Source organism: Tiliqua scincoides, chromosome 1 (assembly GCF_035046505.1).
Source record: "Tiliqua scincoides isolate rTilSci1 chromosome 1, rTilSci1.hap2, whole genome shotgun sequence".
NCBI lineage: Eukaryota > Metazoa > Chordata > Lepidosauria > Squamata > Scincidae > Tiliqua > Tiliqua scincoides.
In genome coordinates this window covers 260,887,340-261,031,518 of record NC_089821.1, presented here as the reverse complement: position 1 = coordinate 261,031,518, position 144,179 = coordinate 260,887,340, and the positions used below count along the sequence as shown (strand labels likewise).

The 144,179-nt window shown below is 41.7% G+C and overlaps 4 protein-coding genes across 15 annotated transcripts in view; 1 reads left to right on the top strand and 3 right to left on the bottom strand.

The window, feature by feature from the left end:
- The window catches only part of CAMKMT (calmodulin-lysine N-methyltransferase), a 360,603-nt gene extending 351,479 nt beyond the window's left edge, over positions 1-9,124 (bottom strand). For 3 of the 4 annotated variants that reach the window (XM_066611803.1, XM_066611802.1, XM_066611805.1), the window contains exons 1-2: positions 8,941-9,124; positions 1,709-1,884 (exon numbers count right to left, since the gene is read on the bottom strand). In XM_066611803.1, coding sequence (XP_066467900.1) covers positions 1,709-1,884; positions 8,941-9,081 — 317 coding nt within the window. In that variant the 5' untranslated portion in view covers positions 9,082-9,124. Of the gene's footprint in view, positions 1-1,708; positions 1,885-8,562; positions 8,630-8,940 lie in introns of those variants that run through there. The other variant, XM_066611804.1, reaches the window with a different exon arrangement.
- A 126-nt stretch (positions 9,125-9,250) lies between these two features.
- PREPL (prolyl endopeptidase like) lies at positions 9,251-43,125 on the top strand. Of its 7 annotated transcripts, none has more exons than XM_066624596.1 (16): positions 9,251-9,375; positions 11,093-11,476; positions 12,736-12,867; positions 16,020-16,089; positions 16,218-16,421; positions 16,576-16,696; positions 21,652-21,868; positions 26,060-26,245; positions 28,856-29,062; positions 29,917-30,092; positions 35,059-35,275; positions 36,211-36,360; positions 38,167-38,259; positions 38,818-38,950; positions 40,759-40,841; positions 42,839-43,125. In XM_066624596.1, exons 2-16 carry the CDS (start codon positions 11,276-11,278, stop codon positions 42,893-42,895), a joined length of 2,247 nt encoding a protein of 748 aa, XP_066480693.1. In that variant the 5' UTR covers positions 9,251-9,375; positions 11,093-11,275; the 3' UTR covers positions 42,896-43,125. The 7 variants fall into 7 exon arrangements, with proteins under 7 accessions (XP_066480693.1, XP_066480687.1, XP_066480700.1 ...); XM_066624590.1 differs by lacking the exon at positions 9,251-9,375 and adding an exon at positions 9,450-9,676; XM_066624603.1 differs by lacking the exon at positions 9,251-9,375 and adding an exon at positions 10,891-10,976 and having other exon boundaries at positions 12,739-12,867.
- Positions 43,126-43,506: 381 nt separating this feature from the next.
- SLC3A1 (solute carrier family 3 member 1) lies at positions 43,507-64,291 on the bottom strand. Its single transcript, XM_066611799.1, has 10 exons — positions 64,045-64,291; positions 62,336-62,515; positions 61,663-61,817; positions 58,618-58,743; positions 57,514-57,633; positions 54,280-54,404; positions 52,333-52,531; positions 50,559-50,705; positions 45,375-45,491; positions 43,507-43,947 (listed from the first exon to the last, which is right to left on the bottom strand). Exons 1-10 carry the CDS (start codon positions 64,289-64,291, stop codon positions 43,507-43,509), a joined length of 1,857 nt encoding a protein of 618 aa, XP_066467896.1.
- Positions 64,292-81,861: 17,570 nt separating this feature from the next.
- PPM1B (protein phosphatase, Mg2+/Mn2+ dependent 1B) lies at positions 81,862-142,432 on the bottom strand. Of its 3 annotated transcripts, XM_066624565.1 has the most exons (8): positions 142,187-142,432; positions 139,202-139,288; positions 107,402-107,540; positions 103,515-104,382; positions 101,991-102,108; positions 91,387-91,498; positions 89,689-89,746; positions 84,243-85,361 (listed from the first exon to the last, which is right to left on the bottom strand). In XM_066624565.1, the coding sequence occupies exons 4-8, from the start codon at positions 104,358-104,360 to the stop codon at positions 85,053-85,055; spliced, it is 1,443 nt and encodes a 480-aa protein (XP_066480662.1). In that variant the 5' UTR covers positions 104,361-104,382; positions 107,402-107,540; positions 139,202-139,288; positions 142,187-142,432; the 3' UTR covers positions 84,243-85,052. The 3 variants fall into 3 exon arrangements, with proteins under 3 accessions (XP_066480670.1, XP_066480662.1, XP_066480657.1); XM_066624573.1 differs by lacking the exons at positions 84,243-85,361; positions 139,202-139,288 and adding an exon at positions 81,862-83,707 and having other exon boundaries at positions 142,187-142,429; XM_066624560.1 differs by lacking the exon at positions 139,202-139,288.
- Between the last annotated feature and the right edge of the window lie 1,747 nt (positions 142,433-144,179).

The following is a 144,179-nucleotide window of genomic DNA, read 5'->3' as shown; positions in this document are numbered from 1 at the left end:
GTATGTCTTTGTGCAACCACACGTGCAAACATGAAATGCTATAATATCCACATAAAGTGGGTTGTATCCTAAGGTAGCATCTGATGTGTATATACAAAAATACAATATGACTAAAGCATAGTTAAATGTATAGCAGTTGGGCATACTTCGGTATTTTGTGGTTCTGATAATAAAGAGCACACCCTGAATATCTCACTGAGCATCCAATTTAAACTTAGTCTTAGAACTACGAGTCTTAGAACTCGTCCATCATCATTCTCTCAATTCTAAGCCTCGAGTAAGATGCTTGGAAGGTCATGACAATCAGCACACAATAAAATATGCCACTTGCCTTGCAAAATGGTCTTCAAGCCCTCTAGTGCAGCAACTCTAGCTTGGTTCATAGCATATCTGAATACACAATTTTATCCATGTTGATAGGCCTTGAAATGATATAGCTTGGCCTTTAGACTTTTTGCCATCAGCCACAAACAACCTTGTGAACTTTCTACATATGTAGCTCTGTCAAGATAATACCCGACAGCCACACAATGTTCAATAAGCTTTCTGGGGAATTATCCTGATGACTAGGAAGATTCAAAACTATTTTACAGAACAATCCTATGCATTTCCACTCAGAAGTCAATCCCACTGAATCTAGTGGGACTTCCAGGTGTGTATAATATTGCAACCTTAATCAAATTTCTGGATTTAAAAAAAATCTTGAGTGTTTCTTTACCTTTTTGAATAGCATAGAGGAGAAGTATAACTCAGATTTGAGAGTAATTATTATTTCCCCTTGTTACCACTTTTCTGCTTGAAATTGTCTCTGCAAGCCACTTTCTTTCACATTTCCACAATTCCTTTTCCAGCTATTGGATGGGCAGGGAGACAAACCATTAAAAACCCGGGCTCAGTTCCGATTCATCCAGTTCAGAGACTTTAAAAAGTGGCATGGTTAACAGGTTCAGACATTCCAAACTCACTTGGAACTGGTTTAAAAATATTGCACACAGAATAATATCAAACTCTTGTATGCATGGAAATTTTTTATAAACACAGTGGTAACTAAGAAATGTGAGGAACTATTTGTGAATTTTTCAAACTTTTAACAAAATACACACACAATGGCATAACACAAAATAATTCAAAATAAAACATTAATCATACAGTTGAAAGCTGTGTTACTGGTTCTTGTTCCACTTGGTTTGAACCAGTTGCTACTTCTTGCATTTAGGAGTTCAGTTCTGGTTAAAAATAACCAAGAGATTTTAGGTTAAGATTCAGTTCCAGTTCCCTAAACAACTCTCTGATATGGTTTGGGATTAAGTTTGGTTCAACTCCCTGGATGGTGGAAATGAATGGAAGAAAAGTTAGGACACATAGGGCACAATCTTATTTTCCAGCACTGACATAAGGACAATGCAGCTCTGAGGTAAGGAAACAAACATTTCCTTACTTTGAGAAGGCCTCCATAAGTGCAACAACACATAAAACTAGAAATGCTTTTTTTTAATGCATCATTATTAAAATGCCCTTAAAACTGAATCCCAGGGCAGAGTGATTAGACAAAGCCCTAATCAACAGACAATTGAAACTGATGCAATGATTTCAATAAACATTAAGATCCAAGTTCTTTAAACTATTCAAAATGAAAACAGAGAATAAGGACTCAAACACAACATATGCCAGACATGAGCAGTACTTGTAAAACTAGAAAGGCATTTACCTTAATGATATGCTGTACTCAGGATGAAGGATGCTTTTATACTGAACCCAGGTCCCAGAGTCATTTTCTGGTTCCTGTCTGTCATCTCCATTTATTGAGAATAGTCTAAATGAAGCAAATCTCCTTACTGATACTTGCTGAAGGTGCACACCCTCCAAGTGTTTTTCCTTCAAAACCTATAATTAAAACAAACACACAGAATTAGAACTAAGCAAACTGTGACCTGATAACCATTATTTTCAGCCACACTAGACGCTGTTCCAGAACCACCATTCAGAGCGCGATACCATAGTCTTTCGAGACTGAAGGTTGCCAACAGATAACCTTGATGCTAGACTACTGCAATGCACTGTACTGGTGCTCTCCCTACATGTTGTCTGGAAAAATAGTCTACATATTTTGATGATGAGAGAGGATTCTTGAGAGATCAATCTGCACTGATCACCCATTATTTTAAAGGCACAATGCAAGATGCTGGTTTTGATCTGAAGGGTCAACATATCTAAGGGATCTTTTCTCTTACTTCCCATCATATCATGTCATCCCATGATATGATATGATATGATCCCATCTCTTACTTCCCATCATATCATGTCATGTTCCCATCATATCATGTCTGCTGCGAAGATCAGCAGACAGCGGTTGGAAGTCACTGCATAACACTAACAGTTACACTATCCTAACTAAAGGCTCAATCCTATTCAACTTTCCAGCAAGAATGCAGGCCCCGAGGTAAGGAAACAAACATTAGCTTGAGGAGGCCTCCATGACTGCCCCCCCCCCACAGGATGCAAAATATGCCCTGTTGGCATGGCTGCATCTGCACTAGAAAGTTGAATAGGATTGGGCTTTGAATCAGCACACGTATTACTTCATCATAGTTACTGTGGCATAAGTTAAGGCAAGGAAAATTGGTAGACAGAGATATGGTGAGGAGAAGTAGTAAACAGCATAATAAATATCCTATCCTTCACAGAGCTAAGACTCACATAACCCACCATCTAAGAAAATGACAACAAAATTACTATGATAACTAAATACATATCCACCGGACACAATGCAAAGTTCAAGATAACAGAAAGAAAAGGAGGTCATAGAAGACTAAAACATCCTAGCATGAGGTTTTTTTCTTGCTGTGTGTAAGGTTGTTGCTGTCTAGAATTTGAGGTCTGGATCCTTATTCTAATTCCTCTCCCTTTTGTACTGTTTTTACAATTGGAGGTGCCCTGCAGGAAACCATGATGTATATTTTTCCCCCTTTCAAGAAGTCACATTCACAATTCCCAGGACTGAGACTAACCAATCTCTCACTGTGCCACTCTTTTCCATAGAGCTACCAGCGACTGATGTCACTGCCTCCTGTGAATTTGCTCTTATGCTGTTTATTCTTCTTCATTTCAGTATCGAAGCTTGGGAAACTGTTCTCCTCACACAGACCACACTATACATGTGTTATGTGTGGTCAAATATTTATGAAGAATAATTGGTACCACAGTGAAGTTCAAGCCTTTCTTCAGGGTGGGGACAAGGAAGATATGATGGCTATGTTCTATATGCAGGTTTCCTAACCACTGGCCATGGTGATCGAAATGACAACCCTTCCTTCCCAGTCTGGCCCTGGGATTCCCCTCCCCACAGAAAGGGATAGCTTGTTGCTTGTGTCTGTAGTGCAAAAGAATTCAATCCCTTGTTATAGGGAGCACAGGAATATGCAGCTCCAAGTTGTTTCTGTCCTGTTCACTGAACAATGGAAGCCTGGCATGCAAGAGGCACTGCAGGCTCTTCATGGCAGATTTTTTAGTACATTAATGTGAAAGCAAGAAAATAATGGCTTCCCTGACTTCATTACAGTGTGTTGATAGGTATTTTTCATCTACGGCTAGCATGGAGACATCAGAGGACCAACATTGTGCTTGTAGGATGATGACAGAGTTGCCAGGGGCACTATGGGAGTGGATGTCATTGCTATGTTACCTCTTTTACCTCCAACTGTTTTATTATGCTTTGGATACTACTTCTGGGAGAGCACAGGATCCCAAATAACTATGCCATTGTAAGTTAAAACATTGCAACAGTCATCTTAACTTCAGCCTGTCCTTCTAATTCAGCTCTAGAAACAAACCAATTTGCTAGTTACAAAACTTTCAATAATATAAATTTCAGTAACACAAAGGAAATTAAAACTAAAGATCAGATTGATAGGTAAACTGGCTTTCCTTTTCTACCCCCAGTCTGCAGGAGGCCCTTCTCTCCTTAGAAGAGGGTTTAGAATGTTTATGCTTAAAAAGATTTTGAAGACTTGCTTTTTAAAATGAGAATGTTTCAGGTATGTATAAATTTGATGCTACGTGTCTATTAGTAATTCAGTTTTAATTTCATTGTTTATATTACTGCAGATACACATCTATAAGTCAATCCCACAGATAAGTCGAGGGCAGGTTTTGAGCCAACAATCATGGAATTTTCTATGACCCTCTGATACGTCAGGGGTTAAACTTAGGGGGGTGTCTGACTATAGTTTTGTCTGATTTTACTCTAGGCCAGATCCTGAAAAATAACCTACCACTAATTGTTACCTAAAAACTATAGTCTCTAATTTATTAAAAACATAGTAAAAGATCATAAGATGCATTTTTATTCTTTTTAAAATTCTGGTCTTCACCACCTTTTTGTAAACACTATCAGAATAAGTGCACTGTAAACTACATACCAGTAAAACAGTGGTTCCCAACCTGGTATTCACGTACTCCCAGGGACACTCAACAGGAGCTTTAGGGGTAATTGAAAAAGAATGAAATAATGGCAGAAAAAGGCAGGCCGTGCTCCAGAATGGCTTGCAAGGACCAGCAAAGCAGGAAGGGAGGTAGCTAGTTGGCTGTGAAAGCCCCACCAATAGCTAGCTTTTGGTCAACAATTCATCTATGAACCAGTGATTGAAAACTATCACAGTAAAAAAGTTGAAACATAATATGAAAAGTGATCAATCACCCAGAATTTTTCAGCACACTTCTAGTGCAAAACAGTGCAAAGGCAGAGTCTTCTGTTCTTCAAACAGATGAAAAGAGAAAATATGTGATGAATACATGAAGTCTGGGCTTTCATATGGAGAAGATGAAGGCTTGTCTTATTAATTACAAACATTTTGCTAATATGAAGGGTACAGTTTATGGAAACGGGCTGCCAAGGGACATGCAAGTGAAAAACATTGGGAACCACTGCAGGAGATCCATGAATCAAATCCACCTTTAAGGTGGACATGAGGGGAACCATGAATCGAACACACCTTTAAGGTGTCTGGTATGTTAAGCCAGAAGCTCTACATACAACATACAACCCATAACACATAACTAAGAGTGTGCAATTTAATTCACAGCAGAGAGATGAGATATTTGCAACCCTTTTTACTCAGAAGTAGACCCACTGCTTTCCATGGGTGTTATTCTTAAGTAATGGTGCACTGAATTGTAGCCTGGGAAGGAGGGTCCCATCCTGGTGTTTCAAAAAACAGACCTGCTTTGCAAGCATTTGCAAAGCAGAACCAGGCTGCAGCACAAGGAAGGAGAAGAAAAGGTGAATTTTGGCTGGAATGTCCCTGGAAAGTAACTACAGCAACTAAGGAGGTGCCTGCCTCAGCTGAGCAACAGCTCAGTTGAGAAACCAAACTGTTGAGAGTTGAAAGGCTCTTCCCTCTGATTGACCAGGAGATAAGGTGAAGTGATAATTAGAGCTTGATTACTTGGCAAAAATTTCACTAGGTAAGTGAGTATCTACGGCACTTCTTACTACATTATATTTTAGCTGCAAGACACCCTGCAGGAATTCTTTCTTGGCAAGAAGGAGGCACATAAATGCCAATTCAAGTTTAACCTACTTCATTACAAACAATTGCTTGAAAATTCAATATTTTTTTTACATTCAGTAATCTCCTGAAAGCATTTACAAACTTAGCATTTTCTTTTGCAGTTTAGTCATCTTAGTAATAAGAACAAAAAGCAAAAGGTGACAAACCTATTCAGAGCTGGCTATGATAATGCTTTGAAAAGGCTGAGAGACAGTCTTCTCTGTTTACACAATGCCCTCTAAGTGAACTTCAAGGATCACTGACTTACCTTATACAGCTATTCTAAATGAATGCGCCCCAGGGACCAATATAACAAGTGCATGATCCAGAAAAGGAAATAAGAATGGTCACTAAGGGAACAGACAAGCACAAGGGGGAAAAAGAAAAAAAAGAGAAAAGAAAACTGATCCAGAAAACTAAAACCTAATTGTGAAATAGTTTCACTGAAGAAAATAAATAAGTCATGCACATTCTACTGGGAAGTGTTTGTTCACAATACTGGATGGGATCCACTTAAACCCTGTCATTCTCATGCCCCAACTGGACTTCAAAATAAAGTTTGTGCTCGATTCTAATATATATTTTTCCTTAACACTTACTGTACTTAAAATTACTTCTAGCTTAATTTACAACTTTAAAAGCGCAATCCTAATCAACTTTCCAGCACTGTCATAGCTGTGCCAATGTGGTGTGCACTGCATCCTGCAGTGGGGAGGCAGTCAAGGGCGCCTCCTCAAGGTAAGGGCATGCTTTTTACCTTACTTTGCGGCTGCATTCTGGCTAGGTCAGTGCTAGAAAGTTGGTTAGGATTGTACCCTATGAAGTAGTGTTATTAATCTGCAAATATTAACTTGCAAGTAGTAAAGAAAATAAATTGCATCCTATAAAGAGTTAGATACCCGTTTGCCAAAGCCCACCAGCTCCCAAACTTGTCGCTGCTGCAAAGCCCTCAGAACCTTGAAGTAGCAATAATGCAAAACAAGTCACACAATGACATTGCCACTTACTTCCATGTTCAGAAGCCAAACATGAGAGGTAAGTGGGTCAGAGCAGGTGGAAGAGCTTTTCCCAGAATGTGCAGCTCTGTCCATACGCTGAGCCTCCTGCCACTGTCTGGAGGCTTGTGCCACAGTTTTGCTGCCAGGAACCTTATAGCCACATTGACTCTTTGACAAGCAAAAGCTGGAATGTTTTCTATGTAAGTCAATCATCTGATGGCAGCCTAGAAGCTGGGCAGTGCGGGTGTATGCAACACCTTCTCAGTCTGCGGTGGAACCAGGAGAAAGGTAGACAGAAGCCTGCAGAGACCAGCCCTTCTCAGTCTTTGCTGCACCAGCACGGCAGCTGCTGTCACCCAGGTTCTGCACAGCCTGGTCCACCCAGCCTCGACAGTAGCCAGTATTGTCTCATTATCACCCTGTCGCTTCCTCACAGGAGGCAGGGCCTCTAAGAGAAATTTCAGGGGGTACAGAGTTGATGTTGGGCCCCTTTCCAAAGAGAGAAGGCAAAATGAGACAAATGGGACAGGGACAGTGTGGGGATGGGGGGGGGCTGTGGGATAGGGAGGATTTCTGATGAAACACCAACCACCAACCTGCCCAAAAAACAGTCAGACAACAGCTGTAACACAATTTTATAGACTGTTGATTTTATATATACACCAAAACTCACATTAAAGTTACGCCAAATATTACTTTTTTTCCTTACAGAGTTTCTCATAAACCAAACAGAGGGCCCAGTCCTATCTAACATCCCAGCCACAATGCAACTCCAAGGTAAGAGAACAAACATTCCCTTACTTTGAAGACGCCTCCATGACTGCTCTCCACTTCAGGATGCAGTGCGTGTCCCACTGGCACAGTTACATTCACAAGGGAAAGTTGGATAGGATTGAGCCCTGTGTCATCTCTGGATCTGTGAATGAGCCCTTGAGAAGTTATGGAAAATATAGTACCCAATTTAAGCAACTTGTCAAAATGTTCTGTTAGCAAAATCCTTTTAAAAGATTGGAGGATTCCAAATATCAGAAAGCTTTCCCTGACAAAATGTTGCCTCTTAATTCAGGTTTTGTATACTGCATTTCAAATGGCATACAAACGGCCCATAACTATTAGTTCTAAAATAGGTACAATTATTTCAACGATTCTTAAACTCTGGTCTGCTAACAATTTACGCTTCTCTTTCAGATAGTGTAAGATGAATAAAGGTGACAGCTGGCAACAGCATGGCTCAAATTATGGCAGCACATAGAACCACTGCATCCTGCGGCCATAATGTAAAAAATCAGCTTCAAATAAGTGTGTGTGGACTGACAAATGTCTGTATTACGACACATTCCAAACATCTTCTTTTCTCTCTCATCCAACACATTTTGCATACCTGCACTGAGGAGTGAAAAGGGTTGGCTTTCAGGTCAGAAGACTCGCTCACCCCCTTGCCCCTTACATAATTAAACTGCAGCAACCAACAGAAAAGAGGCGCACTAGAACACTATGCACCACTGTGAAGTTTAAGAACTGCCACTTTAGAGCAATGTTTCTCAACGTTTGTTCTCCACCATACCACTTCACATGAACCACCAATTTGAAGTAACTTCGGAAGTAACTGGCAATGACTTAACCTAGTTACTTCTAGGTTGGGAAGCCAGACGTGAGGCAACCAACACCAGTAAGAAGCTCAGGATGGATAGAGGGCTTTTTCGAGCATGGAAAAGCATGCTTTGGAGCTCTGACTGCTGAACTGAGTCAAGCCTCTTACACTGATTGCCGTGTCGCATTCCTGGTCTCAGGGCCGGGCGGCAGGTATCCAGGGGTCCCGTGAGTACCACCAGACACTACCTCGAGTGCCACCAGCAGAACCTGTACTACTGGTTGAGATAGTACTCTAGAGATGATGGAACAGTGTTGCACTTGGGTCCAGCTCCCCCTTCAGCCATCAACTCCCAAAGGGCCTTGAGCAAGTCCTTTATCAATCTCACTTCCCCATCAGCGAAACAGGGATACCAAGGACTTACCTCACATACAATCATTGCGAAGCAAAATGAAAGCGTCACCCCAAAAGCACTTGGTGTCTGCCAAGCAGGTGCTAGGGAAAGGAGGATGCAGAAGAAGATGAGAGGGTCCTGGAGGGAAAGCATTATTGCTGTGGACCAGGGACCTGCGGTGGGTGGGGAGGCTGGTGAGGCAGAGCCTCCCCTCTGGAGTCCTTCGAAAAGCACTGCTGCCCTGTGAAGCGCCCAGGCACCCACAACCCGAGGGTTGTGGGTGCTTGGGCGCCTCACACGGGGGCAGCGGTTTTCGAAGGACTCCAGAGGGGAGGCTCTGCCTCACCAGCCTCCCCACCCCCCACAGGTCCCTGCTGGGCATGTTATTGGCACATCACGTTGCTATACCTGCCTGAGAAGCTTCCAACGGGCTTTAGCGACTGCTGCCTGCCTGCGTGCTTTGCAGCCTTCCTCCACGTCTCCCTCGCCTCCCTCTGCCTGACGCCTGTCAGGAGAGGGAGCACTGCTCTGGGCTGGCTGTGTAGCCATGCTAGGAGCGGCTCCAACTCCCGAAGAGGCGGCACGTGGAGCGTCCAGGGAGCTGCAGAGCCTTCGCCTGACTCCTTCTCAGAAGCAGCTGACAGAACCTCCCACGTGGGCGGGGGAGGATGCCTTGGGGGCCATCTTTGATCAGGGCAAGAATCAGGGGAGGGGGCGCTGGGGCCGCAGAGCCAGGCCAGGCCGACCAGGCGCAACAATGCAGGCCCTTAAGCGCAGGCGCAGCTCAACGTTGAAGGCTTCCAAAACTGCACCTGCACCCCCTCTTCTACACAGCGCTTAAAGGTATAGGCATTCTGTCCTCCGCTGCATCTGTGCCAGGCACACTCAGAGCCGGAGCTGTGCATGTCTACTCAGAAGTAGGGGATAAAGGGGATGCCCTTTCCCCTCAAACACAACACCAGGACCAGGGCACAGCCACCTAATTTGAGTGTTGGGAGAGTTGGGACAGACAAAAGAAAATATTTCTTCATTCAGCATGTGGTTGGTCTGTGGAACTCCTTGCCACGAGATGTGATGATGCCATCTGGCTTGGATGCCTTTAAAAGGGGATTGGACAGATGTCTGGAGGAAAAGTCCATCACAGGTTAGAAGCCATGATGTGTATGTGCAACCACCTGATTTTGGAAGTAGGCTGTTTCTGAATGCCTGTTGCAAGGTAGGGCACCAGGATGCAGGTCTCTTGTTGTCTTGTGTGCTGCCTGAGGCGTTTGGTGGGCCACTGAGATACAGGAAGCTGCACTAGATGGGCCTTTGGCCTGATCCAGCAGGGCTCTTCTTACATTCTTAAGTAAGTCCCATTATAGTCAGTGGGGCTTACTCCCAGGTAAGTGAGGATACGATTGCAGCCTCGCTCAGCTGGAAGTGAGCCCCACTGAGTACAGTGGGATGCATTTCTAAATAAGTGTGTATTAGAAACACTGCCATGGCCCAAAATCAGCTCTAGCTTAGCCTGAGTGAAAGATGCATTGCCTAGTTTGGTTTACTTTTGGGAGCAGATGTCTGCTAATTTTTTTCCCCACTGAAAGTGCTCTTTTGTTTATCTTTTTTTAGCAACAGGTGCTTGGCTAATACAAATCTACCAACTAAGGCTGCAATCCTATCCACATGTTTCCTGGGAGTAAGCCTCATAGACTATAATGGGACTTACTTCTGAGTAGGCATGCAGAGGCTTGGGCTCTGAGGCTCAATCCTATCTGCACTTTCCTGGGAGTAAGCCCCATTGACTATAATGGGACTTACTTCTGCATAGACATGCAAGGGCTCTGAGGCTGCAATTCTAGCCACACTTTCCTGAGAGTAAGCCCCATTGACTATATGGGACTTACTTCTGAGTAGGCATGCAGAGGCTTGGGCTTTAAAGCCTCTTCCAACATTCCATTTCTGTGCCAGGAAAATCACCTGTTGATTTGTTAACTCTGAAAGTTTGACTCCACCCCAAAATTGGCCACCCTATAAAAAAATTAACTCTTAATATCAGCACTAAAACACTTTTAATATAGCTTTAAAAAAAATTGAATGAAAGGTTATCATCAGTGTCTACATTTGAATAGAGGAGCCTCATCCTTCGCCATCTTATCTATGGGCAAGGGGAAAAAATGGAGCGTGGTGAAGCTCGGCCGCCATCTTGTTTAAGGGCGCACTGATGACTGTTGGAAACGTAGCCATCCGCCATCTTGGTGTTGGGCAACGGTTTCCCAGCATACTGAGTATGGGCAGGCGAGGAGCTGAGGCGCTTACTTATGACGTCTTCACAATGCGTCTCGCCCTGGCATGCTTGTCAGTGATGGACAGGTTCTGAGCGGTGCTTGAGGCTGGCATGTGATGCTCTGGAGGGCAGAGAGGTGGTCCTAACGCCCTGAGCCCACTCAGCTGCTGAATGCAATGTAGGTGCTATAGCTTCACAGTGCTTCTGCTCTGCATTCATTGGAAGCATGTTAAAAGAGTTTGTTTTCTATTTCCCTGCCATTTTAAATTGCAATTTCTTTCTTCTCCCCTCCAGTTGCTGCTCTGAATCCTGCAGGCTCAGGAAAAGAAGACTTTTCCCATAAGGAGAACAAGCATTTGAGAGCATCAGCTTATATGGTGCGGTGCTGGTCCAGTCTAAACATTGTGGCTGCATCTTTGGACTCTGGGAAACATAAAAATAACAGCGAAGGACCAGCAAAGCAAAAAGTTTGACATCATGCATTTAGGCACAAAACATCTTCTGAAAGCGCTGAAAGGCAGCATTGGTCACTGCAAGAATTGCTCCAGATATTGCCCCACTTCAGCTGTAAGACTTTATCATCAAAGAAAACCACAAATATTTTTGTTTGGAAGGTACTTTAGAAATGCTCCTGGTTCCCATGGAGACATTCATCCACAGAGGTTCTTTTCTTATAAGGTACGCAATCTGAATGAATCTTTTTAGATCTACAACCCACTACAATAATGAAACCATCACCTGCGTTCAAGTGCCTGTGGAAGGTTGAGTTTGGTATAGTTTTGTACAATGTATATTGTAATGAAAAAATAAGCGTAGTGGGTTTTTTTTTTTAATCCAGGTGTGTATTTTTATATACACACCTACCAGGTGTATATATGACATATAAACATATAACATTTAAACATGTTATATAAAACATATAACATATAAAAATATGTTTAATCCAGGTATGTATTTTGATATATACACCTACCAACTGAGGATAACACTGTGCATGTGATGAAGTAAACTCTAGTCTACAAGAGCTTATACCACAATAAATGTGTTACAACGCAATCTGTACATGCAATCACATAAGGAAAGTGTGTAAAAGATTGTAGTGTTGGCCAAAAAGCTTTTTATTGGTCTTGCTGCAAGACCCAGGCAGCCCAATCTTGCACTCCTGGCACCCAGGGCTTCAGAGGCGCCAAAAATGGATGCTGCTGCATCTCGCGCACTCCGCATTTGTCCCCTTCCCCTGGGTAAGCTGAGTAGCCCCTCAATGGAACTACTCAATTCTACATCGGCCAAAGGGTCAGCGTAGAACTTTTAGCCTCTGTTTTGGGCCAGCGGCCCCAAACGGAATCTCAGGATCTGGCAGAGCTTTGCTCCACTGGACCCACCTCCCTCCTGCCCTGCTCCCTCCACCTGCCTCCCCGAACACTGCCTCCCCCACACCCCTACCTACCTTTCCACTGCCCAGTGGCCCATGCGACCACCAGGCAGCGAAGCTCCAGTGCTCGCCTGGAAATAGCCCAGCGCTAACCTTTACGGCATGTTTGTGACCGTGTGTGCCAGCAGTGAGCCAGCACACACTGTATAGGATTGGTCCCTAAAAACCAAATCCTATTCCTGTTTACTCAGAAGTAAGCCCTGTTATAGTCAATGGGGCTTACACTCTGGTAAGTGTGGATAGGATTGCAGCCTCAAAATGCTGCATCTTATTCCAAAGCCATAATCCAGTATTACCTTTATTGGGACCAATCAAAATGACACAGAACTTTGTGTCCTAAGAAGCACTTGCACATTTGACGTAACAGTTTAAAAAATACCACACAGTCAGTAAAATCTCAGATTGCCAAAGGGTTCATTTTTTTATGAATATAGTTATGATATTCATGATGAGATTACAAGATCCTATTTCCAATAGAGTACTTGCTTTTTTCACTTTTGTTTAGCAGGATTGTGTCAAGTTAGAGCAGGAGAACTGGAGATCTTGTTCAGCAAATTACACAGATATAACAAAGAGAATCAAGCAAAGGTTAGAAGCACTTGACAAAAAGCATTCTTCCCAACTGAGCAACCCAGTGGTAAGTTTAAAAAAATGAATAAAAATTCATTTAAAATGCAATGGTATTAGAAAAGGCTCTTGCCTACCTTGGTTAGTGTATGTAGGTTGATTCTGGAAATAATTTGAAGAATATTTAAGGAGTTATTTGATAACATTTGCTTTGCTACCTTATCTGGTGAGAATTCATGTGGAGTATGAGAAGGTGGTCCAACATTCAAAATGCTCTGGACTCCTACTAAAAGGAATTTATTTTTTATATGACTGGAACAGCTGTGTAGTCTTGTACATCTGCACATTTAAAAACATTTCTAAGTATGTATTTTCTTTTATGTGAGTTCTAAACGCATTTACTTGATCTTAAGTTTCTTTGGTTTCAATCTGGGGAGAAAGGCAGATTAAAAATCAAATAAATAAATAAAAATTGGTGCTTGCTTCAGAGACTGTATAGACCAGTGGTTTCCAGACTCCTCCAATGGAGTTGGGAACCCTGTAAGTGGTGGTGGAAGTGGGGTGTGTGCCCTGATGGTGACACAGCAATCGCAGTACCAGGGGGACCCAGGGAGATGTAGTTATACCTGGCGGATGTGAAACCTCCCAGAGGGTCCTGGAGGCTCACAGCCCTCTCTGTGAGCATCCCTACTGCTGCACTGAGGTCCAATTGCCACTCCCATTCCCATTGCTGTGGTGCTGTCAGGGCATCCATTCCTGGGCCATACTCCTCTTAAGGGGGAGTGGCCCATTTTCGGTTCCCGTGGTGGGTCACAATTCACCATTTTGGGAACCGCTGGTATAGACAGTTCACTTTAAGTATAATGAGTATAATATGAATCCCTATTCAGTATGGATCCCCTGTAGTAGCGCAGACTTCTATAGAAACTGTTTTCAGGTTTGTCACCCGAAAGCAAGTCAGTTGTGAACTCAGGAAGCGTGGGAGTTCCCAGCTCAAGGGACACTTCCAAGCTATAATCTCCACTTCCACTACCTGCACCACATAATCCATTTGCCAAGGGAATACCTCCCAGGTACATTCCCAGCTTCACCTTCTCTTCCTTGTTCCTTCACTTCATGGAGCTTACAGCACAATTTTAAATATCAGCATATCAATGGTTGGTGGCTTTCACTTTAAATGTTAGTTGCATATTCAAAGTTGCATGATTGTACATTGTATCTTTTCTGTTGGTGCCACCTTCATTTTTTGATGGTTACCAGTTTGTGTAGGGTATGAATATGGAAATACTATGGATTTTATTTATATTAAATGCAATCCTGGTGAAGTGGACTCTGGTTGAAAGCACTTTGCACTCTGGAAAAGTGGTATAAAAATAGTTTAAATAAATAAATATTTTGAATGTGCTTGTGCCCCATGTCTCGTTGAGTGGCGAGAAGTTCCAGGAATTGTTATCATTACTATCTGTAGCACTGCAGAAGATGTTATGTCCTTTCTTGGGATGTCAACCGGGGAGACCACCATGAATAAACGGATAAACAAGTTCATGGGATGCAGCCACCATAGGATCAGTTTCTGCTTTCACAGTCTTACAGTGCAGTAGTTGCTAACCATTAAACAATACGCACAGGTAAACTTACCAATTACGGATGAATATGTGGATAAATATGCATTCCCTAAAATTCAAAAGGAAAGACTCAAGGCCTAAAGCTGATGAAAGAACAAGGCATGCCTCTTACAAAAATTGAGGAAGTCACTGTTAATCAGTTCCCTTTTTGCTTTTTTTTTTTGCTTTTTTTTGCTTTTTTAAAAAATGGATTTTTAAAAAGAAAATAGGGTTGGAAGAAGGTTACATTCCAGTATTCAGTCCTGAAGTTATGAATGGATGCAGAGGGTGAAACACACCTTCCCAACAGAAAACAGGAACATGAGTGGCAAAAACAGCAGTGCTTGGGTCATGGGGGTGGGGAAAACTGCACCAACCTCTTAAAAAATATACTTCTGTACTCGCCCTAAGAAAGCATGTCTAGGATCAAAGCCCTAAAGCAAAATAGCCTAATGCAGTGGTTCTCAAAGTGGGACATTGCAGCACTCCAGCCTGAGGACCGCAGCCTCTGCCCCTTATGGGGGAAGAGGAAAGTTAGCGACGCAATCCCCAGGATTGTGCCACTGTGGGGGAAGGGGGCACTTTTTTAACCAAACTTAGCTGCCAGGGTCCGGGGCATGCAGGCAGCCCTGCGGAGCCCTCTACAGCACTTGTTCTCACACATTTAGCACCAGGACCCACTTTTTAGAATGATAATCTGTCAGGACCCAATGGAACTAACATCATCAAGCAGGAAAATTTTTAACTACCCTAGGCTGCAATCCTACCCACACTTACCCAGGAGAAAGTTCCATAACTATCATTGCTAAAAGAATAAACATAGTAACTTGTTAAAAGTATAGGCCTGGACCATTTCCCCAAATGCAGTCACATACCATGGTAGAATCAAGTCTAATATATTAAAAATAAAATATTGAAATGAATGGGGACCCACCCCTAGTGGGTCCAAACCCACAGTTTGAGAAACACTGATCTACAGGGCTCCCTGCTGCTTGTAGAAAGTGAAAGTAGCAATTGCGATCCACTTCCGGTTTCGTGATCGCAACCCGGAGCTGGGTCATGATTACTATTTTCACTTTCACAAGCCAAGGGAGCCCTCCAGACCCTGGCAGCAGGTAAGATAAGTTTAAAAAAAAACAAAAACCTGCCCCCACAGTGACAGGGGATCCCATTGCTGTCTTTTTCCCTGCTCTTGCACAAACTTACCTCAGGAGTTTTACTCCCGAGAAATTTGAGAATCCCTGGCCTAATGCAATCAGTAGGGACAAAGTATGCAAAAGAGATGGGACAGAAGGAAGTGCTAATGTCTGGAATGTTACTAACACCTTAGTGACCAAGTATCTGGAAATGTGCCCGCCTCTGACTCTTCACATGAGTATTTAATGGTTTATAATTCTATAGTGTCTATTGCATAAATGGACCTTATTGGTACACTCTTATCGGATGCTGATTTTAATTTTTGCTACTTTTTGTGTGTGCATATATTCAGTAAACTCTAAAGAAAGCACAATTTTTGTGTAGGAACCAGAAAAAAAATTGAAAAACTAGACTTCTAATGAGAGATGAACCAATTCTGTACACTTTAAATTGAATCCATGTCTGCTCTGATTTTAAACAGATTAGGTTTGAAAAGTACATTTACTTTGAAGAAAATGGCTGCATATTCCGTTCAAAGCTGGGAGAAGTAGGTAGGAATCTGTTGTCATTGTGCCAAATTTCAAAGTTTTGTGTCTATAAATAAAATGAACACAAAAGCAGTATGTGCTTCACATTAGTTCTCTTATTTATAGCATTGTCTTTTTTTCTTGTATTGTAGATGAAGGACACATGGAAGTGTTGCTTAGGGCAGAAGAACTACCCTTTCATGATTCCCTTATCCAGCGCATCCGAATTTCCCCAGATCACAAATACATGGCTGCAGGCATTAAAAGGGCAAATTCTGAAGAGTGTGCTTGTATTGTTGTGAAATTAAATGCATTATCAAAAGTGGAGTGTATTGTCCCAAATGTGTTTAGCTTTGGTAAGCAATTAGCATCAGCATTGGTTTTTTTAATGTTGTAACTAAAAACTATGTCAAACAAAGGCCCAACCCATGCTTATTATACCTTAAATCATCCAAGCATTGTTTCTTTAATGATTGCAAAAAATTAATTTGATGTTTATTTTTTCCCCAGAATGGGCCACACATGAAATTCTTTTCTATACCGTCCAGAAGAACCTTCAGTGCCATGATGTATATTTGTTTGATTTTAGTAAAAACTATTGTGAACTGGTTTATACAGAACAAGATGCAAGGTAACCAAATATCTTAGGCATTGGAAGGGGGTTATGTGTGGTTCTGTATTGAAGCTCCTAAATGTAGGCAGAAATGATGCTCACCTAGTTTGAAAGACAGAGACTTCTATCAATGAAAAATGAGAAAATATTGACAAAAAGGTCACTGAGAAGAAAATCATCAGAGAAGCTTCTCAGCGCTTCTGTTTTCATAGTGGTAAAGAAGACAGAGTGGGGAGGCAGTGGCGTCGCTAGGGGGGTGCGGACCGCACCGGGTGATGCACACTGGGGGGATGCGCTAAAATCACGGTGGTTAGGCATAACCCCATCATGTTATATACCATTGGATGCAGAATTTTGAGCGGAATGCAATGCAAAAATCCAGAGTGAAATATCTCCTTTCTATCAAAAGTTATGGCCTAAAAACCAGAGAACAAAAAATACATGGAAAGTGAAACTGAACCGTATTGCGCGTTTACTCATGAGTAGGTGAACTTGCCTCAGTCCATCGGAAAGAGCAGGCTGAGAGGAATCCAGTGATACCAGAATGGCCCTGATCCAATGAATGCAGCCCCCAAAAACACCTGAGAAGGAAGTCCCTCCTTCCAAGCAGATGAATGTATTGAGCCCTATGGAAAGCAAAACTAAGCCTCACGGTAATGTTTACTCGTGAGTAAGCAAACATGCCTCAGCTGGTGGTCAGGCCAGGCAAAGGGGAATGTGAAGCCACTAGAATGGTCCTGATCTGATGGAACTGGAGCTCAACAAATGCTCCAGAAGGCAGCCTCCCCCCCCCCCACAGAAAAGGATCAAAACACAGGCTTCAGCTGATAAGGTGAACCTTTTTGAGACTTTCAAAGCCAGGTGGATCCTGACAGTGATCTAGTTTAAACAGAAGTTGAACTGGGCACTGGGTGGGACTGAAAACCTTACTGATTTGGGGAGGGGGTGTTATTGCAGGCAGGCTACAGAGGAAATTCACGTGGTGGAACAGCGCTGGCTTCTGCCTATTTAATTATTTGTTTTACTTTAGTTATTTATTCTTATTTATTTTAATTTGCCTGATGATGTCACTTCCATCATGACATCACTTCTGGTGGGTCTTGGACAGATTGTCATTCTAAAAAGTGGTCCCAGTGCTAAATGGTTGAGAACTACTGCAATAAGGTGTTAGTAAGTTGACACCCGGGGGGGGCAGGGGGTGGCACCACTAGTGACTAAAATCACCGTTTGGAGGAATAATACCAGCATGTTATATATCAATCAATGCGTAATTTCATGCAGAATGTGTTCTATCTTTGTTCTATCAAAAGGTACAGCCAAAAAACCAGTGGGGGTGGAGTGATGGTATATCACAACGCCCACCACCTGGGGTGTTGCCCCGCCCACTGTATGGGGGGGTGAGCACTGGCATCCTGCACCAGGTGACTCGAACTCTGGTGATGCCACTGTGGGGAGGTGCTTGTCTTGCAAGCCATGTGAATGCATGCACAGTTGGTGATAAATCTCTAACTAAAAGTATGGGCTTCCTAACCCAGAGCTCTAAAGTACTAAAGCAGAACACAACCCAGTTGTGCAACTGTGCAACCTACCACTTGAAGAATGTAACAAATAAACAACTGGTTCTTCTCTGTATATGGTTGTGCATTACTTTAATACACACCCTAGATCTGTATTTAACTTGACAGTCTTGTATAATTAAATTCCCAGGCATAAAGGGCTGATACTGTTTTAACTGGTCAGAGCGGAGATTCAGTTTCAAAACTGTTCTTCATGCTGCTCCATGTACTGGTTCAGTGGCAACATGACTTTGAATTATCATTTGCAAGGAAGAAATGGTGAGAGTTAAGTATACCTCTCTCTCCTGTTTCTGGTGGACAGCTGGTGGACCACTGGTGGGGAAGAGAATGCTGGGCTACATGGACCTTTGCCATTATAGAGCAGGGCATTTCATATGTTCTTAATTGGCACAATCCAATATGCACAATAAGCATATCTGTCTCATTGGTAACAAGGAGATTTAAGCCCACATGCAAGTGCTTAAATTCTGAAGATTTCAGTAGTACTTGGGCACACACAACTTTCTCTGAGCTTTGATTGTAAACACTAGCATATTCCTACACAAAAAGAAACTAGTCCAGTCAATAATATTGCTTGATCCACTGAAGCAATAAATGCATTGCATCCAGACTTTTTGTGGATGCAGATGCAGACTTTTGTGTCGCTCTGTTATCAGAAGCTCCATCCATGAATAGAAAGAGTGTTCCAGTCATTGTGCAAATGGAAGGACCCTTTGCACAAGCAGAATACACCCTCCAGTTATAGAAGCTGCTTCTGATGTCAGAGCTGTGCTTCTCTAGAAGTCTGACTGCAACCCACCAATCTCTACTTCCTGTGCATCGTGCCAACCTCTCAGGTGCAGTTGACTGGGACTGCTAAGAGGGCGTTTTCTGTGAATGTGCCTAGGCTTGGAATTCATTTCCTTGTGAGGTTCATCTTGCTTCCTTGCTATAACTTTTTGCTATCCCATGAAGACTTTTTTTTGTGACAGGTGTTTGATCTTGGGTTTGATGATCTTAAATTTCTGAGTCCTTGGACTTTAATTCTGGCTTTTCTACTGTCTGTTTCTTTTACAATGCTGAGTTTAGTTAATCATCAATTCTATTTTTCAGGGATGTTGTTTCCTGACTTGAACATTTTTTTTTAAACAGAAAGGCAGAACTGAGCTTTTTAATGAATTAATAAAGTAGCTTGCACTCTAGAAGGAGAAACAATAAAAGAAAGCATGTGAATTAAGGGAATGAAGGAAGTTTTTGTCTTATGTGGCTATCATCCCTTCTTTCTAAAAAAAACCAGTCTAGACTAGGAGACTGAGTGGGATAAGTTTTGAAATGTCAAGGTCAGTCTCGGGTCACATCTTTTGGTGAGAGTGTATGGCATGTTCATACATGCGAGCATAAGGTTTGCCATGGTGGATCAAATCAAAGGTCCATCTAGCTGCAGAATCTCTCTCTGACAGCAACCAACCCCCGTTGTTTGTACCCAACATTGGGGCTGATACACTGTCAGCTGGAGTTAATTTGTCCAAGTTTCCAATATCTGTTTAGGAAAACAAACTGCAGTATACAAAAAGATATTTTAGCTAAACATGTAGGTGAGTGATTCCATTACGGCATTAGCTGACTAAACTTGATTGTATTCCCAATAGATTTTTTAGAGCAGCAGTGGTGGTGGTGTTTTAGCAATGTTGGCTGATACTAATATTAAATACTGAACTCGCTTTCTAGCCAGATAGCATGATATAACTACTCTGGAGGATGCCTGCATTGCAGAGCACAGCAGAAATATATCTGGGATTTTTATTTCAGAATTACCTATGCAGCACTGAAATATTAGGTTTGTAATGACAGCATGACTGACAACTTACCATGGTGATGAAAGAGCAAATCATGTTTCCATTTGTGTGTGTATACATCTATTTTATTTTAAATATCTGAGGGGCAGATTAGAAGAAACAAGTTGCACAGACCAGATTGTTCCCCCAATGGGGAAACTTGACACAGTTCTGAAGGTCACAGTCATTACTGCAAATCAAGAATCTGACTGAGCATATAAATTACAGTTCTCATGCAGTTTATACCTGAACCTGTCTCCTTATGGGAGAATGAAAAACAAAGAACTCTTCTTATATGGCCGTCGCACATTGGTAATGTGTTGAATGAGCAGATGTGCTTGTTGGCTCAGCAGTGTTCTGCTGCATGTATTTTCAGTGCATTAAATCATTATAGTATATGCATCATCAGTTTTAGTTCTTGGAAAGGGCTCTATAACTTGCCATAAATTGCTGGGTTTTACTGGAAACAAGTTGCAGTTCTCTATTTTATATTTGTCTTTGAAGACAACTGCTGTATAAAAGGGTAGGGTGGTTTTTTGTGTTTTTGATTTGTTTCCATTTTATCATCATATTCCAGTTATATGGAATATGAAACAAGCTATATTGCTGCTTTGCAACAGGTTTTCATAAAGGGTATTCTCCTCTGTTCATTCCTTGTGTGTAAATTTTGATTCCAGAAACACAGGCCTACAAAATTGAGTGTCGAAAAAATTTTCCCCAAACTTTATGGTGGTTTGATATGAATTTGGGGTGCCAGTTCCAAAAATGGCATCCTTTTTGCCCTATCACGTCTAGTTTTGGAGATAGTCTCCTTAGTGAATGGTTCAAGCAGCTTCCTCATGAGGAAGCCATGGTGTAGGCTTCCTCATGAGGAAGCTGCTTGAACCGTTCACTAAAGAGGCTATGCCGTGTCTCCAAACTAGACATGATAGGGCAAAACGGATGCCATTTTTGGAATCGGCACTCCAGATATACCCAGGAATTGGTGTAATGTTTAAGGAAGCAAAATATGTGTTGGCCTGTGAAATCAGTGTTAATCCATCCTATTACCTCCCAGTCATTGCAGAAGGTCATGTGATTATTATGTTGATGATCAGTGCCAGGGTTTCACTGGGGCCACTCTTTTAAGTTTTACAGTCTTTTTATTTGACTAACTTCCCAATCCCTTTAGGGATTTTAAGCAAGTTATGGGTTTTGCTTCTTACATTTTTTTAGGAGGATGGTAGAGTACAAGATTCAGCATGATCTCTCTATCCTTTTTCGTCATGACACTTGTGAAGACTTGAACTACTGTACTTTTGGCATCAGTAAGCTTACTGCCAAAAAGCTTGAGGCAACCTAGTGGAAAAACTCTCCTAGGCTAGACAAGATGGCTTTTCATAATTTCAGTGATCCCATTAAAAATGCATGTATTTGTAGTCCAATTGTTTCTATGGCTGCCTCATCCTTTTTTGTCCTCATGTTGATGTGCATTCCCCTTTATTCCGTCATCCAAATCTTCCATCCATTTTGTCATCCAAAATGTTCATTCCACACGTAAGTCATGCTGAGTTATCTAAGCATTGCTTTGCTTCATTTTCAGATATTTTGTGGATGTCTACCGTACAAAAGATAAGAGCCTTTTGACCATAAACAGTAATAGCAAGACTACCTCCGAAGTCTGGTTGATTGACTGTTGCCACCCTTTTAGGTCTCCTAGTCTTGTACAAAAACGAACAGAAGGAATCATTTATCATGTTGAGCACAGAAACCATGAGTTGTACATTCTTACTACATATGGAGAGCCATATGGATACAAGGTATGGGATATTAACTTGCTCATGAGCATTCATATTGGTTCAGATGCTAAATAGCTGTACATCCAGATAGTACAGTAATTATTTTTATAATAATTAAGCCTTCTTAAAAACTAGATGGGTTTATTTGGAGCTTTCAATGGTATGTGTCTTTCTCTCCCACAAATAGGAGCAAGGAGAATGGACAGTGGGAAGATTTTCCCATTCTGAGAAATTCAGCAATTGTAATTAAACATGCAGTTAAGCACTCAAGTTAAGCTTACACACACACATGCACAATTTCCAAGATCTTGTACAACTTTGTAGTGCAGAACTCTAGGGCTACAATCCTGTGCACAACTACATGGAAGGGAGTCCTGTTGAACTCAGTGGGATTTCCTTCTGGGTAGACACATATAGATTTCTTGGTCTTTTTTATTATTATAATGAATGAGAGAAGAGTGAGGAAGTTATATTCCCCTTATGACATTAACGGTTCAATTCTTTTCAGCCGCTGCGCCAGCAGAATAAATGTTACGCTGGAGTGCAGTGTTGCAAAAGTGCCATGAAATGCTTCGTGACAGCACTTCTAGCCAGTGCGTCTTCCCAGGGATGCCTGCTAGACCAAGAAAGTACAGTGCAGGGGTGGAGGGAGAGCAGGTCAAGCCGAGGATTGCCAGTGCTGGTGCACGCCCTATCCTATCACCTTTCCTGGGCCCAATCCACCAGCCTGGATCAACTTGGACTTGCACCAGCATTATAGCTGGCACAGGTCTGAGTTGGCCCATCGCAGCTTCTGTGGCTTACCCAGGGGCAAGTAAATGAATGTCCCCTTACCCCAAGGAGACTTTCAGTAGCCAAAATTTCCCTGTGGGATGCAGCATAGCCTGTGCAGCAGTGCTGCCTTGCTGCACAGGAATTTAGTTAGGATTGGGCTGCCCATATTTTGAAAGGGGATAAAGATCCAAATTAGGACTGCAATGTTTAGTATGAACATATATGAAGCTGCCTTCTGCTAAGTCAGACTGTTGATCCATCTCCCTCAGTAACATCTACACTAACCAGTAGCAGCTCTGCTTGTCTCAGTCAGGGGTCTTCCCCAGCCCTGCCTGGAAATGCCAGGGATTGAAGCTGGGACTTTCTGCATGCAAAGCAAGTGCTTTGTCCCTGAGCAATGGGTTTCTGAGTCTTTCATCAATTACATTAATCCATTAAAATCATTTGGTCAATTAAAAATGCCCCCAAGAAATATAGTTTCAAGGATTATCAGATAAATTGGATGCATATCCATCTGCTCACTGAGTGTAGAGGCAGTTATTCTACACTACATTTCTTTCAGTAGTATCATCATTTGGATGCACATTCTCGTCTGGATGAGCATTTTATTGGACAGTGTAATGTAAACTGACAATATCAACACCAAGATACTCATTTGAATATGTATCTTATTTACACCTGCTTCTCAAAGATACCAATTGTGAAAAATCTGTTGACACTTGTCATATTACTAGTTGCATGTACACATTCATGTCCCAACACCAGCTAATTCTCCCTGAATTTTTAGTTTTTTATTGTTGTTGTTTATGGCTCAGTCTTATCCTGGGCGTATGGCACCAGACCTCATTATCAGCTGATGTAATTCCAGTTATGGTGGCACAAAAAGCATGCCACCATTGGGTGCTCTGGAGCAGCTGGCACAAATTTCCAAAGACTACATATGCCTACTGATAGCCCACCCAGCACTGGAACTGGTAAGGTGGTGATTGGACAGCGGTGGGGAAGGCAGGGATGGTTCAGGAGCGGGAGGGGGCAGGAGGTCTGGTCTAGAGGGTAGAGCCTGCATTTACCTGAAGATTAACATCCACAAGGTCGCCTGTTCGAGGCCACTGGCACCATGTGACCTTGAAGCAGCTGGCAAGCTGCAGCTGAGCTGTTCCATCTGCTCGGAGAGTGGGAGGATGGAGGCCAGAATGTTAAACCAGATCGGAGTGTAACACCTTGAATGTGGTGGTTCTTGAAAGAGAGAACCTTCTTTCAATTTGTAAAAATCCCTGCGTGGATTTAATAAGCCTGCCTGTGTAAACCGTCTTGAATAAAGTCTTGAACAAAGACCAAGAAAGGCGGTATATAAATACTGTATATTATATATTATTATCTGCACTGCAGCTGTGCACACCGTACCTTATCCTGCTTTCCCAGCCCAGAACCACCCCCAATTCCCCTCAGACTTAAGCCAGCAAAAGATATAGCATAGGTCTGAGAAGACGAACTGCTGGCTAGGTATATATAAAATATTTTTACTTGCCTCTGCCAGGCCATCTGGTTGCCCCCCACCATAGCACATAGCATGTATTCCATCAGTAGTACTGCATGCTATGCATTGGTGTGGGATTGAATTGGCCTGTTGGAGGCTGACAGCTCAATCCTGAGCTGCCGAGAGTGCAGGGCTGCCGCGGTGCTGAAAATGGCTGCTGCGGTATCCTGAGCGCAACCAGGTAGCTGCCAGCAGCTCCTCATGGAAGGTGACGTTCATCCCCTTCCCCCAGGTAAGGGAAGTAGCCTCGCAATGGGGCTACTCGATTCTACGGTAACCCTTGGGTTGCCGTAGAATCAAAAGCCTCCATGTCAGGTGGCAGACCCAACACGGAGGCTCAGGTTGTGGTGGAGAGAACTCCAATGGTCCCGCCTCTCTCCTACCCCACTCCCTCCCCCGGCATGCCTTCACCCTGCCCTCTCCCCACCCTCCCTCTGCCTTCCCCCGCTCCAGAACACCTCCTTCCCACTTCTCCCCATGCCTCCACTCACCTCTCCACTGCCCAGCAGTCATGCAACTGCCGAGCCGTGGAGCACAGTGATCCACTGGTGCTGGCCCAGCGCTGGCTGGCACTAAGCTAGCACCGGTGCTGAGGGCAGCGAATGTGCTTTACGGCAGTCCGTAGGATTGGGCTCTGAGCTTTCTAATCTTTTCCCCACAAATGGTGCTCCATTCCTGGAACACTAATCTTTTTTTTTTTTTTTTAATGCACCCTTTCCTTAAAGTAATGCCCCAGTTTCAGTCACCTGTTATGTTATTTTATTCAGTTCTTTGAAGGCTGTGCACTTCTTTTTAGCCCTGGGACATCCATCTTACCCTTCTGCAGCAAGACTACACGGTCCTGTTCATTGCAAGGATATTGTTCTAGTGGTCCTGGACTGGAGCTAGTGCAAGTACAGTGCTATGAGAAAAAAAATCAGATTTTTCCTATCATTTGGAAAGACTTTGGAGTACCACTGTGAAGGAGCTCATGCTGCTACTTCCTATCCAATTTATACTGCAGGAAAAAATAAAAGAATTTTAGTCTTCTGTGTATATATCCACTGTAGTCATCATCAAATTCATTTTTACAATATACATTGTTGTAGAAATGTGATTCTGTCCATTTCTATTCCTTAGGTCTAGTGCCCTTGTGGACTCCATTTCATCTTTTTATTATCTATCCTGCCGAGATGTTTGGAAGCTTATAGAAAATACTGCAAAATAGTTGAAAAGAAATATCCACTGTTGCTCTGCTGGGTACTTTCTTGATTTATGGCTGGTACTTGAGCAGAAGTTGAAAATGTGTTACCTGGTTGGTTGTCTCTTCCTTCATTGCATTACTCTCAGGCGATCAGAAGTTAACAGCCTCAAACAGTTTATATACAGTACATAAGAACATAAGAACATAAGAACAGCCCCACTGGATCAGGCCATAGGCCCATCTAGTCCAGCTTCCTGTATCTCACAGCGGCCCACCAAATGCCCCAGGGAGCACACCAGATAACAAGAGACCTCATCCTGGTGCTCTCCCCTACATCTGGCATTCTGACTTAACCCATTCCTAAAATCAGGAGGTTGCGCATACACATCATGGCTTGTACCCCATAATGGATTTTCCCTCCAGAAAATCCAGAGTACATGTACCTCCTGCTTCAGAGGAAAGTGGGAGAGAGGTTATAGCTTCATTGTTTTATCAGAAGATAAGTAAATATTAAGGTTGTAGCACATGTCCACTTTCATATCCATGAAATTGAGCCTACTTAGTCGACTTCCCAGAAAATCCAGAGATATCAGGGTTAATATTAAGCTTAAGCTACTAAAATGTTACCTATCTGTATCTGCTTTTCTGAGAATACTTTTATCAAGTAATTTAAATTGTTTCTATGTAGATGTGTGAATGAAACTTTTTTGTTTTGTAGCTGATGAAGGTTCCAGTTGATTCACATGGTTTAGAGAATTGGCTGCCAATTTACACAGTAAAAGAAAAGACCAAATTAATTGACTTAGAAATGTTCAAAGACCACTGCATTGCATTTCTGAAATTCCGCGGTCAACTCCACTTAGATATTATTTCTCTTGTATCGACTTCGATTCGCAGTGTTACGGTAAATGCTTTAAAATTTAAATATCATTTTTTAAAATCACTTTTTCAAGTTTAATTTATTAATTGGAATTATATGACTTGCAATGGTTGACTTTGTTAATCTATAAACTGTGCATATAGTCATATTACTATAAATAGTTATGTGGTTTACATAACCTTAAGATGCTGATTAGGATATATAGGTTATGAACGATACATGGAATGTAGATAATTGAGTATTCTGCTGCCAAACCCTATCAGGCTGCCCAGCTGGCAGAACTCGCATTCCATCAGCGAAAGAAGGATGCTGGCAGAACTTCATTTCTGCCAGCAAGCACTGTGAAGCCACCAACACGATTGCTAGGGCGCCAGCATGCCAACCAATGGAACCAACTACGTCTGCCAGTGTTGATGAGTTGGCAGGGGGTAAATGGGCAGTGGGCAGAAAAATGCAGGGAAGGGGAGGAATGGGGGAGTTTCTGGGGAGGGAGGCAGAACAAAAGTGAGAAGGTTGATTCAGTGGCACCTGCATGCAGCCCGATCCTATCCCTCTCCCTCTTCTTTCCTGCAGCCCTCACACTTCTCAGTTCTGCACCAGTAAAATAGTAGCATTTTCAATATTAAGAACTTAAGAAGAACCATACTGGATCAGGCCAAAATCCCATCTTGTCCAGCTTCCTGTATCTCACAGTGGGCCCTTATATGCCTCTGGAAGCACACAGGCATGGATCCTGTTGCCATTCCCATCTAGCATTCTGAAATAAGCTACCTCTAAAACCCAGAGGTTGCATACAGTCATCATGACTTGTAACCTTTGATGGAATTTTCCTCCATAAATCTGTCCAATCTCATTTTAAAAGACCTGCCTCCCTCCAAACTGTTCTGCAAACTGTATGGATTGGGCTCTAATTCATTAGATTCTTGCTAACTGTAGGAATAAAATATGGAAAGTAATTTATTATTTGGAAGACACATTTTAAAAATGGGTATTTTAGAAGAAAAGATTCCAGAAGATCTTATCAGTAATTTTAATTGATACTTTAATGAAGTATAATCAAATAACATATATTTCAGTCTTTAAGTTCACAATTTTCACTTTTTCCAGTTTATGAAGTAATCACTACACTACAATCTCTATCTATCTAGTATAAGTTAATGAAATAGTACTGTGTCTGCTTTAGGCTGCAAAATCATCATTTCCTTTTTTTTCTTGACATTCCCATTAGCCTCTGTGGGATTACTTTGGCTCACGCAGATTGTGAATTGCAGCTTTTGACTGCTAAAGTGTGATAGTTAACATAACTATTTCCCAGACTGTTATTTTCACAGCAAACTGATATTACACAATATTAAGTGGATTTTGCAGCAAAAGTGAAATCATTAATGATTTTATCTGCATATATAAAACCCAGGAGGAGTCCTGTTAGCTGGACCTTGATTATCTAAGGTACATAGTAAATTGCACAAAACCTGTATATGGTACTCTACCAACCCTGTAAATAACTTGAAATAGTTTTAATTAACCAAACCCTTTCATTTCTCAGGCTATCTGGATCAAATTAAATTGACTATATTTCCTTGTTTAGAGCATAATTTTGTCTCTGATTTTCTTTCTGACTTTAAAGGGAAAAAGGTTTGTCTCTTCAAAACCCAGGCTAACTCCAGCAATAAAATATTTCACTTAGCATACTTGTAATAAAAGGGTAAGCTTATACACTCTCCAACCAAATGGTAGCATTCAAAGTTAAATATAGTGCCCATTCTGCAGGGTTTTCTAGACTTCTTAGATTGATCCTCTTCAGGTTTTAATCAATTACACGGAGTGCAGTTTTTCTGTGTAAAGCTTTTTGACTCCAACCGCCACAATTCCCAAAGCCTTTATCAACCTACTAACCAGAACTCTTAAAAGAAAGTAAGCAGTGGGTAAGAGACCCTGCTGCTGTGAGAGAATGAATCTTGATTCCTTTCATTTCTAGGAGTGTTAAGTCTTAAAACATAATAGCCCTGAGTTTCTGAGTGTAGCTGTGCCAAAAAAATGATTTTGTTCTTCACAATGGCTGGTGCTGGGAACAGAGTCAGAGGCGGCGATTGTAAGTGGCTGAGTGCTCCTGCTTCGATACCAATGCGTGGCCTTGGTGCAATAACTGACATTGACTTGGCTGTGTTTCAAGTTGAGCAGACAGAGGGGAAGGAAGAAAGATTTTCAAAACTTCCTAATAATACACAGGCAAGGAAGATGAAATCCCTGGACAAATACTGCATGGATTATAACACTTTTTAAAAATGCCAGTATTTTCATTTTTTAACGGCATGTGATTATTACTTTGCTTCCTCCCTTTATTTCAAACTGTCATGATGTGTTGTTTTGTTTCCATTACTTGTTGAACCTCATTAAGTACCTTTTAAGGATTGGGGGGGTAGTTAAATTGTTGCCCTCTGTGTTGCAGTATTTCAACACTTTTTTATATTGAGGGGGAGATATGCTACTCCAGGCAGATTGTGCATGCCAGAGTTAATTAAGCTTGAAGTTCAAATCCTTTCATCAGAGAGGAGGCATAGAAAACAATTCTGTGAAGAAAAGCCCAACGACTGAAGGCTATTAGTGATCACTGGTTTGGGCTTTTTCTTCCAGCTACCTGCTTGGGCCTGTTCCTTGGAACTGGAGCCTCTGCCCGAACACACTACCAGCAGCGCTTGCTATTTCTGGCTCTCCTCCCCAGTTCAACCTCCCATATGTTTTGAATATTCATTGGTGGAAAACAACCTCATCCAGCACACTGAGCAAGAGGTACCAATTACAGTGAATTGCAACACAGTACGTTTAGAAGCTAAGAGCAAGGTAAGACTCTCCATTCATTCCTCACCCTCTCTTAAACAGCATCTGGGAGGAAAAGGGACACTAGGCACCACAGTCACTGGATTGACAGCTGTTTCTCTGAAGCACTACAAGAAGGGATTCAGAAGGCTTAACGTTTCTTTTTCCAGTTTTACTTTTGAGAATATTGATGGCAGCAGTATATTTCTTTAGCATGATAGAATGTCATTGCACAAGAAGCTTACTGAGATGTCTTTTATCAGTTTAATTCCAGACTTATCCTGTGGTAGAAGGAGATTTTGCAACTGTCTGTGAAAAACAAACAAAATTCTCTCTCTCTCTCTGTACATACGTAATACTGAAAATGTTCAACTTCCCGGGAGGAAAAAATTTTACCTTCCATAATATTTACATGTGCAAAAAAAAACAGCATGAGATAGAAAAGGAAATAAAATTACAGTCTGGCCTCTTGTGTGCTACTGTCCTGGGACTTATGAGCTTTAAAATAAATATATATGTATATAGAAATGTTAAGTTTATAACAAAAGGTTGCTACTGCACTAAGTGCTACACTGTTCAGTACATAATGCAGATGGGTGTCATTAGAGGGTGCAGGAGGAGCTGATTGCTTTCATGTTTTATAGACGTCTCAGGTGTTGCACTTAAATGAGTTTTTATATTCCACATTGGTAAACTAACTCAGCAGCAGGTCAATTTCTCATTTTTATTTTTTGAGAGTGCTTTTGTGTAGTCAGAGTGCCAAGAAATTACTGTAATAAGAAAAACATGTTTAAAATATATAATTGAAACTTTCATTTCCATGTATCCGTGGTGAACTTTGAAACATCCTTTAATGTAAAATACTCCTTCATTTACAGGATGAAACCTGGGTACCAATTACAGTGTTTCATAAGGCCAATTCCTTAGAGCTACACAGGAAACCTCTTTTGATTCATGTATATGGAGCTTATGGGATAGATTTGAACATGAGCTTTAAACCAGAAAATCTAATGTTAATTGAGGATGACTGGATATTAGCTTATTGTCATGTTAGGTAAGTTCCATTTCTTACAAAATTGAGGCTGCAATCCTATGCATATTTTCCTGGGAGTAAATCTCATTTAACTCAATGGCACTTACTTCTGAGTAGGTATGTATAGGTTTGAGGGAGTGAGTTGTATTTTTGGTTTGTGAAATATGTGTTGGATATTCTCAGTGCCCCAGGACTTTTCTTTCTGTTTTTCATTCCACTCCATTTCTCTGTGAATATGTATATTGTAGCGAGTTTGATAACAGTTTTTTAAATGGCTGCACTCTGGGTGAATTTACTTAAACTTACTGGATGAGAATATGTTTTCAGTTGTGTGACTTTGGGCAAAGAAAGATTGGATTGGTTTTTTCAACCTTCTGAAACCTGTCATACTATTCCAGTGGTAGTTTTCCACCATAGGGATTTACTCCTTACATCAAATAAAAATAGATTCTAAAATTACATTTACATCATGACATTAAAAGCGAAGAATATATACACAGTATAAACAATGGTATCTGAATATAAAATTTCACCTAGGTCCTTAACTTTATACTGAATAAATTGTCTGCTAATTGTTTGTTGCCGGTCTCTTTTGTGGCAGAGCACAGTGTACTTAAATTAAATAAAATAAATGTACTTTCTATTTTACCACATAGTTTTAAATAATCAGTATATTAGATACCAAATCATGCAAAAAAAAATTTGTTATATATTTTTGCAAATAAATAAGAAACAATATTTTATTTGGACAAATATTATTTTTTGGAAGTCAGAACTATTTGGGAAGTCAGATTATTTTTTGGGAAGTCAGAATTAATTCATGGTGTAATTCAAGAGACCAAACCTATAAAGTTAGCTGAAATAATCTAATCTACCAATTTATCAGTTAAATAAAAATTGAGATTAAGATTGAGCTCTAAATACATTGGTTTGGAGCCTACGTTTTCTTGCTACAGTGCATCATGATCAGGAGCTCCTTCTATGAATGGTAGGAACTTCCCAGTCCCTTAGCTCTGCAATACAAAAAGGATCTAATCTTTTATGTGGAAGGAAGTCTCATTTGTATCAGTAAACTTTTATTCTCAAAATGTGTCCTTCAGATCATGACCTGAAGTCCTCATCGGTTTTTGTTGCTTTAAAAAAAAAAAGATATAAATCACTGAGAATTTCTTTTCTGTGCAATTTCTATTAAAACAAATAGGATATGATTATGAGCCCCCTACCCCCCAAAAAATTCCAATTCAAACATGACAGTGGACACTAGAATAAATGAATCACACTTCTGCCTTCCCTACTTCTGCTCTAATGGTGGAAATGGGAGTAATTAGTCTCAACCAAAGTGTGATTTGTGAACCTTGGAAATCTCTTGGAGCTCATAGATCTCCACAGTATATGTTGCAACAGCAGTGCAAAATCAGGCAAGCAGATGTGCAACATTTGAACAGGAATTTTATTCGGCTTAATTCCAAATATTGAATGCTCGGAGTTATGGGGCCCAGCTGTAAGTCTGAAAATGTCCTTTGGAATGTATACGAAATGTGAACAACTTTATCTGCAGAAGTAGACCTACATCAAGTTTTGCAGCAGCTATGCTGAGTTTTCAAAGCAAATATATAGTACATTAGTTGAAAATTCAATTACTGAAGAACAAGATTTTGGTACCCTTTCACAACATTTACATTTAGACACTTCAGCAACTAGCTCTTGGTATAAGAGTCCTTACCAATGGATATAGCTTAGGAAACACCAAGAATATTTTGGACATGATCCATTCAATCTGCAGACACAAACCCCTTGCTTGAAGGATTTGAGTAGGGTAAAATTTGTTTGCATCAGAGTGGGGTGGTGGGTTGGCAGTATAAGAAGTACACAAAGGCTTCCTGTTTTCCCTCATTTTCAATCTATTGCTTATACATGTACTTGTGTGTGCACATAAATGGATGGATGTGTTGGAAAATGATCCTACAGTGCAAGTAGATCATGCCCCAAGGACTGCAGATTGCCTATGATACAAAAACTCCAAAAGACTGAGAGCCCAACTGAGCACATTCCAGTTGTTGAGTTAACTGTACAGTGCTCTCATAAGCTGACTACAGTCCAGGGCAGTGATTTTCAACCTTTTCCATCTCCCAGAACACTGACAAGGCACTAAAATGGTCAAGGCACACCACCAGGTTTTTGACAATTGACGAAGCACACCATGCTGCTAGTGGGGGCTCACATCTCCCATTGGCCCTATTAATAAATGACCTTCCCCCAAATTCCTGTGGCACACCTGTGGACGATTCACGGCACACCAGTGTGCCATGGCACATTGGTTGAAAATGGCTGGTCTAGGGTACAACAGACATGCATGACTAAATACATAAATGCCTGTATTTCTGCAAGAAAATCCACAATATTCTGAAAGTACAGGTCATGCCACTCATATCCATTGGCATAGTGCCTTTATCAAAGTAAATCTTTAGCAAAAGCAGAAATTATAAACAATATACTGATTTAAAATGTAATTGAACATACTGACAAATTATAGACAAGTGACAGCCCAATCCTGAGCTGCCCAGGGTATGCGGCTGTGGTAATGTCGAAAATGGCTGCCACTGCATTCTGCACGCTTCGGGCAGCCGTTGGTGACTCCTTGAGAGAAGGGGACTTTTGTTCCCTTCCCCCGGATAAAAGGAGTAGCCCCACAATGGGGCTACTTGATTCACCACCAACCAAAAGGCCTCCATGTATGGTGGCAAGCCCAACACAGAGGCTCTGGATCTGGTGGAGCGTTGCTCCACCAGTCCCACCTCAGTCCTTCCCCTGGCACGCCTCCTCCATACCCTCTCCCCACCTCCCTGTAATGCCTGCTCCACGCCCTCTCTCCGCCCACCGCTCACCTCCCCCCTCCCTGGAACACCTTCTCCCCACCACTCCATGCTCAGCGGTCCGTGCGACCATGCCGAGTAGTGGAGGTTAGGTGCCCACCCGGTGGTAGCCCTGCACCAGTCAGCACTGGGCTACCACCAACGCTCGCCCAGCAGCAGGGCCCGCAAACGCGCCTCACGTTTGTGACAATGCGCGCCGGCTATGAGCCGGCAAGCCAGGCCCAGGATTGTGCTCTGAGTTCGGTCTGGTTCCTGACTACTGAAGAAACACTTCCTCTCTAGTGCTTCTTTCTATGCCTTGAGGTCTTCACAGCGGCTGTGAGTGTCCCTGCCATTGGAGGTCTGGCAGATCTAGACCCTCCTTAGTAGTGATCCAGTAGTAGAATTCCTTAATCAGGAGACCTACTTGGCTACTCTCATCACCTTCAGAAAAAGGGGGGAATGCCTCTTTTGTTGAGAACACATGCCCTGCCAGAAGTATAGCTTAAAGTCAGAGACTGCTGTTTTTTATTGAAGTATTAAATTGGTTTTATCGTTTTCGTTTTGGATAGTATTATGCTTTGTATAGTATTTTTATGAATTGTAATTATTCTAATACATCACTGTTCACTACTTTAGGTGAGTATCTGAGAAGTGTTATTAAAATCATACAATTAAGTTCAAAATGTATCTTCAAAAATGATCATATATGTTTATTTTATGCAGGCTGCCCCTCTGGGTAGTTAAAAATAGTGGCTACACTGATAGCAATGTCATCTTAGTTTTCTGTCATTACAAGGAGATTCTTTTATAAACATTTACAGTATTAATAACCTGAAGATTAACAATGAGAAGAGTGATAAAGGCAGTATATTTACAAAAACAATTTCCGAGTGAACAGATTCAAATCTCTAAATGAAAAATAAGGTGGAATAAAATACTTTTTATGAGGCAACAATCCCCATCAACGACAGGGTCAACAAAGCCTCTCAGGAGAGTTCCAAAGCCTGGGCACTTCAGTGCAGAAGGACATGTGCCATGTACCCATCCATCAGGCCCCAGTAGTGGGACCCAGTACAGGGCCTCCATCAGTGTAGCTGGGCAGAATTGTATCAGGAGAGACGGTCTTTCTAATGCCATGTTACAAAACCACTATCTGTTGAAAGCTGGTGTAGCATGATGGCTAACAGCCCAATCCTAACATGCCCTGGAGCAGCAGACCAGCTGGCCTGCACTGCATCCAGAGTAGGGCTGGGTCAGGTTGCAACATAGCTTGGAGTAAGGGAAATTCATTCCCCTTGTCCTGTGTCACACAGTGACTGCCCTGTGGGACTACTCAGATCTGCACCACCTAAAGAGGTGGGCACAGATCCCAGCAGCCCAGTGTAAGGCTGGGCCTCTCAGGAGGGGGATTAGGATCAGGTCTAAGTGCTAGATCCTGGCACCACCCCCCTCTTGGATCCAGTCATTTCCCAACCCCCTACACTGGCTGCCCTTGGCCAGCGCAACTAACTGGCTGGAGTTTGGGAAGCAGCACGGGGAGGCTGGCGTACAACTTCGCACCAGCTTCACCAACTCTCAAGGAGACACAATCGTGCCTAATGGCACATTTACAACACTCCTTGGCCTGAGCAAGGGACTTGCGCCAGCTGATAGAGCACTTGGGATTGTTCTCTAAGAGCCCAGAAGTTCTTCAGTCAAATCTTGGAACCCAGAAGAGCTATGAACCCGGAAGTGCCTCGGTCAAATCTCACCCCAGTCCTGAACACTGAAGCTTGCTATTCAGCCTCAGCCCACAACCAACCTCAACTTGCAGTCCCATATGTATCCAACTTTATTTTTAAGGGCTGTTGAAAGGATTACCATGGATGTGAAGTTTGTTCAAGATTTGAATTAAAGAAATATGGTGTATTTTTAAGCCCATGAGATAGAGTGAGATATAAATCAAACAAAAAAGGGGGAGTTACAGCAAAATAGCAAAAAGAAAAAAAGTCACAAAAGGCTTGAGTAGACATTTCTACGTTAACACACACCTATCTTATGAAAAAAGTTGGCTTGAATAAATACTTTTAAAGGCTGGTTGTTCTTTCAGAGGTGTATAGAATTTCTCAGAGTTTTCTTATTCTGATTTTCAGAGGTGGAGGAGAGCTAGGCTTGGAATGGCATAGAGATGGCTGTGTGATGAAGAAACACAATGGTATCCAAGATTTCAAGGCATGCATAAAGTTGTTGCACCAAATGGGGTATTCTCAGCCTATGCTTACTGCCGTGATAAGCCTAAGTGCTGGAGGAGTTCTTGCAGGAGCTCTTTACAATAACTGTCCTCATCTTATCAGAGCTATGGTGTTACAGGTGAGATAATGCCATTCTTTTCTGCTTCTACACTCACAACTGTCATTCAGGTCACTGCGGAAGACTTAAGAAATCTTCATAAAATCTGTTCAGTTGCACATCTGCAAATCAAGAATGAACTGTAGGAATGCAGCAAGATCAGGCACTCCTGGTTCTGAAAACTCTGAGCATGTAAGGTTAGATTGTCCTACTAAGCTGAAACTGATTTTTCCCTGCCCCCAAGCTCAAGTAGGTTTGGCTTTCTATTCAGCTCTGCACATTCTTGGTTCGTTGGTTAAAAAGTTAGATTGTAAAACCTTTTTGCTGAATCATCTCCAAAGAGCCTGCCCATGAACTGTGAATGTCTTTAGAGACTTTCCAGTGGGCACCCCGCCATTTGAGGCAGATGGTGACATAAGGAAGAGCTTTCTCAGTGGTGGCACCCCATTTGTGAAAAGTTCTCTCCAAGAAAGCTCAATTTCTGTATATTTCACTTGAGGCATTTTAATCCCATATATTCTCCCCAGACATTTTAATGTTGGAAAGAGGAAGCGAGTCTAGAGTTGGAAAGTAATCCATAAAAGAATCTTCCTTGCTAGATCAGGACAACTTTAAATAATTTCAGTAGGGGTGGAATCACAAATGGATTTGCACTGTAAGTAGAACACATTTGTGTAGTCATAGTGAGTTTATACAAAGTCGTATGATGGTACTTTTGTACCCCTTTCCCACTGCAGCCTCCTATGCACTCTCAGAATCCACATGCAATCAGGGAACCCTTCAGAACTGGGTAAGAACATAAGAAAAATCCTTCTGGGTCAAAGGCCCATCTCGTCCAGCTTCCTGTATCTCACAGAGGCCTACCAGACAACTCAGGGAGCACACAAGACAACAAGATACCTTTGTCACTAGTATCTTAAAACCATGAAAAAAAAATCTGTTGGTTTCCTTCACAGGCCCCTTTCCTGGATGTTCTAAATACAATGTTGGATCCTGATCTTCCCCTAACCATTGAAGAACAAGAAGAATGGGGCAATCCATTGGCTGATGCAGCCTGCAAGGAGTACATCAAAAGCTACTGCCCCTATCAGAACATTAGAACACAAGTACCTGCTCATCTCTTTTTATTATAATGACATGCATTTGACTGAAGTAAAATGTTGAAAATTTGAGAGCCTTATGCAGTTTTTAACAATGGATATGCTCCAGTCAAAGTTAAGCACTTGAAAGTCCAATTATTTTGATAGGAGAGTGCCAAGTATGAGCATAATATCCCAATGTCCGTCTGTCCCCCCGCACTATCCTACATGATGCAGCCACACTGCTGGAGCATATGCTGCATGCTATGGGGGTGGGGACATCAGATAGCATGGGAAAGGGAAGTGAAAATATTTTTTACTTTCCTCTCCGTAGGACACTTGGAGCCCAATCCTGGACTTGGTGCTGCGGCTTTGTGCTGCTGTGCACTGCCGCAAACATGCTGTAAGACACGTTTGCAAGCCTCACCGCCAGGCTGCCGCCCATGCTAGCCCAGTGCCAGCCAGTGCTGGGCTAGCTCCAGGCTAGTGCAGGGCGGGTGCCCAGCCTGCATGGCTCGGCGGTCTCACAGACCGTCGAGCCACGGCACAGTAAGCGGGGGTGGGGAGGAGGCATTCCGGGGAGGGGGGAGGCCAGTGGGGGGCGGAGAGAGGGTGGGGGGAGGCAGGCGGCTGGGAGAGGGGTGGATGGAAGGCTATAACTGTCTCACTAAAATTTAGGAGACTTAACGGTGCTTAATTTTGACTGGGTCGGACCCTGTATGTGTTATTGACATTAAATAGGTTAATTTGCATCTCAAAAATATATCTCATACTGGGGGTTCTTTAGAAGTATACAGGGGGCCCCTGAATCCTATATTTGCAGTTTCACAATTTTGGATGCAGGAGGGCCCTCCACACCCTCCAGCTGCAAGGGGAGCTGCTCTCCCCTTGCCTCAAGAGGGTCTTCTGAGCCCTGCAGAGGCTGCAGCTGTCCGCAGCCTCTGAGGGCCTCAGAAAGGCTGTTAGGCAAAAAACAGTCACTTCCCTTTTTTTGTAAACCAGAAGTGACTTTTTATGCTTTTAAAAAGTATTTGGAGGGTGGGGGGCATCCACAGTATCCGTGGATTAAGCTATCAGCAGGGGTTTCCAGGGCACGCCTGTATCAGCCTTGCAGTTTATGTCAAGAGCAGCTACTGAAATTGATTTTCTAGAAGTTTGTCCTTCATCCAGAGGTAGAATATAACCTGTGTGAAGAAGAATTTCCGGTGTTGTAGCATCTTCAGTCATATTTTGAATTGAGCCAGCAAAGATTTAATGCTGGATCCTGTACAACCATGGTTAAGTTAGCCAGGTGTGAGCTTTAGGAACACACTCGCCTTCTGAACCCCTTCTCCTGTTCCAAGTGGATTCCTGCCTTAACTGTAGTAAGAGAAACATTAGTGTTGTTAACCATCGTTAACACTTACCAGAGTTCCCTTTAACCTAGGACAGGGGTGCCCAAACCCTAGCCCTGGGGCCACTTGTGGCCCTCAAGGACTCCCAATCCGGCCCGCAGGGGACCCCAGTCTCCAATAAGCCTCTGGCCCTCCAGAGACTTGCTGGTCCCCACGCTGGCCCGACACAACTGCTCTCAGCATGACGGCTAACTGTTCAACCTCTTGTGTGAGCTGTGGGACAAGGGCTCCCTCCATTGCTTGCTGTATACATCTGTGATGCAGCAGTGGCAGCAAAGGAAAGGCCAGTTTTGCTTTGTGCAAGGTCTTTTATAGGCCTTGAGTTATTGCAAGACCTTCATTCATTCATATAAATTCCATCTCTAATATATTCATTTATGTAAATTTATTCAAATTTGAAATGTAAATTAATTCTTTTTTTCCCTGGTCCCTGACACAGTGTCAGAGAGATGATGTGGCCCTCCTGCCAAAAAGGTTGGACATCCCTGACCTAGAATATGAAGGGCACAATCCTAGCCAGGTCTGCTCAGAAGTAAGTCCTATTTTGTTCAATGGGTCTTACTCTCAGGAAAGTGTGGTTAGGCTTGCAGCCGAAATCTGTTTTAGACTACAATGTCAGATGCCTGCTAAATAAGAACTCTGATTAGCATTAACCATGATTAGGGTCAATGCTAATATAGTCACAGTGAAGGTGGTTGGAGGAAATTTGATCCAGAGAGGGAAGAAAAGTTAGAACAATCCTTAGCATTTGCTAAGAGAGAGAGGAGGAGTTAGTTCATTGCCCCCTTTATTCCTTTCTGCTTCTTTCCAGCCTCACTCATAGGGGATGTTTACAGATAAGTTTTAAGCAAGTACAACCGTTTTACTAAGTAAGAGATAAAATCTTTCCATAACTGTCAAGTATGGCTAAAGCATGGGTGTTTCCTCAGCCATATAATTCAATCTGTGTCACACGTCTCTCCTGCTGATATTGCAGAACGACTTCCACCAGGTTAAAAATTAATGACTGCACAGATTGGCATCAGTAACTTCATCCTGCTAACTCAGACATTTCCTCCCCACCCCCTACCTCTCTCTGTGTCTGACCTAGTGTTATCCTGCAGTTTTCATCACAGTCTCAGAAAACGATCAACGAGTACCTCTTGCAGGATTGTTACGATACATCAAAAAACTTAGAAAAGCTGCACAGGATAATGCTGAAGCCAACAGCACAAATGAAAAAGGTACCACTAGAAATCCTCACATGTAGATATGATTAGTTTAATCATCATGACACAAATTGTAGCAATATAAGAACTATCACCCAATTGACCAGGAGGAAATGTGTGGGTGAATAGTACTGTGTGCATATTTCTGCATATTGAAAAGCATAACCTAGAAGAAGGGTGTGTGTGTGCAGACCCCTAGAAAGGGCTCTATAGCAGCACCATTGTCTTCTTCCATGTTCAGGAGAGAGGGGGCTGGATTCAATTAAACACATAATTGCAATCATTTAGGTTGCAGTTTTCAGTGTAGATAAGTGCTCCTTTCTATTGGATCATGACATTGCAACAAAATTTACCAGTTGCTTTCATAGGTAGTGATTCTATAATACAAACAATGCACAGAAATTTGGACACAGCGCTGCCTCCAACAATTAATCTGTGCATGCATAGATTACTAGACAAGTGGGCAATGGCTAATGGTAAGTGTTTGTACCTTAAATAATATTGTCAGCATATAAGTAGCTTTTCAACTTTCAAGCAAATGTCCATTAATCTATCAAACCATTGGTAAAAGTTTAGTTTAAAATAATTAGCCTTTATATTAATGTTCTGGTTATTTTAGTAAATAATGTACAGCCACTGTGGTTCAACACTTGGACCTGAGAAAGCTGTGTTGAAATCACTGTTCTGAGTCATTTTATCCCTTACCTTTTGGACTCCTGAACTGATTTCTGATTTCTACATACTCATGAAGAGCATCAGTTCAGAATGGCTTTCTTGTGTATAAATTGCAGTTCTGGCCAGCATAATACACACTAGCAAACAAGTAAGGATGAGGAGTTTGTACACATGCATTCCATTCATAAATGATGCTGTTTGCATGTACAGTGCACTCTGACATCAGTTCCCAAGAACAAATACGAAGCAGGCCTCACAGAACAGAGCAAATACAATGGCCAATTAAATCTGTTACACAACAAGTATAATTTATTAACAATGGAGTTGCAAATACAAACTGCTTTCTGTGTATTTTGCTGGGTTTAGTTTTTCTCATGGCCAGTTTTTCCTGCACTTGGCTTCATTTTTGTAACGCCATTTTTAATACACCATTAGAATCATTTTTGTGGAATAGATTTTATCAGTTATTGTTGATCGATTTAGAGGTTGTTCTTAGTGTTTTTGATCCTTGTGGTGAGCACTCATCCTTTCCCCTCTTCCTGTTTTTCCACAAAGCAGCGCTCAGCCATGAACTCAGCTGGTGGCCTTAGGCAAATTACTGTCTGAGAGCATTTTCATACATGAGGCTGAAAACCTTTTGAGAGCGATTTCTGTGAACTCATGATTTTTATTAATGCAGAACTGAAGTATTAGCATGCAAATGAGCATTCTGGCCAATCTATGTTTTGCCCTCGCATTACAAACCAATGGAAACAAAAATTATTTTAAACCTTACATATGAAAATGCATTTAGCTTCAGTTCCCCATGGTGCAAAGTGGGATTTAAATGCTCAACAGAGATTACATTAGGCAAACTGGAGCCTCTGCTATCTGAATATCTGCTATCAATAGAAATGGTAATGTTATAGATAATATCCCATGTGAATGTCCTAGGAATTTGCTTTATATGAAACACAGTGTTTTTTTCCGATGAAGTCAAATGCAGCCCACTAGTCTATGTACAGGGGCCCACCTGAGACTCCCTAAACCTCCAGGCCTTACTGCTACCCATTCCTCCTGTCTACTCTGAACTGTAAAAACCTAGAACAACATGCCATCTCTCCAACTATCGACTTCTCTTTCATTGTTATTTTATATCTTTGTTTCAGGACTTCATATGCCTAATATTATCTTAGACATTCAACCAGGAGGCAGTCACTGTGCTCCATCTTGGGAAGAATGTTTAAATCAGGTATTTTCATTGTGCACTTTTTGCAGTTGATAGGAGAGAGCCATAGTCAAACACAGTCAAATATTATAAACAAATATTAACTCTCCGCGGTGTTACCACCTATTCTTAGACTTCACCACCACCTGTCATCCATTCCACCTGCTACCTGTCTGCATGCAGACACCTTTCTTTCTTCTTACCAACTAGAATACCTGCCCATTGTTACTTTAAAGGAGATCTACTGTTTCCCCACCACAAGGTGATGCTGTGGAATCATCTCTTGGTGGAGAGCTAGGTGGGACCCACTTTGGTGGATGGATTCATAACCACTTCATATGGTATCTCCCTCTATCTTGCAAGGCTAAAGAAATAAGGATTGCAGTAGGCACATGGCTGCAGAATGTGTAGTGAATCTATTTGTAAGCATAGAAATCTGGTGGGCCTGTCCTTGGCTAAATGCCAGTAGCTGTTTTGTGGGGTGGGAGAGGACAGCTGTGTGAACTAGTCGACACAGGCTAGACACCAATAATGTAAGTGAGACACTGAAAGAGCATTTGATTAATTGGAGTGTGTGGGTGCATGTGTATGGAATTAATGGAGTTGTTTGATGTTTTGTATATATTATAACTGTACTGCTACTTGCTTTAATATTTCACAAGCTAAAAATTTAAATAACCAATGTGGGGGACAAGCCCCAAGGGGCTATTGCTTTGGGCTTCAAGTGCCTTATACAGAAGATAGCTTTTCTCCTTAATAAATAAGAATATGCTTCACATTAGCCTAAAAGTTCAATATGAAGGTTTTGTTGAAGACGGGGAAGATGGAAGACGGGGTTGACTAGGCTTTGTGCAGAATGAGCTTCTTATGCTACGTTGTTTACAGCACCTCTATCAGCAAGAGCTGCCTTCCTCCTTTCTTGCCCCACAAAATGGTAGAGGTGGCAGGAGTAGTGTGAGATTCTTAATATGTATATTAGGACCACATTACACTGATACTTGGTTTTGTATTATGAATCTCAGTTCACAAAAAAAGTAATGTAGAAATATTTCATCACTACTTCTTTCCATACTGCCCAATCCTAACTTAACTCACTGTAGAGCACCCGCTGTATCCCGCAGGATAATTTTGGCCTCCAAGACCACCTCAGAGTAAGGAAACATTTTTTTCCCTTTCCCAGTGTAAGCCCTTGCCAGCCCAGTGGGTCAGCTCAGCCTTGCACCAGCCATATCACTGGCGTGAGTCTGTGTGGGCCCATGAAGGCAGATTGAGCCAGGAAGGGGCGTTGATTCAGCTGACACTGTTGCCATCAAACCTGCCCCCTTCCCAGTCCGCTCTCCTCCAAGCCCCTGTTCTGCCCACACCCCACCTGTTCTGCCCTCTCCCTGCCTCACTTACAGAGGCTGGCAGGCATCCAGTGTCCACTGATGTGCAGAGCTGACTGCTTGCCACTTGTGGTAGTGGCCAGACTGTACACTCTGGTGTTTCACCTTTTGCAAAGGCTGGAAAGCACTGAACAGTTCACCATCAGAACCTTATTCTGGCAGCATATGGGCCAATCAGATTGGGCTGATAAAGTTGAACACAACTTTGTTTGAAGTATGGCTATGGACATGAATAACATACAAACTCAGAAGACAGTTTCTTCATACTCTGCGTCTGGTGAAAAGAACCAAAGCCTTTTAAAAAAGTATTTTGTGCCACCAGCTTCAGAGTTGCTGCTGCGGTTCTGATCACCAGCTGTGTTATACCTGACAGTAATGCTCAATTCACAGGAAGCTTTCTGATCTCACTGAAGAGCCCATTACATCAGCTGCCATTTTCTAAAGAGAATTGGGCAGGAAGAACTCTGATTACTCTTCAGACTGCAGGAGAACCCCCATTATTATCCCCAATAATACAGAAGCATGAATAGTCCTGGAAAGGGGCTAGCAATAGAGCAGGAAAAATCTGGGAATACTTCTGAAATGTCCAAAAGAGCCTGTTGTTCTTTAACAATGAAATGTTTCTAATTGTTTTAGGTTGCAACACAGCTAGCATTTCTGTACAGTGAGCTTGGACTTGCCAAGAGGGAATGACTCAGTAAAGCTGGAGTTTGTGCCCCAAGTGTTAACACAGATGAAATAGTTTCAACTACAGTACATCAAAAACTTTACACGATACGTCTGCATGTTGATTTTAAAACCAGCAGAAATATTCCAGAGTAATTACCACTAATTTGTGATTTTATCACTTTTCTTAGAAATGGAGCCAGTCATATTTTGTATTCCTCCAAACTTTCTTTTTATTAAATAAAAACATTGTTTTGTACAACCAGAAAAGATGCATTGTTTTTGATAATCCTAGAAGATATCCACAAATTTTACATTTGTCTTCCTTCTGGTGGATGGTAAATTGGAGCTTAAGCACATGTATAGTGAATTATTTCTGACAGAAGATAATGCAGAGGATGATAGTGAGTGTGGACATTTACATCCTAGAGTGACAGTGGCTATGACTATAGCTAAGCAAGCAGAAATGTACTACCAGATTAATCTTTGGAATGCAGAGGTAGTGATTCTGCCATCATTCTATCTTCTATTCTGCCATTTTCCACTGAGATCAAGTCTAGTGAAAAACTGGCAACCCTTTTTACAAAATGTGCCTCTAATGGTCAAGGCATGGGCCTGGAGTAAACAAACCCACCCACTTAGCAAGACATATAAAGTAAATTGAAGGCACTAGAATAGCATGCCTTTTCTGCAACAAAACATTTGTCTTTGAAAGCTTCCATTGTGTGAACTGGCTTGCTTGTCCTATATTCCAAGACAAGCCCTTCACCCTTTTCAGTTTTGATAGTTTTTGTATTTATACTGTTGCCTCTGTTGCTAAAGCTGGTGCTTAACTTTATAACAGCTTCTGAGGGAAGGTTAGGAACTGAAGCCTGCAGATCTGTTGTGGTCGCCTGTCCAAAGTTAAGGACCATCATAAATACTTGGTCTAGCCCGTCCAGTTCTCTCACATAAGCAAAGACATTGCTGTCATTCCAAATGTAACACATCCATCCCCTATGAATGGGAAGCTCATTGGTCCGAAGGGAACTGAGCTCACGATACAAGTTGAGCGTAGAATTCTGCTGATTCTCTTGAATCTGGAACATAATTGTTGCAGAACCGAGTCATTTCTTAGATGCTGAAAACATACTCATCATATCTCTCCAACCATGACTGCCATGTGACAAGCTCTACCTCCTGCTCCCTAAACCTTATTTCCAAATGAAACCAAGCTTAATATACTTGTTGCAGCATTTGCACCAATGATGCAGTATAGATACATAAATGAAACTTTGAATGTGATAGAACTACCTTTACCTTATTCACCAACCTCCAGGGGGCCTTTACTACTTCAAGCACAATATGTTTCAAGTTTTTTATTTTAGTTTTTACTCATCTTATTCCCTTCGCCCTTATGAATATTTATGCTTAGCCCTAACAACACCCATTAAATAAAACTAACCAATTGGTTGATTACTCAGAGGTTGACAATTCTAATGGTTAAGACCAGAGGCATCCTGAGGAGACATGACACCCAGTGCGGCTGTCACCCCCATGACATGGTGTCAATCCCTGGGGCTGGTCCTGATCCCTCCAGGCCACACCTGTACACCAATCACTTCTGGGGCTGATCAACTCTCATGCAAACTCTAGCATGATCTCGGGTAGCCTGGAAGCAGATGGGGTCTTGGTCGGCATGGCAGAGCCGGCTGGCAGCTGCAGGAGCTCAAGGCCTGCTGGTGTGCACCTTCACTGGCTCACCAAGACTGGTGAGAGGCACATGATCCTGTAGCTGCTGGCCAGCTTTTCCAGATTCATTCAGCCGCGGAGCCAGCTGCCAGGCTGTACAGTGCCACTCGGGGTCCACACATGGCCATCCAAGGAAGCCCCTCAATGGCCACATACCGACCTCGAGCATGGCCGGATGAACTGGGAAGAACATAGGTGCACATCAATTTCCTGTACAATTCACTGCATATTTCAGGTAAAATTTAGGAGATAATCCAGTCCTGTCTATCCACTCTGCGCATGTGAGGAGAGGGTCATTGATAAATCACCCTAAGTGTACCTCTGCAAATGTACAATGTGCACATGTGCAAATGTGAAGGTTGAATCATCCCTCTTTTAAAGTATCATGCATAGCATTCACAGTTTATACTTGTGAAATATGTGCGAATGCAACACACATTTCCCACCTCCCAAAACTCTAAAGTCCCCCAAAAAGATGCGGCGGAAGGACTTTCAGCAGTGGCATGGGATGTAGTCCAGCAGGGAGCGGATACTCAGAAGCTGGAGGTGAGTCCCTCAGCAGTGACTGATCAAAAAATTGGGGGGGGGGCATCAAGACGGAAGGCTAAGATGGGGAAGGCTCACACGCTGCATGAGCATAATCGATGGATGGATACTATCCCTTGATTTCACCTCAAAGTCAGCCTGCAAAATTAATAGTGTTTCATTTTCCTTGTGGATTTTTTCCCTGCTCACTTTTATTCTGGAGATAAAAAACTTCAGCCTTCATACTTACTTTCACATTTACATAGGAATAGTCAGGGTTTACCAATATCCAGGTTGAGTTGCCTTTACTAAAGCCAGCATGAAGACTGCCATCCCATTGCATGGGTGACCTTTCTGGAAAGGTTGCCTAAAAAATAAAAGGCGCCATTCACTGCTAAATGAAATACCACAGTTGTTGCAAAAATATTTACCTTCAAGAAATGGCTTTTAAGAACATAAGAACAGCCCCACTGGATCAGGCCATAGGCCCATCTAATCCAGCTTCCTGTATCTCACAGCGGCCCACCAAATGCCCCAGGGAGCACACCAGATAACAAGAGACCTCATCCTGGTGCCCTCCCTTGCATCTGGCATTCTGACATAGCCAATTTCTAAAATCAGGAGGTTGCACATGCACATCGTGGCTTGTAACCCGTAATGGATTTTTCCTCCAGAAACTTGTCCAATCCCCTTTTAAAGGCGTCCAGGCCAGACGCCATCACCACATCCTGTGGCAAGGAGTTCCACAGACCAACCACGTGCTGAGTAAAGAAATATTTTCTTTTGTCGGTTCTGACTCTCCCAACACTCAATTTTAGTGGATGTCCCCTGGTTCTGGTGTTATGTGAGAGTGTAAGAGCATCTCTCTATCCACTCTGTCCATCCCCTGCATAATTTTGTATGTCTCAATCATGTCCCCCTTCAGGCGCCTCTTTTCTATGCTGAAGAGGCCCAAACGCCGTAGCCTTTCCTCATAAAGAAGGTGCCCCAGCCCAGTAATCATCTTAGTCGCTCTCTTTTGCACCTTTTCCATTTCCACTATGTCTTTTTTGAGATGCGGCGACCAGAACTGGACACAATACTCCAGGTGTGGCCTTACCATCGATTTGTACAACAGCATTATAATATTAGCCATTTTGTTCTCAATACCTTTTCTAATGATCCCAAGCATGGAATTGGCCTTCTTTACTGCCGCCGCACATTGAGTCGACACTTTCATCGACCTGTCCACCACCACCCCAAGTTCTCTCTCCTGATCTGTCACAGACAGCTCAGAACCCATCCGCCTATATGTAAAGTTTTGATTTTTCCCCCCAATGTGCATGACCTTACACTTACTGACATTGAAGCGCATCTGCCATTTTGCTCCCCATTCTGCCAGTCTGGAGAGATCCTTCTAGAGTTCCTCACAATCACTTCTGGTCTTCACCACAAGGAAAAGTTTGGTGTCATCTGCAAACTTAGCCACCTCACTGCTCACCCCTGTCTCCACGTCATTTATGAAGAGATTGAAAAGCACTGGTCCCAGGACAGATCCTTGGGGCACACCGCTTTTCACTTCTCTCCATTGTGAAAATTGCCCATTGACACCCACTCTCTGTTTCCTGGTCTTCAACCAGTTCTCAATCCATGAGAGGACCTGTCCTCTAATTCCCTGATAGTGGAGTTTTTTTAGTAGCCTTTGGTGAGGGACCGTGTCGAACGCCTTCTGAAAGTCCAGATATATAATGTCTATGGGTTCTCCTGCATCCACATGCCTGTTGACCTTTTCAAAGAATTCTATAAGGTTCATGAGGCAAGACTTACCCTTACAGAAGCCATGCTGATTCTCCCTCAGCAAGGCCTGTTCGTCTATGTGTTTTGAGATTCTATCTTTGATGAGGCATTCCACCATCTTACCCGGTATAGATGTTAGGCTGACCGGCCTATAGTTTCCCGGGTCCCCCCTCTTTCCCTTTTTAAAGTTTGGCGTGACATTTGCTATCCTCCAATCTTCTGGCACCATGGCCATTTTGAGGGACAAGTTGCATATCTTAGTCAAGAGATCAGCAACTTCATTCTTCAATTCCTTAATAACTCTTGGGTGGATGCCATTAGGGCCCAGTGACTTATTGATCCTTAATTTATCAATGAGGTCTGAAACATCTTCTCTTTTAACCTCTTTCTGACTTGAGGGGCCGTTCGGGCAGCGGTATCTGCCCGAGGTCTTCTGCCGTGAAGACAGATGCAAAGAACTCATTTAATTTCTCTGCCATCTCTAAGTCTCCTTTTATCTCCCCTTTCCCTCCCTCACCATCCAGAGGGCCAACTGCTTCTCTGGTGGGTTTCCTGCTTCTAACATATTTGAAGAAGCTTTTATTATTACCCTGAATGTTGCTGGCCATGCATTCCTCATAGTCTCGCTTGGCCTCCCATATCACCTTCTTACATTTCTTTTGCCACAGTTTATGTTCCTTTTTATTCTCCTCATTAGAGCAAGACTTCCATTTACGGAAGGAAGCTTCCTTGCCCTTTACAGCCTCTCTAACTTGGCTGGTTAGCCATGTGGGCACCCTCCTGGATTTAGTGGAACCCTTCTTTCTTTGTGGTATACACCTCTGCTGGGCCTCTATTACTGTTGTTTTAAGCAGCCTCCATGCAATCTGGAGAGATTGGACTCTTTTTACCTTCCCTTTCAACCTCCTTCTAACCAGCCTCCTCATTTGAGGGAAGTCCGCCCGTCGGAAGTCAAGAGTTTTTGGGAGAGATTTGCCCAGTATTCTTCCTCCGACATGCGTGTCAAAGCAGATCACAGTGATCGCATGATCACTGTTCCCCAATGGCTCCGTAACATTGACATCTCTAACCAGGGCCTGTGTACCGCACAATATTAAATCCAGAGTCACCTGTCCTCTGGTGGGCTCCATGACTAGCTGCTCTAAGGCACAGTCATTTAGCATGTCAAGGAATCTAGTCTCCTTTTTGTGACCAGAACACAAATTGACCCAGTCTATATGAGGATAATTGAAGTCCCCCATTATTATAACTCAGTCCCTCCTTGTCACCTCCCTGATCTGTTTCCTCATTTCAAGGTCCAATTTCTGGTCTGGAGGATGATAGTACGCCCCCACTATTACTTAATTACTTTTAAGTAAGAGTAAGACTCCAAAACTTCTCAAAGAGACCAGGTTGTGCTTGTGTGATCTGCAAGCACACCAAGAAGCCAAACCAGACATCTTTTATCATACCTGGGCCAATGTGGAAGCAATGTGGAGCCATGAAACAGCTCACATCAGGGTCAGTGGTGGGAGGAATGACAATCGGGTCATTCCAAGTCTGCTGCCTCCCTCCAGCTTGCTATAGAAACAAGTTGCATCCATTATCTTCCTCTGTCATGTGGTTGTTTTCCCATACTAGGAAATATGGAACTTCCTGGTAGAGTTAAACAAGCTAAACAAACGCTTCGGTAAAGCAGCTACGACGTTTTCCAGACTCACAAAGAGAGTCTGGTCCAACAAGAAGCTGACGGAACATACCAAGATCCAGGTCTACAGAGCTTGTGTCCTGAGTACACTTCTGTACTGCAGCGAGTCATGGTCTCTCCGCTCACAACAGGAGAGGAAACTGAACGCTTTCCACATGCGCTGCCTCCGATGCATTCTCGGCATCACCTGGCAGGACAAAGTTCCTAACAAAACAGTCCTGGAACGTGCTGGAATCCCTAACATGTATGCACTTCTGAAACAGAGACGCCTGCGTTGGCTTGGTCATGTCATGAGAATGGATGATGGCCGGATCCCAAAGGATCTCCTCTATGGAGAACTCGTGCAAGGAAAGCGCTCTACAGGTAGACCACAGCTGCGATACAAGGACATCTGCAAGAGGGATCTGAAGGCCTTAGGAATGGACCTCAACAAGTGGGAAACCCTGGCTTCTGAGCGGCCTGCTTGGAGGCAGGCTGTACAGTATGGCCTTTCCCAGTTTGAAGAGACACTTTGCCAACAGTCTGAGGCAAAGAGGCAAAGAAGGAAGGCCCATAGCCAGGGAGACAGACCAGGGACAGACTGCACTTGCTCCCGGTGTGGAAGGGATTGTCACTCCCGGATTGGCCTTTTCAGCCACACTAGACGCTGTGCCAGAACCACCTTTCAGAGCGCGATACCATAGTCTTTCGAGACTGAAGGTTGCCAATATATATATAGGTTGAGTTAAAGGAACCTTATTTCTTCTTTGCATGGTTCCTTTAAATATACCAGGAAGTCTTGCACATCCTGGTGTGGGAAAGAACCACACAACAGAGGAAGGTACAGACATAAGGAACTTTTCTTTTGGAGCACAACAATAGCAGTGAGAAGGTGGCAGAATTGCAGGTTACATCCCTGATGTGGAGGTAGAGGCAACCATGGCAGGAAAGGTTGTCTAAACTAGGGTCTTTTAAATATTTCTAATTGTAGTAACACCTCTTTGGTTCTTGGTGCCTGATTCTTTCCCTGCATGTTAATGTCAGAGTTTCTGCAAACAACTAGTGGGCAGAGGGAAACAAATTAGTGTCCCAAGATTCTCTTACCTGATATCTCCTCAAAACAGACCAGGCATGAAGAGGTGGAGATGATTCACTTCTGCCTCTTAACCCCTGTCACCACCACCACAACCTCCTTACCTCCTGCACCTTACTTCTTCAAAACTGACCAATGGGGAGGATCCTAGGACACCCAGGATGCTCCACATATGTTGTTTTGAAGGAACACTGATCAGCAGAGGATATACAGAGGCAACAATCCTCTCCTTCTAGGAAAGCAATTGAGAACACTGGTCTCGAAAGATTCTTGGACAGTAACAATATTCAAGAGCAGTGCTTCCTAAACTCCCACAAGGGAGTTGGGAGCAATGTAAGGTTTTACAGGAGAGGGGGGGAGGTAGCAGCACGACCCCCAGGCTCACACTGCTGCTGGGGATGTGGGGGGGTTTACTTACCTGAAGCAATGTGTGGGGCTGGTTGGTCCTCTGATAGACTTAGCCACTGTGCGTTTGTCTGATCACCCCTTAAAAGCCCTCTAACCCCTAGGGGCCTTTGCCATATCTTGGATTCCATAAATGGAATACATATTGTATGAAGAAATACTTTTGTCCTTCACCTCTGCCTCTGCCAAATATTGTCCAATGTTGGTATACATAAGAGAGTAGTATACAACAGAATACTTTATATTGCAGGAGACACTCTTGGGACCATGAAATTTAGCTTGAGTAAAGGGGTGCTGGGAACAGAAGACATTTGAAGGCTGGTACAAACATAAGGTGGAGGAAACTCTGGCATAAGGAATTCAGAGTAAAGGAAAATCTGAATTAGCAAGGTTTAAGTACATATGTAAAAGAATTCTTTTTTAAAAGAACAAAGTTTCAGTGTCATCAGTATGATTCCTATTGCAGGGGAGGAATTTCAACAACTTTAACTCACAATTTCTGATACTGTATCTTCCATCCCTATTTCTTCACCATAATATGTTGTTGGAGTTCCAGGAAGGGTCAAAAGAAGCATGTTTATGACATTTATATATTCTTTCCCAATTCGAGAAGAAATACGAGCGGTGCTGGGATCTCCAACCTACAATAAAAGCAACTGTTATTTTACAGTGATTGTCAAAAATTACAGCTTGGGCCAAAACTGCTATGAGGTACTGACCCCATAAAGCCATGCTGGCCATCATCCTGTTCTTGCTTACAGCAACATTCAACTGATGGCTGTTTATAAATGTAGGATGTTTGTGTTTACAGTGCGGTAAGCATTCTCTCTTTTTAATGGCCCATGCTATAAAGTACTTGGGTAGATTATAGCTCCAAGGGAAAAATATCATTCATAATTTTTCCAATATTGACTAAGCATTTACATGCTTTTTAATCACAGTGGTCAATATTAGCAACAAAATGGTTTAGTATTGCTTTCCGCTAAAAAGATTTTGCTCCATGCAGAGCAGAGGGAATAAATTGTTCTGAGGTCACTAAAGACAAAGGAATGGTCTTGTCAGATGAGGTCTAATCAAAGCTAAAGACCTGTGTTCAACAAAACATTAAATTTAAACAGCAGGGTACCTTGTTTTACTACACAAAGGCAAAGAAAGGAGCAGACAAACACAGTGTAATCATCATACTGATAATTTACAAACTTAGCAGTACCGTGCTGAAGCGCAGGGCTGCCATGTTTCTCTAATTTCTTGGGCCATAATTCAGGAACCATGTGACTGATTCACTGCACCCCGTAGGCCTTTAGAATGTGATATCACCAACACCACAGACTGACACAAACTCACAGTACTGCATAGCATGCCATTTTTTTGTTTGAAATTTGTTTGAAAAGCAGCCCTATTTAAGGGGGAAGGAAAACAGCAGTTAAATTTCCTTTCAGTCATTAAGTTCTTTGGGAAAACTTTGGTCAGTCACTATTTCTGCCTTTCCCTCATATGATCCTCCTGTAGTCAAGTCAGTGCCACGTTTGTGGCTGAGGGATATGGAACGAAGTCCTCTGGTGGTATGTTGAGTGCCACCATGGGTACTAAGAGTTTAGAAGTCAGTCTGACCTGGCTAATAGTCTGACCTGGCGAGCCACCTAATGGTGTGGGTCCTGACCAGTGCCCAAACAAACAAACTTCTTACCTCTGTTCCTGAATGCTTGGTTCTGTTTTGAGGTCCTGCTCTAGATTCTGCCACCAGGATTATGGTGGGTGCATCCATAAAAAGCAAGGCCTTACTGGCTGTCGTATCAGCTTTATAGAACGCCTTCCCTAAAGAGACCAGCCTGGCCCCACACTTGGTGAATTATATGCCAAGTGAAGACACATCTTTAGAATGATTTTAAGCACAAAATTGTTGTTGTTTTTCCCTCTGCAGTTATATGGGATTTCTCCTTCCCCTTTTCTTAACCATTGCTGCTCTGTAGTTCAGGATCTGCTGCTTTCCTTCTAGTATTTATTATTTTGCTTTGATCTCTGTTGCATTAACAGCAATATCAAGTTTTTAAAGTAAAAACTAAATAAAATCAAATTATTTCTTGTCCTAACCTACCTCACTGAGGATTAAAGGGACGATACCCATATGTATACCATCCCGAGTTCCTTTGAGGAGAGTCAGGATACAAGGGTGATAGATAAATAAAATTAATTAGCAATTGTTTTGCACATTTGTTGGTCATAAATGGGACTTAAGAAGACTATATGGTTTTAAGGTCAGAAACTTACTGCCCAGTTTGGCCATTTCCCTCGTGGCATGTTCTTCATCCACAAAGATACCAATTCAAAAATATCATTTCCTGAGGTTTGATTCATATTCATGAAATAGAAGTTAAAAGGAAAATCTGCTTCTTGAATAAAAGATGTCCCATAGTACATTATTGTCTCTTCAATGCTGTCTTCACCATTGGCTTCTGTTCCCATAAATCTTCAGAAGAGAAGACACTTTTTAAATCAATTATATAAAAATTCAGTGACTATTATTTTCTAATATAGCAAAAATAAAAGGAAAAACAACCCCAGGAATTGATCATATTGACAATCTGATGTCCTTTTGGCTGCTGGCCATCATTTAAACTTTATAAAACAAGGTACTTCCATGGAAAGTTCTATCATGGCAACGTGAAACAGACCTGTGAATAATGTTTATTAAAAATAACTTTTAAGTTTTTTTCCTCTGTTCATGGTGAAATATAATTCCAACCTTAGAGTTTTCTGTACTGAAAAAGTTACACTTCCTCATCCATGGGTGTTATCTATGAAATGAAGCTGACCTAAAGCATTAAAAAAAAGAGGGGCATCAAGCTCAGTATTTGTCACTGATGTTTAGCAGCTACAATTTCCATTTCTCCCTGGGAGCTGCCATTAATTGGAGACATTCTGCATGCAAAGCAGGTGCTACACCACTGAGCTACAGCCGTCCGTGAAGGGGAGAACCCTTCTAGAAGAGCAAAGAACTGATCTGAGCTTATACCCTTCTATCACTGACTTTATTGAAACCATCTGTACTGTCTGCCACATTGGCTTTTGATGCATTTTTAGTCTACTGCTTGTGTTATTCTATGACTGTGGCATACTGTTTTATCACCTTAACTGTTCTGTCTTGTGAGCCACCCTGTGCCTATTTTTAATGGTGGAATGCCAATCATTTAAATAAGTAAAGACCAATAAATACCCTAACGGCTTGTGCAGCGGTTAGAATGGCCACAATCTCCTTCCATTTGCAGAAGAAGGTCTCTTGTTATCAGATGTGCTCCCTGGGGCATTTGGTGGGGCCGCTGTGAGATACAGGAAGCTGGACTAGATGGGCCTATGGCCTGATCCAGTGGGGCTGTTCTTATGTTCTTAAGAAGAGTTGCATTGAGCAAGGGAGCTCTTCTAGAAACAGAAGAAGCTTGTGGCCATGGATACACATGGTAAATATACTCTTACCCCAAGTTGTCCTCCAGCCACTTGGCCTGCCTGTTCCAGTGCAAGTCAGTATCAGGGCGCAGTTTAGCTTGAACAAGTTAGCCCCCAAATACTCTGAACATAATAATATTAGAGCACCTGCACAAGGAGGCAGGAGTCTGCTATGGGTAAACAAGTGCTGTATGTTCCAAGCTGTTCTAGTCAAAGTGCATGTGTGGATGAGGAAGGAAGTTCCAGGTCCTGGAGTATCTTTTAGGGTTATCTGGGCAAAATGTGTGTCAGGAATATGAACCAATGATTCACATTGCTATTACCAACCGGTATATTAAAAATGAAGAATCAATTGTAACAGGACATTGAATTGTTGTATGAGAAATTGTCAAAATAAGTGATTGGATAATTACTTGAATATGTATTGACGGTATGATTGGTTGATCAATTACCTACGTAAACGAATTCTACAGTAAAATAAGGTTGAAATTGCTATAGAATGTTGAATCTGTGAATGTTGAATCCACTTCTTTCCCTGTGCAGAATACAAACTGGCCGCACACTGTCCTCCACAGTTGGCTGACATTGCTCTGCCCTCCAGACAAAGCATCCTACTCAGTCTCTATAATGTTGCTCCAATGACCGACTGGGGTAGAAAAGAACTAGCTTTTTCCTAATTAAGCTTTCAGGCTGTTTTCTGTGGGAAGTCATGGCTTTAACAGTATAAGGAGACTAAGAAATGGTTAATTGGTCAAGATGCCTTTGTCCTGTTACCTGTATCTACCAGGCTCACTGCTGAACTTGTCCATGGTGTGCCGAAAACTGCGAACTATATCGTGCATGCCAACTTGGGTCGTGGTGTAATCATGATACAGTTCGGAATAAGCTGTGATGCTGTCCTGGAAGAGAAATGGGAGCTTTGTCATTAACTGTCTGATTTCATGCACTTTCTAAGACCTTCTTAGACCAGCAATTTTCAACAGCACATTGGTATGCTGCAAAAGGTCTTCAGGTGTGCTGCAGGATTTTGGAGGACAGTGCTTGAAAATCGCTGGAAAATTCTTCCCGGTTCTGTGGCTCTGTTTCTAGGGCAATTGTCTATAGCAGGGGTGCCCAAACCCCGGCCCTGGGGCCACTTGTGGCCCTCGAGGACTCCCAATGCGGCCCTCAGGGAGCCCCCAGTCTCCAATGAGCCTCTGGCCCTCCAGAGATTTGCTGGAGCCCACACTGGCCTGACGCAACTGCTCTTAGCATGAGGGCGACTGTTTGACCTCTTGCATGAGCTATGGAATGAGGGCTCCCTCCACTACTTGCTGTTCACATCTGTGATGCAGTAGTGGCAGCAAAGGAAAGGCCAGCCTTGCTTTGTGCAAGGCCTTTTATAGACCTTGAGCTATTGCAAGACCTACAGTCATTCATATAAGTTCATCTTTAATATATAAATTTATGTAAACGTATGTAAATTTATTCAAATTTTAAATGTATATTAATTCTTTTTTCCCCCGGCCCCCGAACACAGTGTCAGAGAGATGATGTGGCCCTCCTGCCAAAAACTTTGGACACCCCTGGTCTATAGCAATGAATTATCTGTCAATCTTCTGCCAGTAGAGGAAGAGGAACACACAATTCGTTACTACAGACAGCTGCTCTAGAAACAGAGCCACGCAACCCAGAAAAATATCCCAGAAGCTGAAGCGACATCACAAGAGACAAAGACCATAGAGGTCAGTGGGTTGTGAAAAGAAAAACGTTGAAAATCACTGTTCTGGAGATAAACAGACACGGGCTGCAATCCAATCTAAGATGTATGCATGCACCTCAGTTTCCCTCTCAGAAGGTTCCCTTGTAATACCACCACATTGCTCTTTCAACTTCCCCAGGTTCAACAACAGTGTGGGAAGGTGGTGTGAGAGCTTTTACAAACAGATGCAATGATAATATGTTTGGAATGTTTTCCACTATTGCCTCCCTCTTCCCCTACGCACACTGCCTTGGAAAAATTCTCACACCACATCCCCAAATTGCTTTTTTAACTTGAAAGCCAGGCCAAAGATAGGGAGGATGCACTTCTGGAAAGCCATAATAGAGGGCCTAGAACTCAGTGTTACTCTCAAGGAGTCTTAAAGAGTGCTCCCCAGACTGTTATTTTGCGATCTGAACAGTGAACCACATAGGCCAGAATCCTGTTAGTAGTTTTGCTTTGTAAAGCTTAAAGAGCAAGAGGGTGTGTGTGGATTTCCAAGGTGACAGCTTCTGAAAGGGAAATGCTTGGAAAATCTCAGCTGAAAGGGCTGGATTTAGGCACAGGCAACAAAAAAAGCAATAACTACTCGTAAATACCAGGATTGGGGAGAGCCAGGCATTTCAGTTATTCTTAAAATTAAAATGCTTCTGTGAGATTAAGTTTTATTTGCTTTAATATGGCATGAATACATACAGATTTGCAGATCCATGCATGCAAATGTATCATCTTATATAATCAAAATAAATCACGCATGCAGATTGTGCATCGGAGTTGCGACATGCGCTATAAGCACAAATACAATTAAAAAATAAGGGATTCAGAAGTCAAACAAATGGAGGGGTATGTTGAAGGTGTTCCTCATCCAGGAGGGCCACTAGGTCTGGGACTGGCCCTGCAACTCAGTGCAGATGTGCTGCCTTCTGTCTCCTTTGAATTGCAGCCCTGATCTCTATAAAGTAACACATGGGCCAATAACTGTGGTTTGTGGGCTATGTGAGGAGATTACATTTGATCTTCTGGACTGACTTTGGGCATGTGAGGACAAAGTCCAGATCTCCTGGTCTGCAGCTGCCCCTTGTCTCAAAGCTGTGGTGAGGCTGTAATATTTCAGGGACCTGGAGGCAGTACCCAGTCATAGAACATTGGTCTATCTCTTCTAGTTTTTGTCTATTTTGACCAGTTCCAGCCCTCAGGTTCTCAGAGGGAGATCACAAGAAAACAACAAAGGGCCAAATCCTATCCAATTTTCCAGTGCTGGTGTGTGCTCCACCCTACAGTGGGGAGGCAGTCACAGAGGCCTCCTCAAGGTATAGGAACATTTGTTCCCTTACCTCAGGGTTGCATTGCGGCTACACCGGTGCTGAAAAGTTGGATAGGATTGGGCCCAAAGTCTGCTAGATCAGAAGCAGAGAAGCACACAAGCAGGCCAGCACACAGTTCCTCACATTACCTAGGCTGATGTGCCTAGGAAACTGACAAGCAGGGTACAACTCTCTCCTGCTGTTTGCAGTAGCACTAGCTTCTGCTGCCCATATCTGCATTGGGCATTACTGCCAATGAGCATGGAATTCTATCCTTAGCTAGATGGCTAATAGCTCCATCCCTGGTTTTTCCTAGTTCTACTACATTTAACTGGAAATGTCAGGAATTGAACCAGGAATCTGCTATGGACAAAGTATTTGCTCTACCACATGATTGTGGGCACAGTCAGTGCCATGTTGCTGGGGGACTTGGGGCAAGGTCTTGCAGTGGGTCCTCCATGCTGTCCTCCACCTGCTTCACTGTCCCTGGTACTGAATCTGGTACACCTGTTCAAGCGTAGGCCTGGCCAAGTAAGTCCTCAGATCGGCATGCGACATTAGCCAGTGCCCAGCCACACTGACGTCTGACACTATGCCTGATTTTGAGCCGTGCTTGACTGGTACATAGTGATTATTGCCTGTGGCGTACCCAAGTGTTTTTTTTTTAGTTTTTTTTTGCTCCAGGAGTGTTGGAAGTAATATCTTGGAAAAAGGCAAAACAAGCCACCAGCAAACAACCAGCATAGAATCAATTGGCTATTGTAAGCACTCTGGATTTCCTAGATCAAAAATCTAGCCTGGTCACTGATATAAGTGCATATTGAACCCAACACACTAGCTAGGATCCTAACTTGAGTAGCTATCAAATAAGTGATACAACACCACAAGCAACTTGCAAGAAAAATTTATTTATGCTATCAGAGCAATTGGCAGCACAGGAGGAAACAGAAGAAAAACAGTTACCGGATTTTGGGATTTATTCACTTGAGGTTCATTTCTCAGGTGTGTTGCTTCCAAAAGGAATTTAACAGTATTGACACTGAATCCGTCAATGCCTTTGCCAAGCCAAAATCTGATAATATCCTAAATTAAAAAAATGAAGAAATGGCATATTTCTCTTTATTCGTTTATTTAAAGTACTTTTTAATCTCACCTCTGCCCTCCAGTCAGGAGAGATACCCAAGGCAACTTACAGTCAATTTAAATCAAATGCAGGCAACTAAAAAAAAATCCAGACAAAATTACCAAAAAAAAAAAAAATATCTCCCAGTTTTACAAAAATGTCATATTGTCCATACACTGAACATATTGCAGAGAGTTTGAAAAACAAACAGCTGAATTAAGCAAACCAACACAACCTTTAAAAGGTGAATTTTCAGTTGCATCAGAATGATGGGAGAGAGGGTGCCATCTTGATCGCCGCTAGTAACAGGTTCCACATGTGAGATGCCACCACAGAAAAGGCCCTGAATAGATTTGCTATTTCTGAACAGTCATGTTTATAGCAAAGGCATCTCACCTACTTATCCAGACATGTAACCGGATGTTTTAGCGTGCAAATTTAGATTGGCTTAGAAGTCTACACCAGGGGTCTGCTACGAGGTCTGCTCATATACCACCTGTGGGCCAAATTGGGCCTGCCACCCAAAATCATCTGGCCTGTAGTTCCATCCAGCCCACGGTGGTTCTAAAAAAGAATTCAAGTTTGTAATTTTATCTCTGTAAGGCTAACAGTGTAAGCAAACCAAGGGCAGACGCTTCCTTTGAGTATCATTCTTTGCCTGGGCTTGCATCTCTCTGCACTGTGCCCATCTCATTTTTCCTTAGCTCTATGCCTGGCTGGGTCATCTCTACAATTTTCATGTTGCACTATTGCATTTTTGCTGCATTTATTTTAACCAACTGTGAGGTCACTATGGACTGGGAAGCCAGATAAAACAATGTATTTGATCTGCATTATTCCTTAGTACATTATCAGTTAGCATAAAAATGAGTTGATTTAAATCATGTTCCTTGAAGGGAGAACTCTCAAAGTGTCTTAGAGATCAGATTGTCACAGGTACTTACATGAATTTCTTCTTGAACATTTGAGTTACGAAAGTTTAAGTCAGGTTGTTCTTTTCCAAATTGATGAAAATAACATTGGTTTCTCACCTCATCATACTGCCAACTAGAATTCCCCAGTACGCTCACCTGATCAAGTAGGAAATGCAACATATATTTTAATCAGATTATTTCAAAACATTGTTATTGAGTTACTTAACAAATGGCAGATTTTCTTTCAGTGTAAGCTGTTCTCAGGTTGGCTAACAATCATAAAATAAAACCACAACACTGGAGCGGGGGGAGTACCATGGAATAAAACAGCAGAGAAATCTGACAGCAATCACATTCTCTCTGGAATTAAAAGCCTGGAAAATTAGAAAGATATTAACTTGGTGCCTAAATAAAACTCTCAGTGCAGAGTAGGCACCAGGCAAACCTTACTGGGAAGTTCTGTGCCACAGCTGAGAAGGACTTACCCCATGCCAGCACCAAATCACTGGTGGCCAAGTTCTGCTCTGGGCCCCCACAGAATCCCCAGCCACCACTTGATGGCACATTGCGCACTACCTCTATCACTGGTACTGAAGGTTCAGGGGTCATCTTGATGGGGGGAGGGTCTCCTTCAGTTATCAGGAGGGCTTTAAAGGAGAGTACATAACAGTATTTTGAATTGTGCTGAAAAGTAGTCAGGAAAGCAGGGAAGACTTTAAGTCCATGTGATAGATGCTTCCAGTAATTGGTCCTGGTTAAGAACCTGAAGAGTTTTTAAAATTAATGCCGCATATAATGCATTGACATAGTCTAAGTCAGTGTTTCTCAAACTGTGGGTCGGAACCCACTAGGTGGGTCGCGAGCCAATTTCAGGTGGATCCCCATTCATTTCAATATTTTATAAGCTTTTCTGACTTCTTCAGAAATACTGAAAATACTGCTGGCCACTGGCAGATAAGCCACAACAGCCTTCCACATGTCAGGGGACAGCCAAAGATCGGCTGCATAAGGTAGGTCAGTGGGTGAGGCAGGATGGGCAGGGGAGGGTGGAATGGGAGAGGGGTGGGTGGAACAGGGTGGTGATGTGGGCAGGGAGCAAGGTTGTTTGGGCCCAGGTAAGGGGCAGATTTGGCAACAGCAGTGACCCCTGCGACCACCGGGCTGCGGAACAGGGAATGGGGCGGGGACGGGGGCATTCCGGGGGGCGGGGAGGCCAGCGTGACATGGGGAGGGGAGGTGTGCCTGGGGGTGGGCAGGAGGAGGATCCGTGGAGCTCCGCTCCGCAGGATCCTAGGTGCTTGTGGAGGCTGCGTGCCTTACACAAGTACCTTTACTTTAGCGGTGCCATTTGGGCACTGCTAAAGAGAGTAGCCCCATTACGGGGCTGCCTTCCTTACCCGGGGGAAGGGGATGAACGCCCCCTACTCCCGAGGTGCCTCCTGCAGTAGCGCGGGAGGCACTGGATTCGGCAGCAGCCCTTGTGGTGCCGCCAAGCGGGGGCTCCCCAGGCAGCTCAGGATTGGGCAGTAAGTCCCATTTACTATCATTGTTAAAAGCATATGCCTAGTAGCCTGTAACATTTCCCCAAATGCAGTCACATACCGTGGTAGCATCAAGAATAATATTTTAAAAATAAAATATTTAAATAAATGGGGACCCACCTGAAATTGGCTCACGACCCACCTAGTGAGTCCCAACCCACAGTTTGAGAAACACTGTTATAAGCTGTGTGTTATATGAAGAGCCTCTGGCTTAGCACACCAGGCACATTAAAAAAGGATTTGGTTCATGGTTCTACTGGTATGTTGTTTACAGGCACTTACTCTGAGAGTGTTTACAAAAAGGTTGTGAAGACCAGAATTTAAAAAGTTAATGAACAAAAATGTATCTTACGAACTTTTACTATGTTTTTTAGATTAGAGGCAGTACAATTCTTAGGTAACAATTACTGATAGGTTATTTTTCAGAATCGGGTCTCAGGTAAATCAGACAAAACTATAGTCTGACATCTCCCTAAATTTAACTCTTCCTCCAATATATCTGAGGGTCATAGAAAATCCCATGATTTTTGGCTCAAAAACCTGCCCTTGACTTATTTTGGCAAGTTTATTTTGGCAAAATATGGGAAGATCACTACAGGAAGGAATATTAAAAATAAAATCACTCCTGGAGGCTGAAAGTGTTACAGGTTATTTAGCTGCCAAAAGTGTTGTTGTGCTCTGAAGTTAAATAAATGAAGGGGAACATAATGGCAAAACAGCAGCACTTTCTGAAACTAATCCGTGTACATAGGTAACATTTTCTTATCTGCAAAATGCTACAATCTCACATTTAAAAGTGGAAAATGCGAGTTGCCACCCTAGTGAAGCCATTTTCCAAAATCTTTGCATTAAAGAAACAGAAAAGAATAACCTAACAATGGGCTGGTTTGTTTGATTCTGATGTCATGGTTGGCAGGGACAAGAGACAGCTGTGAGGAAGCTCCTCGGCTGGGATGCCCATTAAACGGGGGTATCTCACAAAGAGCCAGTCATGTGTAATGCGCCTTTTTGTGCCAACAGAGAAAGGACAAAACTAAGCAACAGACTCAAAAAGAAATAAGTTCACATGAAGTATCAATATCTAATGGTGAAATCAGTAATCAAACTACCTGTACTTACTAAATATATACATATTGTGAAGGGCACAATATTTCACAAGTAGCTAAATTCCACATCTTTTTGCTTGAGAAAACTTGCAGATGAAAAATACCACTAAATGCTAGTGCAGAACAGTAGGCTGACCCTAAACGTACTTACAATTCATTCCCTCTTTGATAGGGCTTACTCTCAAGTAAGGTGCACACTAGACAATGTACCTATTGTGCAGTTGGGGTCAACATGTTAATATAAAGTAAATAGCAGCTGTGCAGGACCCTGATCTGAATCAGACACACCACAGAGGGAAGAGGGCAACACCCATCAAGCCCTGGCAATAAGCCTGTACCAATAATGCTGGAGGCTTTGTGCCCTTTATAAGTGCAGTTCTATTATTTAGTCTGTAAGAGGGTTCCATTTATGACATTATTGTACTCACCCAATTATTTGGTGGCACAGTTCTCCCACTGACATGTATACAGTCATGCCAGATATAGTAGTCTGTGTATTTTTCAGTCCGATTACGACTCAGCTGAAACCATTTGTGCGTGTTACTGGTATGGTTGGGTATTAGATCCATGATCACTTTTAAACCTTTAAAGTCAAGGTATAGGTAAAAGTACTATTAAGTATTAAACATTCTCTTAAAGGGATTAGGAAATCAAGATATCAACCCTGCAGACAAATTTCCTTCCTTCCTTCAACATTTCTCCCTGTCTTCCCTTTATAAAATCCCCTTAGGTAGCTAGAAATATGTGATAGATAGACATACGAAGCTGCTTTATAACAAGTCATACCAGTTGAACCAGAATGCTTGACACTGACTGATAGCAGCTTTTGAAAGTCTCAGACTGTTCCACCACTAACTAATCTTTTTTTGAAATCTGAGTTGCTGGAGATCCAACCTGCATGCAAAACAGGAGCTTCAGCACTGAACTATGGCCCTTCCTAATGTTTAACAGCCCTTCTGCCTGCCTGTCATATTGATGGGCACTTATCTGGTTTAATGATTAAAAAGACAGCCACTAAGTAATTTAACAAACCCACTGAAATATTAAGCACAACATCAAACAAGAACAGAGAAGAGGCATTGTGTTTAGAGCAAAATCAACCTTTATCATGGATTGCTGCAACCAGCTCTTCAAAATCCTCCATAGTTCCGAACATCGGATCTACCTCTTGGAAATCTTCTATCCCATACCCAAAGTCATTCAGGGCAGATTTGTAAAAAGATGTGATCCAGATTGTTTTAACATTTAGATACTGGATATGGTGCAGTTTTTCTTGGATACCTAGTTAGGAAGATAAAGGAAAAAAACATTTCCCTTTTACCAGGACAAGAAACACACATGATGAGAGCCAAGAAACAGAAATGATGAGAGCAGATTGAGTGATGAACTGAGAAGGCATGGGTTCAAATTCCTGCTCTACCACAAATTTAATGGAGTTAATATTTTTCAGCCCTACTTGCTTCACAGGGTTTTTTGTGAGGATAAAATAGAGGGGATAAAGCCATAATGTGACACCTGGCTCACTGGAAGAAGAACGAAATTAAATTAACAATACTTCTAGGATAAGGATTTGGAATTGCCCTGAACTTGTTCATTTGTTAACAGGGAAGAGAGTTACTTATGGCTGGTCATCATCTCTCTATGATAGAGATCAGCCACTAGAGTCCCTAAACCAATTCTGGCCCTCCGAATGATGCCAATCCTGGAGTCAAGAGACAATGGTAGTAATGAGTAGCATCTGGTAACAAGGGGGAGCATGGGGACACAGGGGGCTTCAGCATCTCTTGTCAGTGTGATTGAGGCTACAGGATGAAATGTTGAAGAATTCCATGAACACTTTGCTCATATGATATCATAGTGAATAAAAAATTAAATTTTCCAGAACTTTTATTGTAAAGGGACATTAACTAGGAAAAGATCTAAGAAGCAGGTAGGTTAGAAATAACTTGTTTGCTGTTAGGAAACCTGCTCTTGTGTTTACAACTGCATTTTCCCTAACCATGTTCACATCTATTGTTCTCCAGTTCCCAAATCACTCTTACCTTTGCTTTCATCAGAGTTATTTTACATTTCCAGAAACTGGTACAAAGTTGCATCTTCCTGTGAAAACCTTAATTTCTGCCTTTGGTTATTGTCTTCATGTGACAGTAGGGCCTATTTAAAGTAATCACAGAAGACAGGCTATGACCCCGTTAATCTTGGCATTCGATCTGAATGGCAAATATGAAATGTAATCATAAAATACCCACAAATGAACTCAAATTAAAGATCTCAGTGAATAGTACACATGTATTTTGGATGACTGGAAGCCTGAAGACAAGAAAATCTAGAAAACCCCTAGCAGGGAGCAGGGAAAAATGTATGCAATATAGAAGGTATTAGTATTTGCACACAAATTATTTGCTATATATGAGGAAACCATCTAGGAAGTTGAGTGATTGAATTAGTACGTATAATTACCTCCCGCAGAACATTTTAATTTAACAATATTGTAAAGCAGCATTAAAGCAAGGAATACTGTGCAACTAATTAGTACAATATGCAAATAATAATTGTGGGGTTTTCTGACCCCTAAGAGCCAGTGATTCAAAACAGATGTTAGGAATGTGTTCTCATTGTACCCTTGAATCTGAGTCTAAATATGAACTTTTTATGACAGTAGCTCAGATGTACCCTGTAAAGATGCCCCTTATTTCAGACTCCACAGTTGCAAATTATTCTTATTATTAAAACATTATGTATCAAGCAACTCTATAAACAGTTTCATCCTGCATGCCTTTGACTGTAACAGAAAAGTCAGATGCACCCACCTTTGAAATCTCCATTCCCATCATGGTCACTGTCCTTAAAAGACCGAGGGTAGATCTGGTAAATAGGGCTGGCTTGCCACCAAGCAAGGCACTTCGGGGACATGGCAATGATAGCAATTGTAGCTGCCACAAGCACTAGGGAGGATGCAATGATCAACCAGAAAAGGATCTCTCTGGTAACTCTGTACCGTGCCTGAGAAGAGAACTGGAGGAGAACTTCTTTGGGCATTCCTGCATAAGGCTGCATCACTAATTCTTGACCTGCTTCTGGTTCTAAGCCAAGAGTGCATGGTTTTTGTGACTTGTCTTGGCAAGTGGGATTGGCCTTCTTTCCATCCAGCTCCTCATTTTGAACAAAGCCATTGTTCTCCAGGCCTTCTTTCTCTCTCAGCTCGATAGAGGCAATGTTCAACTCCTCATCACCCATGTTGACTCAACCTTGTCTCATCCCTCTCTGGAGACTCTGAGGCTGCAGTTGTGGGGAGATTACCTTCAGCTGGTGAAAGGAGGAAGAAACTGTGGTTTATAAATAAACCTGACCGACCAGTCCAAAGGCTGACTGAGATTAACGGAGTCAAGCACTTCCACTCCCTTGCACAAAGGACTGTTCTTCACAGAGTGGCGCAATGTGTAGGAGAACAAAGGTCCAGCTGATTCCAACCCAGGCTCAGCCTTGAAAAGAAAACATTACAGTGCTTAAGGAATGACAACTGTGTATAGAGCTGCCACTTTCTTTTCTGGCAAGGCTCCCACTTTAACAGTTGCATGCTGGGCAGATATTCAACAGGTAAGACTTCCCCATAATTGCACCTACATGTTGGGCAATGCTAGAACTGTTGAATGTCTGCTGTTGCAAGAACACAGGAATCCTGATAGTGAACAAAAGGTGGTACTATTAATTGTGTATTAACTCAGGAATACTGAACAACTTTCAAGTCTTTCTTTCACTTGAGCCTACTCACCCTCTTTCTTCAATTGCTTTCTGCAAACCATTCCCTTAGGGTTGTAGCCACAGAGGAGCTGGGGAAGTGGGAACCAACCTTGATCTCTGAAAGTTTAGCATTCATTTAAAAGGGATGTCTCTACAGCAGCAATTTTCAACTGGTGTGCCACAGCACATTACAGTGCTGTGAGAGGTCTTCAAGGTGTGCCACAAGAGTTCAGAGCACAGCAGTTGAAAATTGCTGGAAGACTCTTCAGGCAGAGCCAGTGGAGGAAGAGGAACAGGCAATTCATTCCTACAGACTGTAGTCCTAGAAAGAGAGAGAAACAGAGAGGTAGAACCCAGAAGAATCTCCTGGAAGCCATCACAATAGGCAGAGACCATAGAGGTCAGTGTGCCATGACAAGAAAACTATTGGAAATCACTGCTCTACTGCAGTGTTTCCCAAACTATGGATTGTGACCTGATGATTGGTTGGTTGTGAAACTGAAACTGGCAACCTGATAGCTGACAATGTGTTGAGCCCTGTGGACAATGAAACCAAGCCACATGCATATTTATTCATGAGTAGGTGGCCTGCCTCAGCCCATTCAAAGGGCAGACTGAGAGGAATGCAACACCACCAGAATGGTCCTGATCCAATGAACGCAGGCCCCAATAAACACTTGAGAAGGAGGTCCCTCTCAAGCTGACAAAGAAAATGTAATGAGCCTTACGGAGAGCCAAACTAAGCCACTCGCGCTTAGTTGCCTTGGCTCTTATAGAAGGCCAGGTAAAGGGGAACACAAGGCCACCAGAATGGTCCCAATCTGATGAATATAGAGCTCAACAAATGCTCTAGAAGGTGCCCCAACCATAGTAAAAAGGATAAAAACAGATATTTGAGCAGCTGGTAAGGTGAAACTCAGCTGCTTTTTTTTTTTTTTTTTTTTAAAGTTTCATCAAGCTAGATGGGTCCTGATAGAGCCCAGGTGCTAAAATGTTTGGGAACTGCTGTCCTGCTTTTGCTTATGGTGTTCATAAGCAGAAATGTGCAGGTAGCATTCCAGCCAACTGTCCACAAAGAAGGAGTTCAATGAAATGACTTTAGACACAGTTCACAAACACTTAATAACCTTGAAACAAAAACATGAAACTTTTTTTAGGCATTAAAATTTATTTATTGAGTTGATTTATGGACCATTTTATAAATAATCACTAAGAGCAGAACTAACCTCTTATGCAAACGTCATCTTATGCATAATTCACTAAATACAGTCTCTCTTCCCTGAGTTTAACCATTAAAAGGGACAGCAATGGCTTACTGAAATCATGCAGAGCTGTGCATTTCTAGCACACTGCTGGAGAGGCCTCCTGCACAGCAGCAGGGACAGGACTGCCTGCCAACAATGATAAGTTGGCAGCAGGGAGTGGGTGAACTAGGGGCATAACGGAGGAAAGAGGGGGGATGGGAAGCTGGTGGGAGGGTTGGATCCAGCAGCAATGGTGTGCACTGGATCACCCCTTTATTAAGCTGCCCACCTGTTTCTCTCCATGGACATCCACCACAAAAAGTGTTGGTGTATGTTCAAGGAGACACATAGGCAGAGGTAAGTAGAAATGTTTTATACTTGCCTCCTGTTTGCCCTCAAGGTCACCCCCCCCCCAGGATGCAGCATAAGCCTTCTTAGTGTGGCTGCACCTGACTTACTCCCAGGTAAATGTATTTAGGATTGCAACTCAAAGTATGCAATTACTGGCATATGTTTAAATTTGTGGCATAGCACTTTTCTCCCAAAATGACTTTGCAAAGATTAAGTGGATGGGTGTGTTTGTGATCAGGTTCTGACTGATCATCATTGTAGAAGTCTGAATGGCTTTCCAGTTCTTAAGGCTCCATAGATGAGATCCCAAAGAGACAGTGTGTTGCCTTAGCCCATCATCAGTGGTGTGTGGGAGTCTCCTGGACTATTTTGGGTTGTACTCCTTCCCTGTTGATGATGTAGTGGTCAGTTTGTCTGTGGAGATCATTGGGGGGGGGGGGTTACCTTCCAGTACCAGGTGGGTTTGAAACATTCTGTGGTGTGCAAACAAGGTCTACACATGCAGGGGACTGAGGTCCCAATCCCATCCAACTTTCCAACACCACTGCAACTACAATGCAGCCCCAAGGTAAGGGAATAAATGTTCCCATACCTTGAGGAGGCCTCTGTGAATGCCTCCCCACCACAGGATGTAGTGCACACCCCACTGACACAGCTACACCTGCACTGGAAAATTGGATAGGACTGGGTTCTGAGTCAGGACTGAGGTGATAGAATGCTAAGGTGGTTGGGTGGACTCCACCAATTTAGACTGCACTGATTGCTTTAGGTCTCCATGCAAAAAATCCCTGACAATAGAACAAGAGCACAGAAGAAGAAAAGCTCTTTGCTTTATCGCCTGTCTATTTGTAAGGAGTATTTGATGCAGGCAAACATTTAAAACTGTGATCTCCCCCCTGCAGCCTTAAGTGGAACAGTTTGTTCTATCAACTTACAGTTAGTCCATTGAGATGATTCTGCTGCATGTGTAGATCATATAGCAGTTTTCCAGGTGTTTCTGGGGGTGTTTAAATATCCACTTTGAATTTGGGGGAGGCACCACTGAAATGTTTTAAATAAAATCAACCAATATATTGTTGTGCACCTCACTGCTCCCCATGGAAAAAGAGCCTGCTTTCTCTTGTCAAATCCAGACTATTGCAAGCTGAAAACTGGTTCAAAACAGGACCTACAATATGGTAAATATGATCATACAAACAAGATCACCATCATGGCACTTCAGCCAAGAAAGATGCTGTTGAAGAAATGTTGATGTTGAGCTGCATTTTGCTCTTCAACATTTTCAGTAAACGTCGGAGTCTTCTCCTTTTCAAATAATGCCTTCTTTCTTAAGCTGTGGAGAAAGTTTTACAAGTTTACCAGAACATATGATCTTGGAGACTATGCAAACATGAATTTCATAGTTGTGGCTGTAGAAAAACAGCCCAGTGTGTTTTCACTGCAAGCGATTCCAATGCAAAATCAACAGGATTTTGATTTTATAATTGTTAGCTTTTAGGTTTCTGCAAACATTTCTTTGATATAACAAACACTATAAAGAATTCAAAGGTGGCATAATAAAGCAAATTAATGTTCTGGGCAGGGGCTAGAGGGAGCTGCATGATACCAAACAGACCACTGCTGCTGTCAATCAGAATAGTAGCCAATACTGAACCAGATGGACACATGGTCTGACTGCAGCAATCTAGACTCTTTTCTAGTCCTGCTACCTGCAATCCTCTAGTACAGGGGTGTCCAGACTTTTTGGCAGGAAGGCCACATCATCTTTCTGACACTGTGTCGGGGGCCAGGAAAAAAAAGAATTAATTTACATTTCAAATTTGAATAAATTTACATAAATGCATATATTAGAGATGGAACTTATATGAATGAATGAAGGTCTTGCAATAGTTCAAGGCCTATAAAAGGCCTTGCACAAAGCAAGGCTGGCCTTTCCAGCATTGCCGCTGCTGCATCACAGATGTGAAACAGCAAGCAGTGGAGGGAGCCCTCATCCCACAGCTCACACAAGAGGTTGAACAATTGCCCTCACGCTGAGAGCAGTTGCGTCTGGCCAGCATGGGCCTCAGCAAGTCTCCAGAGGGCCAGATGCTCATTGGAGACTAGGGGTTCCCCATGGGCCAGATTGGGAATCCCCAAGTGGCCCCCAGGCCGGGGTTTGGACACCCCTGCTCTAGTAGAACCATGGAGGAAGACAAACCCTGAGGGATCAGGCCAATAGCCAGACTAGCCCAGCACCTTCTTTCCTACAGTGGCCAATGTGATGCCTCTGGGGATTCATAAGCGGGGCATAGAGGCTTACCCCTCTTCCACGTGCTCTGCTAAAACTGGTATTCAGAGGCCTATCATTTTTGAACCTGGAGTTACTGGTTCGAGTAACATAGAAGTGGAAAAACCACCATATATAAGGTTAGCTTTGACTTTTCCACCTCCCTATTGAAGAATTCGTGGGCAGCCTTCCCTGTAAGCTGCACAGCAATGTAGCTCTGATGGAAGCCCCATGCAGCTGCAAATGTTTGCCGTGGACTATGAGAGGGCAGGTGCAGCAGCGAGAGGGCAGGTATGGCAACTCCGTGGCTGGTGGTTGTTGACTTAGGCTTGGCTGGGTTGAATCCTGTAGTTGGTGGTGTCTATTCGTATGAGTCACTTGGAACTATTCTGGGTTGCACTCCTTCCCTGCTGATGGTGCTTGTGGTCTCTGACGGCTTCTCCTCCTTGGCGCTCCAGAGCTCGGTGATGACATCATTCCCAAGCACTCTTGGTGGTAACAGCTGTGCCCACTCAGGCTCATAGGCCTCTGCACAGTGTAGGAAAAAAATTAGATGAGCAGCTGCTGAAGACTGATCCAGACTGGGTCTATGGAGGGGGCAGACCTTCCTGCTCCAGACCTGACCCCATGCAGTTAGGAAAAAACCAAGCCCATCAGGTCTAATGATTTGCTCAATGTAACAAGTAGCTTAGTCCTCAGAACTGCCCACCCACAGCAGACCATAGTGGCAGACAGACCCTTTTGGTCATTAGGCAAAAGCACCTGCTTGCAGCTAAGTTGCCGCTGAATGCAGACCCTAAGAACATAAGAACATAAGAACAGCCCCACTGGATCAGGCCATAGGCCCATCTAGTCCAGCTTCCTGTATCTCACAGCGGCCCACCAAATGCCCCAGGGAGCACACCAGATAACAAGAGACCTCATCCTGGTGCTCTCCCCTACATCTGGCATTCTGACTTAACCCATTCCTAAAATCAGGAGGTTGTGCATACACATCATGGCTTGTACCCCATAATGGATTTTTCCTCCAGAAACTCGTCCAATCCTCTTTTAAAGGCGTCTAGGCTAGACGCCAGCACCACATCCTGTGGCAAGGAGTTCCACAGACCGACCACGCGCTGAGTAAAGAAATATTTTCTTTTGTCTGTCCTAACCCGCCCAACACTCAATTTTAGTGGATGTCCCCTGGTTCTGGTATTATGTGAGAGTGTAAAGAGCATCTCCCTATCCACTCTGTCCATCCCCTGCATAATTTTGTATGTCTCAATCATGTCCCCCCTCAAGCGTCTCTTTTCTAGGTTGAAGAAGCCCAAACGCCATAGCCTTTCCTCATAAGGAAGGTGCCCCAGCCCCGTAATCATCTTAGTCGCTCTCTTTTGCACCTTTTCCATTTCCACTATGTCTTTTTTGAGATGCGGCGACCAGAACTGGACACAATACTCCAGGTGTGGCCTTACCATCGATTTGTACAACGGCATTATAATACTAACCGTTTTGTTCTCAATACCCTTCCTAATGATCCCAAGCATAGAATTGGCCTTCTTCACTGCCACCGCACATTGGGTCGACACTTTCATCGACCTGTCCACCACCACCCCAAGATCTCTCTCCTGATCTGTCACAGACAGCTCAGAACCCATCAGCCTATATCTAAAGTTTTGATTTTTTGCCCCAATGTGCATGACTTTACACTTACTGACATTGAAGCGCATCTGCCATTTTGCTGCCCATTCTGCCAGTCTGCAAAGATCCTTCTGGAGCTCCTCACAATCACTTCTGGTCTTTACCACTCGGAAAAGTTTGGTGTTGTCTGCAAACTTAGCCACTTCACTGCTCAACCCTGTCTCCAGGTCATTTATGAAGAGGTTGAAAAGCACCGGTCCCAGGACAGATCCTTGGGGCACACCGCTTTTCACCTCTCTCCATTGTGAAAATTGCCCATTGACACCCACTCTCTGCTTCCTGGCCTCCAACCAGTTCTCAATCCACGAGAGGACCTGTCCTCTAATTCCCTGACTGTGGAGTTTTTTCAGTAGCCTTTGGTGAGGGACCGTGTCAAACGCCTTCTGAAAGTCCAGATATATAATGTCCACGGGTTCTCCCGCATCCACATGCCTGTTGACCTTTTCAAAGAATTCTATAAGGTTTGTGAGGCAAGACTTACCCTTACAGAAGCCATGCTGACTCTCCCTCAGCAAGGCCTGTTCGTCTATGTGTTTTGAGATCCTATCTTTGATGAGGCATTCCACCATCTTACCCGGTATAGATGTTAGGCTGACCGGCCTATAGTTTCCCGGGTCCCCCCTCTTTCCCTTTTTAAAAATAGGTGTGACATTTGCTATCCTCCAATCTTCTGGTACCGTGGCCGTTTTGAGGGACAAGTTGCATACCTTAGTCAAGAGATCTGCAACTTCATTCTTCAATTCCTTAATAACCCTTGGGTGGATGCCATCAGGGCCCGGTGACTTATTGATCTTTAATTTATCAATGAGGTCTGAAACATCTTCTCTTTTAACCTCTATCTGACTTAACTCCTCGGTTAGGAGGGGCCGTTCGGGCAGCGGTATCTGCCCGAGGTCTTCTGCCGTGAAGACAGATGCAAAGAACTCATTTAATTTCTCTGCCATCTCTAAGTCTCCTTTTATCTCCCCTTTCCCTCCCTCACCATCCAGAGGGCCAACCGCTTCTCTGGCGGGTTTCCTGCTTCTAACATATTTGAAGAAGCTTTTATTATTCCCCTTAATGTTGCTGGCCATGCGTTCCTCATAGTCTCGCTTGGCCTCCCCTATCACCTTCTTACACTTCTTTTGCCACAGTTTATGTTCCTTTTTATTGTCTTCATTAGGGCAAGACTTCCATTTACGGAAGGAAGCTTCCTTGCCCTTCACAGCCTCTCTAACTTGGCTGGTTAGCCATGCGGGCACCCTCCTGGATTTAGTGGAACCCTTCTTTCTTTGCGGTATACACCTCTGCTGGGCCTCTATTACTGTTGTTTTAAGCAGCCTCCATGCACTCTGGAGAGACTGGACTCTTTTTACCCTCCCTTTCAACCTCCTTCTAACCAGCCTCCTCATTTGAGGGAAGTCCGCCCGTCGGAAATCAAGGGTTTTTGTTAGAGATTTGCCTGGTATTCTTCCCCCAACGTGCACGTCAAAACGGATCGCAGCATGATCACTGTTCCCCAATGGCTCAGTAACGTTTACATCTCTAACCAGGTCCTGCGTACCGCACAAAATTAAATCCAGAGTCACCTGTCCTCTGGTGGGCTCCGTGACTAGCTGATCTAAGCCACAGTCATTTATGGTCCTTATCGTGACTAGAACACAAATTGACCCAGTCAATATGAGGATAATTGAAGTCCCCCATGATTACAACCCTGTCCTTCCTTGTCACCTCCCTGATCTGTTTCCTCATTTCAAGGTCCCCATCAGATTTCTGTTCTGGAGGACGATAGCACGCCCCCAGTATTACATTGCTGCACAAGCCTGGTAATTTAACCCACAGAGATTCTACGGTGGAGTCGGACCCACCTTCAATCTCTATTTTGCTGGATTCTATCCCTTCCTTAACATAAAGGGCCACCCCACCTCCAACACGCCCCTGCCTGTCCCTCCTGTAGAGTTTATAGCCCGGGATTGTGGTATCCCACTGATTCTCCGCATTCCACCAGGTTTCCGTTATGCCCACTTTGTCAATATTTTCCCTTGTCACCAGACATTCCAGTTCTCCCACGTTTGCTCGTAGACTTCGGGCATTCGCATAAAAGCATTTATACACGGAATGCCCCAGGATGGGCTGCTTATTCGCTCCTTTGTCCCCTCAATCTGTAACCCTCAATCTGTAAGCCAGCCTGTGCAATAGCTGTTGATGAAATTGCTCTCCTTGTGTAGTTTTATAACTACTATCAAAGCAGGTACATCAAGCAAACCTCAAGTAGTATTTTGAGAAAATAATTTTCTACCCCCCCCCCCCGCATCTGTTTTATTCTTTGTTATGACCCTCTTGCACTGGCTTTATTTTCAATTGAAAGCCCTTTCCCTAATGTTTTGTAACAGGAGCCTTCTCACCTTAATCCTCATTCCCAGCTGTGTTTTATGTACAAATAATGGCACTTACCACCTCTCTCCCCTCTGTTTCCCCCCCTGCTGCATATGTGTAGAGTGTATGCTCTGTGGGGGCAGGGACCTTTCTATATTGCCTGTGTAACTCTACACACGTTAGTATTTTTAAAAAAATGTAAAATCAGTTCCTTGTTCTTTTCTATCTTCTCTAGTTCTACAACAGGGGTGCTCAAACTTTCAACTTTAGGGATGCTGGACCTTTAACAATTGTATAGAAGAGAGAATTTCAGCAGGTGCAGCTTGTCATCTGTGGGATGACAAATTGCACCTGCTGAAATTCTCTCTTCTATGCACTTGTTAAAGGTCCAACATCCCTAAAGTTGAAAGTTTGAGCACCCCTGTTCTACAACATCATTTCAAGGAAACCTGAAGAACAAAATTGTACAGCATATTCTAAATGTGGGTGTGCCAGAAATGAATATAAATATACCCTGAAGCCACATTTACATCCGATACTATTGTGGCCTCTGATTGTGTACTGTAAAGGAAGTGCCTGGCCAGAATCTGAGATTTGACAAAAGTACTAATGTTGTTTAAAGGTCCAGGAAGCTCCCTCAGTGGAAAACTTCCTAAGATGGCAGGATAAGCTATTAGAATCAGCCAATGTGGAGCAGCAGAGAAGGCTAACTCCATGCTTGGGATCATTAGAAAAGGTATTGAGAATAAAACAGCCAATATTATAATGCAAATCGATGGTAAGGCCACCCCTGGAGTATTGCATCAAGTTTTGTTGCCACATCTCAAAAAGGATGGAAAATGGAAAAGGTGCAGAAGAGAGTGACCAGTTATTACTGCCTGTGCACCAACCACCCTTATGAGGAACAGCTACAGTGTGTGCAGCTCTTCTGTCTAGAAAAGAGGCAGCTGAGGTGGGACATGATTGAGACATACAAAATTATGCAGAGGATTGATAGAGTGGATAGAGATATTCTTTTCCCTTCATACAACACCAGAACCAGGGGACATCCACTAAAACTGAGTGTTGGGAGAGTAGGATAAAAGAAAATATTTCTTTACCCAGCATGTAATTAGTCTGTGGAACTCCTTGCCACAGGATGTGGTGATGGCATCTGGCCTGGATGCCTTTAAAAGGGAATTGGACAAATTTCTAGGTTACAAGCCATGATGTGTATGTGCAACCTCCTGCTTTTAGAAGTAGGCTATATCAGAATGCCAGATGCAAGGAGGGCACTGGGATGCAAGTCTCTTGTTGTCTTCTGTGCTCCCTGTGGCATCTGGTGGGCCTCTGGCCTGATCCAGCAGGGCTCTTCTTAGTTGCCTTGGTTCCCTTTGGGAAGGAAGGCAGGATATAAATAAGTAAACAAACAAATAAATGTTCTAAGATGCCTCCAGTTGAGGGGAGCGGTATAGGCAAAAAAAGTAGACTGCAGCTTCTAAATGAAACAGACGGAAGCTTGGTAGAAGTCATAGGTAGCGTCCAGCTCCCTAGTAGTGCAGCGGGAATTCCACTTGAACAAGGGACCATTCTGTGAATGGAAGGAGAGTCTTGCTTACATAAAGGCTCTTTCCATGAACAGAATGCTCCTTCCAGTCACAGAGACAGGGCACCACTGAGTCAAAGCCTTTGGCTGCTACCCCAGGCTTATATTCCCAAGTAAATCTAGTTCATAACAGCCCTGTTCTTAGAACATATTAAAAGGGAGTGAAGGACTGTAGAGGGGTGTGACAATCACCAGGGCACTCTGCAGACAATGTCACGCTCCCCCCTTCTTATTGTATCAACCTGCATATGCTATCCTACTTGTGTCTGGAACTCTCTTTCCTGAGTCCCCAGTTCTATGAGATGAGGCTACAAAGCTCATCTTCCAACAACATGCACACAGCTTGTCCTGAAAAAGCAGGGCTTTTCCTTCCTTGTGTGCTTTGTAGCCTCCTCCCTTCACTTTCCTTCCGTCATTTCTCTTTCTCTGTCCTCCATACAACCATGCAGCACACTTGAGTCTTCACTGGGTAGCATGTGGCTGGCCAAGGCTAAGGAGGGATAGGGCAGATTGCTCTTCAGGTCACAGAGATGCATATAAAGGACATCTCCAGTTCATGACCTTCCCTCTTTCCTTTGGTGGGAAGCAAAACCAAAGGTAGCATTACTCTTAGCATGTCCTCTACTACCAAAATTATTAGTCGGGGCAGGTTTGATTTAATCAAAACACAGAAACACATTTATTAGAGATGGAAAAAAAAAGATAAGGGAGACACAGTAAAATTCTTTACTTGGAAACAAGAGGCAACATTCAAAATACTTGTAAAAACAAATTATAGCTAAATTTTTCCATGACTAAAAGGAATCCGTGTCAATCTGGCACTGGAGAGAACTTCCTAGTATTCATCTCTCTTTTCTGGGCCACAGTGAGGCTTTCACCCCACCTTGGTTGACAACTCACAACTTAATGCAGCTGGTCAGTTCCCTTTTATCCTGTTTTGAGAAGGCTGGTCTCCCAAGCAGTGCTAGACTGGCTGGAAATTAATGACAGTCACATTTGCTGTTCTTGCAGCAGGCAAGCTGACTGAACCAACATGAAGATATAAGGCCAGTGAGGATGTAGGAAGAACATGGTCAAGGTTATTGCTCTTTAGGGAACGCAGAGAGTCATGGGACTCCAACAGGCATTTGAAGGGGAAGGCTATGTGCCATACACAAGGCAAGAGTTTTGGGCACAATTGTGGTGGTGATGGACCAATTCCTAGGTCACTCTCTGTGTACAGAGTGCTGTCGGTGGGAGGATTCATGACAAGGAGTGACCTGTGTGTGTGCAGTTGACCACTTCCCATAGCACATCAAGAAGTACAACTGCATGCATGACTAATTATAATAACAGGTATTTATATACTGCCTTTCTTGGTCTTTATTCAAGACTTTATTCAAGGCGGTTTACATAGGCAGGCTTTATTTAAATCCCTTATTAAATAGGGATTTTTACAATTGAAAGAAGGTTCTTTCTTTCAAGAACCACTACATTCAAGGTGTTTCATTCCGATCTGGCTTCACATTCTGGCCTCCATCCTCCCACGCTCAGAGCAGATGGAATAGCTCGGCTTCAGCTTGTCAGCTGCTTCAAGGTCACACAGTGCCAGTGGCCTCGAACTGGTGACCTTGTGGATGTTATCTTCAGGCAGATGGAGGCTCTACCCTCTAGACCAGACCTCCTGCCCAATTCCCTACCTAAATAAGAATCAGAGGGAGCCTGACCAGACTCAAATGTTCCTGGATCACCACCCTAATACCCCAGTGGAGACTCCTCCATGGGGCAAATGCATTCAGGATGTACTGTGGGGTTAACTTGAGAGAAGGAACCTTCATGAGACCCAGAAGTGCTAAAAACAGCTCTATAGGCTTGGTAATGGCATGAAAAGGTAGGAACCCCAATTTTGCCATTTTTTTGTTTTTAAGCCATTTCACCCAACATTGCACAAACGCAATAGCAATAGCGACTAAATGTGTACATCTATGGGGCAGGCAAAAATAGTTAAAGCAATTTTGGATTCTCATATTCTGGTATTTGCAGGAGGTTGCAAAACAGAACCCCCATGGATAGCGTGGTCCAACTGTAATGCTTTCAAAAAATAATTACAGGGGAAGTGTTAGTGAAGGGTTTTTGCTTATCATGCAGTGGTTATCCTAAAGTGGAAATACACATAAGAAAACTGTACCATGTGCATTGTACACATGAATCACAACTGTTGTAAAGTATAGCATACATGAGCAAGGCGTTGGTGCCACTCCAGGACTAAGACATCACTATAATACCCTATTAGTTCCCTCCTGCTTCTTATAAGGAGGCCAATTTTAATGGCTGGATAAACGTTTAGAATGTCAACTGCTTCATATTTACACTTCCAAGTGGATAGCAACCAATCCTGCAGCCTTCTGATGTTTAACGATTGGCTTTACAGTTTCAACTTTTGTCACCTTTATGTGACGCAGCTTTTCAAGTGTATGGCCAGAACAACAATGGTTCCCATGTTGGTATCTTTTCAATCAACTCCCCAGCAAGGACTGATGCCAGTAGATTCATTCTGCTTCCCTGCACTTTCCTCTGCATTCCTGTTATAACGTTGCTCAGTAGCTCCACAGAAGTCTCTTCCTGGATTTCTGGTTAGGGTGTGTTCACCAACTCATGAGGGGAAAGTTAGTCCTTCCCCTCCCCCCGCAAATTGTTCTGTGCTTTTGAAGAAAGTTCCTCATTTGGGTAAAAATTCTACTATTTCGTTAAGCAGGCTTATTTACACTATTTCTTAGGGAGTATAGACTTTATAGGGCCCACTTACAGTAGTTTCAAGCAGCCTCCATGCAGCCAAAGGAATTTAACACTCAAAAACCTGTTTCTCACCTTCATCGGAACACATACTTCCATTGTCGAGAATGGTCCCTTTCCAGACCACAGCAGGATTCAACAGCATTGCAATGACGTCAAGGAATTAAACTGCCACATCCTAGGCCAACCCTTTGATCCTAGGTTGCTTCTCACCCCCTGGTTTCATGACGAATACCTCCAAGGGACCATCACCAATTCTACCAAGATTCTCTCTCACGAGTTTGAAATCACTCTCCATCACCTGCACTTAACATTAACAGGCTTCCTTAATGAGCGTTTTCATTTGTAACTCAACTGCATTAAAATTGTTGTGTGTTTTAAAAATTGGCTGTATTGCTGTGGGATCTTCATCAGTGACTTCAGATTAGATGTGGTTTTGGGTGTTTTTTTTTTAAATTTTTGACTGCTTTGAGTTTTCTTGTACTTCACAATGCTTTATTGCCACCTATACATTTTTTCCATGGCAAAAGTAGTTGGAAGTTTCTTTACAACAGAATTCATAACACCCCATACCTAGGTGTTTGAAAATGGCATTATTTATTTTACTTAGAAGGAAGCCCATTAGGTTCAATAAGACTTAGGCTGTAATCCGATCTTACTCAGAAACAAACTCTGCTACCCATAACCTTATTCCAGGGGTTCCCAAACTCCTATTGATCTGTGGCTCAGGCCATTGGCCATGGCCCCCCACTAGGGTTAGAACTGTATACATTATAGAGGGCAGCAGGCTTTTGTGAGGGTTCTGTGGCTTCCCTGGCTGGTTGCTGTGGCTCCCTGGGGAGCCACAGCTCAGTTTTGGGAATCACTCCCTTATTTCACCCCTTTTTATCTATTACTTCAACCTCAAGATATGCAATATTAAGCTACTTTGACAAATTTATTTGAGTATGAAGAAACAAAATGATCAATGTGTTATGCGAGTCCTTCATCAAGGCCTTAAAGTATACTATCCCAACTAAAAAATAAACGTTAGTCTACCTAGTGATCACCAAAAAGCCAACTCCTGGCCCCGTCCCCATTTCTCCCCAAACATTTTCCTTTAAATAGACTCATGCATATAAAGGACATCTCCAGTTCATGACCTTCCCTCTTTCCTTTGGTGGGAAGCAAACCCAAAGGTAGCATTGCTCTTAGCATGTCCTCTACTACCAAAATTATTAGTCATTTCTACACCTTGTAAGATAAAAGGTATGCACACCTACTTTTTAAGTATATGGGACAAGCAATTTCTAGATCTTAGTGTACTTATATAGTATCATTGTATTTCTATGTGGTTAAGGTTCAGGAAAGGTTTCTCTTTAGTGTAAAAATAATGGAAATAGATGCCGAGCCCTAAAATTAGATATCAGCCTACACTGCCACATTTAACACCATTCATGAAAGCACACGCCATATTAAACTGATTTTCAAAGTCATTTTGCCATATATTACCACCTGTCACATTCCATCAGGCACTTCAATGACTAAGACACCTACACATTGAAGGAAACTTATTAAGTTCTTAATGTGCTTCATCAACAATTTTTCAACTCTAACTGGCCAACATGCCTTCTCCCATAACCCAATTTATATAATCGCATGTGCCTATTTTCAGAACATTTAATTAGCTGTTTAATGTCTGAGGGAAGAGTTTGCCGAGGGGAAAGTACAACTAAATTATCTTAAGGAGACTGTTAGGGAAGGGAAAAAATTTAGGAAGCTGCCTTATACTAAGTCAGATCACACTGATGCATCTAGCCATGTACTGGTGACAGTGACAGGAAGAATCCCTGCCTACCTTACCTAAAGGTAGTGAGAATTGAACCTAGGACCATTTGCACGCAAAGCACAAGTACTACCACTGAGCTATGGCCCAAGAACAGAGAACCAGCAGTATGTGAATGTCATGTTACTTTTCAGAGCCACTGTGTATTTGTACTAAATTAATGAGAGGCAGGTTGCATGCTATTCAATTCAGTGTCATATAAGCCAAAGCTGAAGACGGAAGCAATCAAGAAGACCCCAAACCAGTAGGAACTCTGTTCCTTACTTCAACATTGCACTTTGTATAATATGAAATGCAAAATTAAAACAAGGAAAGTTACTTTGTAACAAATGACAGGTAAACATTCTATTCAGTTTTAGAACTCATTTGATAACAATCCAACAAATGTAGGGTCAACACACACAGCAAAGAAAAAAGCATTACAAATAATGTTTATACTATGTGAACAGACCAACATGCACTGGATTCACAATTTACAGGTATCACATAGTTACAGCTTCATGAACTGGAGTCTGGTACAGTGTTTGGATAACTAGTGGTTCTTACAGAAAGAGGAGAGAATGCAGCTGCAATGATATGAGGAAGTGAAACAGTACTAGCACGTGATTAGTAAATGGAATGCAATGTGAATGTAGATGGGCATGAATTTTCTGCAGGGCAAAGATGAAAGGTACAAAGCAGACAATACAGTTTGACTGGACCCATTTCTCAATCCCTTGTGACAACCACAAATCCCTTATATTAAAAGGAATAGCCCTGGCAATATGTGAAGTTACCCTTTATTCTTAAACTTTTCCCAAGATTAAATCTTCATACAGCAATTCCACCTTTCAAGACAGTAATAAATTATAACAAGTAGCTTATTAGGCTATTTGCACTCTGATTATCAAGTTTACTTTTCCTGTTTTGTTAAGTTATGGCATTTTAGCTAGTCAAGCCTGCTGAACAGAGATCAGCCTGAGATTGCAGAGTGCTTCCTGCTAGAGACCAAGAACATCAATGAGCAGGGTGGTTGCAGTCTAAAATCTACACTTCAGTTACTCTGCTCTACATGACAATCTAAACAATGTGCAGGAGCTCATCAAGGCATCCATTATCACCAAGCCACTGCCAACTAAAAGAAATCATTTATACCACCATCTGACCCGCTTTCCCACATGTCACACAGCGTGCTGCTACTGCGCACACACACAAACAGCTCACTGCACACAGCAGTCTCCAAGCAATTTGAATTTCAAGCTACCTTCATCCAGCTGCAATGAGAGTTGGACTATCAATTACAACCAAAGGTAATCCAAAGGCTATTTTCACTTTACAAACAGTGGCCATTTCTTCTGAATAAAATATGCACAAAATTAGGCTGCTCATCAAATTATTTTGTGACCCTTATTCTTGAATGATGGTGCCCATTATACCCCATTAACTTACAGGCAGCTTAAATAAAAATACTGCAAGCAGAAGGTGGTGGCCAGCATTCAAGGGAGAAGACTTGGCAGTAAGCCAAGACTTAGCTTAAGATCATGTTTCATTGGAATTGAGGGTCTGCCAGCAAGGCAAATGCAAATCTGCATTGTGGTTGGCAGAATGCTACACTGTGGGTGCAAATTAGCTAGGGCTATTCCAGTGATGAGAAACCCTTGCTACACTCTTAGGCAAGCACAACCAAGACACATTTAGGATGTTTGATGTAGTTCTCTTCATCATCTCATCAGAACAAGCAAATATATTACATAGGATGGCAGAGTGACTGTGATTTAATTCAAATGTGCCACCAAAAGTCACAAGCTAAACTACTCCTGTGAGGAACTGTAAGTGAATTGGAATCTGCAAGATACTTGCAGTGCAATCCCATCCATGTCTCAGATAAGTCTCATTGAATTCACAATGGAACTTACTCCTAGGTAAACAAGTATGGGATTGCAGCCTTAATATTAACTTTAAATTGCTTAAATTGATGACTATGCCAGATATTACGCAAACAAATGACAAAAGTTCCATTAGTAACAAATTAAAGTTGTAAAATGGTCCTACAATTTTGTTGTTTAGGAATTAAGTATAACTCTGATATAGAGAAAGCATTTACCCTATGATGTCTTGGTAAAACATGGTAGACCCCATCATCCTGAAAAACTATTTGAAATGTAAATACATACAAGAGAGTAGCTAGCATTCTCCAGGTTGAAGAATGATTACCTATTACTTTCAGAAGAACAAGAGGTTGGCTCTGACACCAGTAAAATGGTTTGGACCACAATGTATTGGCACTTGCACACTAAGCTTACAGCAGTGATGATGTAAAAATGTGTCTAGTTTAACTAGCAGTATATGACATGTGGAACAGACTGCAATAGCAATTCAATTTCCTTGCCAGTTATCTCCTTTATAAATTCTTAATTACATGCATTATTATTTGAAAGTAGAACTTGTCAAATTCAGTAGTTTAAAGATCATGGTAATCCTTGTCAAGGTAGGTTCTTCAATACTGTGGCATTACCTTCCATCAACTTCTTATTAAGCATGACCACGATATGCTGGCTGCATCTGCAGCTCAGTTCTTTTCTACCATCTTGGAATTGTAAATTTAGACTAAATACATTTCTAATAGTAACAAGTCTTGTGCTTCACACAGATCTATATATTACTGAAACACAGAGGTTTTGCAAGCCAATCTTCTCACTACGCCAACTCCTGATTCAGAGGTTATTTTTTTAATATACATACCAACAAGCAATATTTACACTTACAGAAGCAAATAACTGATTTTTTTTTTCTCAGCTAACTCCTTTCCCACAAAATAGCACCTTTCACTGTTTTAGCAATCTTTTATTGAAGATAACAAGTTGGTTATGTTCACTGTATTGTATGAAACATCACAATATCATACTGGGAAGGTACTATCAGTACAGGATTGGACCAGAGCAGACAGTCTGAACAATAAACCATTTTGCATTCTTCGTTCCCTAGCTTTGAACAACCCAAAAAAACCCAGTAGGGACAAATACCTGTTAACATCATCATTTAGAACACTTTAACTTACAAGGCTAAAATCTAATGAATAAATAAAATATATTGTGGCAATAATCCTCTCTAGACCTCCCCCCTCCCCCCCAAAAATATCAGATACACAATGAACCAAATGATTGGGAAAGCTGGCTGTAGGCAGCAGTTTATAAGAGTGTACATGGATCTACACTCGTGTGTGTGTGTGTGGGGGGGGGGAAGTTACAGAAAAATACCATGAATTTCATTTCACACAAAATCAGTTGATGACTGTTAGCTTAAACTACACACAAGGGCAAATACATCCTCGTTGAAACACAGTTTAAACAAATAGGAAAATGTTTACAAGGCATCCACAGCATGTAATCATGTACAGATGGATACATTCATTGTTTCCCCTCCCCAATAGCTTTTATTTTTTTTTTAGATAAATACTTTACTCTTCTCCACTTTCAGCATTAACTGGACTCAATACATGCACAACTCAAAAGAATTAAGAAAAAAATAAGGTTATTGCAAAAATAGAATTAAACTAAGAATCTTCAAGTACCTTACATGACGGCCACTCTTGTACCATGCCCGTTGCTTATAAAATGAAAGGTCACTGAACCCATGAAAATATCTCTAATATTTTCTTAGATTTAAAATAGATAATTTTAGCTGTATTTATAGTAATCTCAAAGTGATAATTTGAACTTTGTAAATAATGCAAACAATTAAAAATTATACCCATATTACACAAGACCTCTCTTCTCTTAAGCTGATAGAAATCAAAGAAAAAAAACTATAGAAAACCACATTTAGAACAAAATCACAATTTACATTATAATAAAGGCAAATATTCAGCATTTAAAAAAACTTGCAGCAATGAGTGAGATGTCAAAGCAAATTACAACTAACCATAAATTAAGTTGTTTGGTTTAAAAAGGTTTCTTCTAGCAAGAGTTTAAGGATGTGTTATACACATGCGTAAAATTCTTATTGGTTTTAGATGCCTAAAAACTCCTTATATTATTGCCAAATACACTTTATCTTAAGCAAGCAGTAGGCAACATATCACAATTTGGACACTGTAGGGAAAAACTAACAGTCTGATAATACAGATAAAACTGGAAAAATAAAAAAAAAATACACATCCTATAGCATATTGCCCAACTGAAATGATTTCCAAGCCCAGAGCTGCAAAAGCCTTCCAATCTTGGTAAGGTGAAGTAAGTGTCTGGTTACAATTATTTGCACTCGGTCGTGCTTATATTGTAAGTTTTGTTAAACCATAGTGTATCTTCAGAGTACAACTACAATCCCATGGTACGTTATGTACATTTAGTGATGTGCTCCCAGCATTATTCCTTCCTTGGTTTTTAGGGCTCAGGCTCCATAAAGATGTAACCAAAACACCCAAGGTTGGTAAAAATACTGTAGTACAGGCAATGCTAAGAGTGGCAATATCAGAAAACACAAATATGAACAAATAATGGAAAATCCTAATAATTTCTTTCTGCCCATTTCACAAAATGTTGGAAATCCACCAGAATTTTTCCCTTGTATTGATGAAAACCGATTAAAAGTTTTTCCCCCTTTTTTCAGATTTCAAAAGCATTTTAGTAGATCTGTAAGGCTACCACGGATCTTCTAGATCTCCAGCACCCTACAGAGAAAGAAGAGAAAAACGGTTAGTTTTCTGCTGACCTCAAGAAGAAATATCCATATTGTCCTGAATTTCAGAGGAAGCACACAGAAGAGCAAGAAGAAACTGGTACTAATTGTTTACATGCTGATTTCAGAACAGATAGACCCTCAAAAGTTTGACCTCTTCCAGTAATACAATTCATAAACACTGTAAAAGAATGCAACACTAAGGTTATAAATAACCAGAAACAGTTACCATGGACATTTTTCTCCTAGTTAGTTTAGAAAGTTTAGAAGCATGACAGCTACACTGGTTCAAAAGTACATCAAAGTGAGCATTTTGTATCTGAGGGCAGCAATAATTGCATCCAAGAAGTGGGGTTAAAATACCAAAGGTTACACAAGTTATCCACAGTTGTAAAACTCAGATTTATATATCCCCTTGAGTACACAGTGAAGGGAATTCTTAAGAACAAAATGGCTGTAAATATCAATTGGAATTTGCAACTTCTGTACAGTTATTGTTAAATAAGAAAGATTAATACGACTATAAACCGCTGTTGATTGTTACACTATAAAACTCAGTATGGTTTCAATGTCCTTTATAGTTGCTGTTTTACAGTTTATGCTACTAAAGTTGCTTAAATAAATTCAATATGCATTCAGATTATTCCACACATTCTTTATTTGATCTTAAAACAGTAACTCATGAACTAGAACACTAATTGTCAATACATTTTATCCGTTGGATACATAGTGCTATAGGTGCATCCTGAATACAATCTTAAAATTGTGTACAGGTTATATAGTCCAAATTACAATCTAACAGATCATCTTATTTTAATGACCAACTCAACATGCCTTAAAATTTAAGACAACTAATGAAATGAACTATTCACAAGTCAAATACAAGCATGCAATATCTACATTACAAGTCAGCCAAAGAGAGTGAGTGGGTTATAGTCAGCCAATTGCAGGTATTAGATTAAGATGGTCATTTTAAACTCTACCAAAGTTTAAATGAAAATTATAAGGATTATCTCAGTTGGAATGCATTTAACACTACAACATTCTTTTTAGGAGTTCAAATTCATTGCAATGACTTAAATTCACATAAACCTCTTGACCAATTTGCAGGACTATGCTGTTCTGCATCTTGCCATGCGTGCAATGACAATGCCTCTACAAGCTACAGTTCATAACAGCCAAGATTCTCAAAAAGAACTCCCACCTTCAAGAATGCCTTGTGTATGCAGCCTGTACATATAAAATTGAGAGAACTTTCTAGGATGAGTAACAAATACTGAGACTAAATACCGAAACCATTAGAATATATAAAATCAAAACTGTGTGAAAAATGAAGATTACATCTTTTCACCACTCTGTTCATTGCTCATCTGTGAATCTTCATCGTCATTCTGCATTTCAGAAAGTTGCTGCTCAGACTGGGAATCTGTCTCTTGGTCACTGGATCCACCATACGTATCAGAAGTTGATGCTGTTGCCGATGCATCATCAGAGCACTCTTCTCCTCCCTGCATTTTAGCTAGCCTGTAACTAATCAGGACGTCCTCCAGAAGGTGGCGGTAGTTCCCCCTATGATTAATTCTCACTTGTCTGAGAGCTTCCACCAACCTTCCCTGTGTTCCACCATCTGCAGCTTCGCCAAGGTCCTTATTTAAGATTCAAGACCCCAGAATCAGTACTCAAATTAGGCTTTTTTAAAGTATTTAACAAATTAGTCAAATTGATTAAAAAAAAAAAGAATGTTCTATGCCCTTGAAAGAAATTTTCAACCAATGAGACTTGGGAAGAATATTTATATAACTTTTTCAATATTCTAATGGTACTAATTAAAAGTTTTCAATAAGTAAAGCAGCGCAACTAAGTCTTCATTTCCGCCCTCTAGTGGACATGAATGGTGCTCACTAAAGTAAGCAGTAGAATGCCCGGTACAATTATAATTTGAATCTTTAAGTATAGTTCTTCCATTGATTTTTAATTTGAAATCTCAACAGAAAAACAAATCCATGAACAGCTTAAGTAAAATGAGTTACCATTTAACTTTTACAAAAAATAATTTAAGCACAGTTGCATCTGTTTATCCACATGAAATTAGCAACAGAAAACCTACTGCCAGCTGAACTATAAAAAGAAACATACACTTCTCTCAGACTGAACATAAAACTAACCAGGAGATGCACAACACAAGTTTGCCAAAAATGATCATTGGGTTCAATGATACAGGGAACGGGATGGGGGGTGCAATGTTCTACTCATGGGACTTCCCTGCCCCATCTACCCTGAAAAGAAAAAAAGGGAAAATACTGTGCACTCATGAATCTAGGGCCAACAGCGGGGCTGTCAACCCATGAAGTTGATGGACAATAGCCAAGTATCTTATAAAGGTCCTGCCTGTAAAAGTATCTGCCTCAGACACTTGATGAACAGCTTGAGGAGAGAATTCTGAGCTCCTTATCTGTTTGTCTTCAGTTAGGACCCCAATTCCACCTTTTGTAACTGAATTGGGACAGTGAACTCTGTTTAAACACATCTACTATCACATCCACCTTGAACCTTAGTATGTCTCTGAAGTAGGTGTGGTAGGGGAGAAATGTTAATTCTGACCCAATGCTGTTTAGCTCAAATGCTAATTTAAAAAACCAATGTTGACCTCCACAGGAAAGTTACTAACACCCCAATCCTACACATGTCAATTGAGAAGCAAAATTCCATTACGTTCAATGACACCTAGTCCCTGGTAAGTTTGTGATCACAGCCTACATCTCAGAATACAGGATCAAATGCTACTTATTTTTACACATTAATATCCCACCTTTCCCTTTTGCAACAAAAGGTCTGACAACTGGTCTGACAACTAACCTGTTACAAGTAGCCGTCTTGTACTACTCCCATTCATTTAGACAAGGCTTATGCTTGTTAAACCCAGAACCAGACAATATCAAAGGGCACAGAAAGCAAGATATTACTGGATAAATATAGAAGGGTGTCAAACACCTAGAGCTTGTTCCCAATAGTAAAATACAGTATTCCAGAACATTTTTACAACTTAATTCTTTAGTGGTTTCTTTTGATACTGGAAACCTGAAAAGCCCTAAGCTGTGTGTTGTTGCTTCCACAGTTCTCTATCCAGTTAGGAAAATAAAGAGAAAAGTCATTAATACATCTCCCTCACATGAATTAAAAAACAAATATACAATACAAAACATAAAAATAACAAAAATTAAGCTGAAATAAATTTCCACCAGACTTTTGATAGTACAGAATTTCCCATGTTATGTATTAATTTTGTGTGCTTCCAGTTTTCAAATGATTCACTCTAATAAAGTAAGTCTGAAGAACATCAATATTACACAGTAGTCACAAGAAAAATTAGTAGTAAAGTGAACACACAGGGAAAAAAACACCTATGAACAAGATTCCCTGAAGGAAAACAAACTGATATAAAACCAAATTTAAGAATAAAAATAAAAGGTTCTCTCAATAAGAACTACAGTTGTAGTATTAATAGTCAACAAACTAGGATTGACTGATGCAGTTTCTCATTCTGCAGTCTGTTTACCTTATCATATGGCAATAAGTCAATAAGATTACCTTATCATATGGCAATAAGAGCGCGATACCATAGTCTTTCGAGACTGAAGGTTGCCAATATATGGCAATAAGTGACAATGTTTCAGCATGTAGGCCAGTTTAGAAATGTAGTCAGAATTTAGCAAAACTGAAAAAATCTTTTGAAAGAAAAAGTGTACGTATACTCATTTATTAACTGGCCACACATTTAAGATGTTAATTTTAACTTAGCAGCTTGATCTAATGGGAGCCTGCTTAAGGAGAGAATAAACAGGTTAGTAATATCTACTTGCTCTCAATCAAATTCTAATTCCTGTACTGAATTATAATCCATGACTGACTGGAATTCTGCATGGTGTTGGGATCCCCCAGGTACTGGGATTGCTTGGGATTCCAGATTCCATTTGCCCCACTGCATCAGAATTGGTGATTGAGAGGACATGGGAAAATCAAGAAGGGTTCCTGAGACCATTACAGGAGAACACACACACAAAAGCAAAGTTACAAGCTGCTAGATCAGCCATTTTCAACCACTGTGCCATGGCACACTGGTGTGCCATGGATGGTCTGCAGGTGTGCCATGGGAGTTTGGGGGAAGATCATTTGTTAGTAGAGCCACTGGGAGATGCGAGCTCCTGGTGTCAGTATGGTGTGCCTTGTCAAGTGTCAAAAAACCGATGGTGCACCTTGACAATTTTAGTGGCTTGTCAGTGTGCCATGAGATGAAAAAGATTGAAAATCACTGCGCTAGATGGGTCAGTTCTGCCAGTGTAGTGCTCAGAGTCTATATCAGCAGAAAGAAACAGCTCCTGCTGCTTTGGGGAGAAGGTTCCAATACACTTCATTGTCATTAGTGACTACAAAAATAACTTGTTTCAAAGTGAATATGTTTAATAGGCAAGAGGCTCTAAACCTTGGGTGTCCTTCGGGGAGAAAGGCGGAATATAAATCCAATAAATAAATAAATAAACACTTAATCCAGCACACTAGTGCTCAAATTCTTAACACATTTTAATTAAGCTGTTCACACTATGACATATTTCTACAAGCCAATATGCTTTTTTAAAGATGTAAACATAAATTTTTACAGCAAATTTCATAAATTTAGGCTATTTTGATCAGTTAATGTAAGCATTTATTACTCACCTATGTACATGAGGGCTAAATTTAATGAACACCACCACCTATGTAATAGAATGCCAATAAAAGCTGCACAGAACATGCTAAGTTGTCTCTTCTGGACCAGGATGCTTTGGTGGAACTGGTGGCTCAGCCCAGTTTACATGGGTGCATTAACATCTAACAGTACAGCATCACATCATGTAGGTAAAGCATGCTGAGCTTTGCAAACAAAGATATTCATGTAGGGATTGACTTGGCCAAACACAAAATAAAAAATGCAGTCTAATCAAAGTGGTTGGCCAACAGATTTTACATAATCCAGATTAGGTAAAATTGCATATCCCTGTAGACTACAACAGAACCCAATTGGTATCTGCTAGAGACACATGCCATGACACAATATTTAATTTAAAAAAAAAACTCCGCCTTTGCTGTAAGTAATAAGTAATAATTACTGATTCCTTGAAAACCTAGATCTTTTGCTACTCTTATATAGGAGTAAAAAGGGAATTCTTAACCATGCTACTATGCCACATCTAGGAAGAGTAATTTTTATTTAAGTACCATGATTTAAATTCTATGTAGGCTAGGCTATGGGAAACGAAAAGCAGATATAATGATTAACTGAGTAATTATCTACTCCAGGGGGGCCCAAACTGCAGCCTCCTGGCAGAGCAGTAAGCTCCAGTTGCGCCGGTGATGCCATTTGCAGCACACAATTGGAGCGCTACTACTCAATTGGAGATCTAGTCAAATTGGAGACCACTGATCTATCTGGAACAGAAACTTCAATATCGTCAATTCAGAAATAGTCCTCTCTCATCATGTATCCATCCAATTTTCATAGCCATTTTTCTGAAAGTTGTGTTAATGTCTCATGTGTTCACATGACACAAGTAAAACTGTTCCCAAACAGAAATATACTTTAAATAGAGGGGACAACTAAATCAATAATTAGCAGTCATTGCCTGCTGAGATAAAGTGCAATAACAGACATTCTGATCAAGTAGATGTAGACACATTTGCCTCTCATCTAACTACACTGGAGAAACCAAATTCTTCAAGAAACGGTTACACTATTGCTACAGCATACTGTTACAAAGCAAGAGCAGCAATGCAAAGTAGCTTCTTCAGAAGACAATGTCCCAGGGAACCCCATTCACCCTTTTAACATCAAAAAGTGGCAATGATGGTGTACTTATTAGATGTACACAGAACATCCCACTATATTGACATATTGTTTAGTTGCATCAGTGAAAGCTAGCTACTGAAAGAAGAACTTACCCCATCATTCTCTCTGTGTGGGTTCAGCCTGTTATAAACAGCTTCAATAATATTTCGCCTAAACAAAAACATTTTGAAGTTATGCTTTGAGCAGCTTTTCATACACCAAAATATTTACATTTAATATTCTATATTCCATTGGAGTCAGCATCATCATCAAAGCCCTTAACCAAATCAATTCCTCCTGAAAAAAGGCAGGGCTGGCAACAGACATCTTTGAAAAACCAGAACCAAAGACCAAAACCTCACTTTAGAGATGTCACAATTCCAGCAGCTGCTAACTATACATTTCAAGTTCTACTTGAAAGATCGCTGTCAAATCATGAAGCAGCATCTTTCAATGTAGAAGACACTAAGATGGATGAACCAATGATCTGACTTCACATAAGGCAGCTTCATAGGTTCAATTAAGAGCACTCTTTCAATTAATCAATCAGCAGAATGTTACTGTCCTACAAATTAGCTTTAAAATGTGAAAGACAGTAAGACCAGAAAAGCCACATCACTAAAAGGTAAAATATCCAAATACATTAAAACCTCCCATAAAACTATTGAAAAGCGTTATATAAATACTGTTAATAATAATAACTGCTTCCTCTGGCATTGGTTTGCTACAGTGCTCTTCATCCTGAGTGTGACCAACAGATATTGTTGCCAATGAGTATTGTTGCCAATGAGAGCAGTGTATTCCGGGTAGTGTGGCGCCAGTGCCAGTTTCCTGCCTCATCAAAAATGTCTCCTATAGCACTGTGTCATACCACACCTGACTTTTAAGAATGTATTCTCATGCTATTGGAGGTATTGCCGAATGTAAACATTTTGTTGATGACAAACAAGTTCTCAGTTGCTACGCATTGCAAAGATGGGTGAAAAGGAGTATGTGATCCAAAGGGTTACATACCACTTTTACTAAAGGCTGTGCAGTTAAACTTCTTCATTTGTATCTCAGGCTCTTTAAAAAATACAGTGAAAAGCTACAACATTAAACAATAAACTCTGAATCCAAGGTATTTTGAATCTGTGAATACAGAGACTGTAGAAACAAGCCTGAAGACTACTTCATAAAGCAATGGGTAAAAAATTGCATAACTGGATACTCTCCCACATTCAAAGTCCCTGAGAAGCTTGCCATGTCAGTATTCTAGCTTAATTTTCCCTAAGAACAGTATTTTTCTATGTGCAGGACACATTACATGGGGAATACAGAGGCTGAGACATTCAAAGATGTATGCTTTAAATACAATTTCAAGGAAGACTATACTAGTGCTTTTGCTGAATGAATAGCTTGGTTCTGAAGCTCACTGAGTGGCCCTGAACAAACCATTTTATCTCAGACTGCATATCACATAGGACTATAAAGTTAAAACTCAGCTCTGACCATCTTGGAAGAAGGGGAGGGAGAAGCAAAGAACAATGGCTGCTACAAGCAAAAAAATTTAAAGAGGTGACAATGTTGTTTTTCAGTTAGTTGTCAAGAAAGTCTCATGAATACATTTTGCCCTATTAGCAAAGCCTGGTTTGTCTCCCTTCAGATGTGCATGAGTCACAAAAAGCACATACTAGATACATCTAATCATTCTAATATTTAAATTTGTATACTGTACACTGTTCCAGAAAAAACCAAAGGCTTTTAGCAAAAACTGATGCACATTTGTACTAAGCTATAATTAGAGAGCTTCATTTGTGTTCTGTACTTACTTGCCAGCTAGACCACCTCCTGGTGGTAAATTTGGGATATTCTCTGCAGACAAAATGCGCATTACATGAGCAAGATCAGGCATTCCTTCCTCACCCGACTTCTCCATAATTTCTAGTTAAAAAAGAATCCTCAAATTATTAAACATGAAGAGGGGGAAATCCATCATATGAAGCATAGTGTAAATATCTGATAAACACACGTGCAAAACAACATGATGGCATAACACTTCAAAAAAAAAGCCACTTGCATGAAGATGCACCAAGATTTATACCAGTGGCTCCCACCATAATGTTTCAGAAAGTGAGCAGACAGCATTAATTCCTTACAGGAAAAAACAGAAACTCATCAGCAGCAGTGGCTTCTGAAAAGGTTGCATTTGAGTCTATTATGTGGGACTATATGCGTGTTTCTTACATTCAGGCACAAGCCTCTCATACTTTGTAAATAAGCTTCATGTATAAACTGTAAAAGAGCTTAACCACTGAGGTGTTGCACACAACACACACAGAACTCACACAAACACTTGATTGGTTCAAAACTAGTAAAAGGAAAGACAGTATTCTCATGTTTATAGAATCACAGAGATGGAAGGGACCTAAATAAGTCATCAACCCCCTGCCTGCAGCAGGAAATCCTCCTAGAGCATCTCCAACAGGTGCTTGTCGAGCCTCTGCTTGAAGATCTCCATCGAGGTAGAGTTCACCACTTCCCTCGGCAATCTGTTCCACTGTTGAACCGCCCTTACTGTCAGGAATTGTTTCCTGATATACAATCCGGATATTCAGACCCACTTGGAACACAAGTCATACTGCAAGACAGAGCATACTGTCTTGCAGAGCACAGCAAGTGATAAATACACAGAAATATTCCTGTGTATTTAGGTATTGATCCAGCTTATGGTTAAAAAAAGTCAGAAAGGTTCTACAGAAATTGATCTTGTGGACATTTTCAGAACTTTGTCAGATCTCACTCTCCATCTGGAAAATATAATGTAATGCACTTTACTGTAATGCAGTCGTGATCTCTCTCTCTCTCTCTCTCTCTCACACACACACACACACACACACACACACACACACAGAGAGAGAGAGAGAGAGAGAGAGAGAGCTGTTTAGGAAACAAGGTTCAAGCTCCCTTGGGCAAAATCTCACTTGCATAATTCTTTTGATCCTGACCCATATTTCATTACTACTAAATAATCTGAAGAGGAAATTGTTTAGAGTTAACACAGCATGCTATAAATAACAGAGGTGGCTTTATCAAGTAAAAATGATTGCAATTTGTGTTACTGATAAACTGGATTTTACAGATTACAAAAACTACAGATTCTCAAATGGGAATAGTGTGGCACTGCTATGTATTTTAAAAAAAATATTCCAAGTGAGTTTTTCAGAATCCATTTATTGCTACAGTTCCTTTTGCTTTCATACAACAGTTCAGAGAAAGGGAAATTGTGTCTTGTTCCTAACTAACCTTTAAGGCTAGATCTCTTCACTACTTATTCATGCTGAAATTTTTGATTTTTCAAATTTCGTGTGTCCACACTGATGTTCCATCACCGCCTGTAGTTTAGCCTGTAACAATGGTCTCTAATTTTTGTTACCCTTGTGTCAACTGCACTCATTTCTTCTTTCCACTCTTTTCTTCAGCCTTCTTTCTAAACATTTATTCACTTTCATCTAATTTTGAAACTCTTATTCTATATTTATTTGGTACTACACGTTTTTACACATAGAGCCATGTTCTATACTACCATAATACTTACGACTGTCTTCACAATACTTCCCTACACTCTGACAAAAGTTCTGACAAAAATAGTTATGCTGCTGGCTGCTTCAGATAGGAGCAGAGAGAGGATACATTCAACGGAATACATTTTCAGAAGCGGTTTTCAGGTTGCTTTTTCTTTTACTACATATAAGTTTTTTAGCTTCATCTTCAACTTATTTGTTAAACCACATTTAAACAAAACAGATGATTCTTGTTCTTCTAAATATAGCCTGAATTCTAGCCTATATTAGTTTATTCTGGAAACAGAATAAGGCGAACAGAGAATCACAAACTACTTTAATACTTACACTTAACTACTGAATCATGGTTCATGTTTGATTTTGTACTCCCTTCCCCTTCAAAAGCAAGGAAGGCAAAACTGATGTAGGAGAAGTTCTTAATCCTAGTTCACATAATGGAGGAAATGCAACAGAATATTCAACTCTTCACAAAGGGAAAGAAGATGCCCATGACTATTGCCCAATATTTATAAAATAGCAGCTTCAGTATGGCATACTTGAAGTAAACTTAAGGTATTTTCTTCTCGCTTATCAAACGAACGCAAATTACGGCACAAACAATTCTGATGTTCTCAAAAATGAGATGTTTACACTTTCATTTGTCTTTCTTCTCCACATTGCCCCCTCCATTTGCTAAGAGGTAGTTGCCTCAAAGAAATTTCCTCAGCACAATTTTATGTCATTTCTCTGTCCCACAGAACTGCCCCATGCCACATCCCAACAACATTTCTGAGAGTTCCTTAATTCTCAGAAGTAGTTTCTTGTGGTGGGTTGGCAGACAAAATAGCACTCAAACTGAGCACAGGGAAAAACAGAAGAGCAACTTCAAAGCTCAGGCAACCCAAGAATTCTCAATTAAGCATACTACAGAAGAGTTTAGAATCCCAATGGAAAACTAAGGTCCAAGCAAAAAAGTCCCAACATTTACACTGAATAAGTACTTTGCCACATATTCTTTTGATTTGGGGGGACGAAGGACAATATTAACCACAAGTATTTTATACTACCATGTCAAATTTCATGCAAAAAAAATCACAAGTTCTCCATCTCTTTGATCAGAGTTTGTTGTTTTAATTAAGACAACAATAAGACATTTGTCAAAAGGCTACTGAGTTCAGAGTATTTATTGGAGTCAGGAGAAATTTGAAGGCAAAAGAAAGGAATAAGGGAAAATAAGGTGGTGCTCTTCTGCATCTTCAGTTTCCTTCACATTCTTCTATTCTTGAAATAAAATTCCTTCAATACTCTAACTCTCATTTCTTGTCAAGTGTGTGCCACTTAAGGTTGTTATAGTTCATCCAACGTACAGAACATTGAATGACTGGGGCAATTCCTGTAGGAAAAAAATCAAAAGCAGCACAAATGGGATAGTAAAAAGATGGGTACGCTTACCGTGTTGAGGATTAACATTATATATTACAGGCATATGAAATTGCCTGAGGTAATACAGAGTTTGGTCCCTATACAGATTTATTGCATCATGACCCCAAGGTAAGCTAGGAACTAACTTGTATCTTAAAAGGAGGTTCACCAGTGCAGAGTACTGTGTCATCATCAAACTGCAGTCCTCCCCACTCAATATCATAAGCACAGTTTAAAGCTACCAAAAATTGCTGGGGTGGGATCTGCAGTACAAAAAAGACAGGTTCACTGCCCATAGACAAATACAACAAATATTCTAGATTGCAGTAATTGTTAACTTGATTTATCTTGGAAAGCAAGTCCATTGATGATGTACAAAGAATTTCACAATAACACTCTTGTAACAAGTTCAGCCTAAGAAGGATCCATCATGGTTGCAGCTTTATCTGAACTACTACAGACGTGCATACAATGGAACTAAGGAAGCATTAACTGAACACAGGATGACAAGCAATTTATTTTATCTGTACAAGATATGGAACTTTGACTTAGGTGTCATCAGTATGTGGATAACCAAATGATATGATAACCAAATCATACAATTTCCCCCAGCAGCTTCATGCAGATGTTAAACATAGGGGACAAAATGAATCCTTGTAATACACCATAAACCAAAGGAGTCCCGCAATACCATCCTCTGGAAACTGTCAGCCTGAAAGGACTGGAACCATAGGAGAACAGTGCCTCCAAGTCCCAACCTGGACAACAGACCAAGACCACCATAACTACGGTCAATTGTGTCAAATGCCACTGAATGGTACGCCAGGCCTAACATGGACAAGTGCTCCCACCCCCATCTAGTCCTTGGTGTAAATCATCCACCAAATGATCTGGTTTAACCTAGTTTAATGAAACCCTTAATAGATAGATAATCTTTTCTCTCCCTCACTCAAATTTCTCTGTTTTTACCAAACCAATGTTTCCGCAGAGAGAAGTTACCTGGTGTTCTAGTGATAATTTCACCCCAATAAAGATGTTTGATCAAGATTGTTGGTTTAGACACTCATGGTAGACTGAGTCGCTCCTCCCACCCCAACCCAATTCTCAAACTGGAACCTAACTGGGGTGGTATGTACACCACAGGATTTTTTATTTCTCTATTTTTCACATTTTTCTACTACCCTTCCTCCAAAAAGCTCAGATTGGTATACATGTTTCTTTCCTTCCTTCTGTCCTCATAACAACACTGTGAGATAGGTAAGGCTGAGAAGTAGTGACTGCCCCAAAGTCACCCAGGAAGCTTCATGGTCGAACTGGGAGTTGAACCTGGATCTTCCAGGTCCAAGTTCAACTCCCAAACAACGAATCACTCTGGCTCTCAACATTTTTCTAATATTCTGCAACAGAATCCCCAAGAACTAGAGGTTGTAGAAAATATAAGGTATGGACATGCATGCATCCCTGCACATATGTGTGGAAGAAGCAGTTTAAAGAAAACATTTGGTCAATACAACCTGGTTCACAGGTCACGTACAAATCAATTGTGAGATCAGGGCCATGCATGTAGTGTCAAAGATAGTTTGGTATTACATGGGAACTGACTTAAGTGTAGACACAGTGTACTGCCAAGAAAATGAGATTCCAAGGAGAAAGGGCTGATAGGCATATTAGGTGCATATGAAACAGCGGACAATAGCCTATATTGCACCAAATAAGTAAAAAGCAGTCATCTAATTTTCTTATTTATTCAAAATCTTCAGTCAAATTGTAATTAGGTTTCATCCTAAGGAGCGCAATCAGCCAACAGCTTTTAAAAATGATAGTAAATGTTAATGGTTGCAAAAACACACAGCTAGATCCACAGAACAAGTGGATACACTTATAGAACATTTAACAAAATTGAGCAAAACCTGACTAAAAGTGAAGAGAATCAGTGTGAACTGCAAGCGTATACATTTGTGGACCTTGTGTCCAGTCTGGTCTCAGAAGAGGACAATTTTCTGCTAGCAGTTTTTTAAGGGAATGGTTAGGGTTCAAAGAGAAAAAGAGTTGGGATAGAAGGCTCAGAGAGGGTATGGAGCAGGATTAATTGTACTGGCATGCAGGGAAAATGACAACATGGATCACAAAGAGGTGGTTATGTGGTTGAGGGTAGGACTAAAATTTACTAATATTCCTTGTTTATGCTTGCAGGTTTCTAATTTACTCATTTTACACTTTTCCAGGGCACTTCTACTGCTGATACAGATCAAAACTCAACAGAACTCTACAAAAACAGATTCTGACTACAAATGCCGAATATCACCTTTTCATCCAGTTCTTAACCCAACCATGATAAAGGTCCACAAATTGTTTCTGGCCAATATGCAAACTGTGGAGTGTTTTCAAAAACATTTAACCATATTGCACTGCAAAATTAATAGTATGACTAATACTTTTATGTTGAAATTCTTGTAATTCAACAAATTTTGTTTTAGAACTTACTTGCAGGTAATATTTAAGAAGTCATCCATCCACTGCTCTGAGTGCCTGAGTCTAAGAGTGGGCAGTAGATCACAGGCTGATTTGAAGTAGATCTGCAAACTTTTCCACTGCCCTTTTCTCTCCCTTCAACCACTACTGCATATCTAATTGGTTGGCTGAATGGGAGCATGGCAGCGTTATTCTCACACTTTTCAGGTGTTTAACATTAGTTTTATTCTCTTCCTTTCCTATTCATAGGCAAAGCCACTTCTTCCACGCAGTTCCTTTGCTCCCTTCCCACAGGAATTCATTAGCAAAGGAGTCTTCACAGTTTCTTCCCCCCCCCCCCAAAAAAATACCTCCCATCATCCCCGTCCTGTAATTTAACTCTAATTTCTGTTAATATAAACTGTTAATCTAATCTTGCTTTGTAAATTTTGAAACTGAGGTTGGTGTGAAACCCAGGTATGGATTTATGCGGAGAAGAACGTAATATTTGGAAGGGATGGCAATCTGCATACTGCCCCTTAACTTGAGGTTTGTGGGGAGGGAACAAAGATTTGCAGCTTTCAGCAGTAGGCACTCTGCTACAGATACTCAGACTCCTCCTTTCCTCAGATCTGCCTCTGTCACATACAGATACCCATAATCAGGAGTGCCCTTGCTGCTGGAAGGTACACAGGTATCTCTGATGCCGTCTCAAGTTTCTCCTACTCTGCATTAACTCCCCCCCCCCATCTTCTCCTTGCCAGGGCATTTGTCCTTCATATTCTCCTGCTAATGTTCACTCATCTCCCATTTTTGCAGCTGCATTTCTTTTTCTTTTCATTCCTCTAAAATTTACCAGTCTGGTGAAATGGTTGGTCTAGAAAAAATAATAATAAGTTCGGCATTTGTGCCAGATATTCTACTAAAAAAATCTCTTCCAAATCCTACAGGTTTAATAAAATAAGGTTGTGCACTTTCTATGCGGTGCTAGCAGCACCATTTAATTCTTGATAATCTCACAGTAACAGTATTGGTTTTATTTAACTTCTAAGGTTGTAACCATATGGAATTATTTGAGTAACTGGAGTAAAGGTTCACAAGATTAAGCTGCTTTTCTTACTGAGTGGCAGCCTGAGAACACACTCAAATGCAATCCTACAGTTATTTGCCCAGGTAAACTGTATCTAAGCATTAGGTTTCCCTAGCTCTAAAACTTGATTATGATTAAGAATGCTGACATAATTTGCTGCCTCCCTTAAAAATTGTGCTCACACACACACTCTGCCACAGATTCAATGGCTGGCCTTCAGATTATCTGTCACCCATAAAATATAGATATTTGGTTGCCTTTAATTAGGACGTCGTCTGCAAGGGTTCAATGTTAAACCCTCTATTTTGTAGATACCAGTCACTCTGATGAATGGTTCTTGGGGTGTAGAAGATAATTAGCTTTTTCCCCTGCCACCATTTTGGGTCTTATTCTAACTGACAGATCATTTGTGTCAGAAGTCTATCCATTCTTGTCCCAGTCAATATGAGGAGCTCAATGTCATGGCCACCTGAAATGAGGAAAATGCTATTCGTAAACACAAAAAACACTGAGCTAGATGGACTAATGGCCTGAGTTTTAAGGCAGTTTCATAAATTAATGTTACATAAAAGAATTGAGCAAACCTACGGGACAGACACTGTTATGAAGAGCTCTTTCATCATTCTACATCAGGGGTGCCCAAACCCCGGCCCTGGGGCCACTTGCGGCCCTTGAGGCCTCTCAATGTGGCCCTCAGGGAGTCTCCAGTCTCCAATGAGCCTCTGGCCCTCTGGAGATTTGTTGGAGCCCACACTGGACCGATGCAACTACTCTCAGCGTGAGGGCGACTGTTTGACCTCTCGTGTGAGCTGTGGGTTGAGGGCTCCCTCCATCGCTTGTTGTTTCACGTCTGTGATGCAGTAGCAGCAGGAAAGGAAAGGCCAGCCTTGCTTTGTACAAGTCCTTTTATAGGCCTTGAGCTATTGCAAGACCTTCATTCATTCATATAAGTTCATCTTTAATGTATTCATTTATGTAAGCTTATGTAAATTTATTCAAATTTTAAATGTAAATTCATTCTTTTTTACCCCCGGCCCCCGGACACAGTGTCAGAGAGACAATGTGGCCCTCCTGCCAAAAACTTTGGACACCCCTGTTCTACATGATCATTATTCATTCTAGTCCCAAAACCTCCCACAGGAAATAAGAAAGTCTTAAAAGTGAGGTACAAGAGTTAATGCTTGTTATTTCTTTACCCAGTCAGGATTCAGAAAAAAGCTTGAGAAGCCAATTGAAAAATAATTCATAACTATCAAACAGTTCAACTAACACCAGGGACAATGTCAAGAGGAATGCTGCTTAAAGGTTCCAAAGAGCAGACTAAATCTACAAGCTTATCGTCTGAATGTTTTTCAATACGCTACTTGATTAGTACATTGCAGCAGTAGCTTAATCAGAATATTGGATGTTTTCAAATTTTATACACACATGAAGCACACAGTTTCACAGAACAGGGCGACTTGACTCCAAGATCTGAATCCTCAGCAGCTCACCACAGGATGAAATGGGGAAAAGCAAAGGAAATTGCTTAGTACTGAAGAAAAAGTGTGACTAATAAGTCCATGTCTTCTTGACAGAAACCATGTAATCTGATGAAGAACTGCTTTGGCTTAGCTCACTACCCAACACATTTAGGAGAAAGTGAGATGATCATGCAAAACCGAAGGGGTTCAGGCTAACTCACAGAATACAGGAAAGGACTGAGGATAGCCCTTCTTAAAACAGCTGCTAACAATAGTTAACAAGTACAACCATTTCTAATCCCTCACGCTTCCAAAGTTATTTAAAAGTCAAGCACACCTGAAAATGGAAATTAGTAAACCTTCCTGGGAAATGTCTTTCAAAGCACGTGTGCCATTGCTGAAAATGTCTCTATTTTGTGTTTGCTGCCTGTCTGGGGCTGTAGAAATTAGGGGACTGGCAGGCACCTGGCACTTGGACACTAAAGGCTATGGGGCAAAGCTTTTGTGGCGAGTTGCAAGTTGTAGAGAGCTGTGTAAATTCTGCATTCTGGGGAAATGAAAATGGTTATTGGTTAAATTGGTAGCAATACAGTGGTGTGGCATGCAAAAGACATATGATCAAAGGGGTTATTTTCTATTATTTTAGTAGCAAGGTTAAATCTTTTATATAGAAAGTGGGATTCTGACTAAGTTAATTGTATCTGTTTTATACTGAAACAGTATTGAATTATTCTGCTTGTAGCTTATCATTTCGCTTTGGCTTTAAACATATATATCGCTTCAGACATTTTTTGTTGACAATGCTAACGCACAACAGTATCACCACAAAGTTGAGAAGCTATGTTTGGTTTGGAAGGTTTGAAAGTGTGAAAAAATTCTGCAATTAGAAAATGGAAGCATGCTTCTAGACATGATGGCTGGAAGGATCTTTGAAAGTGTGGATAATACCGAAACTTCCACAGCCAAAGAGGTAGTCAAACAGCTTCTAGTGGTTAGAACTTCAATGCCACGTATAGCTCCTCAACATAACTACCAAAATCAGAACTATGCAAATTTTTAAAATGTGCATAATTTATATTGCATTGCAAAACTCAGACTTTCATTGTGTGAATGCCTGGACACAAAATTCTGAATTTTTTTTAGGCTGAAAGATTCATAGGTTTGTGCTGGCTTGACAAAGTCACCCGGAACACATCCTCAGCCAAAGATATCACCCATAAGTAACCTTTTTGCTTTGTCAGATGTCAGTCACTTAAAACTCAAAAAATTCTGAGAGACTCTCACAAGGACACTCAAAAACCAGGTTTTTAGTATTCAAAAAGCACTAAAAGTGGCTACAGATGTTCTGGGACAGAATGCAGAAGTACCAGGTACAAGCCTAGGCTAAGTTAACATAGAGTAAAAGGTGACTTTGGGCAAGTTATATGGGCAAAAGTATACTCTAATGTCCCCCACTGCCTCATAAGCTACAGGCCTGACAGAGGGCCTCTGAATATTCTTGAGGCAATAAAGCTAGATTATTCTAGTCAACAGAAAACTATTACAAATAGTATTAAGATGACATTAATGAGTTCTTCAATAAAGGGTTGATTGCCTCAGAGTATCACATGAATTCTGCTCACTCAATGTTGGTGAACCAGTTGCATGATCAACCACATCAGCCACACAAAAAATGTTTCCAGTCAGACTTTATATCAGGCATTATTAAAAAGCCTAGTAAAACCAATCACATTTCTGGGTTTTTCTCATCTCCTAATTAGACTCTGAGTGATTTAAAAGCATGAGAACACAAAGTGTTCCTAAATCACACAAATACTATATTTGGTTGTGGAGTAAAACCCCAGGTTCCAAACTGCCTGACACAAAAAAAATAGAATTATGACCAGGACTTTGACCATACCTCCTTAATCTTTCAGACTGCTACTCAAATGGACACAAAGTTTACAAAATATGAATGATAATCCTATTTTAACATACTGAAGTACATACATTGTATGATCTTGATTATCCAACAGCTGGAACCACCAAGTTTAAAGTTTGCTAGCTCTTCACAGGGTTAGCTATGCTTTAAATACCTTTCACCAGGGATGAGCCAACAAGCATGATTTAAAATATGCTTATAACAGTAGCACACTACAAACTGACCCGTGTGCAGATTGTCTGTTTGCAAGATACTCGGAATGCTGCAGATAAGAAATTGACATGTATTTGGCAACCAGTGTTACCAAGTGCTGTCATGCAGTGCACACCACAGGAAAACAGTCAGAACTGCAATTGCACAAGTGGTGTCTGTAACAGATGCATAGCTGAGGCAAAAACAGTTATTCTTTTTACCAGCACCCAGAAGTTAACTTCAGTCTTAAGGTGGTGCAATTCCTTCTATGAACTCTGTGTGTAGATTCAACTAAAACCACAAAGTGTTCCTAATACCAAATGCCATTTCTTACCTTCCACCCGTGATTCCAAGTGCTTGTCCAACTCTGCATCTCTTTTCACCGCCTCCTCTGAGACCTTAGGAGCATTTGAAAAGCAAACTAGAACAATACTCATGTTATCACGACTTCCCTATATTTTGAAAGGAAAAGAGACAGGACATATTTGAGGTACTTATTTCTTCACAACTCCAAATTACATGTTTATTCAGTGTTGAATATTCATAATCTACATGCTACTGTTAAGGACAGATGTTTCTTGCTCCCAGATTCAATCTAAATAATTAAGGCTGCAATCCTACACACACTTTCATGGGAGTAGGTCCCACTGAATTCAATGAAACCAACTTCTGAGTAGATAAAGGTAGATCTGACTACTGTTTTTATGGGTTCTGCTAATGTGTTTTTAAATATGTTTTTATCTGTTTGTGAAATTATGTTTAATCTGTTTTATATGTTGTTAGCTGCCCTGGGTCCCTTTTTGGGAGAAGGGCTGGATAAAAATAAAGTTTTATTATTTATTATTATTATTATCTTCACAGTCAGCCTCCTATCTCTCCCCTCCCCCACCAACACACAAGAATCAATAAGATTCAACATGCCAAATCACTTTAAGCTATGACATCCATATCAGTCTCAATTGATATACTTGCCAGTACTAAAAACCTCTATCTACTATAATTCCTTTAATACATCAATCATTAAAGTTCATGAGCAGAAGTACAAGAAACATTCTAGCAACTGTAGTCCTCTTGCATTTGACTTCTGACTACTAAAACAGTTAGAAAAACACCATTCAAAATACCATAAATTCACAACATCACATCAATTTTCCTTTAAAATAGTATTCAAAATTCAGATTGTGGCAAGATTAACGTTTGCATAGTTCCACCCATAGTTCGGAACGCACTACAGAATCTTAGTCTGGAAATAGAGGGACGATGGAACAAGCTTGCATGATGGTTTTTTTTAAAAAATCCTTCATCCCAATCCTAGCAGCTTTTTACAATAAAAGAAATACAAGAGCTTCCAACAGTGGCACCAGTATAGAACAGTTCTTGGAAATGAACAGTATGGAAAATCCATCACTAACAAAAATTACTCCAATTATAGTTCCTGAAGTTCTGAATAACTGCAAGCAATGAATAGTTCTTAAGTAACAATTGATTAACCTGGAATATAAGAGTTCATTCTTTTTTCAATGTCTAAACTTTATTTTGGTGTTTAAAATATTTTGCTCTGAAGTGAACTGTCACTTTTAAATGAAAAACTAGGTACTGGAAAATTAAAAAATTATATTCATAAAACAGACAGGTCCAAACCCATGCCAAGTGTGAATTTCTAACAAGTTTGACACTGATTTACATAGGCTAATTGGTTATGGGGTTCTCTTAATACACTATCAGCAAATGTAGAAAAGTGGGAACTTTTCAATATACTTACACTAGGTTTTTTGTTTAATATTTGGTCCAATTTTGCTAGCAATAAAGAATACCTAGAAACTTCATGTCAAATTTTGAAGTGTGGAAAGTTACATACCTTGTGTAAACAAGTATCCACTACCCAATTGCACACTTTTTCCAGATCATCCGTTACTTCAAGCCTAGACTTAACAAATTCACAAAGCTCCTCATTGCTCATTACATCCCAGATTCCATCACAAGCCAAGACAATAAATTCATCCTCTTCTGCTCTTACAATTTCATAAACCTCAGGCTCCGGAGAAACAAGTTGTTCCGTAGGACCTTTGCCATCAACACATTTGTAGTCATAGTCCCCCAGAGCACGAGAAACTGCTAACGAGCCATTAACACGCTGAATCATGACACTCCCTCCTGCATTCTGAATTCGCTCCTTCTCCCTTGGATTGCAAGGCTTGTGATCCTGCGTTGAAAAGCAGACTTGTCCGTTCCTATATAGAACGGCACGTGAATCTCCACAGTTGATAAAGTAAATGTGCTCAGGCGAAATCATAACTCCCACTGCTGTTGAGCCACTTCTGTCCATGCCATTTCTGAGGTCTGAAAAATTGCGCATGTACTCATCAATTTTCAAAAAGCCAGTTCTGATTCCACTCTTTACATTTTCCACTGTAGGTTCGATAGCAGAGCCGGGTTGTTCTGTTCCCCTGAAGTCTTCATTGTTAGTGATGTGTTCTAATAAGTGGTTTGAGCAGTAATTTGCCACACGAGATCCTGCATGACCATCATAAACAGCAAAGAAGGACCATTCCTCCAAGCCATGAGGAATTCCTACAACAGCTGTGTGAGCATCTTCCATTTCCACTCTCCATCCTTGCATACTGCTAAGGCCATAACGCAGACTATTTCCTGCACCATGAGCATTATGCTTCTCAGTTTTTGGCTTATCCAAAAATGCACCCATGTTTACTTAATTTGCAAAGAATCTGCAAAACAAATAATTTAATCATCATTATCAAGTGACACTTGCAAGTCATGCAAAGAATGCGTTGAGCACATAAAATTCGTCTTCAAGAGTCTACATAGTATCTGAAATCAACTGGTCTGCTATTAAGACCAAAAGTTTTAATAAATGCTGTGTTTATTATCCTTCCAAGGTTACACATTATGGAGTCAATCTACAGAGATCAGTGGTACATCATTCTAAGCACTGTACCACCAAACTGTAAGTACAGAGTTATTCACTTGAATGTTCCCCTTACAAACAGTTTTTTGTGTGGAAGAAGTTTGTTTTATACACAGAGAACCAAACATGCTTATTTTTCATCTAGACTGTAATGCTTCAGTGTATACTATCCATTTTCCTAGGCTAACCATGATAGTTTAGAATAGTTAGATGCATGCAGTTTTAAAAATATTTTAAAGCAATTTAAGAATAAATACTGTACAATGGAGAAATGAAGTAGAACTCAAGCACTCAGGTAGAAATAGAACATAAAGATAAAAGTTTATCAAGTTTCTATGTAAGGCATCATAAAAACAAGGCAAAAAATAACCTCTAACATGTTCACAGCCACATACGGTTTCCCAAAAAGCCAAACATCTCTTGGTGCAGACATATATATACACCGCAAATTCCCACCTATAAGCTGATCTCACAGGTAAGTCGAGAGCAGGTTTTTGAGCCAAAAAATCATGGAATTTTCTATGACCCACAGATAAGTCATGCGAAGTTAAACTTAGCGGAGGTGCCTGACTATAGTTTTGTCTGATATTATCCGAGGCCAGATCCTGAAAAATAACCTACCAATAATTGTTACCTAAGAGCTGCAGTCTCTATTAAAAGTATAGTAAAAGACTAAGATACTTTTTATTCTTTAACTTTAATTCTGGTCTTCACAACCTTTTGGTAAACACTATCAGACTGTAAACATACCTGGTATGCACTGTAAACAACATACCAGCAGAACAGTGGTTCCCAAACCTGGGGTACATGTAACCTTTAGGGGTACTTGAAAAAGAATTGGATAATGGCAGAAAAGGGCAGGCAGTGCTCCAGAATGCCTTACAGGGACAGCAGAGCAGGAAGGGAGGTAGCTAGTTGGCTGTGAAAGCCCTAATAGGTAATTCATATATGAATCAGTGATTGAAAACCAGTACAGCAAAAAAGCTGAAACATAATAGGGAAAGTGATCAATCACCCAGAATTTCTCAGGACACTTCTGGTGCAAAACAGTGAAATGACATAGTCTTCAGTTCTTCAAACAGATTAAAAAAAGAAAATACTGTGATGAACACATGAAGTTTGGGTTTTCATACAGAGGAGATGAAGGCTTATATTATTCACATTAATTACAAACATTTTATTAATATGAAGGGTACAGTTTATGAAAATGGGCTGTCAAGGGGTATGCAAGTGAAAAACAGTTGGGAACCACTGCAGAAGAACCATTAATTAAATCAAATTCTTATTTAAGGTGCCTGGTATGTTAAGCCAGAGGCTGTACATATAACATACACCTTATAACACGTAACTGGGAGTGTGCAATTCAATTCACAGCACAGAGACAAGTAACAGGGAATGACTATGAGAAAGTGCAACTGCACATAGTGGTTACCCTCTGTACTCAGAAGTAGACCTATTGCTTTTCCACATATGTTATTCTTAAGTAATGGGGCACTGAATTGTAGCCTGAGATTTTGTTTCAAATGGAAACAAGGATTACATCTGGGTGTTTAAAAAGCAGACCTCTGCAAAACGCAAGCATTTGCAAAATGAAATGAGGGTGCAGAAGGGTCTGCTAAAGAGAAGGAGGCATGCTTGATTTCAATGGAAGTCTCAGGAGCAGTGAAAAGCTTAACTTTGGCTGGAGTTTGCCAGGGGTTGCCTTGGAGATTAACAGCACTCTAATTATCTTGGCATTGCTTCTCTGGTGCTGCCTGGAAAGCAGTGAAGTAAGCCATTCTATAATAATGTAGGATGGGGCATGGAGGCTGCAATGTGAGAAAAGAAAGCTCAGAATTCAGAGAGGCACCCTGCAAGAGAAGAAGTACCTCTCTCCTTATGCAAATAATCTTTGGATACCACCCAGAAAGTTGAACCAAACCCAAATCCAAACCCCAAATAGAAGCAGTTAACAGGACTTTTCTCCACACTTACTTCCATTTTGTAAAGATTGTGAGCCCTTTGGGAACAGAGAACCATTTATTATTTTGCTACATAAACTACTTTATGAACTATTTTTTGCTGAAAAGCAGTATGTAACTATTTTTAATAATTCACTTTAGAGTTCCACAGTACACAAAAGAAAGTCTTATTTTTCTGCACAAAACATATCTAAACCAGTTCAAATTTTCTTAACTGGTTATCAAAGTATGTATTAAAATTAGCATTTAAACCAGGAAGTTAAATACCAATGTACCTGATCTCAAAATTTTAATGACACTCCCTGGATACAATCCAATATAAGAATTAGCAGTATGTAACTTAATACAAAGTCTATAGGTAACATGCTTACTTTTATTCTTTAAGCTTCCCTATGTAATAAGTGCTGAAAATAGAACTACCCACCCTAGCTCTAGGGGAAAGATTTGAGATGCACAGAAATACTGCCTTAAGCAAAGAAGCTTTTATTGAAAATCAGCAAGTTGACTGAAGTGTGATGGATCTGAAAGCTATCCTTAGCCAAGACAAAACACCTAACAAAAGTGCTAGATAACATCCTAATGCAGATATGTCATATCAATGTATCATTGGTCAATTTCTCTTGCTTTTTAAGTAAGAGAACTATGACCGACTATATGAGAATACCACTATTATCTTGATGTAATAACCTGAACATGTAGGCTCTCAAAGACAGTGTAGAATAAGCAAGGAAACAAAACTTCTCCTGCACATACTCTTTATCCCGCAAATTAAAATCTATTCATATTGGTCAAACATCAGGATAGAGAGCAGTTATTCCATTTCACCTGGTGTGTGAAATGGTAAATTGGAGTATTTACCTGTCAACAAATCTTGTCAATTTCTGCACAATTGAAAAGCCGTATGTTTACATTCCTTCAGCCAATAGGTGCAGAACAGATTAAGTTTAAAAGCCTTCAGATAACACAGGATGTAACATTTGCTTTAACCTGCAATTTCCTAAGAAAAAAAATAGTAGTAATTAGAGTCTGATTTACATAAAAGAATTAACACATCAAGAATGTGATAAAGCATCTTTATACCACTTCCATTAATCACAATACATCTGAATCACACAAAACTAAGGCCTGTTTATTCATTTAAGAGCTGTGATTAGCATTATATCAGAAAGGCATGGATAAAACTGTCAAACCGAACTATTAGTCGAACAACATTTGATGATTACAGAGAATGTTTATTAGGCAACATGGGTTGAAAATTCCATTAAATCAACTTCACACACATAAGGAACTGGAACAAGAATTTTGCAGTCAAGAGCAGAAAAAATCTTTGTACACATCTGACCTCTATTTGGAAACAGAAAAAAAGCTTTTTATTTAGAGGGATAACTGAGCACACCTCCAATGTGCTCCCATATCAATCCCAAGGAAACATACTTGTATTTCACAACAGACATCAATTTGTGTGAAAATACACAACGTACACCACCACAGATTCTGTAAACAAAAACACACGGATGCAATTGTTTCTTGTGGTATATGTTTACAATCTATCTGTATAGTTATAGACCTGAAGTCCTCGGACATTTCCTTCTGATTCCAGCAGAATTTACTGCCAGAAATGCACAGAATTCTGTGGGATCTAAAAAAAATCAGAACTATCCTTCCTCTTTATAGATCATTTTGCACCAACCATTCACATTACATGCATTTGAAAGGAGTTTTGTCAGATTTCTAGGGACTCTTGGTCCCTAGAAGCCTTCCCAATGCTTTTGCATGCATGCACATAAAGAAAAATTTCACCAATGTATTTCTATAGCACTACTCTGAAAATGCATTTACACAAAATAGGGTAACAAACAGAAAGTTGTCCAATGTTTAAAAACATGCCACCATACACTAGCAGTAGCACAAACTGCAGCAGCATCAAATAAAGTAATACACCAGAAATCAGACACTAAATTCAGTTAAAAACCCCAGCAAAATTTTTTTACAAGCCCTGCAGAAAAAGGGATAATGTCACCAATTTTCTGTGGTGGCATGGCAACACTATGTTCCTGCCAAATGTACGTGTGTGAAAGTAACAGGTCAGAGAGTGGAACATGGGAATGTAAATCCCAAATTGGTTTATATGCCATAGCAATCCTTCAAGTGACTCAGTAGCAGATGATGCAAGGCTTTAAATCAGCAGTTTTCAACAGGTGTGCTGTGGGGCCAAAGAGTCAGGCGGTGGCGGCGCACACGGGATAAGCAGCCGCTTGGAGCCTCAGGCGGCAGCCAGAGAAAAGGGGCAGCCTGCGAAGCGCCTGCTGCCGCTGGTGCCTGCCCCAAGTGCCGATTGGACAGCCAGCCAGGCAGCCGGAGAAGCCTGGAAGAGCTGCCGGCAGCGGGAGTGTGGAGGGAGTGAGAGCAAGCAGCTGGCTGGAAAAGGATGCTTGGGAGACCCTTTTCCTTACCTGCAATGCCCCAAAGTGACCCTCCCTGCAGTGCCTTCACTGGCAAGGCTTTGGCAGTAAGGGCGCTGGGCCACAATCCTATCCTCACTTACCTAAGAGTAGGCCCCATTGACTATAATGGGGCTTACTTCTGAGTAGATGTACAGAGGCTTGGTCGCACTCTTTCACTGAATACATGAGCAGGCAAGTGATGCTTTCCCCTTCTCTCCCCACCTCCCCTCCTGCACACACATTCCCCCATCATAATTGCAGTTAACCCCTCTCTCCCTCTCTTCCCCACCTTTCAAAGTCCAGAATCAGTTGCCTCTCATACTCCCTCTCTTCCCCCCATCCCAGTGAATCCTGCAATTTTCAGTCACATCTCCTCACTGTCCCTCACCCCCTCATTTCTCCAGTTTCATCTCTCTTTGCCAACACCTCCTGGCATATCAGAGCATATCAACTGATAACACTTTAAACAGACCTACTTCAAAACCTTTCCAGAAACCACATACACTTCCCTCTCCAAGCTTCTTGGGAATTTCTTTAATTGTCATGTAATGATCCAAGACTGCAATCCTAACCACACTTTCCTGAGAGTAAGCTCCATCGAACAAAATAGGACTTACTTCTGAATAGACCTGGTTAGGCTTTTGCCCTCAATGTGTTAGTTATATTATTAATTTAATTTAATATTTAATAATTTAAATATTAATTACATTAATTGTAACATAATAATGTAATTAAAAACTAGTAGTGCAGCTTGACAACTTTAGTGCCTTGTCAGTGTGCCATGAGCTGAAAAAGGTTGGAAATGGCTGCTTTAAATATAAACAATGAACATCATGAACTGAATCTGGAAACCAACTCTGTGTAGGTGACGATACAGATGAGATATGCTAAAAGCATCTCACATCTGCTAGCAACTTTGCAGCCACATTTTACACCAAATGGAGTTCCTAAATCATTAAAAGGGCAAGCTCTATACAAGGGTGGTGAGATGCATTTTACTCCAGTTTTACTGAACCAATTTTATTTCCACTCTGCCTGAACTTGTGCAACTGTTTTACCGCCAGAGTTTGTCCAATATTTTGCTAAGAGTGATATTTATAATGAAACTGTTAAAATATTCTGGGCACTGTAGAACCTGCTACATTGTAAAAATTAAAATTAAGCTACCTCTGGGGTCTTATAAAGGCTAGCCTGAAAATTCTTAGTATGTGCACAATTTTACTTGACGCAAGTCAATGGTATGTTCCACGCACTTTTTACCTGCATGAACGTCAGCAAGAATGGCTGTCAGATAAGGGCTATGTTTTACAACTGTGGTAAAAGTTCTTTGTAAGCAAGAATTCAGCAATGCCGGGAAAGCAATGCCTGGACTCCTTTGGCTATTCTATCCACATCAGAACATACAATCACTACTTAAGTGCAGAAAGAAGCATTGAGGAAGAAAAATTTTTTTCCAAAGCCAAGTATACATCAATTGCCCTGCCCACTAACTTTAGCTGTACTACTTAATGTCACAGCATGGCACACACATGCACACATTTCAAATACTTCCTACCATTAGGATAATATCGCCTGTAACTACGTAACTTTCAGCTTTAAGAAGGGGAGAGGCAGTCAGGTAAATCAATATGTTTAGCTCTGAAATTTGCAAGTGGGTTGGAGGACAAATCAGAATGGATAAAATCAGCTTCTAGTTCCTTGCCTTTATCAACCTGCCAAATATGGAGCAATTAGCACCCAGTTTTAGTGGAGGACCACTATGAAGAAAGGGCTAGTCCCCTAGCAAGGGATCTTTTCACACTTGCCTGTGAGTTAGCAACTAGGGGAAATACAGATGATAACCCTTAAGGTATCCCTGGTTTTTGAGTGCTTCAGTATACACTTTAATAGCCTACCTTCAAGACAATTCAGATTAACCCAACAAAATTTAATATTTTTATTCTGCCTTTTTCCACACATCGGGGCACCCAAGGCAGCTTACAGCTTGGGAAGGGGAAAGTCAGCATGCACTATCACTAAGTGTGCAGCCATGTACAACAGCTACATGCATGCATGCACAAACTATCCTGTTTTCCTGGCTTAAGGAGGTAAAGATCTGAAGTCAGACAGAATCATAAAAGCAGTTATAGCACTCTGCTATGTTAACCTGGAAAACAGAACAGCACTACCATTGTAGTGGGATAGCTGATCAAACCTGGCCACAGTGGCCCATGCCCTAGTGACCAAGACTGGACCGCTGTAATGTGCTGTACGTGGGACTACCTTTGAAGATGGTTCAGAAGCTGCAATTCGTGCAGAATGCAGCAGCACGGGTTGTTACAGCAGCCAAGCAATTTGACTCTGTAGCACCACTGCTTCAGAAGCTACACTAGCTGCCAATTCATTTCCGGTCCCAATTCAAGATGCTGCTATTGACTTTTGGGTCTCAGCTATCTGAGGGACCGCCTTCTCTTATACATTCCAGCCCACCCTCTTAGGTTATCTGGAGAGTACCACTTCTATCCAAGTAAGAGGCGTAGTGAATTGGGGGTGAGCCTCTTCTGTAGTGATGCCACAATTAGGGAATTCCCTTCCAGAGGAATCAAGAACTACTCCGTCCCTCATGGCTTTTCGGCAAGGGCTCAAAACATACCCGTTTCGTCTAGTATTTGGTTGATAGGTGGATGTTTGCCCTCTGCAACAGTGCTGTGACTTGACTGCTTCCCTGGATCAATTTGTCTCCCCACACACCATGGCTTGATGATGCGTGTTGGTTTTGCTTGTTTTATTAACGTTTAAAATTTAATATATAGTGTTTTAATATAAAAATTAATCTTTTAATGCTTTTTTTATTTTTATACTTGTGATACATTGTACATTATGGAGCTTTGTAAGCTGCCATTTGCTTTGGCATGGAAAAGGCAGGATATAAATTTTTCAAATAAACAGTAGCCAGATGAAACCTGTTATTCTTGCAACTACCAACAGTATTTCAACAGCCACTTGAGCAAAATTGTTATCGCTTGATTTTTAAATATCAACTGCAGCGGTTCTCAAACTTGAGTCTTAGGGAGCCCCACCAGCACACGCATGCAGCCCCAAGGAGTCACAGGGCACTGGAACAAACTGGGCAGGGGGGTAGATGGCAGCCACAAATATTGTGCTCATGGAGCCCCTGAAAACAACAAGAGGCCACTCCCTTGCACCTGAAATTCTGAGGTAGCCTAAAATTAGAAGGCTGCACATACCCATCATGGCTTGTAAACTGTGATGGACTTATCTTGTAGACATCTGTCCATTCCCCTTTTAAAGGCACCTAGGCAACATCCTCTGGCAAGGAGTTCCACAGACTAATCACACACTAGGTAAACAATATTTTCTTTTGTCTGTTCTAACTCTCCCAATACTCAATTTCACTAGATGTCCCCTGGTTCTGGTGTTGTGCGAGGGAGAATAATCCTCTCTACACTCTATCCACCATCTGCCTAATTTTGTATGTCTCAATCACACACACCCCTCAGGCACCCTTCTTCTAGACAGATGGGCCCCTAACGTGTAGCCTTTCCACATAAGAGAGGTGCCCTAGCTCAGCAATCATTTTGGGCACTCTTCTGTATCTTTTCTATTTCCACTATACAGTCATGTGCCACTTAACAACGGGGATCAGGACTGTGAACCCCGTCGTCAAGCAGTGCTTGATGCAATGCGGACTCCACAGGGAAGAGGGTGTTTTGCTCTCCTCCCCTCTAGAGGGTTCGGAAGTCGCTGGAGAGACACAATTTCCCTCAGTCTTAATCTTGCAGAGGCAGTACTCGGACCCTCCAGAGGAGAGGGGAGTAGAGCTACCCTTGCATTTGGAGGGTGCGGGTATGCACCCGATGATCATGTGACCACACATGGTTGTTGGATATGCGATTGTAAGTCGGTACATCGCAAAGGTGCGCTTTGTATTCCATTTTTTAGGATCACTGGCCCCAAGTCACAAGAAGTCAAGGGTCAGTGATGCCTGTGACTCAAGTCAACTTGAGTCCTCAGAAATGTGTTTGCATGTCTCAAGTCAACACGAGTTCCCATCTCTGATATATAACCCCTCCCCCCACAACACACACAACCTTTAAAGTGTTTCACTTTTTACCCTGACAGCCAGCTCTGGTAAAGTGAAAATGATAGCCTCTACCCCAAAGCCAACTCAAAACCTTTCCATTTATTCAGCAGTTCCCAAACCTCCACTGCCTTGTGGCTACATCCAGTTATGGAAAAGGCTTCAGGAGTCAACCTCGAGGCAAAATCCAGAGCCGGAGTCCCTGAGGCAGTTCATGGCTGAATACAGTCAAATTCTGGCAACTCCTGCGACGCCGCTGGAACCAACCATATTGGCTTCTGCCTTTCCATTAGACCATCTCAGTGACGTGGAGAGGGGGGATTTGCTGCATGGGAAACAGTCTATCCTCCATATCTACTTTACCCAGGCTTTGCGCACTGGAGAGGACACTCTGTTCCAGAACCACCATTCACAGCATGATACCATAGTCTTCTGAGACTGAAAGATGCCAACAAAGCATGCCTGACTGGAAATATCTGTCCATATTTTCTTCTCTGGGAAAGCAAACTTGAACTTGGGGTGGGTATTCTGCTCTTCATTTCACTCACCAGAGCCGCCAAACTTCTTTCTATGCTCTGCAAATGATGCTCCCTGACTGAACAACTGCCTTTTTATTCTCTTCTCCAAAAGCTTCTAGAATCTGCATTCTAGGTAACCCTGGTAACAACATCTAGCCAGCATAATATCCCATGACACCTGCCAACTCAACTGTGCAATAAAATGCACAGTAGGACCTTTTCCCTCCAAGGTCTTCCCAAGTGGTTAAAAACTGAATCCTGCAATTGTAGAAGTGAGGAAAACTGAGGAAATCTAAAGTAGCAGTCCTGCATATCTTGTAACATTAAGATTTATTCTCTCACACATATGCAGATAAAGTCTTTTTAGATACAAATATACCAGACACAAAAGAATGCTGGATTGCATTTTACCCTTTAATTAAGACACGACACTAGAATAAGCAAGAATACCAATAATTGTTGATACAGTTTAAGAAAATTGAAACAATATTTTCAAAGGGGAAGACTGACATACACTGAGAAAGTCAGGGTGGTGTAGTGGTTTGGGGGTTAAACTTAGACCTGGAAAATCCTGGTTGAAATCCCCACTCAGCCATGAAGCTTCCTGAGTGACCTTGGGCCAGTCATTATCCCTTAACCTAATCCCCCTCACAGGATTGTTATTTCTTTCCTCCTTTTATTTTGTCCTCACATGTACACCGCCCTGAGCTCCTTGGAGGAAGGACAATATAAAATAAAAGTTATTGTGAAATAAAAAATAAAACAAAGCCTATCAGGCCTCATTTGATAAAACAAGCAATTCTGGACATAGTGGGATGATATTCAGATTAACAAGAGGCTCAGGTTGAAAACACAAGAACTCAAAGAGAGAAAAGTACTAAAGAGAAGACAAATTAAAGAGCGAGAAATATAAACTAACTATAAAGTCTAAACTGAGCACCAGTGAAGAGAACAGTAAGTAGTAACACGTTCTCAGTGGTGTCAGGATAAATGTGAACAGAAAAGTTGACAGAAACAGGTTTAACAGTAGCAAAGGAAAAGTGGAAAACCAAGCCATAAACCATTTCAGTTTTTGTTCAGGCTGGCAATTCCTGCAGTGAAAATAAAGAAGAATGAGTTTTAGGAATACTGAAAACAAAAATCAAGCAAAAGAATCTAAGCCAAAGGATTAAAAGTATGCCCAACAGACCTAATGGGCAGAGGGAATAGACTGGGAAAATTAAAATTTGTATTTAAAATTAAGCTTTAGGCCAGTGTCCCTCAACCTGTGAGTCATGACCCTCATGGGAGGGGGGTTGCAGCAACCATTCAAAGTCTGTGCAAAAGGGGGCTTTGAGTGAATCCAATAATGGTAGTGGCCTCATTAAAACTGATTTTTTAATGTAATACTGCATAGCCTCTCCTTGCCATTTTGCACACCTTACAGGTTTGTTGTGAAGACACAAGAGGAAAGGGCAAATGGGGCAAATGGCGACAGGGGGTGGGCAGGCAGATCAGGTCCAGGGAGGGCTGCGGGATCGGCATTACAGAAAGAGAAACTGAGCCACACGCATGTGTAGGCAACTGTGCCCTGGCCCTTATCGAAGGCAGGTGAAGGGGCACCCAAGGCCACCACAATGGTCCTGATCTGATGAATGTGGAGCTCAACAAATGCACCAGAAGCTCCACACCCAGCACTGTAGAAAGGATAAAAACCAGAGGCTTGAGTGGCTGGTAAAGTGAAACTTTAAGTCTCATAAAGCTAGGTGTGTCCTGATACTTTCATGTGAGACAGTGGGTCCCAGTGCTAAAAAGTTTGGAAACTACGAACTTATTCTATTGATCTATTGAGTATAATTCAATAGAGCACCTTTCCACAGAGCTAGACACACAAATCTTATGGGGGAAGGATAGTGTCCAGCATGGTAGCCAAATTCCCAGCATTTGGTGCTGTGACCATTTGCAAACAGATGAAGCGCAGAGCATCCTAGTGATGGTTTGTAGACTCAAAGACCTCTAACATCTAAGTTCCATTTGTAGCACCCTCTTTGTCTTCTGATCTGCTGAAAATGCCTTGACAATCTCTTTTATTTGGATACCCCTACTAGAAGAATAGCAATAGGGCTGTGAGTGATGAACATACTAGCCCCAAACTGTGCATGCCAAACAGCAAAGGGGTTCAGTGTCATGCAACCCCATTTGTTATGCAGTACATACATGGCTCTTAGGCAGAATCTGCACTTCATGGTCCTTCAAAAATGGTATGAAGAGTCTTAGTGCTTTGAAGATGGCCAACAGCTCAAGAACGCTGATGTGAGTTTCTATATCACAGTGTCCAAGACTCATGGGCTTTGAGGAACCTGCAGTGAACTCCCTACCCTCACATCATTCCATCAGTGATACAGTTCAGATGGTGTCTCAGAATGAAAAGCATACTACTGAAGTAGCTGGTAGGAAGAATGCCATGACAGCAGTCACACAACATCCTCACAGCACTGAAAATGTTAACACACTACATGCTGAAAGTATTCTGTGCCAAGTGAAAGTGAGAATATTTCCAGTGAGGAAATAGACATTCTCCAAGTTCATCACAGCAAACGATACCTGATGCAAACCAGATGCATCATGATGTTCAATATTGATATTGTAGGGACTTCTTGATCTGGATGATTGTGCAGACATACAATATGGTCAGAATAGAGCACAGACCATATTTTTAAAAAATTCCTATCCCATCTTTTCCCCCAATATTTGGAGAACTCAAAGCAGCTTACAACAATATATAACACACGGGGGCGGGGTCAGAGCCAACTGAATGGCTGTGTTTTTCTGAGCTCTTGAAAGCTCTTGGGAAAGCATGCTATTTCCTCCCGAAAAACCATGGGTCTGAGGAGATCCGAGGATCTGTGATCAGGAGAGATTCAATTCTACAGATGGTGTACTGTTTTGGAGAAGAATGGTCCAGCCAGGGGCTGTTTTTCTCCAAGGGAACCCAGCCAAAATATCAGTGTTGGTGAGGATTCATCTTGAAACTAAGCTGAAAGAACCAGGCAGGGAAAGACATTGGAAGAACTAAGTGAGTGTTATTCTGCTGTGTGTGTCTGGCATTGACTGATTAAATGACTGTCTGATTAAGCTTTTGCAGGAGGGAAGAAGGAGGGGTAGATTTTCCTCCTCTGGGAAGAGGAAAAAGGGGGGAGGCTTTCTCCATTTACTTGTTTGCTTGTGTGAGAAGAAGCTTTGGAGGAGACCTGCCAAGCTTGTTATGGTAATATGAGAGCATAACTCTAACTTTACAAATCTAAAACTCTCTGGATTACAAATTAATTGTTTTGGAATATAAAGTCTGCTTTGAAAAGCTTAGTTTCCTTTTCCTGAGATGATCTTGGAGTGCCTGTAGAGAGGGCTGGAGATCTGCATTTCTTTGTTTTGCAAAAGTGGTTTATTGTTTTGAATTCCTTTCACTATCTCCTGGAAAGGAATGTGGTTGATATAGCAACAAACGTTAGCAATAGAACCAAAACAATAGAATAAGAAGGATAGAACATCTAGTGAATTTAAGAAGACATTGCAAGGACAAGAACAGGATTTGACAAGTAAAGGAGGACAATAAGCTGAGGACATCTAGTGGCGTTAAATATTGCAAGGCAAAGGTTTGTTTGACTTAAAATTTCCTTGTGTTGGTTTTTATGGTTGAACAGTTGATTTCTTGAAGATGTGATGTGATATATGGGTAACTGATAGTGATATACCATGTGATAACAGATATTTGAGTTTTACAGGAAAGAAGATATAAGAAGGAAGAAAACGGATGACAGGAAAAGGAGTGAAAGTTAGGGGCTCTCCCGCCCTGGAGTCAAGCACCGAAAGGGAAAGATTGAAAGCAGACAATACAATATAGAAAAATTTGTGGCGATGGGACAGCAGCACACAAATCAATTTCTGCAGGTTCAAGTTAGTCTGGATGTTTTAACTACACAACTAAATGATCTCAGTGTGCAACTGAAAGCTGTTAAAGGCCAAGCAGATGAGAATACACAAAAGATTAGAAAATTAGAAGAAAAGACAACAAAAGATCAATCTAGAATACTGGAGATAGAACAGACCCAATATGATGGAGAGGCAACTTTAATGGAAATTCAGGTGGAGAGTGCAGCTCGAATGGTGAGAATACAAAATGTACCAGAACAGAAAGGGGAAGATACATGACATCTGACTGGTGATTTAATATCAGAGTGGATCGACACACCCACAGAGGAGATACTCATGGATCTGAATTCAGCAAGAAGAGTGAGCACTTTTTATCTAAGAAAACATGGACTACCAAGAGAAATCCATGTGAAATTCATCAGAACTTTTTACAGAGATAAAATATTGAAGGTGTCACAGGAAAAGGAATAGATGGTGGAGGGTAGCAAAGTGAAAATTCTGCGACATGTCCCATGGAGAGTGAGAAAGAAGAGAAAAGAATATGAAGAGCTAGCTAGAGGAAAGCAAATACCATATAGATGGCTTCTTCTGGAAGGTATGTTTTTTCAGTTCCAGTCACAGAGATATAATATAAATTCAACAATGAAAGCAGAAATTTTTTTGAGTACAGCGATGAAAGATGAGACGAGAAATGAAGAAACCAAGGAAGAGGAACTGAGAAGAACTAGTAAGTGTAGAAATGGATCTGGAAGAAAAGAAATCAGATGATTCAGAGATAACTGAGGAATCAGAAAAGGAAGAAACTAGAGGGGCAAGGAGGCATTCACCGATAGCAACAAGACAACGACAAAAAGAGAAGGTGAATAGTAAAAAAAAATGATGGTTAAGAGAGGATGGAATATTTACTCTGTCAACATAAATGGCTTAAATTCACCTCAAAAACGAAGGAAAGTCTCCCTTCAATTGTAAAAGTTAAATATGGATAGGTCATAATATTACATTAGAACAATGCGAATAGATTTGGAAATATAATATAAAATTTACTAGAGCAACATATTTTAAAGAAAATGTATATAAAATGTTTTATAGATGGTACATGACACCAGTAAAACTGGTAAAAATGAATCAGAACATATCAAAAAATTGTTGGAAGTTTAATGTGTAGAAGGGGCGTTTTATCGTATGTGGTAGACATGTAAAAAAATGCAAGTATATTGGAAAATGGTAAGGAATCCAATACAAGAGCTCGTTGGATTTACGATATCACTGAAACCAGAATTTTGCTTAATATTACCTTAGATATTATAGATAAAGAAAATGATGTGCATTTAGTTATTATGATATTAACTGCTGCAAGAATTTTATATGTTAGATACTGGAAAGATATTAAAATTCCAATGAAAGATGAATTAATAGAGAAAATAATTAATGTGGCAGAAATGGATAGGCTTACAGATGTTTTGGATCAATAGCGCAAACCGACACAGATAGTCTCCATTGCTCTATCTTATGCTTGGTTGAAAATGAAGTTGTAGATGTATAAGATTGGGCATTTAGATGACTATATTGTATATATGATATATTATACAGGATATGATATGATAAATGATATTAAGAGGCTAAACTAAAAGAGGAACAAGATTAGAAGATGTGTATTGATTGATTAGATATATTGATAGATGATTGCTTGCACCCTCCAACTGTGTGTTTCTGTGTTTTTTTTCTTTGTATTGTGTATTGAGTGTGTTTGTTATGTTTGTTTATATTTGTTGTTTTTATTTTGGAAAATAGTTTAAAAAAACCAATATATAACACTATACTACATCTTTTAAGTACATGAAGCCTCAAGCTATTTCAGTAGGTATCACCAAAACAAAACCAGGTAACTGAGATGGAATGAAATGTTCAATTCTGGAAAACCTGATCAATGTCACTGGTATCAAACTTTTGGAGGAGGGCTGCAAGAAAACTGAGCTAAATCCATGGCAACTCAGATTTGTAGATTTTGATAATACCTGTGTGGGGAGCAGCAGGTATCTGGAGATGAATAGGTACCAACACTGTAGTTAAGTCTTTCTGCTTTAACTACAGTGTACAGGTCCAGCCTATTTAAACACGGATTTTTTATACACAGATTTGACTCAACATGAATGGCCCCTGCAAATGAGAAGGAATGTGCTGATCCCTAGAGAAGAGGAAAAATGCACCCCTTTAAAATCAGTTTAAAAAACTGAACAGTCCTTTAACAATAGCCTCTTTAATGAGAGAGAAAGGGCAACTGGCTGACAGTCCATCAATCTCTCCAGGCGACCCCTCCCTTCCCCCTGAGCACGTGAAAGAAAGGTGATCACTTTGCATTGGTGAAGGGAGGGACTGAGTGAAGCGCCTTTGTAAGCGCTTGGAGGAGGACTGATTGATGGATTGTCTCCTTAATGACTCTTATCTTACATCACAAAGGTCAGCAAGGCTGTTTTTAAATCACTGGCGCAAAGTTTATTGTTTTTTTAAATTAATTTGCGATATATCGTGTGTTTTTTGCCATCCACGTGAGTGTCTGGAACTGAACGGAACTCACACAAATAATGAGGCTCAACCTGTATATGTATGACAAGAGTATATTGCTGGCTTCAAATTGGTGGCAAAAATGAAATACAGACGGGCACCTGTACCTGCTGTCAATTATCTGCAAATATGCCCCCACACCGAATGACCATTAAATGTCCTTTGTTGTATTGGAGAAGCACTTGCAGTATAATGCCCTTGTTAACCATCTTGCTTAAACTGAACTGCCAAACGTACAGACAATCAGCCTGCACCCTAGAGGGCAACTCAAAAGAAGCAGAAGTTCCTGCTTTCTGTTAGTCTCTCTGTAGTGTCCAAGTTAGTTAGCTGCATGTTTGGCAACTGTATCAGCAGATCCAGTATCTGTGGATGCAGTTATCTGCAGATCGGGGGGGGGGGCATGCTCCCATTACAGTACCCAACTTTTTGTGTTCTCATGCTGGAAGAACAGGTGTTTGTCACTTTGACAAAGTAACTTGCTTGCTGAAGTGAAGATCACAGATGCAGGCAGGCAGCCTGCATGCTACAGGCAGGAGATTGAATGTTAACAGGAAGCGTTACCTATTAACATTCATAATAACAGCCCCACTGGAACAGGCCATAGGTCCATCCAGTCCAGCTTCCTGTATCTCACAGCAGCCCACCAAATGCCCCAGGGAGCACACCAGATAACAAGAGACCTGCATCCTGGTGCCCTCCCTTACATTTGGCATTCTTACACAGCCCATTTCTAAAATCAGGAGGTTGCACATACACATCATAGCTTGTAACCCGTAATGGATTTTTCCTCCAGAAACTTGTCCAATCGCATTTTAAAGCACCTAGGCCAGATGCCATCACCACAACCTGTGGCAATGCATTCCACAGACCAACCACACGCCGAATAAAGAAATATTTTCTTTTGTCTGTCCTAACTCTCCCAACACTCAATTTTAGTGGATGTCCCCTGGTCCTGGTATTATGTGAGAGTGTAAAGAGCATCTCTCTATCCACTTTATCCTTCCCGTGCATAATTTTGTATGTCTCAATCATGTCCCCCCTCAGGTGCCTCTTTTCTAGGTTGAAGAGCCCCAAACGCAGTATCCTTTCCTCATAAGGAAGGTGTCCCAGCCCAGTCAGTCTCCTGCCTGTAGGGTGCAGGCTGGTTGCTTGTGGTTACATTCTTCACTTCAACAAGAAAGAAGCTTTGTTAACGCAACAAAAACCCATGCTTCCAATGATACTATACAAAAACTATGCAATGGGTGTGTGGGGAGCACAGGGGCTGCTATTTTCATTGGGTTCCCTATAACCACGATTTCCATATCCATAGGGTGGGCCAGATGAAACCCTGCAAATACAAGGAGACACCTGTATTGAACTGGTCATACTGAAAGCTTGATACAGAGACAGCAATTTGATACTGAAATTTGGTCTGCTTGAAATATGAGATGCAGAGGTATGAACCAGGTACCAAGGTTTGGAGCTGTCTGCAGCAAGGTTGCTCAATACAGAGGCTACTGTTCAGTATCAAGTGAGATTTTTTTTATTGTAAGACATTTATATCCCACCTTTCTCTTTAAAATAACAAACCAGGGCAGCCATCAATCAATCGTAACTTAAAACCATAAAATTTGTGCTTCTGAATCAAAGAATTTGGTACCAAAGCTAGGACTAGTTATCAAGATGTTGATCTGTTCAGTACGGACAGCTACTAACAAAAACCACAGATCTGTAAAAAAAAAAAAAAGCTCTGAATGCTTATAAAATTACATTCTTTGTAAGCACTAATTTCCACCAAGATTGTATGTTGGTTTTCAAGAAGACAGTTAATGAAAGACTTAGTGGTGAATGCCAGCTTGCCTAAGTTTGAGAGTCCAAATCCCTTCCAGGATAGAGTTCCTTTTAAGAAGTCCCAACAAAGAAATCCTATCCCCAGGCCAAGGACTCAGATTTCCAAGTCTGAATTCTGCAGTTACTCTCAGGATGGAGTCAGTTAGCCTCCATACAGAAGGCCGATGCTCAGGCCTCCGTTTTAAACATTCACTTATGGGGCAGAACCTGCTCTGATAGCTTCAACAATGAAGGCTTAAGCCCAGGCCTCAAAGTCTTGATTCCTGCATCAATGTAAACACCAGAATCCCTTTCACGATCAAAGTTGTTTAGTCAGTTTCAGTTCAGAATGCTTATACCCAAGCCTCAGCTTAATTCTTCCTACATGAGTTTGGACATGTCTCAGAACTAGTTCTGTATAGACAGTTTTAATTTAGAGGTCTCAGCTCTATGCACCTTGCACAAGTCTGAAGATCAGAATATTTTTCTGGGAGGAATGTTCACATAGCTGCAGTTCACACTATGAAGAAAAAATTTTTTTTTTAACCAATGAAAAGAAATTGAATAGATGTCAAGGGGAGGAAACCTCCTTTACCATAGACTTTTACTCTTTTTTACAATGGATATTTTAAAAAGTTCAGAACAAATAACTTTCCTTTCACTCTTCTTTCAGCAAAAGCAGAGGAACAAAACAAAGAAAAAACTCAAAGTTTTGATTTTTCTCTTCTAAAGGTAGTTATGGTATAGCAGAATGGGGAAGAAATAAGCACTCCTCCTTTTTTGATAGAAATACCACTAAAAGTAAGACAGACTACTTTGCATTAAGCGCTTTGCAGGACAGGAATCCTAAGTAAGGAGTAGGGGGATATGTACATGACTACATAGCCATGAACATTTCTACTGTATTCAAGGATAGCCCTGGAAGACTGAGAGTACAGACACGCTTTATTTTACAGTTGCTTTTTAAACATGTGCACTTTAGTACACATTCCATTTTTCTGTTAAACAAGGTGAAGAAAACAAGCTAGATGCATTCATTTAACAATGCAGTAGAGATTGCAGTCAAACACAGTGTTTCCCTCACTTGAGAGCAGGGGCAGAATGCTTGACAAAGCTCTGTAAGCTTTTGAGGTCAGGTCTGTGCATGCACAGAAGTCTACTACATAGAGTGTCAAGCAGAGACCATGAACAAGAACCAAAGGAGTGAACAGACTTAACATCCGGATAATATGCACTTAGAAAAGGAGAAGAAAGCCAAGAGGACACATCAGAAGAGCAATCAAAGAGCTAAACAAAGTCAATCAAGAAACTAATTAGTATGCCTGAACCAAAAAAAAAATTTAAAAGGAACATGATCAAGCGTAGTAGACACAAAACTGTAAGAGGAAAACATGAAAGGTTGAGCAATACATTTATATAGGCTGAACCACATGCAGGGCATTTTTCCACCCTTAATCCCCTGGCACCAAGAGCCATTTTCTCTCCATTCTGAAGCCATCATGACCAGCATCATACAAGCAAACCTTTCTTAAAAATAAAATTTCATTGCCAAAATACTGTATACCATGCAACAAATGTAGCCATTTAATTACTTTGTGCAGTAACTGGGCGTTTTCAAGTATTAATGAAAAAAGATACATTTAGAGTTATACAGAGCCTACATAAGTCGTTTTATGTTCTTCAGATAACAGATGCAGACATCATATTGTTCTCTCTGCTGCCCATGCATCTTTGCAGACATCAATAGGAAAAAGCTTTCTTAAATGTTTCACAGACATAACTGCTTCAGAGATCAAGCCCTAGACCAGACACATACATTTGATTTGCTGGAATAAGACTTCTCAAAAGACAGATGTGGCATGGATTAGAAAACACTGGAGTAAAATCCAACTGAATAACCTCAGATACTTACATTAGTGTACACACACACACACACACACACACACCCTACTGACATGAACAAGATCATTCAAATGCCCCGATCATCATATTCTCAGGCATATACAGGCCATGTCTTGGCATCCACAGGGGTTTCGTTTCCGGAACCCCCACAAATGCTAAACACTGCAGATAATCAAATCTGTGGTCTGACTTCTATGTGCTTTGGGAGGTCCTCAGTGGGTCCTCCTGCACAGGTTCAGAACCCATGGTGGGTCAAATTTGCAGATCCCAAATCCATGGATAATGAGAACTCACTATATACTGAACGTCTCTGTCCTCATTGCCCAATATGGGCAAAATCATAAGCAGGTGCCATAAGTTTTATAGTACATGCTCTGAAACAACTGCAGGTTTATCCAACGTATCTCTCAGTTAGATGTTCACAAATACTACCAGAGTCACCGGGAAACTGACAAGATACAGTCTCACTCAGGCCATGTCAGTTCATGTCCTTTATTTTGTCACATCCCACAAAACTTTGCCCATGTCATCCAACCCTTTTAGGACAGCAAACCAAGCTCAGGCTGTCTTCCATGTCCCTTGCATAATATGCCAATACATAGTTTTGTTTTCCCAAGGGACTTTATGATCACATTATATTCCTGCAATACAACATGTGTACATAGTATTTCCTTGCATTACTATCAATGAGACAGACAGTTGCAGCAATAAGGCTTTAACATCACTGAAAGAGATAGAAATGATGGAACAGCAATCTACACAGCATCTAGAACTCAGTCCTCACAGTTGCCATTACTGAAGTCTCAGTCTGATCGACTACTTTCTCAACATAAAATTAAGCAAAGAGATAAGTGTTTAGCTAAGAAGTGCAAATGAAGAGTTCAGCATTCAGGTCTATGCATGAATGTGTCCCCATTCCCTTCCCCAAATGCATGGAGGGGATTTCCCTAGAGTTTGGGATGCAAAGCTCACATAGGTCACTATGTTCATAAACCATTTGCCACAAGTCATATATAGGGAAGGAGTTGCTACTACAACTTTTAAAGGGAAGTCATTCTTGCCCATGCACACCTACCTTTGCCTATCTCCTTGAGATGCTTTGCTCTTTCACCTCCTGTTGCATGCCCCCAGATATTTAAAAGAGGTTTCCTGAGGAAACCAGAAGTTTATCTCTCGTGCAGTTTGGGCATTCTGAGCCTTAAAGAGGCAGCGCACTGATGCATGCTGCCTTTCTGAGGCTCAGGAAAGCCTCTGGGGGCTTAAGAGACTTGCGGGTGTGCGTGCAGGGACTAGTGGCTGCGTGGCATATGCGGCCCGTCGCTGTTTGGAGCATTGCAAAAGTAGAGCTCACATGTATAATCCTTTGTAACATCACCTTGATATACAAGTCCCACCCTCATACTCCATAGCTTACTTAATGGAGTACTTAATGCAGTAATATATAGGAGTACTTAATGGAGTACTTAATGCAGTAATATATAGGGCTGCGGTCCTAAATAATTCTTCTCTTTCAACTTTGAGGAAAAAAGCCAACACAATCATCTCAAATTTTATTCAGATGCAAGTGCCCAAACACATTTGTTAAGTCACCAGTTAAAATCACACACAGTATTTGATCCACTGAATGCAGCATAAGCAAAGGCTCAGCCCTGAAGAAGCACTGAATCTTATTTTCTGAACAATTCTGAGGCTCAACATGATGAGCAAGATAAGAATCCACCTTGTCACACTTCAACTTGCGTTAGTGTGTGTGTTTACTAAGCCAAGGATATTTACACTACAAAAGTGTCATTTTCCTGTGCAGTTTACAATGTTTATACACCACGTTTCAACAGAAAAGTTCCCAAAGTTCATATAGCAAAATAAATAAGATGGTTCCTTGACCTAAAGGTGCTCACAAACCTAGGGGAGAAAAAACCAGCAATAGATACCATATGGGCAACTGAATGTCCTTTGCTAAACGTAGGAGACCCACCACAGTAAACGAAGACTCCACAGTTAGGAGTGTAGAATATGGTGGAATACGGTAGTAGCTATAGTTCATCCTATGGGTCATGACCCCAGTGGGGTTGCAAAACCTCATTTGGCGAGTTGCAGCAACCTTTCAAAGTCTGTACAAGAGGGGGTTTGGATCCAATCCAGTAATTGTACTGCCTTAACAAAACTGAGTTCTTAATATAGTCCTGCTAAGTGTCTTTGCACTGTCTTGTCCTGCAGTTCCCAAGGCTGTTTCTGCTCAGGCTACTACCTTACTGAGTTATTGCAAATACACAAGAGGTGGGGGAAATGGGACAGGCGGGGAGGGTTTACCGGGTTCCAGGGGGGCTGGATCAGCAATGGGTCCCGAGTCACTCCCCAGTATTTATTGGGTTGTGGCACTAAAAAAGGTTTAAGTCTACTGCGGTAGACCATACAGCATGGGCTACGAACATCTGTGCTAAATCTGATTTAGTCAGAGCCAGGAAGTCCCTGGATAAAACTCACCTCAGATGGCCTCAGGGGCACACTATTCTCTCAGCCTCCTGATCTGCAATACAGTATTAGTAACAATGGTACAGCTTAAAAGATAAGAGCATGTATTTTTGTTTTTAAAGGTGGGTTCCAGTGCCAAGAAGTTTGGGAACCACTGCTTTAAACTATTAATGTGAATATGAACACTGAAGACAAGACTTTTACAAAGAAATATCTGTCATACTGATATTCCATTCTTCCTTATGAGCTGAGAGTGACATAAACTACACTTAACTGATTTTATCCTAGCCATCCCATGAATGAAGGGAAGTCAAGAGATAGTGACTAGCCTAGGGTCACTCAGCAAACTTCAGATAAGAGTGGGTTCTGAACCCATTGCCTCTGGGACCAACACATTATCCACATCATGTTGATTTCTGAGATTTAATAAAGTGTTCAATTTCTTTCTCCTCTTGTGATGCCTGAGTTATGAAGGAATAAGCCTTTTAAAAAATACTCACTGAAATGTGGACTACTGTACAGGTGGCAAAGCACTGGCTACAAGAACAGCCAACATCTTTATTCAAGGGCTACAACAGTTTGCAGAACTGTACACTATTTTAAAACAATAAAGTAGTCAGACATTAATACTTGACACAACCAGCAGCACAGTATTTCACAGAATGCACACTACATACAATAGTCAACGAAAATGAATTACAGCTGAGCTAGAACAAGGAAAGGCGTTCTGTCTGTATACTCCCTCACCTCCTGTGAAAGTGACATTCGCTTCAACAGTTTGGAGGAGCCACTCCCTATCATCAAAGTCAACTGAGAGCAAGGACAATGCTTCTTGGCCTCAGTCACAATAGGATTCCAATTGGCTGGTATAACATTACCAGGCAGCTGAAGTCAAAGGGCGGGGGTGGGGAGGAGAAATAGCGCTTAGCAACTGATCAGCTAAACAAGTAATAGTGAACAGTTGGAGTGAAAGAGAATGGGGGAACGTTGGGAAGCAAAGTGCGATGTAGAAGAGTTGCAAAACTTAGCCTATGAAAAGCATCAAAAATACTTGCTTGGTAAAAGTGACAAGGCTTAAAGATTAATATTTTGATCTCAACTTCCATAAGTATGACCTACAACTGGAAAACCTGAGCAAAATGCTTACCTGCAGTTTCAATATGGTAGCATTGTTGAGTGCCATAGTACATGAGCATCAAGTGGTGTGAGCCACAAAGACCCTTCTAACTCAATAAAATTATTAAAAGCACACAGATTGGATATGTGACCAATTAGCAGCAGTTCCTTATTTTATAATTTGAATAACCACTGAACACACAAACTTGAAAACACATGTTCTAGTTATACATGTTCCATCTTGCTTTCTTCCTTCTCAAAAAGAAACTTTTAAAAAAATGGTAGCAATGCAATTTGTACAACCTACCTTAGTTAAAGTGATACCCAATCCTGGGCCATTATGCACCACCTCTTATAGATTACAGGGATACTTATATAGCACAATAGGTTTATTTACAATCATAATTATAGATAGTTTAGAATGACAGGAGAGTTTAGTAAATTGTTATGGACAAAACTGTAATCCTGCACCATAAAAAGAGAAAGTGTTCATTACAGACATTACTCATCATTGCACTGGTATCACAATGCTCAAGTGAAAGGTACTGAAATAGGAAATGGAATCAGGGAAAGACCTTCCCAGAGCTACAATTTACTGCTGCTCCATCATCAATTAGTACAAGGTCTGTACAAAGCAGAACTGCAGAGGGAGGCAACTCCTGAGTGGTGAAGAAGTTACTGAGAAGGCTGAATCTTAGCCACATCAAATGCCGAAGCTTAGCCCATCACTAACATGGGCTCCTCTTGTCAAAATTAGTAATTTACTGAGGAGGACAACTGGTTTTAGAGACAACTCTTTGCTGACAGACCCAAAACATCACTCAGCTTGAACAGCAATTCAAAAAAGATGTACATGAAATTTGGTAGCAAACCATGAACTCAGTAAATTCAACTGGTTGCCAATGAAAGCTTAAGTTTCTGAACTTTGGGCAGAGCTTCCCTCAACCTGAATTTGATAAATTCTTGTTTGATATTTCAGGTTTTTGAGGCAGCATTTGTGGCGTTTCCAAGCATATAAATGGGGTCCCAAAAGGCCTGAAGAAATCAGTAGAAAGGCAACCCTTAGATCTTTGAACGTGGCCTTCACCACCAATGTAAGGGTTACACCTACTGGCTGAACTGTGTTTCTTAAAACAACTAAAGCACATATAGTAACTATTTATTCATGCTAACTGCCTTGAAAAATAGCTTCCAAAAAAACTATGGAAGTACTGTTGAGAGATATGTCACTGATGAACTCTGACCACTTGGAACAAAACTTGTTTCTTAAATCAGCGTTCATCAGCACAGTTTTTTGCACTCCTCAATCTACATGTCAGTCATCTACCATCAACTCAAAAGGTTAATTATTAAAAGAATATTTCTGTGCAATTCACAAACACTTTTCTATTCTCAGTACCTTAAAACAGATAAAACCTCTGTTTTATCACTTAACATAAACTGCAGTATGTACAAGAAATATGTTTGCTTGCTTCCAAAACTATAGACATTGCCTATTTTCATCAATGAGGCTCCAGAAAACAAGACAGCATATGTCGTTTCATTTGGTTGTATTCTTAACTGATCTTTGACTTTGCTTTGCTGCCCTTTCCTCTGCACTCATACTGGATACTTTTTTAGAAGACTTCTCTGTCCAGGCCACAGCATGCTGCCACTACAGGACTGTACATTTGGACTTCCTTAGAAAGGTTATTCTCTGCCAGATTGGGTTTTATAAGATTTGCTGTCTGAAATCACTGAAATAATGTTTATTGCTGTGAGTGATAGATTAAGAAAATTTTGTTACTCAGGGACACATAGGGACTGAGATCTCATCCACTAAACTCCTCCTTGCAAGCCCATCCATCAATTCAGAACAGCAGGCACCAAACCCCAGACCGAGGGCTAGATTTGACGACTGCTGCAATCATTCCCCTGGGTGAACAGAGCTTACTGTTCTGTTGGGAAGCTTCCTCTCCATGCCACCAATCACCTCCAAACTTTGCACTGGACAGCCTTGTCTGCCCAGAACAGACACAAAGCCTGCTGGGGCAACAGAACCCAGAAGCAGTTGGCCAGCACACAGGGAGGATTTTCCAGTGCATAGTGGTCTCCAGTTTGACGACTGATGATCTAGAACAGCCATTTTCAGCCACTGTACCATGGCACACTGGTATGCTGCGAATGATCCCCAGGTGTGCTGCGGAAATTTGGGAGAAGGTCATTTATTGGTAGGGTCATTGGGAAATGTGAGACCCCCCATTGGCAACACAGTGTGCCTTGTCAATTGTCCAAAAGCCGATGGTGTACCTTGACCATTTTAGTGCCTTGTCAGTATGCCATGAGAAAAAAAGGTTGAAAATGACTGAACTAGAAGAACACCAAGCTGTGTGTTTCACCAAACCCAATGAAAAGTGAAGTAAAGGACACTAACATGGTTTTAAACCAGAAACTAATGTGAAGAGTTTACTTTTCTGCAACTCTTGATCGATAAATAGTATGCTGACACTGGGTAGACTATACAACCACATGGCAGCTAGAAGTCAGACCACAATGCCTTTCCTGGAAAACGAACTGGATATTAATGTCCTCCATGCAACTCATCTTGCATCTTATTAGCTGAGGAAAAGTATTGGTTGAATCATGGCCGTTCCTGCACATACATAAATTTGACCATTTCACATAAAGCAATGTGTGGAGGGATGGTGTTTTCTTTAACCTTGAGTGACTGGAATTTGCAATACTTCCAAGGTCTGCCAATCAGCCTTGACTTTAGCAGCACTCAAATCATTGGTCATGATCAGTAACATAGAAGTAATCCCATCTTCCACATGTATCCATGCACACAAAAGCACATTCAAATCACTGGCAGCAGCCAGTCAACAGATTAATGGCTTTGAGTTTTCTCTATTGGGTGCTACAGTCCCATCCAGTTATATTTATCAGAACAACTTCTGGAGTTGCCCAACATCATTCTGCCAATTTAAGGTAGAATACTTCTAATTAAGAAAGTGAATATTATAATGGAAATTTCACATGTCTAAAAACACATTACCATTATTACCCCAATTGTCCCTTTAAAAGGTCTGCTCAGATAAACTATAAATCTGAATAGTTTACTGTTGAAGAAATTCCCTTCAACAGTAAAGAGTATAATTATTTACTTGTATTAGGTAGTCCTAGTTTTCTAAGTAGTATGGAAAAGACTGACTTTAAATTGACCACACTGGAAATAGAAGATATGGAGAAATTATTTCAGCTTACAGTTAGTTTCAATTTGTGTTGGGAAATTTCTATTAGTACTCTGTACTTAGGTAAGCCCAAACCAGCACCTCTAAGTCTATATTAACTGTGAGATATCCACTCAACCTAGAACAAATACCTGTTAGTAAGCAAATCTTCCCAGATTTGTGTGAATACCTCTGCCTGGAAGAGAAAGAACGGCCGAATCATATAAACAGAGAAAGATAAGAGAACCCACAAGTTTTCAATGACAGTGATTCTACTGGAAACCCTTGGAAAATTAATCTCTCAAAATAAAAAGTAAGGGTTTGGTAGAAACAGATCTGAGGCACTTCCAGGAAGGAAGGGGGAACCTTCAGAACTTCATCCAGAGGTAAAAGAAACATGGCAGGAGCATCCATGCGCTATTCATAAGAACATAAGAAAAGCCCAGTTAATCAGGCCAAAAGCCCATCTAGTTCAGCTTCCTATATCTCACAGTGGCCCACAAGATGCCTCAGAGAGCACACAAGACCTGTATCCTGGTGCCCTCCCTCATATCTGGTATTCTGAGGTAGCCTACTTCTGCAATCAGGAGGTTGCACATACCCATCATGGCTTGTAACCCATGATGGACTTTTCCTCCAGAAATTTGTCCAATCCCCTTTAAAAGTATCTAGGTCAGATGCCATCACCACATCCCATGCAGTGGGTGGGACAACACCCCAGGTGGTGGGCATGGTGATATACCATCACCCCGCCCCCAATGGTTTTTTGGCAGTACCTTTTGATAGAACACAGATATTTCAATGTGGTTTGTTTCATTGCATTCTGCATAAAATTACGCATTGATATATAACATGATGGTATTATTCCTCTAGATTCTGATTTTAGTGATTTTGAAAACTAGTGGAGTCACACACACACACCAGTGTCAACTTACTAACACCTTACTGCAGCAGTTCTCATAGCACTGGGACCCACTTTTTACAATGACAGTCTGTCCAGGACCCATTGGAAGTGATGTCATGGCCAGAAGTGACATCATCAAGCAAATTAAATAATTGTAAATCGTTAAATTAAAATAAAAGAAATAAATAAGGGGGAGCCAGTCCTGTTCCACTAAGTGAATTTTCTCTGCAGTCTGCCTGCAATAACACCCCCCTAAAGAATCAGTGAGATCTTCAGCCCTCCCCAGTGCCCTGTTTAAAGTCCTTCTATTTCAAGCACATCAATACAAAGACCCACCCAGTTTTACAAGTCAGAGAGCCGAATCCTATGCCTGTCTACTCAGAAGTAAGTCCCATTAGAGTCAATGGGGTTTACTCCCAGGAAGGTGGGAATAGGAGTCCAGCCTCAGAGCCCAATTCTATGCATGTCTACTCAGAAGTAAGTTCCATTAGAGTCAGTGGGGCTTACTCCCAAGAAGGTGTGGGTAGGATTGGGCTGTGAGGGAAATTTTGCAAGTACAAAATAGAAAACTTTCCCCTTACCAGCTCAAGCCTCTTTGTTGGTCCTTTCTAGTGGGGGGGGGGGCTGCTTTTTGGGGCTTTTGTTGCAATCCAGTCCCATCGGATCGGGACCATTCTGGTGTCCTCACATTCTTTGCCTGGCCTGACCACCAGCCAAGGCACATCTGCCTACTCACAAGTAAACGCTACATGAGGCTGCTTCACTTCCCATAGGGCTCCATACACTTGCGGGGGGGGGGGGGACACCTCCTCCTCAGGTGTTTGGGGCTGCATTCACTGGATCAGGACCATTCTGACATTGTTGGAGTCCTCTCAGCCTGCCTTTCTGACGGACTAAGGCAAGTGCACCTGCTTGCGAGTAAACACAGCCATGTAGTTTCACTTGCTTTCCATAGGGCTGAATAGGGACCTCCTTCTCAGGTGTTTTTGGGGGCTGCATTTACTGGATTGGGACCATTCTGGTGTCACTGAAGTCCTCTCAGCCAGCCCTTTCTGGACTATGGCAAGTACGCCTACTCGCAAGTAAACGTGCAATATGGCTCACTTTCACCTTCCATAGGGCTCCATGCATTTTTTCCTTCCGGTTTTTTGGCCATAACTTTTGAAGAAAAGGAGCTATCTCAATGGTTTTTTTGCATTGTGTTCCGCTGGTCATTCTGCATCCAACGGCACATGGCATGACATGGCAGCATGCATAGGTGTGATTTTAGCGCGTCGTGCCACCAGGGCGCATCACCCCCCCCAGGGCGTGCCACCTGGTGCAGCCCGCACCCCCCGCGCAACGCCACTGCGACCAGAACTGGATGCAATACTCCAGGGGTTGCCTTACCATCATTTATACAATAGCACTATTTTTTTATTCTCAAAAACTTTTCTAATGATCCCAAGTTGTCTTCACCACCGCTGCACATTGTGTTGACACTTTCCCAGAGCTGTCCACCAGCACCCTAAGATTTCACTCCTGAGCTGTCAGAGAAGTTCAGAACCCATTAGCCTATACATGAACTTTTGGTTTTTTGCCCCATTTTGCATTACTTTACACTTACTGACATTAAAACACACCTGCCATTTTGCGGCCCCTTCCTTCCAGTTTGAAGAGATCCCTCTGGAGCTCTTCACAATCCTTTCTGGTCTTTACCACTTGGAATAGTTTAGTGTCATTGACAAACTTGGCCACCTCGCTGTTTAACCCTTTCTCCAGGACATTTATGAACAGGTTGAAAAGCACCAGTCCCAGGAAAAATCCTTGAGGCACATAGATATATATTCCATGGATAAAAATTAAGGACTGGCATATACTGCTTTTCATTCCAACTAAGGTTTGTTTAAAAGCAGGGATAGAGGGAAAGCAGGGATAGAGGGAAAAGATGCATTACACCTTCCGGGCAGGAGGTCTGGTCTAGAGTGTAGAGCCTCCATTTGCCTGAGGATAATATCCGCAGGTCGCCAGTTAGAGGCCACCGGCACCGTGAATGGTGAGACCTTGAAGCAGCTGACAAGTTGAGCCAAGTTATTCCACCTGCTCTTCAGTGTGAGTGAAGAAGCGTCTTGGCTGCCCTCCATGTGAGAGATGAAGGAGCTGCTTGTCAGCTTGCGTGGGAGGAAATCGGAGGCCAGAATGTGATACCAGATCAAAAAGATCCACCTGAAATGTTGTGGTTCTTGAAAGATAGAACCTTTCTTAGATTGTAAAAATCCCTATGGGGATTTACAACAGCCTGCCCATGTAAACCGCCTTGAATAAAGTCTGAGGAGAAATCTGACGACCAAGAAAGGCGGTATATAAATACCCGTATTATTATTATTATTATTATTATTATTATTATCCTTCTTTATTCATATGCTGTCAATAGATAGCTCTGTTAATTTGGTATTCAGCATTTTCATATGCCATGAGTAATTTTGATAAAACCAATTTTTTTGGCTTTATGATGATTCTGCTTCTCCAGTAATTCTCCAATTAAGTCTATGCTAACTGAAAAAAGGGATGGAGGAAGATATTTCTCATTAGATATTAGCTTGATCTCTGGTAAGGATATATTGGGGAAGAAGAAAGAAGATAATTGAGTATCAATGAAGCCACTATAGATTAAATGAGTCCCTAAAAGGAAGAGATTCATCTGTTAGGGGAGTTTGACCAGCAGCTCCTCACACACCTCTAACGGTGCGGCAAAGAAAAGTTTACAATCTGGATGCTAGAGTGGTGAGGAAAACAGGAGAAGTATTTTAGAAAATTGTAATCTCAATATATTTGTAATTTAAATTACAGATGCAACTGAGAGTATATAAATCCTGTTCCATTAGTGTCGGTATCTGAAAACACAACACATTAAAAATTAACTTTTCAACATTATTCTGCTTTTAATTTGTGTAAAAAGTTTATGCACACAAAGAACAGAATCAGAACTTAAAATATTTACATCTAGAGATGTAAATCAATATCACGTGAGAAAGAACTTGAGATACACCTTTCAAAATTATATTAATTCCTTTTTTCTTGAAGTATACAGAATATAATCACACACAGAGCTGACTCTACCTACACTTCAAGTTACTCAATACTTAGTGACATCCTAGTAGTTTGGATATATACATATAAGGATTGCCTTTTACTAAAATGCTTTCCTACTTCACACTTAACAAGAAGTTCAAGTTTGATTTGCAACTATTGAGAGAGAGTGTTTTTAAAGTTGACATGCACATACAGCTTCCCCTGTAGACTAAAGATTTATGCTAATTTGGCATCTCTAGATAAAAGTTTATACAAGCAGCCACAAATCCAAACTGAATTCCTGATGTCCAATCTGGTGAAGAGCATCACACTGTATGTCAAGGCCTAGGTGTGCTGTCACATATTAAAGTGTGGAGGGTCTGTGAAATTTTACAGCAGTGCTCTCAAGTTAGCACACTCAAGAAATAAAAATGTTATGTGGACTCACAATTCTGGCCATGGTAGTCAGCCAAATTTTGTGGTTCCCACTGATCCTTTCCCTGGATAGAGAATTATCCTCCATGAGGTTTGATTGGTCCTAAAACCTTAGACGGGACCTTTCTGTTTTGTTTGGTCCTTTGTTAGTAGCTATCCAGCTTTTGTGCGTTTATGTTTTTGCCCTGCATTCGTTGCTGATATTTCACATTATATATTGTCATGTTATTTTTTAAATTGTCTGTTTTTGTGCTACTTCTTGTATCACTTTAATGGGATCGAAAAACAAATATTTCAGATAGACTGACAATGCTAAACACTAAACAAATAAAAATAAATGCTTCACAACAAAAAAGTGAATGGCACAGTTGAAGCAAGAGCATTTGCATGACATTAATGAGAACACATCTACCACCTATAGTTTCTGTACAAAGCATTTAAAGGGGTTCGACAGACCAAAGAGTGAGGTGTGCATGCAAGTGTTATGATCCACTTAAAAGATAATTTAGTTTTAAATGCTGCAGGCTTCTATATTCAAATAAGTTATTTTAATATAGATTAGTTTTCACAGAGGTAGATGTTTAAAGAATGCTCAAGACACGAACTTTTATTCCACTACCAAATAATTGAGCATAACTGACATGTTCTCCATTAGATAATCCAAAGTGAACCTGAACACTGGAGAGATAAAGTTAGGAGCGAGCAAAGGATCTGGACAATATACAAATGTATTAAAGCAGTGGTTCTCAAACGTTTCTGGCCCGCGGTTCCCCTGATCCTTGTGGCCATTGGCCACGGCTCCCCATTGCATCACTTCACCTCAGTTACCCCCAAAATGGGGATGAAGGTGTTATAATTATATACTAGAAACAAAAAACGAGAAGCCAAATCTTCAGCAGAGCTGCCAGCACTCTGAGGCTGCAATACTAACCACACTTACCTGAGAGTAAACCCCATTGAACAAAATAGAACTTACTTCTGAGTAGACCTAGTTAGGATTGTGCCCTTAGTTTGTTAGCTGCACACCTGGAGGGTTTTGGAAAGGGATGTTTTTTTCTTTCTTGTAAGGGGGGAAAAATGATGAAATTTGCTGGGGGAGGGGAAAAACAGAGATTCAGAGACTGTTTGGCTGCAATCCTAACCTCACTTTCCTGGGAGTAAGTCCCATTGAACACAACAGGACTTACTTCTGAGTAGACCTAGCTAGGATTGTGCCTTTTGTCTTACAATAGCCAACATGGAAATTCCCCCCCCCCCCTCAAAAGGAGGCAGGAGGAAAAAGGGGGATGGCTGAAAAGGAATGTGTATTTTTATTTTTTAATCAAATTTTGGTAACAAAGTTCAACTGATCAAGAGCAGCTTTTCTTTTCTTTTTTGAAGGGGGAGGAAAAAGGGAAAGGTGAAGATCCTTGGTTAAGCTGAGAGCCCAAGCCTATGTAGGTCTACTCAGAAGTAAGTCCCATTTGAGTCAATGGTTGGGCTTCCCAAGCAGAGGGAAGCACTGCACTGCCTGCACTTACTGGTGGTGCTCTCTCTAGGTCAGGCTTTCCTCCCAGTTTGAAGCCTACCAGGAGCGTGCCCTGCACTGATGACATGCAGCACCTCCATGGTTGCCCAGCCAGCCTCCTCTTGGTTTGGTTTCCTGTGCTTGCTGGTGGGTCCTCCCTGGAGCACAAGAGAAGCCAGAACCTAGAGAAGGCTGACTGGCAACGAGATTCAGCAGCGCTGCCTGCTTTCCAGCCGAGCCTTCTCTAGTGCCAGAGGATGCTCAGCTGGGAAGCACACACAGCACCCCTCGGCCAGCTTCTCCAGATGGAGAGGGAAGCCCAGGACAGTAGTCACACCCTGCATGGCACTCAGTGCAATAGCTGGCAAGCCTTCTCCAGATGGGGAGGGAAGCACAAGCGCACACAGCGCAGGAAGCTGGAATGGCTGGGCTGGTGACCTCTCTCACCGGAGGTAAGCCCGATGCCAATGCCAGGGAGGCTCCACCACCTCCCCCCACCATGTTTCACATGCCCTCCCCAACTCACACTGCCCCAACCCCCTCATTCACAGCCGCAGAAAAGTAGCAAGTAGGGAGGCAACAGGTGCAGCTGAGCAGCTATGGCCACCACTCTCTCCAAGATGCCTCACGACGCCCCTGGGGGCTTGCCCTGCCTCCCAAGCGAGTCCCGACACACAGATTGAATACCTCAGTATAAAAGGGACGTCAATTTTTCCTACAACTAGTCAAGCAACAACAGTCACCATGTTACCATAGTTGTTCTCAAGCAACCTGTGCATCAGCAAGATCAGGTCCTAACAGCAATTTTAAAGCCTTTTCATTTCACAGCACACTGACAAGGCATTAAAACTGTAAAGACACACCATCAGATTTTATTACAATTGACAAAGCAGACTGCACTGACAGCAGGGCCCCAGGGGCGTCGTGAGGCAGTGGCCTACTAACTAATTTTAGTTACTAACTAAACTACTAAACTAACTACTAACTAATTATTCTCCCCTAAACACCTGCAGCACACCAGTGTGCCAAGGCACAGTGGTTGAAAAGGGCTGTGCTAACACTATATTAATACAAAATTGGACAATGAGGTTGCATTCCCTTCCAGGCTCCTACAGGGTCACAATGTTTTGCCAAACTTCTGCCCTGCTTAGAAATATATAACCATCTTGTAGTACCTTAAGCACTAACCAATATATTTGAGCATCAGCTTCTGGGAACCAGAGCTCACAAAAGTATACATAGAAAAAAGTACTAAGAGCTGGTTTTTCTGTGACAAACTAACAAGAATACCCCTCTGGAAGTTGACCTACTTAATAAACTGCAAACTAACTATGAAGGCAAAACAAATGTATTTAACTAGTTCACTAAAGATTTATTCTGATATTTAGCAGATTATCCTCATGCAGTCATTATACAACTCCCTTCCCCCAGAGATTCCAGGCCAAAGCATTTCTGAACCACTGCCAGATTTTCCTATTCTTTTTAGAACATTAACGTATGGCATGCTTTACAGAATAAGCAAAGCAGGAGACAAGTCTCAACACCAATGACCTTGCAATCTCAGTTTCAACAGTGAGAAAGACATGAAGAAAAGAGAATGAAAAGAAAAAGAACAAGAAATGTATGTGAGCAAATTGAAAGTTAGTGGTTAAAGTTTACCAGCACTGAATAAAACCCATGCCTAATCTTTAGGCTCTAGAACAGTGGTTCCCAAACTTTTTAGAGGCCCTCGAGGCTGCAGCATGATTTATATGCCAAGGGGTGTGACTGTAACGGTGATTAGGCAGCAGTGCTTCCCCACTCCAAGTAGCAATTTGTTTAACCCTTGATACACATAGCCTAATCTGCCCTGTCAGTTTTGGGAACCACCAAAAACTGGTGGGTCCTGGACCCACAGTTTGGGAATTACTGCTCAAGAATATTTGCTGTTCTTTTAAAAAAGTAGATAAAACATAACATTTCTTTAAAAAAGAACTAAAAATAGCTTCAGCCTAAGCACCAAATTAAGAAAAGGAGGTCAAGGGGATGCAAGCTGCAGTCCAGAGCTCTAAAGGGTGCAACTAAAAATTTTGTCTAAGTAGGAAAGAATAAATTTTCTCAACTTTTTGACTTTCTCTCTATAAAAAGGTAGAACATACAGGGTCAAATTAATCTCAGGGATTTGGCAGAGCTCTAGAATATTCTACAGTTAAAGAATAGACACTGGAAACAGCCCTCTGACATTCACACTTTTGTTTTAATACAAAGGGAAAGCCTCACTAGTGTAGTGCCTAGAAATCATTCAGAATTTCACAGGTAAGAATCAGTACCATGACTTATGAACTACGGTCGTGTGCCTCTTAACAACAGGGATCAGGACCACGACCCCCATCCCCAGAAGCATCCACGCACTTCCTCTGTGGAGCTCCAACTGAGGGAAATCGTGTCTCTCTCCTGATTTCTGGTTTCCTCTGTGAAACCAGAAATTATGCAAGAGACGCAATTTCCCTCAGTCTGAGCCCTGCAGAGGCAGCATGCAGGCATGCACAGCCTCTGGGAGGCTCATAAAACCCTCCAAAGGGGGAGCATAGGGGCTTAATTTTGTATTATATATTTTTTGTTTTATATGTTTTTAGAGGTTGAGAGATGCCTTGGAGAGAAAGGTGGGATATAAATAATAAAATAAAAATGGATGAACTTGTGAACACTGATTAAGGTTCCCGATTCAGTATTACTAAGCACAACATTTCCACTTACCTGCTTGCCTTGGGCAAGCACCAACGGACCTCAGGCAAATGGATAAATGTCAGCACCTCCTCCTCCTCACTGAGGCATTTATCCCAGCTGGGGGAAAAAAAACACCATAGGCTAACCTTGGTGCTTTTCCAAGACGTTTCAAGCCTAGAGAGGTACCCAGAATAATTCTGTAGTACTGCTCCCATCTTTTGTTTTTAAACAAGAGAAGGTCTCTCCTATCAGTTTATCTACCTCCATAGCACAATACTCTACTTTTCCTTTCATGCTCCATAGCCACAGCGCATAGAAAGCTTCCTGTAGCCTCTTAACAGGCTTAAGATTCCCAACCAAAACCAACATATCTTTTGCATTCCAGTATCTGACATCTGGGAACATAACCTTCAACTTAACATGTTTCTGATCATGTATGGCAAGCAAAAACTGCCTCTAAGTAGTGAGGCATATCCCCACTGCTGCACTAAGCCAGGCCACTGTCCAGCTAACACAGGACTACAACAGCTACACATGGATCAACATAGTAGCATAAGCCATGCCTGATCACTTCTGGGTAACAGTTGCTTGCCACAGTTGATCATGAAATGTTAAGTTACAAGTCAATGTTCCCATGAATTAGCCAGTAGAAGACAAAATAAAACATTCTATCCCTATCTCTTAAAGAGCCCAAGAACAGAGATAATCAATTAGAAGTACCAGGGCCAAATCTATCTATCTATCCCCTGCAATAGCATCAAATAACCCTTCATCTGACGACACAGAGATAAAGCAAGCATGTTGAAGTAGTGGATACTTCAATGGAGTTCGATAGCAGCAGATGGAAGAGGTCTGCTCAGACTAACCTAAGATAAATAGTTATGCAAGGGGCCACAGACACTTCTGTGTAAGTGCTGTGACTACAACACAGTGCCTTTATCTCTAAAGCAGGGATACATTTGGTTGCATGAAAGTGATTGTTACCATCTGAGTATCAAGCTGTAACTCACCTAAAGTTGTGTGCATCAACATTCACCTGAGACAGCCCCACAGGAGAAAGATACAACCATGCAGCATAAAGTGGAGCAACAAGGGCTAAGAAAAAAAGAGAGCAGGAGACTAACCCTTGAGCAATTATTCAGGAGCCATACACACAGATTTGAGCCTTTCCTTGGCAAGTCCCCATCTAATGGGCTATACTTAGACTGAGCCCTTTGGGGATGAGATCCCATTCCATTTATACATGCTGTTATCCAGCCCCAAGCCTTTGGTTACACCTACATTCACATATTAGTATGGTGAAAGTCTGCACAAAAACTGCTTTCGAAACTTATTGGTTTGCATCTGATAAAGGTTCATACCAAACTACACCAATCTTAGAACACTAACAAATTCGCAAATATTTACTGCATTCCTGATCTCTAATACAAAAAATTATCTCCTTGACTCCAAAACACTGATGCAAGGTCTACATCCTCTTCCCCTAAATATGTAGACATACAAACACAATAGAAGTTCCCTGGCCAGAGTACACTGCCCTGAAGACTCAAAGCATTTTAAAATTTACAATTACCTTTTATCAATGATCTTGTGAGATAACACCTTGACTATCACTCAGCCTAACCAAAGCACTTCTCACAGTTCAACCAAAATGTAAACAACTTCTCTCCAACACATCAGAGATCTTATCTTTTATGATTCACCCTCAAATAAGACAGGATCTTATATAAATATACAAAATGTCATCCTTTAAGAAAATGTATACCATGTTCTTACTTTCCATGACTTCAATGCTTAATAGGCAACTATAATCTTTATACAAATTACAACAATAGGTCAGCCAACAAGTTCATCAACTAAGGCTGCAATTCTACCCACACTTACCTAGAAGTAAGTACAGTTAATGGGACTTGCTTCTGAGGAGATATGCATAGGATTGGGCTCTAAATCAGAATCTGAACCCCAGTGGCTCACCAACTGGGTCCCAGAGCCTGCCAACTGCAACATATGACACTACTAGCATCAAAACCCAAACTGAAAAAGAGTAGTTATATACATAAGAGATAATCAGTAGTCAGGAGTTTTGCCATCACAAGGCAAAACCCCTTGGCATCTCTATACAGCCGAGCAACCACAGCACATGAAAACTGAGCACTGCAGTCCATTTTTTTAAAAAGACCTATAGAAGTCCAAAGATTTCAAATGACTGGGAGACAAAACTGCTCCTGCTTCTAACAAAAAAGAGTGCAAGAGAACACAGTGCCTTGGCTTCTATTTTAAGTCAGACAGTCAGTAGTTTTGCACTGGGGCTGACAGCCCAATCCTAGCCACACTTTCCTGGGAGTAAACCCCACTGATTGTAATGGGATTTACTTCTGAGTAGACAAGCATAGGACTGGGCTCTGAGGCCGCCATCCTATCCACACTTTCCTGTGAGTAAGCCCCATTGACTCCGATGGGACTTACTTCTGAGTAGACAGGCATAGGCTTGGGCTCCAAGGACCAATCCACAAGACTCCGGTACTTATTTGGGAAGGGGGAGAGAGACAAATGCTATTGTGAGCAGCCCCATCCCCCTTCAGCCCCCAACCTAGACAATGGCCCGAGATCTGCCCCCAGCCAGCCCCCCCCAGCCTCTCCCCCCGCCGGCTCCACACCCAGCCCCACACCGCTCCTCTCACACGGAAGCCCCGAAGAGAAACCCCTCCGCGCACTCCCACTGGAGAGCCCGGGCGGAAAAGACGCGAGATGAGGAGCCGCCGCCGCCCATTCCTCCGCCAGTTCCCCCTCCCCGCCACCCGGCTCCTTCCGGCGTCAACACCAACCCGGCCTCCCCCTCCCCCTCCAACTACGCACTACGCAGAAGCCCCCGCCGCTGCGGCCGCCCGCAACGCCAGCGGACCCAGGCCCGAGCGCAGGCCGCCCGCCGCGCTGCTCGACGAGGCCTCGCCTCGCCGACGAGGCCTCGCCCCGCCGCCCGCCCTCCCTCTCGGAGGAGGCCGCGCGGGCCTGTACCTGACGCCGCAGGCTCCTCGCTCAAGCCGCGCCGCCCGCGCGGGCAGCCTCCTCTCTCCCGACGAGTGCGCCGGGTCGAGGGCCAGGCCGCCGCTCCCTCAGCCGCCGCCGCTCCTCACGCACTGGCCTCGCACCCCTCCGTCCCCTGCTCTCGCAGCCCCAGCACCGACATGTTGGGAGCCCCTTCCCAGCGGCCGCTACTGGGCCCTCCCTCCCCGCCGCGCAACGTCAGAATGCACCGGGCGGGAGGAAGGGAGAAGCGCCCCCTCCCCCACGCAAGCAAGTGCCTCACGCCTGCCGGCGCCGATGGTGCGCCGCTATTGGCCGCAGCGGCTGCCACTCAAAGTTCAACGGAACGTCCGCCTTCCTATTGGGCCTTCTACCCGTCAGCGACCTGATTCCTAAAGTCCATTGGCTACGCGGCTTGCCACTCACGCGCCAGTTCGTGTCCCCAAGTGCGCGTTGGGCACACGCCTCCGCCTCTAAGGGCCGTCCATTGGTCGCGGGTCTTGTCAGTCACGACCACTCAGCTCGTCCTCCTTTTCCTATGCGCAATATGAAGAAAAAAGGGCCCTGCAGTCTGAAAGCTCATTGGACAAAACAGATGTCAATCATATCATCTCTTCTCCCCCTCGCGACTATTTTTCCTTCACCAAACGCAATCTGACTTCCTCCTATTCCCCCCTCCAGCAGAGTTTTCTTGCCATTGGCTGTGGGCGCTGCCAATCTTAGCCGGCTTCCGCGTCCTTCATCACAGCTTCTCAAATAGCCAAGGACGCAGGCGTTAATGCTGCGCTTCGATTGGGGGGAGGGGACGGAGGGGGCGGAAGGAGGGAAGGAGGCGGTACTTGCTATACCCCCCTAAGGCCACAGAGGACTTAGAGTCCTGTGATTGGCTGGACGTTGGAGCAGCCTTCCCTCAAGTACTTACCAGGAACGGGGGGGGGAAAGCAGAGAGAAATGCCCGGATGTTTTGGCCATTACATCATCGCTAACCAATAGCCTGGCGTAAGACAGCCTCCGTTTGGTTATTCTTTCAGTTAAAGGAGCGTGCTGAGGGAGGCAGACGCCGCCTTGTCAGGGGAACGTTGGGAACGGTGGCCCCAAGCGTTTGAGAGCGTTAGTGCCCCAGATAGTTCAGACACCCACAGATGCGTTATGGCATAAGCAGAGGCCCTGGCGCCTGAGGCAGTGACGTCATGATGCCTCGCTCAAGTTCTCCCTGGAGGAGGAGGCACCTGCGGCTTCATGCCCCCCACTCCTCTGTTAATAAGCTTGGAACAACTTCATCACAGGGAGCATGTGATGGCTTCTGTTGACATAAGAACAGCCCCACTGGATCAGGCCATAGGCTCATCTAGTCCTGCTTCCTGCATCTCACAGTGGCCCACCAAATGCCCCAGGGAGCACACCAGATAACAAGAGACCTCATCCTGGTGCCCTCCCTTGCATCTGACATAGCCCATTTCTAAGAGACACACGTGCAGACCAGGCCCCTCCACGAGGCCATCTGAAGTAGTCACTTTCAGTCTGCTTCTTGGGTGTGAGGGAAACGCTCATTGCTGCCCACCTACATGGCTTCACTGCTCCTCCTCCTATTCTTTGGATTCAGAGAGGAAGAGGAAACATGGAGGGAGGAGAGTGCTGAGCCAGAACTCTGGAGATTGGGGGGAGCAGAGGCCGGCACATCATGTAAAGAGGGCAGCATTGGCAAGCTGCCTTAGGCATCAGAAGGTCTTGGCCAGTCCTGCATATGTGCACAGGGGAGCAGAAGGAAAAATGTTTAAACTTTTTCTGCCCAACATAATTGCATAAATGCAAAAGGGACCAAATGTGTGCCCCTGTGGGCCTGGCAGGAATGGGTTAATTCATTACTGAAATAGTTCTTGCCCTTCAATCCTTGGTTTCACAGAGTGACCTCTAACAATTTAAAATCAAACTCAAAACCAATATATAAAACAATTGACAAGATTGATTTTCTCTGTAAACTGCT

Coding starts and splice junctions, on each gene's coding strand:
- PREPL (XM_066624596.1), top strand. CDS start 11,276: ATGCATTTAGGCACAAAACATCTTCTGAAAGCGCTGAAAGGCAGCATT. Junction 16,090..16,217: donor TTCAAAGCTGGGAGAAGTAG/GTAGGAATCTGT, acceptor CTTGTATTGTAG/ATGAAGGACACATGGAAGTG. Junction 30,093..35,058: donor TTAGCTTATTGTCATGTTAG/GTAAGTTCCATT, acceptor TCTGATTTTCAG/AGGTGGAGGAGAGCTAGGCT.
- SLC3A1 (XM_066611799.1), bottom strand. CDS start 64,291: ATGCAGCCTTATGCAGGAATGCCCAAAGAAGTTCTCCTCCAGTTCTCT. Junction 58,744..61,662: donor CTGTGCCACCAAATAATTGG/GTGAGTACAATA, acceptor CTACTTGATCAG/GTGAGCGTACTGGGGAATTC. Junction 54,405..57,513: donor TGAATAAATCCCAAAATCCG/GTAACTGTTTTT, acceptor TTTCTCTTCCAG/GACAGCATCACAGCTTATTC.
- PPM1B (XM_066624565.1), bottom strand. CDS start 104,360: ATGGGTGCATTTTTGGATAAGCCAAAAACTGAGAAGCATAATGCTCAT. Junction 102,109..103,514: donor TGGATACTTGTTTACACAAG/GTATGTAACTTT, acceptor TTCAAAATATAG/GGAAGTCGTGATAACATGAG. Junction 85,362..89,688: donor CACACAGAGAGAATGATGGG/GTAAGTTCTTCT, acceptor ATCTTAAATAAG/GACCTTGGCGAAGCTGCAGA.